The 141,447-nt window shown below is 46.9% G+C and overlaps 6 protein-coding genes across 11 annotated transcripts; all 6 read right to left on the bottom strand.

The window, feature by feature from the left end:
* Positions 1–32,664: 32,664 nt before the first annotated feature.
* Positions 32,665–40,547, bottom strand: AREG (amphiregulin). Its single transcript, XM_030239561.2, has 6 exons — positions 40,429–40,547; positions 40,012–40,188; positions 37,263–37,446; positions 36,653–36,811; positions 35,045–35,147; positions 32,665–34,124 (listed from the first exon to the last, which is right to left on the bottom strand). Exons 1-5 carry the CDS (start codon positions 40,469–40,471, stop codon positions 35,060–35,062), a joined length of 651 nt encoding a protein of 216 aa, XP_030095421.2. The 5' UTR covers positions 40,472–40,547; the 3' UTR covers positions 32,665–34,124; positions 35,045–35,059.
* A 13,816-nt stretch (positions 40,548–54,363) lies between these two features.
* On the bottom strand, positions 54,364–62,197 carry EREG (epiregulin). Its single transcript, XM_009098517.4, has 5 exons — positions 62,059–62,197; positions 56,630–56,713; positions 56,362–56,485; positions 55,649–55,795; positions 54,364–54,780 (listed from the first exon to the last, which is right to left on the bottom strand). Exons 1-5 carry the CDS (start codon positions 62,102–62,104, stop codon positions 54,720–54,722), a joined length of 462 nt encoding a protein of 153 aa, XP_009096765.1. The 5' UTR covers positions 62,105–62,197; the 3' UTR covers positions 54,364–54,719.
* A 9,755-nt stretch (positions 62,198–71,952) lies between these two features.
* On the bottom strand, positions 71,953–89,202 carry EPGN (epithelial mitogen). 4 transcript variants are annotated; one of them, XM_050973368.1, is made up of 5 exons: positions 88,582–89,202; positions 87,974–88,087; positions 82,851–82,968; positions 81,978–82,130; positions 71,953–81,705 (listed from the first exon to the last, which is right to left on the bottom strand). In XM_050973368.1, the coding sequence occupies exons 1-5, from the start codon at positions 88,616–88,618 to the stop codon at positions 81,651–81,653; spliced, it is 477 nt and encodes a 158-aa protein (XP_050829325.1). In that variant the 5' UTR covers positions 88,619–89,202; the 3' UTR covers positions 71,953–81,650. The 4 variants fall into 4 exon arrangements, with proteins under 4 accessions (XP_050829325.1, XP_050829324.1, XP_050829327.1 ...); XM_050973367.1 differs by having other exon boundaries at positions 82,851–82,971; positions 88,582–89,185; XM_050973370.1 differs by having other exon boundaries at positions 87,974–88,063; positions 88,582–89,167.
* Positions 89,203–90,710: 1,508 nt separating this feature from the next.
* MTHFD2L (methylenetetrahydrofolate dehydrogenase (NADP+ dependent) 2 like) lies at positions 90,711–116,454 on the bottom strand. 3 transcript variants are annotated; one of them, XM_050973366.1, is made up of 8 exons: positions 116,349–116,454; positions 112,919–113,127; positions 112,507–112,629; positions 107,972–108,124; positions 107,187–107,294; positions 103,717–103,809; positions 99,611–99,736; positions 90,711–92,349 (listed from the first exon to the last, which is right to left on the bottom strand). In XM_050973366.1, the coding sequence occupies exons 2-8, from the start codon at positions 112,938–112,940 to the stop codon at positions 92,237–92,239; spliced, it is 738 nt and encodes a 245-aa protein (XP_050829323.1). In that variant the 5' UTR covers positions 112,941–113,127; positions 116,349–116,454; the 3' UTR covers positions 90,711–92,236. The 3 variants fall into 3 exon arrangements, with proteins under 3 accessions (XP_050829323.1, XP_050829322.1, XP_009096768.1); XM_050973365.1 differs by lacking the exon at positions 116,349–116,454 and adding an exon at positions 115,388–115,565; XM_009098520.4 differs by lacking the exon at positions 116,349–116,454 and adding an exon at positions 115,388–115,565 and having other exon boundaries at positions 112,943–113,127.
* A 5,360-nt stretch (positions 116,455–121,814) lies between these two features.
* Positions 121,815–122,744, bottom strand: LOC103823469 (alveolar macrophage chemotactic factor-like). Its single transcript, XM_030238773.2, has 4 exons — positions 122,612–122,744; positions 122,345–122,471; positions 122,190–122,273; positions 121,815–121,833 (listed from the first exon to the last, which is right to left on the bottom strand). Exons 1-4 carry the CDS (start codon positions 122,664–122,666, stop codon positions 121,815–121,817), a joined length of 285 nt encoding a protein of 94 aa, XP_030094633.1. The 5' UTR covers positions 122,667–122,744.
* A 9,786-nt stretch (positions 122,745–132,530) lies between these two features.
* LOC103823445 (interleukin-8-like) lies at positions 132,531–135,741 on the bottom strand. Its single transcript, XM_009098521.4, has 4 exons — positions 135,607–135,741; positions 134,684–134,819; positions 133,851–133,934; positions 132,531–133,289 (listed from the first exon to the last, which is right to left on the bottom strand). Exons 1-4 carry the CDS (start codon positions 135,665–135,667, stop codon positions 133,259–133,261), a joined length of 312 nt encoding a protein of 103 aa, XP_009096769.1. The 5' UTR covers positions 135,668–135,741; the 3' UTR covers positions 132,531–133,258.
* Positions 135,742–141,447: the final 5,706 nt, after the last annotated feature.

Here is a 141,447-nt window from a genome sequence, read left to right as displayed (position 1 = left end):
TGATGGAAGCCAGCTTCTGAGGCTGAGGGTTGCAAGGAGAGGGAAAAACGCGTGATGAAGTGTAAAATAGGGCACAAAAGTTAAAAAATAAATTACTTTTTTTTTTTAAAGGACAAAACCCACTTGCTTTTCCTACCAAAGGCAGAACACACTGGCACTATTCCAGTGTTGCTTTTCCATGTAAATACATGACTTATCATACTGCCACCAGGGTAGTTTAGGACAACTGTGGGTGGAAAGGAAGGGGTTACAAAAGCAGAAGAGATGGGGAGGTGCTCCAAGAGGTTGTGTCAGCTCAGGTCTCAAAGTTCACAAGGCCTCCTACTGCACTGCATTTTCCTGTGCTCACCCTGGACCTGGTTGGAAAGTGTCTTGTGGAAAGCTGTTAACAGTCAATAATTGACACTGAGATAAAAACCAAACAGACCTGGAAGAATGTACCTGAGTCACGCAAGGTTAGATTAGGTGGCAATTTACTGTTTCTAGTTTCAGCTGTTGGACACCAAACACAATTTCACTAAAAAGAAACACCTGCCCCATATGTAAAAATGTAACAAGTAACAACATAAAAAGTTCACAGGTTGGGTTGTGGTTTCAGAGTGCAATAAGAGAAGTGTATGGATAAAGGGAGCCTTTTCTCTGTTTATGGAGGTTCTTTGGAGTTTGCCATGTGGGACACTCGGCCTGTTGGGAGTTTCATGCTGTTTCTAGGTACAAAAGCAATACTGAGTAATAGAACAAAGTATCAAAACATGTTTCACTGTGTGTCTCATCTGCTGAGAACTCCAGACCATTTCTGCACAGCCTCTGAAGAGAGCTCCCAGCTGATCCTTATAATTTTGCTCCTTGCAATGGAGGTGGCTGTACTTTTTTTTCCACTTTAAAAATGTTGAGGAAATGAGATGGAAATGCTGACAGACCAACTTCCTGCCTTTTCTTCTGAGCAACTGGACGTGCCACATATTTGTGCAGGGTGCTGAGGCTGGCTGGAGGGGGGCCTGTAGCTCTCCTGTGATCCCCTGCTGCATTGCCACTTGTTATTCCTGGGCCTACATTTACCTAGTCAGATGGACTGCCAGCCTGTGTCTCTCTGGGCCGTTCCAAAACACCCCTAAAGGGAAGGGCCTGCCTGAGAAAGGAACTCTAGCTGTGTTTAGAAAAGTGCTGCAGCGCAAAGCTGCTTATGCCAGGAGTTGCACGTCTGTACACAATGTGAGCAAGGAAATAATCTGTCTGGGAAGATGCTGCTTCACATGAAAGCATCTGCCTGCAGCTAGATTCCATCAAAGAGCAGATCTGTGGATTGATTTTCCCAGTATGACATGTTTCATCTGCAGAGCACTCAAAAGTTCTTTTATTAGCTCCGCTGTTGTTCAAGATGGAAGCAGCAGGACAAAACAGCTCAGGAAAAGGCACCCAGCTCCCTACGCTGCCCCAGAAGCACAGAAAGTGCCAGGATGGGGTGGTGGCAGAAGCAGAGCCATGGTGCAGGGGCAAGGGAGGACCTCAGGAAATGCCATAAACATAGACAATGGGAGTGGTGATGTCCAGCACTGGCACCTGCATTTCCCAGTCTGTTTTTGTGGAAGCCCACCTCATCCTCTGGGGAGCAAGCCCGAGGGTCACCCTGTGCCAGCACAGCTCACCTCAGCGTGGCACCAGGAGCTGCCAGCACTGAAAGCTGGCACGTTCCTTTGCCCTTGCTGTCTCTCCATTTGGGCTCTCCACATGCACAGGCTTGTTTTAATGCATTTTTATTTTATTTGCAATGATGTCAGAGGCAACCTTTTGATGACTTATGACCCACAGAAGGCTAGGTACCACTGGCTTATGAAACAATGAAGGAAGAAGAAAGACAGGAAGAAAGTTGGAATAACATTAATTAAACTCACAACCAAGAGGCCAGAAGTGGCACATAATTTCACAGTGAGCTGCCACAGATGTTTCAGGAGGAGCCAGTGAGTAAGGGAGGCTTTCAGAGTACCTAAGAGATTTGGACCCAGCAGAATATGTTCCCTAGAGCTGAGCCTGTACTGCCACATCAAACATTTTTGGGCCACAGCACACAGCACTCAATTTGCCAGGGACTGGGCTCTGCCACAGGATATGTGAAGACTGCACAAGTCGTCTCAATGAATCCTGGGAAGAACCACACAGATTTGTATATCCTTCCTCAGAAATTGATTTTATTAGATGGCCTGAAAAATGTATTTGGCACAAATGTGCTTTTATGTCCCCAGCCTACCAGAAAGCCCCATTAGAACATTATGCTGTTGAAATCCAGTCCCTTATGTGTCAGAGGGAAGCTCTTCCTGGGCCATTCCCTGCACTTTTAATTGATGCGAGAGGAATATGTGGCTCTCCAAAAGCATTTCCTACTGATTCACTTCTCTTTATCATCTGATTTACAGGTCTGATCTTGACTTTTCACCACACCCAGATCTCCCATTGACTTCAAGGAACAGGGCTCTGTGGGGGCAGTGTGAAAGTCACCCAATAAAGGTTTTCAAGAGGAAGCTGCTGAATTCATTAACACCAGAATTTACATAGGTCTAAAAGACGCCAGCAGCTTCTCTGTGGCAGTGAGGAGCTGTGTCAATGAACGGAGCAGCAGTGTTTGCAGTGACAATCCTTCCCCATCCTGGCCAGGCTACAGCACATCCACTGCCCGCTCTGCCTGCATCTCCTCTGCTCCCAGGAGTGAAGGAGCTCTCAGAAACATTATTTGTGCCTCATGCAAAGTGTACAAGCTCACCACCCCCCTCCACAACGATACCAGAAGCCATCACCTCTAAGAGAAGCTGGAACACAGCACAATGATTTCATTTTCTCCCTGAAGAATTTGCCACAGACTCTTAGATAATCCTCAGATTAGAGACTTCTTGTGTGAGATGCTCCATAATCACAGGAGGCACAAGCTCCCTTTAGAGAGCAACAAAACACAGCACTTACAAAGGGCCATGATGCAGTGCAGACAACCACAGCAAGGCTGCAGCAAGGGAAAAGTTGACCCAGACCCCCTCTCCAGGCCCTGGTCTTGGAGAGGCTCTGGGACACACTGAGGCTTTGCCAGCTGCACCCTCAGTACATGGTACATCCACAGCAGAGTGGTCTTGTGCCTAGATAAACTTAATACTGCAGCGATGAATTATAAACACTGCTTCTGTAACATTTGGATGGGAAGAAATCTTTTCCTTCTGCTAAGGAGAAAGAGAAATGACACCTTTGAACAGCATAATTTGTATAAATTACTGGGCTTTTTACCCACGGCTCATCTGCCAAGTTCTCTTCTTTGGGAGGAGCCTGCATGTGTTTTGATGTGCAAAGTAGGATAAAGGATTACCATTATTAAAGGGCTTACAAATTGGGCAGGCAAGCCCCGGGTGAGAGGTCACTCTGACTGTACAAAGGAAAGTTTGAGCTGAGTGAGGAAGCTCAGGTTTGACTGAGAGGACAGGGAGAAGAGTCTTGTTCTGCAAGAGGGCAGGTCTGTCTGTCTGCAGAGAAACCAGCCTCAGGCCCTTTGTTTTTTTCTGAGTTTCTCACTCTGCCCATTTGCAGAGGGTGCTGAGCATGTGTGACAACAGAACACATCCCACCTCATGCTCCTCAAAGTCTCTCTGCTACAGAGAGGAACTGGAAACAAACTCTCATGCTGTGGGGCTGGGGAGGGGTCAGGAACAGCTGGACAGCTGTCTGAATGACCAGGGAAGCTTCAGCTGTCCTTCCCACAGGGTGACATCTCCCTGGGATGGAGGTGGAGCCACAGCTTCATTTGCTTCAGAGAAGGAGCCCCGGACAGCCACATGCTTGCCCTGGGTATTGGGCTGAAGGGTTGTATCATAATGACAGCAATGACACTGGGTTAAAGTACATCCATGTGGCAGCCTAAAGGGATGCCCTTAGGAAAGGATCCATCCTCATGCCAGAGAAGACAGCTAGTGAACATGGACTGGGGTGCCTGCCTACCTGCTTGGAGCCTACTGCTGCTCCCCACATCTCAGGCTGACCCTGTCACCAGCTTTAGGGGTGGGTGGAAAACACAGGCTTCGGACACAAAAGAGAAGTGGCATGAAACAAAATTGGAAAGAGGAATTGTGTTTCCCAGAAGGATGAAGAGGGGCCTAGTCCAGCACTTAGAGAAATCACTCTGCAGTGTCACTGGCTATGGTGACAGGGTGACAGTCCTCTTAGTGCAATTCTCCCTCTTACAGCTGCAACTCCAGCAATTATATGAGACTACCACTTCTCATTTTAAGAAAAGAAAAAAAGAAAAAGGAAATACCTTGGTAGCCCACAGGGTTTCAAAAAGATACTGAACTGCTTGACCCCTGAATTCTAAAGGATGATTAGCAAATAACTGCAGTGCAAAATATTTAGTCTAAGATACCATGTTATACCAAGTTTATACCAAGCCTAAGAGTTTTTTGAGGGGCTCTACTTGTGATTTCTGAGTATGAGGGTTTCGTTACACTGTGCTGTAAGACAGCTGTGCTTTTTGTCCTAGAAATTTCCTATCAAATACACTTCATTTACAAGCAAAGAAATGCAAATGTAACTTGTGATTTGAGGCTCCTGACTCCTCACTCTTTGGCCCAAGCTGTGCTCTGGCAGCAATAGTCTAGACAGGACAATTTGGGATGGCAGCTTTTACTCAAGGCCTCTGGAGGAGCCCGAGGTACTCTTGAGCTTTTGATTCCCATTCAAGCTCTTGTGTTCAGCCCCTACCTTAGCCCAGACCAAAGAGGCTTCATTCAGTTTTTAACTCCTCCCCTTTGTGAATCTCACCCAAATGTCTTCCTAGAACAGAATTCCCTCTGCCCTTAGACACTGCTGTTCTCCAAGCTGCCAAAGCTTCCTTTACAGTTTCATCAGACTGTGGCAGTAAACCCCAAAGACCTCCCTGGAACTGTGTAGCCTGGGTGCAGCATAAGTCTCCCTCTTCCTCCACAGTGTCCTGCAGAGGCCCAAAAGGCCAGGAGGATAATAGAAGGTATTAAGAAAACCCAGTTGTGCCACAATGTACACTGACAATGGGGTACTATCTTGAATCCACCTGCAGTCTTACCCATCCCATTGCTCTTTTTTCCCTTCAGAACTATGGACTTTTAAGGTGACACATTTTAAATAGCTGTAGCAGCAGGAGAGATGAGGCCCCTTTCACTTGAAAAGAACCAACTGAAGGGGAACATGCTGGGGATCTGCAGTGAAGTAAAGAATGTGAAGAGGGAATGATTGTCCAGTTTGTCTGTAATGCAAGAAGTAGGCAAAAAATAACTGTACTTACAAGACTGCAGGTGTGAAATGGAAGAGCTGTTTGACCCAGTGATGTGTTCTGAGGCTGCTGCCTGATTGAGGTCACTGGAGCCAGCATTTTTTCACCTTTTTTGTCCACCGTTTTCCTGTGGAACTGATTGCCACTGTCCAAAGTGAAAGACAAAAGCATAAACCGGTTCCAAAACTACCTGAAAGAATTCAAAGACAGATCGTCAAAGTCTAGAGGACATAACTGATGTGAATGTAATGCTATTGTTTCTGTTTTCTCTTTTTTCCTAATTATTTTCCTTTCTCAAACCTATACACCATCTTCTGGGCCACAGAAGTTTTCTGTGTTAGTCCTGGGCTTGAGATGGCTCCTTTTCTTTGCCTTTCAGCCTCAGGGTGCAACTGCATTTCACTATAGTTAGGAGTTAACAATGAGGTTTTAGGAGGTGATGAGATGTTTTCCTCCAGAAAACAGGTTTCCAGGTACCAGAAAGCTTGGCAGGACCATGGATTGACAACAAATAGAAAGAATGCACGGTCCCAAACAGGTGGGCTCAGCCCCAGAACGGGGTTTCCTAAGCGTTGCAAGTTTTCCTTTGTTCATTGGATCCTTCTTTATTTTTCACCTTAGTGCATCACAGTATCTTGGATTTCAAGTACTGCAGATTACCAGAAAGGCATGTGACCATGTCATCGGAATGTGCTTGGTTCTGGATCCATAAACTAGTAAACATTTGACCACTGTGTCTGCACTGAAGAGGTCATTACCAAAAATGATCCATGGTACACAAGACACTGTCTTCAGCCCAGGGGAGAGCTGCTATCTGCTGTGTGGCAACACGGCTTCCTGTGCAGAAGAGGGCTCTCACAGACCCACCAAAACCAACAAGGATCTTTGTTAAGTTACTAATTTATCTCTGTTTCCAGCACCCCCGCAGAGCGGTTTATAGTTTGTGAAATACTAAATAAACACTGAAAGACACTTGGGTTTTACGTCAGTGACATTAACTCTTCTCCATCCCTTGCTCCCTATCACTGTCCCGTGGGTTTGCAGAGATGGGCCTGGCTGTAGGAAGTGATAAGAGAGGGAGGAAAGGGCACAGGGAGATTGCTTGCCCTAGGGCAACACTCTAAATCCTCCAGACAGGACAAGGAACTAGCGTGCCAAAACCAAGAAAACCTTCTAAGACCCTCAAGTTTTTTGTCTGAGGCAGGGCCGGAAAGCAAAGCTGTTCTTTACCACAGCAGAACGAGAAATGGGAGAGAGGGAAGAGCTTTCTGCCACAAATCAGACACAGGAGCTTTGTGAGGGACCTGCGATGCCTGTCCCGCTTGAACAGCTCAGTGCAGCAGAGAAGCCTCATCAGCGAGAGGAGCGGGCTCGATGCCGTTTCCCTCAGCTGCTGAAGGACAAAACCATGAGCACATTTACAAGGGGCTTGTGCCGTGGCCACGAGGGCGACCGTGGGTACTGCAGCCCTGCAGCACTCAGCACGGCTCAGTCACTTCACTACTGCGGCAAGGAGAGACTGGCAGGAGAGAAAACACGCGCGGAGGTTTCCCTGCGGGGAAGCAGGTCCTTCAGTGCCGAGGACAAGCAAGAAAAGCAGGGCATGCAGTACCAGGCCGCCTGTGCCGGGGCGCTGCTTCCCAGCACAAATCTAAAAGGTCCTGGCAGAAGGCAGCGATCCCTCGGAGAAGGAGCAAAGGCAGCTGAAGGGCGCAACCTTCCTGTCAGGGTCTCGTGGCTCTCAGGCGAGCATAAGCCTGCTTAGCCAGAAAGGTAGGAGGGAAATAGAGAGTGCTTTTACTTTGCATTTGCTGAACAAAACAAGCAAACCCTAAAATGATTCATTTATCCACAAAATGTGAGGTGTGCAAACAAAAGAAACTGTTTGTTTTCACTAGAAGGCCAGTAGAGACTTCTGCACAAACAAGCATACATGAAGTAATGCCAGATCTCTTTTTCTCTTAATTGCTATGTCACAGCCAAGATTATTATGAATATCTAGGAAGCTTCACTGATAACCTGGGTACTGTGCACCAAAAGTTTGAAGTCTAATTTATTCTACATATTCAATGCAAAACCTACATGTTGATCTGATAGGTGGTTTTGGTTACTATGTATATCAATATATTTTGTTTATGCTCTGCCAGACTTCCCAAATGGTCACAGAGCTGTGTGGATCCTGAGATACAATATAGAGAATATGGAAACCTCTGGACAGGTCAGAGGTTTCTGACAAAGGCCACTTTGAAGCATCTTGGAGCACCAGGCACTTACTCTACCTCCTTCACCATCCTAAGCTACATCAGAGGGAATAAAAGATGTTGCTAGCAGAAGTCTAAAGCACGATGGGAGATTAAAGTTCAAGGTTTTGTCTCCCCTCATGGCTATGCAGAGATCCCAAATCTCTGTTTAATCATTCCCTGGGTGCACTGTTCAAGGGCCTCTCCCTCCCTGTCAGGATGAAACAGCTGCCCTTGCTGCCCTGAGAGCCCACAGGTGCTGGGAGTTGCAACACGCTGCAGAAGCCAGCACTGAAACCCTCACCCCTGTGATGGTATCACTGCACCAACAGAAAAGCTGGAGGTCACACAGAGGAAGGGCACCACAGCCTGGGAGGTCAGCAACTCCATGACACTGAGAGGTAGCTCTGGGAGAGATTAAACACTTGAGACCCAAAACCAGCAGAACAAGAATTGGAAGCAGTGCTTTATCTCAGGCAGGTGCCCAGATCAATGGGCTGTAAGCTGGGTCCTTTTCTCTCCCCTCAGACTCTTCTGCTGGAGATGCCCTTCCCCCTAGGTGCTTAGTGGTCTATTTTACCTCTCTGCCTCCAGAGTACAATAGAGCTGCCAGGAGCAGCACAGCCAGCACGGTCCCTGCTCACTACAGGATAGGACCAACCCGCTCCTTAGGGGACTGTCTCCCAGTCTAACTGTTCCTCTCCACTAATACTGGGCTGAGCTGAGGGTAACACTTCAGATGCATGTGGCCCTGGTTTGAGGGAACATGGCACAGCTTGTTCTTACAAGTTACCCTGGGGACTGACCCTGAGCCTCTCTCAAATCTCACACAGCAGATGACACCAAAGCAGAAGCCCTCCAACAGGAGAGAAGGAGATGTAGAAGTGGCTCCCACTGCCTTAACAGCCTGCAGATAAACATGTTCTCAGCAGGAACAAGAGGCAGCTCAGGCCTCAGTCTGCACCTCACCAAGGACATTTTCTTGAGGGCTGACTGGCAGTCCTTGCAGCCACCACCAATCCTGCTTCCTAGAACGTGTTGTTCCCTATTGGCTGTACCAGCACACTTGGTAGTGCATTGGAGACCCGTAACTAGAGTATGAAAAAGCGGTGTTGACTGAGATTAACCCAGAGGAACATCTGCTACAGCTGATATGATCCAGGCACACAGACTAGGTTTAAGAAGCAGTGCTTTGGAAGAAGCCTTTTCTAGGGCTGACCAAATTGATCCTGACACATCCTTTGACTAATGTCCAGTTCTGTCTCCCTGGGACAATTCACAGCACTGCTAGACAAAGGTGTGACTATATGAGGAATGGCTCAGCAGCCTGACACAAGCACCCTCCCCCACAGTGTTCATTCCCAAGCTATACAGACTGCCAAGCATATCCTAGACTCACCCCAGAGCTGGCTAGTTCACAAATCTGTCCAAATAGGGCCCTTAAAGAGCAAAGAGAAAGTTTCATTTATTTGGGTACCCTTTGGAAATAGCATGTCTGTACAGCCCTCATTTGGCTGTCCTGTGTGAATGTATTATGAAACAGACTCATTACACACACAGATAAAACTGTGTTTTTGCCTCCTTTCCTACACAGGACAGGGCCTGCTCCAAGGATGAATCAGAGGAGAACACTATTGTCTGCAGCATCCCAGCTTCAATATCTGTTGAAATGGGACAATGGTGCGTAAGTGAAGCAGGATACTGTAGGAAGAGGAAGGATTAGGATTACTGCTGCCCTGAGGATCTGGCTGCTCTCCTGCCCCGCTGTGCAAAGGAAAGAACCAGAATTGTTGAGGGTTCCTCACTAAGGACATGTGCACTTACCCCTTTTCTGAATGTCCATCTGCACAGCCTTGCCCTGGTCCTGCAGAAACGCAGCAAACTCGGACACTGAAAGGAAGAAATGGGTTTGGTTTTAAGCTTAGTGTGTTACCAGCCTCAGTTTAGTCTGCACGGACCAGCATCTCTGAGTTTTTCAACAAGACTTGCCAAATACACAGGTATCACAGGGGTGGAGGACTCAGAAAAGCTCAAGAACCGTCTCATTGGTTTAGTCTGCAGGGTACCATTTGAAGAGTGGATTGCAGCAAGGCCTCAAGACACACTCACATGGAAAATGAGAGAACTTACATTGAAGGCTGGCTCAGAGCAGCCTTTTCCAGTACAGCTGTGTGTTTCTCCCTGGAGAATGAGAATCACTGGAGCATCACAGACCTACAGCCAGCCAGACCCACCTGCAATTTAGGTTGCTACAATAGCTGAAGAAGGGAGTGTTTTGTTTAACTGTAGCCAGGGTTACAGTCACCTCTAAGTGCACACGTTTCCGTTTTGGAGCACTGCTGGGGTAACACAGGTTTCCTTGCTGCCACAGGCCTGTTAAAACGCAGTACAGTTATTTAGTGCATTGGTGACATAGCGCTCCCTGGCACGGCAGGCCCCATGTGGGCTAGTGTGCAAAGTGAAGTCACTGGAGGTTTATGGGAGCAAGGATTGCTGCTGGGCTCACCTACGCAGGAAGGGCATTGGGTAAGAGGTGCTTGCTCTCCAGTTGCCTAAGCACAAGGAGACCTACATTCCCCAGGCGTGGAAAGAGCCTGCCCCGAGAGCCTCTGCGGAAAAGCCCCGCAGAGCTGAGGGCAAACCACGCAGTGCCTACAGCACTAAGCTCAGTTTCTGTTTTAAATGGGGAGTTGAATTTATTTTAGTTTGGCATCTTCAGCTGGAATTTCCTGAAGCCTTAAAAAACACAAGAAGATGACCAGGCTGGTTTGTGGCTTCCTCCTGGACTCTGTCCATGTTGAGGCTTGCTGCGGAGTTAAGGTGAGGTGAACTGCCAACGCAGAGGGGTGAAGGACACACTAAGTAGAATATAACTACTTTATTACAGCAGTGATCCATCCAGGCAATGAAATTACTGCAAGTGGTTAGTTCTTTGCAGTGTCTTTAAAGGATAACTCCTTGAGCAGGTGCAACAGAGTGGGTGTAGGCTTTGCCTCACTGATGTCAGTAGGAACGCCCAGCTTCTTTTGAAGCATCTCCTGTGTGGAAATGCTCCTCTGCTCCCCTCCTGGGAGCGTGTGAATTCTCAACAATCCAAGCTGCTGTTTAGCTGCAGAGGTGACTGATTTACACAAAACCGGATAGCAAGAACTTCCTGAGATGACCCTGTTTTGTGAAGAGATTCTAATCTCATGACAAGTTTGTCTAGCCAGATAATGACAGTAATTTGCTAGGAGGCAAGAAGGTGGATCTAGGTATTCTGCTTCATGAGTAAGAAGGATGTTTTATGGCAGTGGAATTAGGAGGACGATGGAAACTGCTAATATGCTCCAAAATGGAGTTGGAACAAACAGCACTGTGCAGAGGACTGCACTTGGGACTCCCCACCTGCTCTCCTCCCAGAGCAGAAAGGCTGACTAAGGGAGAGGTCCTTTTCCAGAATAAGACAGCGCTGAGCCCATGCTGGCATTTGACACCAGAAGCATCACCTTTATAATTCCTCCTGCACAACCCAGATTGTCTGAAACATGGAGAGTGGGACAAAGAGGAGCAGTGCAAGAAACAAATGCCAGCATTTCAGATATTTGAATACAATTTGTAGTGGATCAATCAGCAAATTGAAGAGACAGTCTCTCAGTAAACACCGTACTCATTCTAGGATACAATAAGCTGAAATGTATCCCTGCAGTTCCTATTCTGCTTGCTAGGCACTTGCCTGCTGCAGCAAGGGCAGACCTGTCTTATCTCTTGTAATTTCCAGTTAAATATTTGCAAAGTGCTTACATATGGGGTAGATAAAAACCCACAGGAATGGAGAAAATAGAGTACCGAGTTCACAAGTGAATGCATTTTTTTTTCCTGGAAAAAAGGGTCCTCATAAAGCAAAGGTGAGATGTTCCTTGCAAACGGGTAGCTCTGGTGGTATCAAGTGATGCACTTTTCTCTTTCTGGGGTGCTGCCAGACACCCTGAAATGATAGAGTGGAGAGGAATGTGAGATTTCCCCCTTTCATCATAATGGTTACTTTGAAGCCTAATTACAGCCATTTAAACAGCAGCCTATTAGCCATGCTACTGCTGATGGCTGCACCGAAATGCACGGCCTGACGGGGAGCTGGCTGGGCAGCTCAGACATCCCACTGGAGTTTGGGATGGGCACCAAGCAGCAGCAGGTATCCTGGGCCTGGCAGCCCCTGGCATGCCTGCCCCAGGGCACTGTGGAGGACAGGAGCACTGTGGGACACGCTGCAGTGGGACCCACCGCAAGGTGATACTTGACAGGCCACCAAGGCTTGGCCACATCACCTCAGGAGCTCAGGATTGTGTCAATGGAAGGCTGAAAGAGAAAATAAAACCAAGAGGCGGCACATCAGTTGTGGTTCCTCCTGAAAGCACTAAGAGCCCCTGCTGATCCTCTGCTGCTGCAGGACACTCTGTAGAGAGATCCCCATCGCTTCTGTGGCCTGGTCACATTTGGTGCTGCTTTGCTCTTGCAAGGCTGGTCCCCTCCATTACGCTTCATGTTTCTGTCTCTGTGCACTCCAAAAACCAGGCAGCTCAGCTTAGACCTTGAGTGTCCAAGCACTTTGCCCTTACCCAGGAGAAGTACAATTGGTAACCCACCTCTAAAATAAAGGCCTAACGTCATGGTGTGCCTTCAACAGTGGAGAAGAAGCAGACAGCTGAGAACACGGACTCTCTTACAATCTCATCTTCCACTATGGGTTACACCAACTTATTTCTGCATAGTTCCTCATGGTAGTTGTCGCAGGTGGGCCACCCAGCACCAGATACTCACCTGCTGTAACTGGAATAGCTGTGTCTACCGGAATTCTGAGGGGGATATTCACGAGCCGCAGATCTGACACTAAGGAAGGTCCTGTGCCTCTGGTCACACTGTAAGGTCAGTGAAACCAGCAGGGTGCTACTGTAACCTGTTTGGCTATAAACTGTGGCAGTTCAGCTGCTCAGTGACCGACCGAGACACCCCTGCAGCAGAGGCGGGATCCTCAGAGGGCTGGAGCTGGGAGCTCGTGCAGGAATGCCAGCAGCTGTCCCAATACACAGTGCTCCCACTTGTGAATCAAAGCCCTTGCTAGGATCCTGTCATGTCCAGACATGTTTCCTTCTTATTCTTGCAGACATAATAGGAAGGCAAGGATCCATCTTTTTTCAAGTGCATCTATTTTTTTTCCCCCTCTCCCAATGGGAGAGGAAGACAAACTGAAACGTGCACTTGCTGGAAGATTGGAAACAGGAAAGTCTGTTTCATTTGCACATTCCCTGTTCCTAATGAAAAGGAGGAAATATAGATCACAGTCTTTTATTTTAAATTTGGCATAAAACTTTGCCTTCGAGGCAATGTCAAATAACAGACTTCACACTCCTTGGAATTAGGCTGATGAGAAGTACAAGGCAAAGGCTCACTTCTGGGAGCATTTCATTTAGTTACAGGTCCCCATTCAAATCTCCTCTTTGAGAAGTCCACAAAAACAGCAGCAGCAAGATAATAAATAATAACTATTTTACATAAATTTTACTTATAAATATTATTTTACATAATTTTTACCTGTAAAACGCATCTTCCCTCCTTCAGCCTCACATCATGGGGAGCACAGTAGTGTTGGGGAAAAGCACTTCACTGAAATATTTTTATGTAAAGAAAATAAGCGCTTTTTTTCTTAAATTATTGTTTTCCCCTCTTTTGCTTTCTTCCCCTTATGTAATTTGGCCTCATTTTTAATCTTTTCTAGTCTTCTGCTATTTCTATCTAGGAACACTTCTTGTTATACTGGAAAGTGAGACAAGGACACTCAGCTATAAATAAAAAATGTGAAGTGAGTTTATGTTTTGAATTTGAAAGAACAAAATCAATTTGAACTACTCAGTGCACTGTCATGAGCTTTCTAACAAACCAATTCAGCCCTATGTCAGGTGTGTGCACACAAGTTTTCTTGAAAGAAGTGTTTTTGTTAGAGATGTTACCTTATTCACTGCAGTTATTCTGCTCAAAACTATCTTATTTATCTGACCCATCTACAGACACAGAGATAAAGGATTCTACAGAAGGATTACAGTTTCCACATCTAGTGGGAGGAAAAGAGGCTACACAGACTTGAGTGAGAAGTGAAAGGCCACAAGCTTGCAAGCAGTGACCGTGTAGCTCCCTCTTCATCTGCAGTGGGATCACAGGAAAAGTTTCACTTCACTCCTGCCCTGAGAGCAGTTGTGCACAAGCAGCATCTGAGCATAACTGCCTCTGCTGCTCCCACAGGAGGATGTGGTGACTCTTTGTCACTTTGTGAGCAGTGCTCTCTCCAGAGTGGATTGCTCCTGCCATGTGAAGTTAAATCCCGGCCTCATCCCCTGCAGATACACACCTGATATTTGTGCCATGACCAACACTAACTGGACTTCACATAGAAACTTCATTAAATTATTCCAAATGTGTCATGCTGGCATCCAAAAGCAAGTACTTCACATTATTTCTGTTCAGTTTCCACTTCATGAGTGTCACAGTGTTGGCATATTTATTTGGGAATTTATAGAGCTACAGAAAGGGAAAAGGTCTGGAGACCTGATTGCCTGCTGCCATGGTAATGGCCAGAGACAACTGCATGGTCCTGAGATGAGAAACTGCTCTGCAGTGTGATCTGAACCTCCTCCTTGGGGCTGCAAGCTATTGGAAGCCTTGAGCCACAGAAACAAGACTTTTATTGCACATGAATTGTTGCTACATTCTGGCTACTCTATTCTGGCTACTCTACTCACATCCAGAGGCATCTCATGTCCATGCCAAGGTCCCAGCCTTGGGAAGGGCTGGTTCCATGCCTGGGAGGGCAGGGCCTGGATGGCACCATCCTGCAGCTCAGCCACAACAGCCACTGCAGGGAGGAGCTCTGCAGCACCTCTCTGGGAATACCTGCTCCTTCCAAACTGACAAAGAGGAATATTGCATTTGATCTGGAGGGATGGGGCCTATACAAGTTCTGTCTAACTACAAACAGCATTCAGCGTCAGCAGTTTCTAAAGACAAAATTGAGTTTGTGTGGCTGCACTATCCTGAAAACCAGACTTCAAGTCCTTCCTGGTGTTCTTCCTCTAATACCTCAGAGCACAACTCTCATAACTCTCCTCTCTGAAGCAGATCATCAATTTTGATCTGACTTGGCTTCTCAAAATTTAACAAACATGTAAGTGAAAACATGTTTTGGAAGGTAAACACAAACATCTCTGTCCAGCAAGTTGAAACAGAAATATTCCCAGGATTTCAGTAAAATGTTGTGATAATCACCACATAACTACAGGAAGGTTTAGGCCCAGTGAAAGAGCATTTCCTGAGGTTAATTCCAAACAAGCTGTTATTTGAGCAGAGGAATTAATGAGTTCTAGCTCACCAAGTACCTCTGTCCTTTGTCCCTTAATCTCCCACCACAAAAACCTCTGCCCCAGTGTCAAATGTAGATGAAATTAGTCAATGCCTTCAAAAGTTATTAAGAGGAGACTGATAAATGATGAGACAGATAATACACTCACCTCCAGAATCCAGGCTCAAAATGACCCACACAGCTTCAGCCCAGCCTAGCAATTATCACTGCTCACAGTAAATAACAACACAATATAAACAACACAAATTCATTTGTATGTAAATATGACGCTGGTGTTCCATGCACAAGTACAATTCATGTTGTTGAGGCTATAATAACCCAATTATTGATTTTAATAACTATTCCTCCTAGTGATACAGGATTTAAGTCTGCAGGGAGACCTTCCAGCACCTAAAAGGGCTCCAAGAGAAGAGAAAAGGGACTTTGGATGAGAGCATGGAGTGAAAGCGAAAGAGGGAGTGTCATTGTCCACAGCAGGGAATTGGAACTGGATGGTCTTCAAGGCCCCTTCCAACTGAAACCATTCTGTGATTTTATGATGTTTGCTATACCAAGTAAAGATTACAAAGGGGAAGCAGTGACCCAAAGTTTAGAATTAAACAAGAGAAGAGTTTGTGTGCCTGGCCATCTGCAAGTAACCCAAAGAAGCTCTTGCCACAAGCGGCACGTGGGTCTTCCCTCTGTACCTGGGCATTGTTTGAGTTAAGTGAGATGGAGTCACCTATAAATTGTTCCCTCGATTAAATTTCAACTAAAAGAAACCCCCCCAAAATGAGATATTTTTCTGGACAACTCCCATGCCTGAAACACCTAGATCATCAGCACTAGGATACGAGTATGTGGTTAGAGAGTAACTTCAATGATCTGGCTTGGCAGAGCCACAAAAGGCCTCAACAGATCTGAAAATCTATCTCAATGGATCAGAATTTATCTGCTCCTACGCTATGACTGCAGCTCCTGGATGTGAAACCACCCTTCTGCGTGTCTGCTCTACCAGTGGTTGCTCAGACGGCTTGTTTCACAGGATTTGTTGTAAAAAGCCTGCATGTTCATACCCTTCCCTTTTAACATGAATCTAGGAGCTCTCATTTCTGTAGTGCTATGGAAATGGTTGTCATGAAGGGAGAATTGTGACTTCCAGAACAGAATACATAGGAGCACATGTCCATCAGTCTGTCCACCCCTGTAATCATCACACAAGCAAATTTCTAAGAGTTATACCACAGTTTCAGAGTTCTCAATCAAGTTTTTATAGCTGAAGTTGCTGAATTGCCGTCTGTTGAGTGGGTGATTTAAAAGCACATTCCTAGCTCCAAATACCTGAGCTAAGGAAAATGTCCCTGTTTGCACACAATCCATATGAAGACCCTGGGGTTTTGTTCTACTTGCCTCTAGCCGAAGGCTGGTACCACTAATCATCTCCCTGCTGCTCACATTAGCAGAAACCTCTGCCCAGGTACAAGTACAGGCAAACCTTGGGTGGTGCACAGCACAGCTGGCCTTGGCCTCTCCTGCTCTAAGTCCATGTCACAGGCTGCAGTCAGGCCTGAGCCAAGGCTCTTCGACTAAAACAGGGTTTCCTGAGGCTTGCCTTTAGTGTGCTCCACCTGCCAAGGAGAACGCAAACAACATCTGGTTCCCAGTACCAGGTAATGCTGCCCTAATGCAGATCAGCCTGTCTGCATTCAGAACCACAGCAAGTGGAGGTATTTGTCTTCCTCCAAGCCTCCTTTGCTGGCTCGGGTACTGTATTTCCCTTTTGCTGTCACGCATGCAAGCTTTGCCTCCAGTGGCTTAAGTAAAGACAAGCGAGAGTAAAGAGCATGAACTGCTCACAGTGCCTGGGTGGAAACAGCTCCGAGTTCTCAAGAAGACGAAGGTAAAGAAATATTAAGGCAAATCTAAAGAAAGATCACACAGTAAGGAATGCTGATATGGGCCATTCTCCCTGTGCAAGCACTTAGGTGTGTTTACAGAGGGGGAGAGAGTCTTCCTAGGGCAACAGAGAAAAAAGGGGGCTTCTTAGGGTATGGATATGAAACCAGCACAGGGAATCTACTCCTGTGTCCCAGCACAGCTTCTGGGAGTAACTGCATCCTTGCTGCACACCAGGTGTGTTACTCCAGCACCAACGCCTCTCTGCACTCTCATCCTTTTCCTCTTCCAGGAAAGAGCTTACAGGACAAAGATGATTAATCTCATGTTGAAGGCAAAGAAACTGAGGCAACGAGGAAGCTAAAAGTAGTAATAAAACCCGTGCCAGCCAGTGGGCCTGGCAGTTGTGCTTCCCCTCCTCCAGAAGGTTTTTGTGCATGGAAAATCACAAGCACGAAAAAGAAGCACTCCTTCCAAGTCCCAGGGGATAGGATGCTTGGATTTCTCACTCCCAGATGGTGAAGCAGCCCAAAAACACCTAGCCACAGAGACAAAGCAGTCTTTAGAAGAAGCCTAAGGAAGGTACTGGAGTCAGCTCTATCTGTGATCTTTATCTGAGTCGCTCTGATCTCCCCACTCAGCCCTGTCTGTGGGGATGCCATGCGCCCCCGCCGTGCCCTCCGGGAACGGGCCCCTAGCTGCCAGACAGCAGAGGGCAGGCAGCAGGAAAGGGGGCAGGTGCGTGTCTGGCACAGTTGACCTCGCTCCCTGGCCCAAATCAAACACCAAACCACGCTGCACTTGCAGCCATTATGAAAGGAAACATCAGAGTCACCAGGTCAGACTGCACGGCACAAAGGCTGTAACGTTCGGCTTCTCTCTGTTTGGCTTATTCTCCTTTGTTCAGAAATTCTTAGTGGTTATAAATGTAAAATCCTTAAGTTTTAGCAGCTGTTATTGCAAATGCAGTTTCTGCAGATCCACAAGTCATTCTTCCACAAAAATCACAAACTGATGAGTTTGGGAAAAGAAAACAGCTTTTTTCCCTTTCTGAACTTTTACCCAACAGAGCAAACTAAGCCACTGGATTTCCCTGCTGGACTTGGCTTTAATGGAATAAGATAGCAAGTCCTCAATCCCCTCTCTGAACTCCATCATCCCTAACACACCTGGGAGAGCAATATTTCTGACTGTGCCCTGCCAATCCCTCTGCAAGGTACAGCATGGGAACATGTGATTTTGGGGACCTTATGACTGCTGTGGTCAGGTGCCTTGGGTCAGAGAGGATAGCAAGGAGGCAAGCAATGTACTGCTGTGGGAAAACATGGCTTAATATTGACTTGCACTGAAGTGTGTCAGGTTGGGGTAAGTCAGACACAGCAGTCTGAGCCTAGAGAGGTAGTGCAGCTGCGAGAGAATGACTTGCCTCCAAAAGCTGCATCTGAAGGAGACAAGTGGATCTGTATAAATGGGCCTTCAAGAGATGATCTTGGTAAAAATATGAAATAGCACCCAACAGCTAGAAATACAAACACATAGGCAAGCACTTAGGCAGTGATGCTAGAGCTGATGGAAAAATCAAAATGGAAAAATGTGGTTTCTTCAGGCTGAAGTGAGAGAGGAGCAGCTCTTGTCTTTCCTGTGCTAACAGTGCTGAGCTGTGCCTTACAGCATGTCCCAGCCGAGGATCCACGGAGCAGCTCAGCCAGCGTGCTTAACCAGATTTTCCACCACACCTCTGGGCTGCAGCACACTGTCATTATATCATGCATGCCTGAAATATCTCAGTAGAGACAGGATAAAGGAACCCAGGGACCTGTTCCTGACTTTGTTCACTGGAGCTAGCAACAGCTCTGCCAGGCTCCTGGGGGCTGTTCTGGAGGGGTGAAGCCAGCCAGTCCCCACACACCTCCCTGCTCATGCTCTGTAAGCAAGGCCAGCATCTTGGCAGACAAGCAGCACCACGACAGGGCAGGAAAGTATCCATGGTGTTACGGGGCACACAGGGCCTTTCCATCCCCGGGTTCAGCCTGTGACACAGACAAGTCGTGTCTGCAGACACGTGAGGGAGACTGCATGCAGGCATCCTGAGATACAGAGGTGCAACTGCAAGCAAATCTCTTGCAGATGGATTTCAGATTCAGAAACAGAAAACAGCCCAAAACCTGGACAACTGCAGAGTTCTTGGCCAACGCAGAATCTACTGGGCTTGGGAAAGTAAAACAGCAACAAAACCCACATGTTACTTGCAAGTAACTTCAGCAAAGTGTACCTACCTGCACAGCTCAGGTAGGTCCCAGGGAGCCACATTCCTGTACACAGACTCGCATTAAAACAGGATTCCACGGCCTGCCTGCTCCATCACCCACGCTCCGAATGGCCTCTCACTTCACAACATGTTTCAATAACTGAAAAAGTTTTGGGTTCTTCCCATTCATGTGGAAAGGGGCTGGGGGTTTCACAGCTCATTCTTTGTCTAGCCCCAGCCCCAATTACTAACTCAGCTTATTCTTCCAAGCCTCACACAAGCTCTCCAATGGAAAAGCATGAGTCTTTCTATAGGATGAGCCCTGTCATTAATATTAGGAGATCATGGCTTACACTTTCCTCATTCCTTTCTTCTGAGTAAGACCTTCTTTTGCAAATAGACAAGGGAGGGAGAAAAGGAAAGGAAGTCAAACAACTGCTTCACTGCCTCACAATATGCTCATGTTCCCAGAATACTTGTTTGGGGTTAGTTTGAGCCCAATCAAATGGTTTTGCTTGACCGGGACCAAGGCCTTATTTCAACCTGTAGCTGGGCTACAGAGAGCCTTTGATCTCCTTCTTGCAGGACATTCAGACCACTCACAGCTGTCTGCTTGCAGCACTCTCAAAAACAGCCTGGCTGTACAGTTTAACCCTTAGAGCAGAGGAGGGTCAGGCCGCACCTCAGCAACATTGACACATCCAGGTTTGTCCAGTATAAACTGAATGCTTTGGCATATACTGGTGGAGCTTGCTTGTGCACAAAACACCTTCTCCTTCCACTTCCTAAGTTCAAGCCAGCACAAAAGCCCAACTTCTGGGCTGCACAAGAGTAGCCTTGCACTGACAGGCAGAGGCATCATTCCGAACTCTGCCCATCTCTGTCATCTCCACCTCTCCACTACCTTACTCCTTTTCTGTGGGCTGGCCTTTCAGAGCTTGTTTTTGCTCCACCTCAGATGGACTTGTCAGGTGGCTTCACCAAGACCATACCAACTCTACTTCTGCTTTCCCTGCTTTTCAGTGGCACCAAGCCCTGGCTCAGAATCTTGTTATATTTCCTCCACGCCCAGACTCATGGCAGGTCCTCACTGTCTCCTGCTGAAACCAAGAGCCCATTACAAACTATTTTGGTCCTCTGAGCCAGGCTTGGTCCTCTCACTCACCACATTCCTGGAGTACATCTTAAAAACCCAAGGGATTTGCACACAGACACAACCACAGGGGAAACAAAGAACAAACAAATATCAGGACGCAGTAGGTTGCAAAGTGCCCAGGTAAATCCAAATGTGAGTGCAGTTATCTACTTATATTTCCCCATATCCCCAACAGAGAACAAGAACATCATGAAATGTTGCCAATATTTGTTAGTAAGAGCACCAGCCCCTTCTGCAGCTACGCTGTATACTTGTTCCCCAGTGGGTATCTGTTAAGCACTTACACTGCAGGCGAGCAGAGCTGCCAGATCTTGCTGTCTCTTACAGCGGTGAGACATCGGTGAGTTCACAGGAGGTGATGGCACCAGACCCACAGCTGCAGAGCAGCATTTTCAGAAGTCTTCAGCATGGGCCCAACTCTGCCCTGTGGAGATCAATGGGAAAACACCACAGTTAGTGACTTCAGGGTGTGTTCCTGGCTTTGGAAAACCAAGTGTAGATTTCAGTAGGACTCCTGCTGTCCTCCGTGAAACTTGGACCCAGCGATGTGGTTACACTGCACCTGTATTTTGCCTTCAAGGATCCCAAACTATTTATAGTCACTTGCGTTGTACTTTGAGGTGTGTTTGGGTGGGTAAGCAGCAAGGACAAAGCCAGGCACCTAAGTCATCTCACAGCAAACAAAGATATCTTCATTAATGTGCAGAGCAGAGAGGACAAGCAGGCAGGTACCTGCGTACACATACTTGGTGCCCTGTCCCCACTGGGCAGCCTGGAGAACTCTCACCTCACAGCAGTTATTCTCTTGCAACCTCAGCCAAGTGAAAACACTCCCAAACACAAAACTCCAGGTCAAACAAAATGTTATCTTTCATTCAGAACAAATAACTCTGTAATTTTTCTTTTTCATTTTAAAGGAAACGAAAAATAACAAAATTTAAAACCTGATCATTTAAAAAATAATTACAAGATTTTGTATTGAAAAGACTGAAATTAGACCTTACTGCAACATTTCTTTTACCCTGGACCAACTTCACAGATGTGCTAGACAGCCGTTGTGATCAGATGAAAGAAAAGCAGCACGCTCCCCAAAACCTCTCTCATCCACAATCACAGTCAGACCAGCAGCCACTGGCACTTGACTAAAGCCAGGTACTTTACCAATAACCCTCTCTGCTGATCCCAGTGCAGAATTTCGCCTGCAGTCTCCCCATGAGAGATTATGTGCTAATCATAATCAAAGACAAACAACGCAAACATTACGCTCCAAAGCAAACACAGAAGGCTTCAGATCACACCCATTGGTGCACATACCTGAACCTTCTCACGTGAACTTCGCTGTCTCCCGCAGCCGCGTGCGCTGACAGCAGGGAGGTCACTTGGGGTCCTTGCTGCTCACCCTGAGCAGCACAGCACAATGGCTCTGCTCACTACAGGCCTTGCGGCTGCCACTTCTAATTTTGTGCCGTGTCCCAAAACTAGAAAAGAAGAGAAAACCCAAATGGTACCTCTAATATTGTACAGCAAAGGGAAAACCAAACAAGAAGACCCCGAGCCCTTCCCTCTCTACCACAGACTTTCTAGAGTGGTACCCAAACACCTCTGAAATCCCTCTACCTTCAACATCCAAACAGCTGCTCTTGCAGCAAAGGCCATTCTGAAAGGTGCCTTGGATCTCAGACATGCTTCAATATGACAGTGGCAAGAAATTATTTTTTTTAATTTATGCTAAAGGACTATGAAAAGCACAGGAGGAAAAGTCACTTCTAGGTTAACTGAGCAAAGTGAAAGAGAGCAGCTAGCACTAGTAAGTGCCACTGATTCCCAGGGTTTCCACAGTTTGTTCCTCCTCTTCTGCTGCAAAATGGTGTTCACACAGAATTTGAGGCCTCTGGATGTTTGCCCAGGATTTCTAGATGTCCTACAGGTGAGTCAGGGCATTAGTTCTTCAGAAATCACAGCCATGTCTGTAACACTCGTACAAACCATCAGCCAAACTATAAGTTTCTGAGTCACTGTGAGAGACAGTACCTGTTCTATTTATGTGGCTCTCATTTGAGTGCTGGAGTCCCTTAGAAGCACAGTATTTTTCTGGATTGCAGAGTGCAGAGGCCAAAAGAGAAGCCCCAGGATCCCACCCCTAATAGTGCCTGAAAGGAAGGGGAATGGCACAGCACCAGGACAGAGCGCTGGACCAAAGAGACTAGACCATTCAGCATCTGCCATTGTGTGTCTCAGGATCATCTGTACTCTGATCTTTGCAGCCGGTGCCCTTTTCTGGAGCTCTCCTTTCAGTGGCTCTTTGATTTTAAAGCCATGCATATTCCAAGCCAATCTGTACTAAAAATAGGACTCCTTACTAAGAATGGCACTGGCATTAATCACTTTGTGCTCCGTTCTCATCTCCTGCTACGTCGCCACGCCTCCGGCTGGAGGAGTGTGCTGCAGTAATCATCCACAACTATGCGCTTCTGTGAGCAAGTTTTGAACCCTTGCCATCCTTTGGAAGCTCCCACCGTTTTTCCTTTCATGTGCTAATATAATTCAGTGGCTTATCTCCTTTCGAATCCTTGGGGCACACCTCTTTCAGACTGTACATTGACAACCGAACCAAGTGGGAAAAACACACAGGAGGTAGAGCAGTCCCCTTCCTCCCCCTTGCAGCTCAAGCCAAAATGCAGCTCTCAGCTGAAAGGGATGCTGTTCTTACTTGCATCCAGGAGGAAGCAATTTGCTCTACTGGGAAGCTACTGTATCCTTTGGTTTGGACCATCAGCTACACCCCTGCAAGTACTATCAAGGAGGCTTTCAGGCTTTCCTAGTGGGAGGGACACTTTTCCAGCTCAGTTTCACCAGATGCTAATCAGATGCAGGGTACCCCTCCTCCTCCTCAGTACCTCTGGAAAGCGTTCAGGAGGTGGGACATATCTCTAGCCAGGTATAGTTTCATACTCAACCTCTCTACATGGGTGTTGGAGGGTTTTTTCCAGCTTTCTTTTGCATTTTGCACATCACTTCTAAGCGCACAAACAAGTTTCCTCCTGGCCATCCATGACAGAGGTGCAGCCAGTGCCAGAGCTGACTGTCACTTAGTTGCTCAGATAAGGGGTTAAATACATACAGGTAAACCTGGGCGTATGTTCATAATGCAGGTGGCAGTGATACTTTAAAGGAGGCACCTTGCTTTGTTCCCTTAATGATTCATTCATTGGGAGTGTGGGAATTAACCTATATAAATTTTTGCTACTAAGTAGATACACCTAGATCCTGAAATAGTGGATGGGTGAGAACCAGTTGCAGAGCCTCAACACATTGTCCTGGTAGCACAGAGAGAAACAAACCCACAGCAGTAGGCTAGGAAGAGATGACTGCATGGCATTTCTCAGAGCAAATTCTCTTGACCTCCCATTTTCCAGTGACTCACCAAAAATCCCACAGGGCTGCAGGAGAGCTGACTGAGACCTTCACCTGGGCTCTCTCTTCTGGGGGAAGCAGCTGGGCTTCTAAACTCTGGCAGCTGGGCCTTTCTAAAGAATACAGCTCAGACTAGCAGGCAGCCCCACTCTGGTTGCAGCAGCACTGGGAGGAAGGATTGCATCAGGAAGACAATGTGAACAGGGAGGTCGGCTTCCCAAGCCTGGCTCAGTGCCTCCTTTGTACACTGCAGCTCACACCTTGTCTGCTGGGAGGTGGAGAAGAAACAGTTCTGTATTGAAGGCATGTCACTAATGGATAATTTGGCTCTCACCTGGCCAAAGGAAGATAGAAACCTTTCTGGGAGGCTGTGCAGAACAAGGTGAAATCTCCAGACTAACTCCTGTACTCCTATTTTCTGATTCTGTTGGAAAAACCTTTAGGGCTCAATAGTTGATCAGCCTAATACTGCTTAGAGGGGACAGACTAGCGCTGGTTCATGCACTCCATGAGCCCCATGGAGCCATGCAGGCTGACAGAAGCACGAGGAAATGGTCATGGCTCTGCTGCTGGTTTCCTACAGCTTTGAAACGAGGTCACAAAGCACTCCTGCTGCAGGTCTTGGTTGCTCAACCTCTTCAAGAAAGGCTCCACAGGGAGAAGTAATGCCTCAGACACTGCAAGACACTGCCTACACCTTGCTGGGACTTCCAGCCAAACATCCCTCACCACAACAGCCAAGAGCACACGGCTTTGGATAAGAAGTCATGAATAGCTTAGAGAGCGCTATCCTGAAGGAGACAGTAAAGAGGTCCTGGAGGGGCATCATCATCCCACTGCAGTTGAGCCAGGACATGAGAGCAGTGCTGTTACACTAACAGGACTCTCAATGGCCACAGATTAATCACAGCAGTTAGAAACGTGCAAACAGACCTGAGGCTCACGGGATCTCCTGCAAGTGTCAGGTCTTTGTGCCAGGGATGAATTCCACACTCAGCTGCACTGATTCTCTGGGAGAGCATAGCACATTTCATAGATCTGACAGGGGTGCTGAGAAAAAGGATGATTAAAAGTGTGAACCATCACCAATCTCAGCTTCTGAGGGAAGGGAAAGCAGAAGGTCAGGGTTCCTTAGGAAACACAGGGCACAAGTATTGGGGCATCAGCTCTTGACAGACAAGGTGCCCACAGAGACAGACAGCAAGGAAGAACAAGAGGTACCAGGAGGCTACACCCTAAGCAGACTGAAACCTTCCCAGCAAAGCAGCAGAGCAAAAACCACCTGCAGGGCATCTTTCATGCCCAGTACCCCAGTGCTTGGTGCTCCCAGTGGCACTGGCCAGGCTTCTGTGCTGCAGCGAGCCGTGTGAGCCCGGTGCTGTGGCTGAGGGCTGCCAGGCAGACACGCCACACCAGGTCATGCAGAAGGTGTGTGGGCACAGCAAGCCAATGCAAAGCACTCTCTTGTGTGGCATATCCTGTTTCTCCCCAAGACATGTACAAGCCACGCTCAGCTGTGCTCATGGGTGATACCATCTGTTTAATCACTGTTCTCTGTGCTACAAAGTCATCCCAGATGCTTTGCATTGGAGAGAGCTATTCCAGCAGTCATTAGCGAGGTAGGGGGGTGAACAAGGAATTGTCAGGCTTCTTTTTGCATAGGTCGTGGCTTTAGTTAACAGCCTCCCCTCAAGCCCTGCTTCCTGCTCCCCTCTCCCCTGGTAACTGTGAGTCTCCCTGCACTTCACTTTGGGAGCTACTGTACAGGAATATTTCATAAACAGGCCTGAGGGTTTGTCTGCTGCCTGTCCTACTTCCTTCAGAGCACAAGATATCAGCTGGGCTGGAATGTCAGCCCATATCCTGCTCCCGTGCTGCCTGGAAGAGAGATGGAAACTTTGCTGCTGCTGCTTTCTCACTCATGATCTCTGGTTCCCAGCTTAAGCCATGCTACAGCTGGCAGACAGACCTCCCAAATCAGGACACTGACTCAAAGCTAGGAGAGGAAAAAAGTTAAGTCTTGCTATTTTCTGAAGTCTTTATAGCAATATTTAGGCCATACACTGAACTCCATCGCCTCCATCCCTACTGGTCCTAGGGGCCATAAATGCCCTTGCTCCAAAGAAGTATATGAAACTTCAGGTTCCCAGGCCATGCCTCCATGCCAGAAGCCAGTTCTTTGTGTAAATAAGAATTTCCAGGGACTAGTGCCTGAAGGGAGTGCCTCATAGTACCAGGCAACTGTACACACTCAGGCCTGATGTGCATGAGTACAAGTAAAAAAAACCCAAAACTTCAAGCTCCCAAAAAGCTTCACACCAAAACACTGTTCATATAAAAGACCAAAAGCTACAACTGTTTCCTCACTGAGGCACCATGGCTGATAGAAAGGTTCACAGTAAAGTCACGAGCACTGATAACCCTGCACAAAGCAGTCAGTCCGAGACAGCCCTTCTGAAAGGCTGAAGTGCTTTCCATAAAATTATCTGCAGCATCAGCTGTTAATCATCACAGACCAATTGATCTAATCTTCTACTAAACAAGGGCCTGGCTCATCCTTGTTTTGATAGATGCTAGTCTGTGATAGTCCTACAGTTAAGGCAGTATGGCTTGACAGCACTTTTGCACTGCTTCACTTCATGCTGTCCTCGGCTTGGGAGCCCAGGGAAAGGGTAACCTTCTCTGCTTTTGCCAGGTAACAGCTGCTCTACTTTCACGATGGTCAGATCACCCAGGTTTTGGTGAGCTAAGTGGATGTCCTTGCAGGAGCTCTTGTGGGAGGAGCTTTGGAAAACCAGTTAGGACAGGTCCCGCCAGCCCTGGGAGCATTCCTGCTCCCATGCTGATGCAACTGGATCCAATCTCCTGGCGGACCAGCTGGCTGCTTTCCAGAGAGCTCCCTCCAGACTGGCTCGCACACTGAGCCCAAGGGATGGCTGTGATGAAATTTGAGCAAGGGGACGAGAGGCTTTCCACCTTCATTAAAGGTGGGAACACTTGATGAAGATCAGGTTGTTATTAATTGGCTCCTCCCAAGAAAGCACAAGGTGCCTTGTTTTGCTGTGAGTTTACCATTCTGTGGAGCATCTCCCCAGCACCAGCAGGGCCATGGATGTTGAATCATAGTGTTGAACCGTAGTGCAATCACTTGGGATGTCTGAGTGGGATTCATTTGGAGACTCTTGTGCAACACTGGCGTGAGACAGAAAAGCACAGAGTTATTTCAGTGGCAACACTCACCCTACTCCCACTCAGGATTCAGTGCGTAACAGCTTTGTGTCACATGCTCTGCACCAGAGCAGGGACTGAAACACATCCTGAAGATCAAACAGCCTAACAGTGAACACTGTTTAAGTACACTCAGAACCAGATAAAACGAGAAACAAGGTTTTAGCAGAGAGAAAGATGCAAATTCAAGCCATGTGTTCAAACACTATTTTCGAGGCACCAACAACATCTCAGTTACCTATGGATTCCTTCTGAATGAAAGGTCCTTTTGGCACAAGCCAAGATCACCTCAACAAAAAGAATTATGAAACTGTGCTTTAGTCATGTCTTAAAGCACAGTTTTTCAAAGCCCAGCAAAAAGATGGGATCCTCAGAACATGCTGTTTTCCTTGAGTTCCCAGGACAAAACCCAGGCTGATACTCCTAGGACCCAGGTGAGATAGGGCTGATGATGACCAAGCACCCCACCATCACTGTACCTGTACCAACTTCTCCTGTGACAGTTTTGCTAACAGACACGCATTGTTGAGTCTTGCACTGCTTGCTCATTAGCATTGCAGTAAGAGATTTCTTATGTAAACCGTGTCAGCCCAGAGAAAAACCAGTTCAATTCCAGTCTGCAATGCTGGGATGGACATAGAACAGATGAGAAGTGCTAATGTTCTTTTTTTCCTTTTTTTTAAATAGAAAACCAAGGACCAAGCATAAAATCAGTCATTGCCCATCTTCCACTATAAGCAGAAATCCCCTCACATCTGCAGAAAGACCTTCCCAAATACAAAAATCCACCAGCTATCTTTTTGCAGGTACTGTCACCAAGCCTGCACCTACAACAGCAGTTCCCATGCACCTAATTAGCAGTTTGAAAAACCGATGAGCATTTTTGTCAGTGGACATCATGTCTTCTTTCAAATCTTAACTTTATCTTTTAAAGGCATGGCTACATAGCTAACAGCACCGTATCTTTCCCATGTGACGTCTCATAACCTTATAACACTCTAAGTGTGACTGAGAAAAAGAATTGTGCAGCCAAGCTAAGGGGGTCCTTTTCTTCCTACGGCTGCTAGGGCAACCTTCCCAAAGTTCTGTGAATGGTTTCCGGCTTGGTCCCTGACACAGCACACAGCACTGTATCAGTTTTCCCTCTAGTCTCTCCCCTGGTGCAGAAAGGGAAGAGAGGCTTCCTGCTGAGCCTGCCAAAGGCCCTGGAACTGCTATGCACTGGCACTATGATGTGCACTTAGCACAGGGGTCATTCCTTAATACACATCAATATGCCTTAGTATTCCTTGCTACACCTATTCTGTGAGTGAAGCGTCCTTATTCTGGCCCACTTTGCTGGACTCCGCTACCCTATCCTTCCACCTCACGCCTCTTTCCAGCTGAAATCCCAACCGCTGCTGTCTCTACCAGGCAACATGCTTCCCTGGAACATCTCACAGGACTGACACACGTCACTACTGTGCATGTCTTGAAAAGCTTTCATCATAAATGAGGGGGACCGAGACCTGACAGAAGGTTTGTTGCCCTAAGCCCTGGTTTGGTTTTGCTGTGCTGTGCTCCACCCAGGAGGTGTCTGCCTTTCATCCCCAACAGTAATCATCCCCAGGCATGAGACAGGGAAGTGCCTTTTAACTGCAAGGAGCCAGATATGGTCTGAAAGCAATGCAGACAAGTATCAATGGGAGCCACACTAACTCTGTACCTACCCCAATTACACTTACAAGTTTCGTTTGAAACTCTTCATCTGCGTTTGCTGTGTGCACCTCCAATAATTTCCGAATATAAATGACACTACTTAGAAATGTGAGGGCAAACAATGCAAGCAAAGGGCAGTCTTATGGGTAAAACCTGGGACAGCTACCAGGTTCAGCCCCTGTTCAACCACCAACAATTCACACTGCCATCCCAGCAGGGATGCAAGGAGAGGAAGGGAGACCTGACAAGACATTGGCCTGAGATTTTGCTGAGATGCTGCAACCCTGCACTGACACAGCTGTGGATGCTCTAACAGAGACATTTAAAAATATATTCCTCACTTTAAACTTCAAAAAGTAATTTCTGTTTCCACTTTTTTTTTTTAAACTGGTTACCTGCAGTGCTGGAAATATCTCCTTTCCTAAGCAAAAAGAATGTAACTAATGGCACAACATCAGCAGCACTTTTTTAGCCTCTGGAAGAACAGCAGGTTTCCAGCACCACCCACAAACCAATCCAGCCTCCAACTGCCGTCTGATGCCCAAATACAAAATCACTGCAGCAGTGTAAGGATAAAGCACACCCAAAGAAGGAAGGTATTTGCCAAGGTCTGGAACAAAGCATCAAAAGGCAGGAACCCAAATGCACTTAGGAGCGATGACAGTGTTCTCTGACTTCGGGCGCATGGTGCTGGAATGAGGGTACCACATCTAGGTTAAGACATATTGGAAATGCTGGATTAGTTCAAACTCTCAGATTATTTAGCTTTTTTTTTATTTCAGTCAAAAACTTGGCTATTTTTCTGAACCATATGCAAAAAGATATATCATAATGACACAAAAAGCCTATAAATGAAAACTGGTTCTTTCTCAAAAAAGATGCACTGACAGTCCTTACTAGGAAAATGCATTTTGAAATATTTTCTCTACTTTGGACTTAGAACGTGCTACCTCAGAGGTCTTCTTTGGCTGAAGAAGGGACAAATGCTGCTTCCTTGGCTGTGGGCCTCTAGAGAAAGCAAAAAACAGCTGTTTCCCTCTGACACTCACAGGTGTAGCTGCCTCAGCTGAGCGACTCCCGAGTCATAGACAAAGCCAGACCTGCAGCAAACGAGGATTACTGGCTCAGGAAAGGTGTAACCAGCAGAGGAATGATAGGTATGCACATCTCCACTCACAAAATGAGACGGAAGCTAGGTTTGCTTACTAAGGACTGTCTGACCCTTCTGCCCACTGCTGTGTCCCACGAGAACAGTCCAGCAGTGACAGCAAAAAGCAGTCCTTGCTCCTTGCACATGCTCACTCCCTGCATTCAGCAGTCACCAACGGCATGCAGCCATGCCTCCCTATCCAAGAACGCCTCAAGAGCCAGGTGAGCGCAGCATTGTTCTCTGAAGCAGAACACACTGTTAGTGCACCAAGAAACCCCCTCCAAAGACAGACAAGCATCCGTCCCAGCTGACAGCCTTGCTTTCGGGCCTGCTTGCTCAGAGAGTTTACTGAAGTGTCAGTAGTGCTAGGTAAGTATATTGCTACAAAAACACCGCAAGTCTTGTAAGGGCTCAAACCTTTACACCAGCTTTGGAAACGGCATCAAACAACTCAAATGTGGGTGAAGCAAACCACTGCACAGCTACCCGGGATCGCTGACAGTACAAACTGCCGCCTTTACCAATATCCACGTACATCTGAATTTACTGAGGAAAATTTCTTAAGTTCAGACTAACATGTGCTACTGCTCTGAGGGAAAAGGGGCATACTGGGAGGTGGGCAGGAGGAGGGTAGCCAAGCCCAGAAGCAGACAGGAAGCTCCCCGGACACAGACAACTGCAAACGCTCAAAAGCTCCAATAAGTGCACAATAGATAACACCATGATGAGCTATCGTTCTTTCTACAATAGTCACAGAGAACAAAATGTTCAGAAGAGACAAAAGAATTGCGCAAGAAGGCATGACCATCACATTATCCCTGGATACTGAGCTGGATATCAAAAATACCTTGCCAAATCAGCCCTGTGTGCAGAAAATTGTGCAAGCACATCAGACTCCTCCCTCAGGTCGTCCCTGAAGCAGCTACAGGTGAGAAGGACACAGATGTGCTCCTCTCCAAGTAGCATTGGCAATGGAAGGCCAAGAAAAATCTGGAGGCATAACTTATTAATAAGACGTGTGACCAGAAATCCAGGCATGCTCAGTGAGATGAGGTAACTCCATGGTGAGGGGAGAAGGTCAAAAGCCAGACGATGTACGTCCTGAAGAGCAGTCCTGGCTGTGCAGGATCAACACTAAAATTTATCTTTGCCCTTGCCTCGCAGCAAATCAGATTGTCTTGTCACACAAGCACAGCATCCTTGGACAGCAAGAGACTTCCAGACACACAGCTCCACCCATCTATTGTGGGATCTTTTAACCAACCAACCCAGTGGACATTGCAGGTCTAGATGGTGCTTGTGCATCATGCTTCTGTTCAGAAGCTTGGAGCAGGCTGTCATTATCCAGGGCCATAGTAGAAAAAACGCATAATTGCTTGCCAGAAGTTGTAATTGATTAAAGCATAAAGAAGGGAATTTTTACTTTCTTACATCCATCAGTTCTGGATTTACAATTACCTATGCCATTCATGGACAGTGAGATTTGCCCTTGGTTCCCTGCACTTAAGTTTCCCAAACACAGCAAACAGGGCCGAGTGCTCAACAAGCCACCACAGGAAACACTGGCAGCTCCCTGCCCTGCATGAGACTGCATCCTCTCAGACACAGCAAAGCTCTGCTAGCAAGAGCTACAGCAGTGCTGGATCTGACTGACCAAGAGCAAAGCACAAACAAGAACTCTGTAGTAGAGTTGGTGGCTGCACAACCTCTCAGAAAACCCGGCTATAACCTAAATCCTTAGGGAAGACAAAGTCTTCTATGAAGTCTGCCCTCCACTGTTGCCTCTCAGTTCCCAGCTCCTTATTTTCAGAAAATACTTTGCAGCCCACTCAGTAATCAGGGTATTAAAAGCACACAACAGATGGAATCTACAACTTAGACTGGTAGCTTCACTGCTGTGAGGCTTAGAAGCTGGGGAGGAAAGAGGGAGAACAGCTCTATTTCCCATGCTAGTGTTGGTTTAGCCTAAGAAGTAATTGCATTTCCCCAAGATGCAAACTAAAGAGAGAAAAGTTCCTGCAAAAGAGTCTAATGGCTCTTAAAAAGGAGTTATAATCCATCCCCAGTCTCACTAGGCCATGGCTTGGTTACCACTGAGATCAAGCTTGTTTACTCCAAAGCAAAAAAAATCTTGGCATGACTGACAGAAACAGCTTTTCTTGCCAGAGCTCTAATACCAAATGTCTGTGGAAAAGCCACTTGGAGAAATGCTGTTTACTTTGGTAATGAAGCAAGTTCCCTGGAATGAAGTCTTGCAATCTTCCAAAGAGGTGTTGCAATACCTTACCTGTACCTCAGCTACATACCATACAGGCTGCTCTCAGAGCCTGAGAACTCCCTGGCCAACTCAGGAGGCCAAGCCATCTCAGCAACTCCAGGCAGGACTGGGCTCTAGTCCTACATTGGATACACAGCCTGCATCCCTATTAAAACTGATGGCTGGGGTTTTCTTCAGCTCTGCTTCTAGTTAAGTCCCAGCCATCAACACCACTTGAAGATTATGAAAAATGGATTTTAAAACAACCTTCTCCATCCCCATCTTTTTAACAGTATAAAGCCAAACTCATCCTTCAAACTTCTTTTTTAGGGCAACTCTGAACTTAGACCCCAGCTCACTGCTACTAGTGCTTCGAGGGAACACGAACACATAGTTGGACTAATAAATACCAAGGAAGAGAACAAATTCCAAGCGGACAGTGGAGGCCAAGGCTCCCTTTCTGCTTTGGCAGGAACTGGCCTGAGGCTATGCTGCTTTTCCTCATTTCTTTAAGACCAGGTTTCAGGCTGCTGTCCAAATTCTCTCTGACTGCACAGAGATGAAAGGCTCTTGCCATTCAATATTCCAACCCTTGACTCAAGTGCAAAGGGCTACATCTGCTCAAACCTCAGTTTGAAGTTCTGCTGCCACGGAGATGGCTGACTTAGCCTCACCCTAATTCAGAAACTAGAAGATTCCTCGTAGCTGAATGAAATGGATTTCTTACCCAAACAGGTACTTGCATTTGTACATTTTATTTACAAACAGTTTGCACTCTTGTAAGAGCACCAAGGCCATGCCTGACACACGGCTGCAGTTCTTCACAGCAGTACTTGATGCTCCCAAGTGTTGAAATTCTTGCTTTGAGGAGAAACCAAGCTCTAATTTCAAGTGTTTACATGTACTCCTGAGAGCAAGAAAAAAATCTTACCATGATTAGGTTATGAAAAAAGTTTAATTATAAAATAAATAAGTTTGTTTTGGAAACATTAAATATTAAATACAATAATAAATGTTTACACATTTACAGATACAACTTGACACTTAATGCTCTTTCTCTGCTATCAGAAGAATTCTGCTCTGTTTATACAGAACACAATCACTCTTCCAGGAAGAAACTGAACTGAAATAATATTCTGTGCTCAAGACTGCATGGATAGTTAAGAAAGCAAGGACAGCTGGCTCAGAAAAGACTGAGGTAAGATGAGTTCTTCACACCTGAAGGTAGAGCACAAGAGACCACTGCTTGCAAAGCATCAGTGCTGGAATTAATTTCTTCAAAGGAAAAGGTTCTTAGTCAAGTTAAGCTGATGAGATCTGATGTGAAGTCTTTTATATTTAAGCACTGCTTAAAGCAGCAACAAGTATCTGTTTAACAGAAGTAGCTTTGTGCTATGAAGACACAGGTCCAGCCTTATCAGTTGGTGGGAGCATGGATCTGGTCCTTGACATGCAAAGCTTCAGGTCTTGCATCCACAGTGTCAGCATCCTGAGGAGACTAATGTTAACTCAGGCTAGCACACACGCAAATGGATAGCTCCACTCACACCACGAGTCCCACGGAACTCCGAGGGATTACTTCCACGCACACACAGTACCAGGTGTAGTGTTCAAAGATCTGTCACCAATGTCCTGCAAGTCACAACTACAGACGAAGCTCTTGGAAGCCAAAATGGACAGGGAGCACAGTGACAACAGAATTAGGTTTTTCATCCACTGAGGTCCAGGGACAGAAGCCATCCCAACCTTTCCCTTTCTCACTTGCATAGAGGGAAGGAAGGGATTTTCCTCCCTTCCATCCAGTCCTGAAAGCAGCAACAGGTTTTCCCCCTTAGAGTTAGAGCTGCCAAAGAAGACTTGCTTAGAGAACAAAGTCCATCCACACAACAGCCGAGACTGGAGCTCTAGCACAGAGAGAGAAGGCTAAGTAGCAGTAGTCTCCAGCAGGTCTTGACAACAGGTACAGTCCCCCAAGGAGCCCTGGCTCCTTCCACATAGTTGTGTCAAGATGCAGTGATAACTGGTGTCCTCAGCAAGTCATTCAGCAGCAAGTGGCCTGTTGACATCTCCTTGCAGCAGCCTCTCTCTTGATGAATGAGGGCTTAGAGGCAACAGCTCCAGCCCACAGTGTCCAGGGGGATGTGTCAGGCAGCCAGAGGTACCCCGCAGCTTGGCAGTGGCCACTTCAGAATTGCTCTGTAACGGGCAGACCAGGCACATTAATCACCAACCGAGACACAAGCACCCTGTGCTAGCACCACGGCAAACCACCGAGCGAGGCAGCTAACTTAAGGATGTGCACACGTGAGGACACTCCCAGATGCCCTTCAGCTTCAAGTAAGCTTTGAGCAAAACCCTCCAATTGTCACTGCACAAAGCTAGAAAATATCTATAGCTGACATGTGGCAAAGCAAAACTTCCCAGTTCTGCTGGAATTTTGCAGGACTATCTTGGATGGCTTCCTCCTCAGCTTGTATAACTCCTTTCCAGTAATGGTCCTTGACTCTGCTGTTAATTACACCTGGCCTCAGAAATGACCAACTTGCCTGCTCAGTAAAATCCACTAGATCACTCCCAGAGGCAATCCACATATGCCAAGGAGCTTTGGGCCTCAGTTGCTGTGACAGTATGAACCTTGACTGAGAGGCCATCTGTGGTGCTCACAGAACTCGCAGCTTCCTTTTGGTCCACAGCTTCTGAGCACCAGAAACTTACTGAAACTCTCCTTGCAGCAAAGATAAGAAAAATGCTCAGTATTTCTCTTCTAAGAGGTGATGATGTTGTGGCACCATCTTCCATGACTGAAGTCTACCACTGTTTCCTGCACTACGCCTGCCTCTGAGCAGATATTCAAGACTTCCTCCTCATAGCTCCTCATACAGCTTCCCATCCTCACTTGGTCTTTAACACAACCAGAAATTTAACTGAGCTGTTGAACAACTTGTACAACTCAAGGTAGTTTTGAGAAACCAGAAAACCAAGCCAGCTGCTCACATGTAACCTATGTGTTTCAAGGCACTTGGAGCACAAAAAGCAAACACTAGCTTTGCAAAACAAGCATGCAATGCCCATACAGCCTGGAAGGACTGAGAGGTGTTTCAAGTCAGCATTCATACCTGCTTTCTCCCCATTTACACACCAACGTTGCCATTTCTGTTTTCTTGTCGGAGTTTTTTCCTTTCTTCTTTCTCTTCATACTGAGGACACTTTTTCCTGACCCTGTGGAATTATGGCATGTTAGAGATAATTGTGAACCCTGATGCACATCTGGTTGTCATCAGGTTCCCCATCCTTCGCAGCATTTGGACTCATGTTCTGTGAATCCTCAAGCAACTCCTTGGCACCAGGGAGTTTCAAGCAAGACAGTTTTTAAGCATTCAGCATCAAGCAGTATCTGCTGATAAAATCAAGGAGCCCCTGAACTTGATGTCAACACTTGTGCCTCACAGAAATAGAGCTTCTTGGCTTAAACAGGATTTTGGGGCAAGATGAACAGAGGCTATTTCTGGGACTGAGCAAAGCTCCAGTAGACTTTCTGGGTGACAGGTTTCCTAGCGGCTTGAGCTTTTAACTGCAGAGACCACACTGTCTTCCTCCTCTCCATAGCAGAGCCCTGCAGGCTTCAAACCTAGTCCCTGTCCCTCAAATACATAATAAGGAAGCCCCTTACTGATTTCCCCCCAATTTCTCCAGTGCTTTTTAGTGACTACTCCAAGCAGCTTCTCTGGTTGAGGGTACAGATTAGCATGCAGCCACCTTGTCAGAGTTCAGAACACGAAGTAAATGCACTTTATAAACTACCAATAATCCTTTGCTCTTAGAGCACTACAGGACTGGTTATCTCTCCTAGCAGCAAGGAATGAGGCAGTGTTCAGAGAACAAGTGGTCATCCCAGCATTCCTCCAGTTCAGAGTTAAATATGAAGCAACACTGAAATGACAAAGCGTACCTTGTTTCCTGAATTGCAGGAAAAGGTACAGCACGTACCCAATTCAGATGATGTGCTTCAACAAGATCTAAAATTAGACTGAACCTTGGAGTTACTATAATATCCCAAGCCCTACACGGCTGGAGCTGCAGTGACAAAACTACAGGACTGTTAAAATACTCTGTTACATGGTTTGAAACAGTTACTCAGAAAAGCTTTTTGAATTTATTCTCACCAGGACTCCAGATTCTGACAACTCACCACACTGAACTGCAGGAGTTGGTCCAGCTGAAAGAGTGTTCCCTTCCTTTTAACAGCAAGCAGAACTTGGGACCACCAGCATTTGCCTCCCCTCCAAGTGCAGGCATTTAAGCCCAGCAATGTCCATTTACAAATGGACTCTCAGAGGACCATTTCCTATCCTCCACCTGTGCATGCAGCTGTTGGCTAACAGCCATGCATGAGGCTATCACATTGCTGCTTGCAGGTTCCTCCACCAGGATTAGGGAAGGCAGTCCTGCGTCAGCATTAATGCTCCTCCTGGGCTTCCTGCTGTTGTTCTGCAGCACTCTAACTACCCTGGCTGTAGCAAGAGCAGAAAGGCTCTTGGTTTACAATACAAGGGTCACAGACCTTGCTTCTACCCTCCAGACACATCCAAGCTGGGATAAGAACTCATCCTTGCCAGCTGCCTTTCACAAAGGTAACTCAGATGAGCCATGCACATTCTGGGGTCATTGGGCACAGGCCCCACTCATGCTTCAGGAAGACAGACACCAAAGAAGGTAATACTTACTGCACTATCACAATGATAAGTACAGTAATGAAGCTGATGCTCGAGAGCAGCACAGCTACCACTACCAGCACAGTCTTTGAGTAGTCTGCCACATCATTCTTCCTTTGAGTCTTCATGAACTGTTCACCACAGCGCTCACCAAAAAAATCCTGATGACACCTGCAAGTAAATATTAACACAAGTTCTTATCAGCTCTTGTGCTGTCTGGAGCCAAGGACACCCACACATACTCAGACCTGACTTAGACATCTTCCGAGTTTCCCATGAATCTCAAGGTGCTCACTTCAGAGCAGGTTCGTGAAATGCAGTCACTGCTCTAGCACAAGGTTTGTCAGCATTTCAACAAGTCGAGATTAGTTTGGGTGTGATGTTCCAGAAAGACACGCCTTTTCATTCTTTTGGTTTGAGTTTATGACCAACTGATGAGTTCAGCGGCTTGTTATGCATCTCAGATTCCATCATCACTTAATTTACATGGCAGAAGGATTCTCAGTCAAAATAGTGCAGGAGATGGACCTATACCAAGTCGATACCTGATTTTTCCTCTGAGCCCTCAGATGCCACTGGCTCGTGGCAATGACACCTAACTCACAAGCTACAAGTAACTTACTTGCAGGTCACCATTTGGAGATGTTCTAGGTATACGCATTCTCCATGGATGCAAAAGTTTTTGAATTCCATTTCACAGGGAGTCCCTTTCTTCTTGTTTTTCCCTCTGTTTTTCTTCCTTCTTGATTTGCCAGCATTCTTCTCTCCCCCCCTCTTGGCTGGCTTGGGTTTAACCACAGGTTCAACTGAAAAAAGGACACGATGACTTGGTATAAAAGTGCTAGAAAGCACAATTCTGAGAAAATTAAATTGAAGAACTGGATGAGAGTCAGGAGGACCAGCACAGCAGGAGAATCTGTGACCAGGAAGCACAGGATGCAAGTGAGAATGCTGCTGGGCATGTCCCACCCAGCACAAAGGCAGCAAGCTCAGCAGCTCATTGAAGCACAACGCTGCTACGCTTAAGTCCCGTGCCATGCAGACCAGAGGCAGTAGAAGCAGATGAGCCAAGAGCCACCAAAGATGAAAAACAGCAGAGATTCAGGACTGCAGCATTTCGTAGCATAAGACACGCGAGAGCAATAGCAGTTTCAAGCAAAGGCCTGTAAAGAATAGGGAGATCATGCTGAGCCAAGCCATCCTCTAGTTTTATATGGGCTCAGGTACAAGGCTAACAGCTCCACGTCTCTAAACTCTCCATTTGCATCAGTGATGAAAGGCACTGTAACTTGCTAGATAGTCCTGGGCACTTGCCGAGGCAAAGCAGCTTGCTATCCCGGTTGGCACACTCGTTTCTGCTAAACAACCTGCAGTGCTGTCTTCAGAAGCAGAGAGTTCCTGTCCAGTTCTCGTGCTTTGTGAGAGATGCTGAGCACAGGGGAGGAGTGAAGGCCAGAGTCCGTGACAGTCAGACTATTTACCCTGCCGCTTACTGCTGCCCCTCATTATCTCAATTAAAAAAAACCTCTAGAAGAGGGTGGTTTAAAATCCTGGTGACTTAGCAGCCCTTGGATTTAGGCAAGTGTAATCACATTCCTTTCACTGAGGAGAACAAACCAGCCACTGAGGGTCAGAAGCTCCAGAGCTGCCCCCTGCAGCAATCCAGGTTCAATAATATGGACTAACTTGGCACAGCAAAAACCCGCCCCCTGCCCTGCCAGCCCTAACCCCGCCCTGGCAGTGCAACACTGCTGCTCAGGAGTAACAGTTACCCGGGGGGATTTAAACAGGACCTAGGAAACAGCAGAGCTATTTAAAACAAGCTCCAGTTTTGCTCTTGCGCTCTGAAGACCTAATGAAAATCCTTTTTGGGTGATTAATATTTCACCCACAGCTCTATGTGTACAGGCAACCACCACAATAGGGCACAACTGGATCTAACTACTTCCTAACCCTGTATTTCTAGTGCTGAGAGCCCATTCAAAGAAACAAGGTGTAGCTCACTGTTGTCTAGACAGCTGATCATTTTCACTTCTAGAGGAACAAGCCTGGCTTGAAGTTACTTAAAAGCAAAAATGCCTTCAGCAACCAGAAGTCTGATTAAAACCGTATGAGCTATATTAATATGTAAACGAGGTACACAGCTCCTGCAGCAAGGTTTCCTGTGCCTGGAAGTGCGAGCTCGCTTCTGACAAAAGACAGAGCCCCTGTTCTCTCCCGCCTGACTTGATCTTTAGGTTTGCACTTTCATAATTGAGGCTGCTTCCCTTCCTCCCTCTCCCAAGCTCAGCTTGTCAGCTCGATCTCTGTGTCCCTGTCTGCAGGCTGCACGGCCAGGAAAGCCATCCGCAGCTGAATCATAACAGCTTCAAGCTTTATCCACAGATAAACCTCACGCCAAGCAGAAGAGCTGGTCTACAAACCAACCACCTTAGGTAACAAGTCTGGTTTCTGTGCAGTTAAGACAGCACTTCAGTCACCAAGCCAGTAGTTTGACAGGCTAAACTGCTCAACAACACTGACAGGCGCGTTTCGCCCAGAGATCTTCACAGGGAACTTAAGCAGAAGTCCACCAGTTCCCTCAAGTGACCACACTGAGCACGGTCCCCCTTATTTTAAAAGGTCCTTTAGTCACATTCAAGTCCCAGGGTGCTTCTGCAGGAAAATCAGTAGTCAGATCCACCCCGGAGGCAACAGGACCAGCCTACTCACACCTACTGAGGTTCAAATCAATCACTTGTAGATACCTGGCTTGTACTGCAACTACACTCAGCCCAGAACCAACAAAGTGCTTCCATTCCCACAGTAAGGCAGACTGCTCAGATCTCCTCACAGCTCAACAAGCAGGCAAATTACAATAAATACACACAGCTACTGACAGTGAAGGATTGGCCTAAAGATGCTTAACAAACTTTCCTGTGGCCACTTAAGGGATTTAAGTGTCTGCTTTCACCATGAAAACTTCAGTTGACCCCAACCCAAATAAGTCACCATCAGAAATTACCCAGAAAAATTCTTGCAGCAAGACAGACAACTTGACGTAAAACAAACCTTTAGGGCCAAACGGCACCTAAATCTCCACTGATACTTCTACGCTAAGCAGGTGGTCGGCACCTGACCACAGCCCTCCTGTGAGGTTTATCAGGAAACAAAGTTACGCACAGCAAGCTACCGGCTGGCCTGCAGCTTCCACACACCCTGAGCACATTCACCCTAGGTTTCCACCCCGACAGCTATTTCTAAAGCGGCAGCATCAAGCACAAGCACGTTTTTGCTCCAAACTCCACGAGCTAAGCACAGCAGCGTTCGCGAGAAAGAAAAGGCGTAAGTTGGGACTCGCAAGGTGCAAGATCCCAGCGCCGCCGACTCACCTCGGATCAAGTCGTCCACGATGTACTGGTGAACGGGCGGCGCCTCCTCGTACTCCTCCTCATCCTCCTCGTAGTCAGGACCGGGCACGGGCTCGCCCTCACGGCTCCCGGGCTCCCGCTCCTCATGCCGCTGCGGCTCCGTGGCGTTGGCCGAGGACCCGGCGGCCGCACGGTTCGCTTTGAGCGAGGGGAAAGGGCACCGTGAGCGGGGGCAGAAGGGTCGCCACCGAGCGCGGAGTCCCCCGCTCGCCTCAGGGTCCCCCGCTCGCCTCAGCGCTTTCCCGCCTACGGCGGCGCGCGAGCCCCCCTCAGGCGCGAGCCCCACCCTCAGGCGCGAGCACCCCCCCCCCCCCCCCCAGGCGCGAGCGCGGGCTCCGCCGAGTCCCGGTCCCGATCCCGATCCCGTCCCTCGAGCACCTGCCAGCACGGCCAGAGCGGCCATCAGCACCACGGCCCGCATCGTCGGTCCCGGGGCGGGGCGGGTGGCGACAGAGACACAGAGAGAACAGGGCAAAGAAGTCGCCGTAGCACAACAGGTGCCGGCGGCGCGCAGCGCTCCATGAGGAGCCGCCTGCCGCCGCCGCCCACTTTATGGGCGGCTGGTACTGAGGGGGCGGGCGTGGAGCGGCGTCAGAGAGGCGGGGCGGATAGGATACGGCGGCATCCTGGAATCCCCGAATCACAGAGTGACGGAGTCCCAGACAGATAGGCTTCCAATGTTTTTGTGTTGCAAGAGGCATTAAATACCACTTCATTCCACTCCCTGCCATGGACAAGGATACCTGCTAAAAGACCAGGCTGCTCCAAGTCCCGTCCAACCAGCCTGGCCTTGAACGCTTCTAGGGATCGGGCACCCACAGCTTCCCTGGGCAACCTGGATCCCGAGTCGGGAGCACACGGGCGCACCTGTCTGCTCCTTGCTCTCTCGGCATCTCCTGGAGCAGTGTTTTCCAGCAATAAATGCGGTAATCACTCCCCCTCCCCTCCTCCAGCCCGCCCCGCCTCGCTGGCTGCGTCTCCCTGAGTGGGGATGAGTAAGGGCTGAGTAAGCGGTGGCACTCACCGGGCAGGGACAAATGTGCTCCTCGGGGGCACTGCGACTCAGCTGCCCCGGAGAATTCCCGGAGGGCACCTCCGCACGGCCACCTCTCCGGGCTGTTGTGCGAAGAAGCGGGAAACAGTCCTGTTGAAGAACCCCAGAATTACCACGGTCAGAAGAGACCTGTAAGACCACCGATCCACCCAACAACGCAGCACTGCCACTGTAACCCCTAAACCACTGAACCACATTGCCTGGCGCCAGATCCAGATGCTTCTTGAACACCTGCAGGGATGGTGAGTCCACCTCATCCCTGGGCAACCTATTTCAGTGCCTGAGCATCCAAACAGCAAAAAATCCATTTTTCTAGTATCTAATCTGAGTCTCCCTTGCCTCCTCTTAAAGCCATTTCCTCTAGTACTCTCACTGCAGGCCCAGCAGAAGACACCGGGTGCTCCACATCACTGTGACCTCCTTTCAGGCACTTGTAGAGGGAGCTGCTGCTTTGAGAGGAGAACTGGAACAGCATGAGAACCCAGAGAAGCCCAGAGGGTTGAGGATGAAGGGACTGGTATCCCCCTTCTCCGGTCCCACAGCACAGCAGGCTAGGAGGGCAGCTGGTGGCAGTGCTCTGCTGGGAAAGGAGGATCTGGACCTTTTAACTGAGAGAGGACAGCATGTCTCAGGAAACTGATGGAGCCTTTGTTCGAGGTGGCAGGGATCCAAGTGGTTCAGTCATTGAACCTTCTCCCTTCTTCCACGGGCACACATGATATGCAGCTCCCTGTGTTTTTGCCAGGTCATGCCAATCCCGAGAGGCAATGCCCAAGAGGCCTGGAAAAGAAGATGCTGAATCAGTCACTCAGATGTTATGCTGACACAGATAGCCCCAGCAAACCTTCGACAGCCCTTTTCTGCACTTGAAACTGTCTGAAACAGCTGGCATGAGCTGACAGCTTTATTTCTGGGGGTTTTGTCGTGTTTTCCTTTCGCTGCCTGTCCTCAGAGAGACAGCAGAGAAAAGACAAATCCTGCTCCTCACTGCAACCCCACATCAGCGAGCTCTGCAGGCAGTCAACAAGCAGCTCCTGGGCTATTTGGGGGACAGCCAGGGGCTTGGCAGGGCTCCTCCTTTCCCCCTTGGACTGGAGTTCGCTTCCCACAAGACCTCCATAAGTCTCGGTGCCTGGAGTTCACAGAGACCGCTTGCTTGTGAGGGGAGTTTCTCCAGAGGCAGAGACTTTGGGCTTTGGGGTGTCTTCTGCTGAAACATGGGGTTGGTGATTTGAGAATGGCCAAAGCAAGGTTTGTCAGCCAGGAATCCCCCCTCTCTTCCTCCCTTCTGCTGTGCTTCCTCAGCCAGCCACCACAGCTTCCCCCACAAATTAGATTTTCTTCAGCTGTTAAAACAAAATATTTCTCCCATTTTTTTTAAATCAGAGATTCACTGGAAACATTTAAAATTTTTTAAGTCCAGTCTGAGAAATATTGCTGCACTTGGCAAACTGCTGAGCAATCGGAAGAGGCTTAGCAGGGGGGAAACGTTGCATGTCCCAAGTGCAATTGCCCGTGTCACCTGCACTGTTTGGAGACCAAACACCGCATATCCAACAGCTGACTCACCGTGTTCCCTCTCTTCTCCAGTCTCCAGCTGATAGCTCCATTTCACTGACCGCCAGCAGCGAGGAATTTGGCTTGCCATGCTTTGAATTGGTCATTTCATCAACTGCCTCCTGCTAGTCCTCCCTGTGAAAAAGGGGCAGCCTGGCATCAACCAGCACAACTCCTCAGAGTCCAGAAAGGGCAGCAAGATGGTGATGGGCACCCAGTTACTCACAGAGATGTTCTGGTAGGACATCAGGGGAGCTCTTCCCAAATGGCAGCCTCCTGGCCAAGCCTGCTTGGCTGTTTCTTGGAGAGAACACCCTCCAGAGTCCACACATTTCAGAACATTCTGGGTGGGATCTGACACAAGCCCCAGCTTTTCTGTGTGCTGTGAGGGAAAAGGCACTAAGCCTGGCCTCTGCTCTCTTCCAGGGCTGGAAGGACATTTGGATTCTGTCCCCAGGATGAACTTCCAGAGGGTATCCCCAGGCGTGATGCAAGGAGGAGAAGCCTGAGGGGGGCTGCGAGGCTCAGCCCCCTGGGCAGCAGGGCCTGCGGGCGAGTTGCTGGGGCTGCAAGGGCAGGGCTCCCCTTTGGGATGGTGCTGGTTCCCTGTGGATGCAGAGTGCCACCTACTGAGCCACCGCTCGCTCCCGGCAGCACCCGGGGTTTTCTGGCAGAACACGCAGGCTGGAGCTGCTGCTCAGAGAGTCCTTGCTCTGCCTCTTCCATGGGGCTGGTCCCAGGGGACAGGGGCTGCCCCAAAGGCTGTGCAGCTCACAGATGAGCAGAGAACCTGTGCAGGGGGCTGCACGCTCGGGCACAGCTCTTGGCGCCTGCCCTGAGCCAGACCTGGTTTTCCACAGGCTGGCAGTGAAGTGAGATGAGATGGGCTCAGGAGCCTGGCCAGTCCTCCCTGGGCCTTGACCATCATTTTGAAAACCTTCAGCACAGACTGGGCTCAGACGGCACCCGGCAGCACCCAGTGCAGGTGACATTGGTGGTGATATCTCTTTGTCCCTCGGATCCCTGTCCTTGTTTGTGGAACAGGGGGTGCCAGCACACAGCCATCACTTCCCAGCTGTGCCGTGATGATCCGGGGCATAGGCATGGACTTGTGCAGAAGCAGTGCCACCCATGCTGACAGCTGCTGGGCCTTGTCCTTGGCACGAGGACATCACTGCTTCCAGGAGAGTCTGAGTGCCTGCTGGGATCTTATTCACTCTCTTTACTTTTGATAAAAATGCATGAAGGGAAAGGAAGTACCTGAAATACCATCCCAATAATGTTCTTCACTGACATCAAATGTTTATTTTGCAGGGGCGGGCAGAGGTGACCTGGTGTTTGAACATGAGTTATCCTTTCTCATCCATCCAGCTGAGAACAGGTGGAAAAGGGTAATGACTCAAACCGGAGTGGTGTCTGTCTGGGCAGCTCACCAGACTTTCACTTCACTTGTGAGCTGCAGACACCACTATCTGCTGCTATCAGCAGCTCCCTCACAGGCAGGGAGGGAGCTCTCTAGTGAGGCATGTGTGACTCTGGTTCCTGCTGATGTAAATCCAGATTGCTGTAATAAAGAGCATGTAAGTGCATAGCCAGGGTGTTGGGGAGGAAGGGAGGGAAAGGCCTGGATATTGCCTTTCTGGATATTGGTGGAGTTTGTTGGCCTCTGAGACATGCAGGTGTTGAGGTGGCTGTGCCAACCTGCTGAGAAAGCCCTGGGCAAGGAATCATTTTCCCAAGATGGTGACTTCTCCCTGTACTCCCTTCCTTTCCTGGAGACCTTACTGAAGCAGGGGTCGCCTGAGCAAAACATGTTCAGAAAGGGAAAAATTTATGCACTCTTCACCCAGCAAAGTCTGCCCAGTGCTCTGTATTTTCCTTCACAATTGAGCATGTCTTTTGGAGCATGTCTAAGGAGAAGAAACAAAAAGAACAGAATCTGCTGGCCCCGTGATGACAAGATTTTGTGGAAATTTCTGTCACTTATATCAATACAAACAGAAAAACTGCCTTTTTCAGATCCCTCCTGAAAATCTAAGGGGTACCTTCTCAGATAACATCAACTTCAGGGACCCAGAGCACCCCTGCTAAATCTGATGAAACATGCAGCAGCACTAGGGAGTGTGATGCTACCAAAAGACAGCAGCGGGGCTTTCCACGTGCTTTCCACAGGCTTTCCTGAAAGGCAGGCAGTGGGGAGCACAGCCTGATCATTTGCAAAATGCCCTGTGCCATGCTGTGGCTCCAGCTGCTGCCTCTCACTGGCACTGGGCAGAGCTCAGCAGGACATGCCCGGAGTGGTTTTCCTTCAGGGATGGGGTAATGTGCTGCAAGCCTGCCCAGGACAGCCATCCTGCCACTGCTAGGAACACTTCTGGGAGGTTGTCTGCTGTTAGCACACTGTCCTGGGCTTCAGCTGCTCTGTGTTTCACACAGCGTGCACTGAACAGCTCTCCTTTGAACAAACACATCCTCCAGCACTCACCCACTCGTTTTTGTGCAATGGCCCAGCCTGCAAATGCTCGGGGGCACAGCCTGACCCCAGCAGTAATTTTAAGGGCCTGAAGCCAGGACGTGGGTGAAGCAATACTGGATTTACACTAGAATGGGGAGCTGCCCCTCAGCTAGCAATCTTCTTCTCTAAAATACCACGTCCTGCCATGCTGCACTGAAAATTGCTGCCCTTTCTTCTATTTCCCTGAGGCAATTCACAGGAAGTTCTCCCAGGACCCTCCGAAGAGGGCAGGCTCGTGGCTATCCCCACGTGCAGCCCAAGCCAGGCTCCCCAGCGGTACCCCAGTGCAAAGCCACCCTGCTGACACCCCTGGGCAGAAGGGGGAAGATGCTTTAGATTGGAATCTCTAAGGACACAAAGGCTCAGCTGCTGTAGCCAGTGCCTGACAGTCATCACCTGGCAACATTACTGTAGCCCTTCACCTTCAGAATGATAGTGCACCACCTGCAATGCACATTATTTTACATATTCTGCTTATCACAGCATTGTTAGGCAAGCAAAATCATCCAGTCATCTCTCTAACATCTCCATACTGCAGCCCAGAACAGTGCCTGGCAGAGGAGAGCACCCAGCTCATCACTTCCCAAAGGTGAATGGAGCCACTGGAGCATTCTGGAAGGGCTCAAGAGGTCTTCATTCTAAAGAGAAGAAAAAAAAAATGTTAAAATGTGAAGCGTGCTCAAGGTAGCAGAAGCTATGTGATGACTGTTCGTTGAGTTTGGAGATCTCCCAGCTCAATCCCAGGATGCACTGCCTTGGAGACCAAGTGTAGTTATGTGGGCAGGGTGGCTGCTGGAAAAATGATGCCTATGCTTGGGGAAATAGAGGTGGTTTTGCCCTAGTGTCTTAGAGACTGAGCTGAAAAAGAGCCTGAGCAGAAACCTTCAAATTAAAGAGAAGCCTCCCCAAAGCAAACTGCCACTGTATGATGGCATAGATGGAGTGGCAACAATCTGGGCCTACCTTTTAGGGTCTTGGCCATGGAAGCCTGGCTGACCTAAAGCGTGTTGGTGCCGATGGGAGCTGCAGCAGGGATTCTGACAGAGTTTGTTGTGTCCCCTTCCTCACACTGGGTTATGAAGTCACCTGGGAGATGTCTATCACAGCTCATTTGAGAGCACAGATCCTGTGAGCAAATTATAGAGTACTGCCTGTTTTGGGGAATGCAACCTCACGTAAGGACTGGGAGCATGTGACAGAGACTGTGATGTTTCCCCCCCGTCTTCCACATTATTTCCACTCGTGTCTAGAGCAGCAGAGAAATAAAGGACATCTGAGGATTGTTTGGGAATTTTCTCCTGGAAGTGCAGCTTCTGTCTTAGCTTTTTTGCTTTGAGATCTTCCTAGCGCCTTCCCACCGGGTGCATCAGGTGGTGAATTGTCTTCACCTATTTGAAGTCATTTGGTATGTGGAGAAAGAATGAATCACAGGAGAAGCCTACAGCAATTAGCAACTCCTTTCCTCTCACCTTTGCCATAGCTAAGTTTTTTCCCTAGCACAAAGCCCAGGCAAGGCTTCCTACGCACAACAAGGATTACGTAGATCACTCTAGATTTGGATGTTTTCACAGGCCGTGAGCAAGCAATGAAGCTCAGGAGAACACTCCATTTCACAGGTATGTTAGTTATGCTCCCTTGGAAATCCCATTGTTTGCTGCTGGTGCCTGCCTTTGACTGCCAGTGCTGTGCCCTCGTGACTCCAGCTGCCTTGAACCGCACCGGGCTGCCAGCAGAGGGGCCTGAAACGTGGCAAACGAGGAAGGTGCCGCTGGATCAGCCAGTCCTGGCAGCTGGAGCGTTCATGTCAGCGTGCTGAACACGGGCTCAGCGAGGGCTTTGGAAGCTGCTTCCGTCTGTCAGCGGAACCTGGGCAGGCAGAGCACCTGGTGTCCCCCTTCTCCACGTGTCACCTGGTGTCCCCCCTGGCCCGTGTCTCACCGGTGTCCCCCCTTCCCTGCGCGTCACCTGGCGCCCCCCTCGCCCGTGTGTCACGTGTGTCCCGGCAGCGTGGGGCCGGCGTGTTCCCAGGACGGGGCTGCTGAGACACCGCGTGAGTAAGGGCTCATTTGCATAAAGATTGCACACTCATGCTGCCAAGGAGGTTTCCTAGGCACAGGCTCATTTCCTCCTATAGGTGGGTTTGCCTTCATGTAGGAAAAACCCTGTTCTTGAAGGCCTTGGACAGAGCCCAGGTTACATTGGCACGCCACGATGCCATTCTGGCATGTTTGGGTCCGCCCAAGCCCGACTGCAGGGAGGCACGTTCTGCCCCTCTGGAGCAGAGCCCAGTCTCTGCTTTGAGGTGCACTCACATATCCCACTCTCAGAGCTCTGCTTTGCTGACACGGGGGCCCACCACTCCTAAAATGCCTCTCAACATCACCACTGTACCCGTGTCTGCACGGCTCTTCTCCTTGTAGGCTTCACCCAGGATGTTTCAGCGGGAGCAGAGGTCTGCTTCAACAGGGAGGGAGAAACCTGGAAGTGGCAAGTGCAGGGCTGAGAGCTCAAGTTGCCTGGGACTAACGATTTTCTGTGTAAAAAGAGGAAGAAAATTAAATGGTGTTTGACTACTGTTAAATTATTTTAGGATTTAAAGATTTCATTTCTTAACATGCATGAAATAAACATTGCAGCCAGACAGCCATTTTTCCCTCCCATTAGCAGAGTGGTGGCAAATAAAATAAAAAACACTTAAGAGGAGCTGGACTGAAAAAAAATGCATAAGGCTGTATGAAAATTCAGAAGTGGTCCTACAGTGACAACATAAGAATCACATTTTAATTATCCTGACCCCTGCAAATGCCAAATTCTTAATCTCACAGGTGTTAGGCACTACACATGAAGCCACGGAGGAAGTAAATAAACACTTTGGTTTGGAAGAAACTGAGAGGAGGAGAGCTGAGGCTGCTGGGGGCCCTCTTGGCCTGCAAAAAGCAGCCTTGTGCTCAGTCTTAAAATGCCACCCCAAAAAGGATTTTCACACTGGCTCTGTCCCAGCCCCACTGCTGAGCACAGGGTCCTTACCCTCCCAGGACGCCTGTGCCCATAGCCCTGGGGGTATCCCTGCAGCCCTTCCAGAGGCCAGTGCTGGCTCTCAGAGGTTTTTCAGCCTGAAGGACTGTGCCTGTGGGCTGTACCCACCTCACTGGTGCTGTGCTCGGTGGCACTGCCAGACCAGCCGGTCCCCCCCGGCCATCCCAGACCTCTGGTGTGGCAAGTGGGGCACAAAGGCAGCCCCTCCCCAGCCCCTGACCGCGCTGCTGGAAGTGGTGACTCCACGCTGTACCAGGCACAGAAAGGGGCAAGGGAGACAGACAGGCAAAGCACCAGAGAGGGGAGGCCAGGGGCCAGCCTTCTCTGAGCTGGGCTGAAGCCCGTGCCAGGAGAGCTGCATTTCCTTGCCACCACGAGTGCCAGCTGAGCGCCGTGGCAGTCAGAGATGCCGGGTGTCCATCGGTGGGCTCAGTGCGTCAGGGCTGGCTGAGCTCACTGCCCAAAGCCTGGCAGGGCACGGTGGTGACTCCCGCATTCTCAGACCGTGAGCCTGAGCAGCTGGTTTGGAAGGTGATGAATTTGCAGGAAGGGCGGCTGTGGGGTGAATAAAATCCGTCTCAGAGCTTGGCATGGCTTCCAGCCTCTGCCAAAGGCAGGCTGAGCTCAGGGCTCCTGCAGAAGTGAGGGATGAGGCTGACAAATGCTCTCGGTGGCTGCACAGCTCTGAGACAGCTGATGCTCACCTTTGGTTTGCAAAGATAGGAAAACTTTGCCATAAATGCCAGGAGACCGAGTCTTGCATTAGTGATTAATCGCTCCAAGGACAGGTGACAACTTTCCAAAGAAACTCTGCATTTAAGATCAGGACTGACCAAGGCCATGCATCTGCCCCTTTGGGAAGTGTGGTTTTCCAGCTTCCATTTCTAATCCAAAACAGGGCAGCATTCTAAAAACACGATTATGTTATCCATGTTGGAGGTAGTGGTGCTCCAAATTTTGCATTTAGAAAATGATGAGAGCCATAATTTCTGCCTTTTTTTGGATGCACAAAAAAATACCAGTATTCCTAAGCTCAGAACGTTCTGTGCCTTTTTTAGGATGAGCATAAACCACTGCTTTTCTCCAGGAAATTTCCCAGCTAACTCCCCGTGGCTTGCCATAAACAAGGCAGGGAAGCTGTGCTCCCACCCTCCGTCCCGATGCCCGAGCCCCACGGCTGCCAGCACGGGATGACGCTCCCGCCAAGACCTGGGGATCCAGGAGTGTAATCTTCCAGGTGGCCACTAGATGGGAACGAAAGCAGCTCTAGGAATGTCACGGGCCGCCGAACCTGTCAGGAATACCAGCTGATGGACAGATTTTTTTTTTTTTTTTCTCGTCTGTTTGATACGAATTCAATGGAACAAAACAACCTGGTCAAAGCTTGTTGGAAAAAATTCCAACAAGCTTTGACCAGTGATGAAGCAGCTGGAATGAAATACCCAAGGTCAGTTATCACAGCAGAAAGGAAATCTAAATAAACAGGTGAATGTGCTGGGAGAAGAAACAACCCTGAGTCTGATTACCAGTCTGATTTCTGATATTTTCCCTTCCATCTTTAAATGCTCCTCTCCTCCTGGGAGTCAGCTCACCCAGGGGCTTGGTGAGCTGACCCCCAGTGAGCTCCATGTGTTTGGGAGGTCGCAAGTGCTCTGATTTTGTGAGGTACTGAGTCCTGGTTCCTCCAGACTTGGCTTCTGTATCCTTTTTGCTGTCAAAACCCTCACCATCCTTTCTTGCTCTCACTGAAACTCTATTCTCTGATTTTCTGTCCTCTTATTACAACTCCTCAGTCAGGTTTCCATCATCCCTCTCTCAGCAGTGACCTGAAGGCATATTCCCCTGTTGCTGAGTGTTTCCAGGTGGATATCCACTCCCATCAGCCAGTTTTCTCTCCTAAAATTAACCTCCATTTCCCTGTAGCGCACAAATGCCAGCAGCTCTCAGAGAGGCAGCTGAACTGACTTCCCTTCCTCTTCATGTGGCTTTTCCAACTTTCCCAACTTCCCATTATAATGAAGGGCATCAGTAACCAGCCCAACAAACCAGACCAGAAAGAGCCACTGTCACAGGACCATTGGGAACAAAGGTCCATGGACAAACGGTGGTTCCAAACTGTGCCTGGTGCCTGTTCACTACTGTTTCTCATCTCCTAAATTCCAGCTGGATTTTCCTATTGAGAGGCTGAAGCCCTCTGGTGACTGGGTCAGAAGGATCAGACTGGCATCCACCAGGGTAGGGCACAGAGATTTCTCAATATTTTTTGATCAGTTTTCTTAATCTCCAAGTTTGCTGTGAAATCTTTTAATCATATAGGATGGGATTATATCATGGGAGTGTTGGGGTAATTTAGGTTTGGCACTGGCTTTATTAAAATAATGATGTCTATTTGTGCAAGACTAAAGTTCTACATTTACTGATGAAACACCTTCCATCTATCCTTCCTTACGTCCGTCCTTTCTTCCCTTCTTCCGTCCGTTCATTGGTCTATCCACCCATCCTTTCCTCAGCGCAGACACAAAGGATGACTGCCACTGACCCAGGTCAGATATGCGATGAGTACATGACCCGTGAGTCTTCCCAGCCCACTTAAGCTCCTCTCTCCTCCCTGAGCTCCGTGCCTGCCCTTCTCACGAGCAGCCGCGGGATGAGGTGCCAGATGCGCTGTGCAATCCGGGGCTTGCCTCAGCGGGGACAAGGACCAGTTGTCCAAGCGCCCTCCGCCTGTGTGATGTAAGCGGGACAGTCAGCGAGGCATCCTGAGCTCCGCGGCTGACGCACTCCCTGGAGAGCCGCTGCGGGGATTGCCCAAGCCGGCCAGGCACGCCAGGGCAGCATCCTTTGGAGGCAGCAGGCTCGGCTCTGGAGCTGAGCACAGCTCTGCCCCGCGGGCTGCAGCGGCACAGTGCCCTGCAGGGGGGGGCTTTGGAGCGCTCGGGCAGCCAGAGACACCGTGCAAGTGGCAGTCCCGCCTCTGGTGCCTGGGCACGGCACAGGCACCGCAAGCGTTTGTCCCTCAAGAAGCGATGAGGTGGTGGGTGGCTTACGTTGCTGTGAGGACTCACTGTGGTGACCAGGGGAAGCAATACCAGTGACGTCTGCACAAAGCCAGAGCATTTTGGAGGGTTTACAGTGAGCCTTCACACGAGCTCAGTCCTTCCACAGGACACTCCAGGAAGGAGTTGCTGCTGTTGCTTTCTAGGTCAGACAGCCCCAGGCCTGAAAACAAGCATCAGCTGGCCTTTGCCTGAATCCCAAGAGGCTGGAATGAGTTTCAGATAAAACATACAGACCTGTGGGCAGGAATCCCAGGGCAGGGTTACCGAGAGGGCAAATCTGGGATGAGACAGGTTTGAAAACAATGGGAGATGTCAAACGGAGCGCCCCTGCCGCTATGGGAGCTGTGGCTGCTCGGTCCTCCTGAGAGCTGCCAGCACAAGTGTCCCGGGCAGAAACCCTGCACAGTGACTTGCTGGTGGCCCTGAGGACAGGCTGATGGCCACCTGTCACCCTCCTGTATGATGACAGGTCATCAGGTGGGTTTCTCCACGAGCCTCTGGTCCCTTTCCCCCCTCCCACACTCCCTCCGCTGTGAAGCAGTTTGTCACGGGCAGGGAAAAACAGGCCTGGCCTGTAATACTCATGCAGCAGGCAGAGCCATTGTGTCAGGAAGGCTTTGGCAGGGCCACCCGGGAGACACACCACGGGTGCTCTCACCGCAGGAAAGAGGCAGCCAAAGGTGACTCTGACAGTGGGTGGTGCAGGTAAGGAAGAGCTGCACCAGAGGGACAGAGGTGGTGCCAGCAGAAACCATGGAAAGAATGAGGGAGGTTCATTCTCAGAGGCAAATTACTTGGGGTGTGTCCCCAGAACCCGGCTGCGCGGTTGCGGGACCGGCAATCTCCGTCCAGCCAGCACAAGCTGTTGAGGTGGCAGGCTGGTATGTGGCCCTAAGTTCTGCAGTTTCTCAATCATGTGCAGGAGCGAGAAAAACACAGGTGCTGGAAGGGCTGCTGTGGGCTGGGAGTCACATGAGCAACAGGATAGGTGGAGAAAGCCCAAGCCAGATCAGGACAGTCAGCTAAAAGTCAAGACAGATAAAAAGCTCCAAACAAATCCTGCCGATGCCTGAAAGTGGACTGCTGCTGTTAGATGTGTGTGACCCAAAGTGTAAGGCACGATAAAGCCCAGGCTGCTGCTGTTACTGCAGTTCTAACCTTCTGCAAGAGCAGCCAGGGGTGTGTGGGTTTGAGAAAGATTGATCTGCAGCTCCAGGGGCTGCTCAGGTCCCTTTCTGGGATTCTCCTGCCAAGCGGAGCAGAGGAACAGAAAGGTCAGTGTTTGGGGGCCAGGCCTCTGGACTGAGCCTCTCCAGGAGTCCAGGAAAAGTTTCTGGAGGATAAACAGGGACAGGCCAGAGTAGTTCACAGGAAGGCAGGGAAGCCTGAGGGGGAAAAAAAGATGTGTCACCACATATCCTAACTGGGTCACAGCAAGAATGGAAGGAGGCTCCAAGAATCGATTTTTACCGCATCTTCCCACTGGGAAAGGCTGTGTAACAATGAGGCTGTGGCTGGAATTGCCATTAGCTGTCACCAGTTAGCCAGCAGAACAGGTTCCTGTGTCACAACCGGATTACAGGAGAAGGAGAGAGGAAGTGAAAAGCTGAAGAGCAGCTAATGAGAGCCCTGTGAGTTAACCCAGTTAACTGGGAATGACCAACAATCCTCTTCTGGTTCAATGCTGAGCGTCCAGAAGGAGCAGGGAAAACTTTGCACCAACCAAACTCATCTCAGCCACTGACTGACCTGGACTGAGGGCTGGGCCAAGAGAGGCCTCTAGCACCGCCAACAGTGAGCACTAAGGTCACCTCAGGAGGTGGCAGAAGGTAGCCACGGGCTACCTGCACAGACCCAGCAGGGCGAGCATAATCCCCACAGGATAACCCACTGTTGCACAAGCCAAGGGATCACCCATCTCACACCCACCAACGCAGCCTGCCCGGTGTCTGGGAGTGACCGGGAGTGACGTAAAGGTTGGGCTTTTTCTCACATCTTCTGAAAGTGTGAGAAGGGATGGGATTAGCAGAGATGATTCAGGCACTGCAAGAATCCTTCCTGTTCACAGGGAGCCAACACCTGGGGCTCAGCTAAACCTCAGCAGGCTAATTTACCATTATTTTAGTGCAACAAGGTATTTATGGCCAAACTCAAAAATTTTCCTTGTTTGCTCCAAGCTGTACAAGAGATGCTGTGGCAGAAACTCTGTGGGGAGGACTTGTGCTGGTTCCAAAGCAGGAGCTGCCACGTGTTCATGTGCTCAGCTGCAGAGGCTCATGAGCTTGTGCTGCTGCCTTCCTGCTGAAATCCAAACTACAGCCAGCACAACCTTCCTAAGGGTACGGATGAGACAAGATCCCTGCTGCTGTCATGCAGTCCATGTTGGATATGCTGCACTAGGAGCTGTCCTCTGAGACTTCCTCCACTTGTGCCAGTCAAAACTATCCATTGGAACTAAGGTGCATTGATACACTTATTAATAGTACTGTGGTTTCTCTCTCCTAGAATAACTGCTGAGGCCTCAAAGACACTGCTCAGTCAAGCCACTCCGGGTTTCACTCTGAGATCATAAGGTCCAAGAATTAATCCAGCACTGCCAAACCCACCAATAACCCATCTCCTCAAGTGCCACATCAACGTGTCTGTTAAACCTCTCCAGGGATGGGTCCTCCACCACTACCCTGTGCAGCCTCTGCCAAGGCTGGACAACTCCTAGAGTGAAGAAATTCTCTCCAATATCCAATCTAAACCTCCCCAGGCACAGCTTGAGGCTGTTTCCTTTTGTCCTGTCCCTATTCCCTGGAAGCAAATCCCCTGACCAACCCTGGCTGTCAGGGAGTTGTGGAGAGACAGAAGGCTCCCTCCGAAGCCTCCTTTTCTCCAGCCTGAGCTCCCCCAGCTCCTTCAGCTGTCCTTCACCAGATGTGTGCTCCAGACCCTTCCCCACCTCCCTTCTCTTGATATGCTCCAGTCTCTCAGTGTTTTTCCTTTCACGAGGATTTGTTGATGAAGATATGGAACAGGACTGGTCCCAGGACTGAGCCCTGGGGAACATCCCCAGTGACAGACAGCCAGCTGGAGGTAACTCCATCCACATTTTGACTTTGTCTAGAAGTTTTATTTCAAGGAATACAATTGCTTTGAGTATATTCACAAGAATAAATATAAAATTCTTCTCTCCAGAGCAAGAAGATGAGTTTTTATAAAAATATATCTCTATCCCAAAGAACCACCTAGGTGGGATTCCCTTTAGGAAATATTATTTAATAAAAAAATAAAACACTGAAAATAAAATGCTTGACCTATGCTTATTGAATCACCAAATGATTGAAATTTTTTAAAGGTTATAAATATTGTAAATATTATTAAAAAAAATAACATTTAAATAGAGGTGTAGCCGCTGAGTCCATCCAGATGAACTGAACACTGCAGGAAGCCACAGCTTCTCCTATAGGGCACCAACTTCCTTGTATTCACTGGTGTTTGTTTGTCTCCTCTTGCTGCGGTACCTGGAGCGGGAGAGAGAAATGTCAGCTCTGGAAAGCCAGCTGCTTTTGGGGAGTGAAGGGGAGTGGGGGGCAAAGGAAAGAAGGAAAAAAAAAAAGCTGTACAAGCTCCTCACATTTGTTTTAAATCTCTAGCAGCTGGGCTCTCTCTGTCTGTGCTCATTTCCAGGTCTGACATGACTTGAATGCTGTCTCCTTTCTCGACTCTTGACTGACAATTCCACATCTGCATTAAAGTCTTCCTGCGGGTACTAGGCTTGTCTTTGAGAAATCCTGCTGGTTTCCATCTAGCTGCCTACCAGATCTGGGAAGCTGAGTTCTTCCTCTGGACTTGTTCCACCTCCTCAGCTCTCTGACAAACGCTTACCATTAGTTTTTAGGCTGGAGAATGATTCCTGCTGCTTTGGATCTGCTCATGGAGAAGAGTATTGTCCCCTATGGTAAAGCTGATAAGGCAGTGCTCATGATATCACACTCACCACAGTAACCTACCAGATCAGCAAATCACCTGATAGAAATCCAGCTGCTCTCCAGCCCCTGACGCCTGAGGGAATGGCATTACCATTGAAAGAACTGGACTTTTCCTATTCCCTGCCTGCTCTCTCCTTGATCTCAACACACCCTCGAAGACAGACAGGAACCAGCCCACAGAGCCCCCGAGTGAGGGTGAAGAGGCACTGGGAGTGCTGCTGCCTGGCCTGCAGCCTGGGCCGTGCCTGGCTGCCAGCATGCCGCCTGTCCTGAGCGCTTCAGGCGCAGCTGAGCGGTCTGTGTACGGAACAAGCTGCTCCAGGCTACCTGTGCTGCTCAGAGGATGCCTGCCACCCCCAGCTGGCTAGGCCGCCTGGGCCACCAGGAGCACGAGTCTCACCTTCTGCAGATGTAGTAGCTGGCGAGGGAGAGGGCAGCGAGGAAGAGCAGGACCACGATGACGGTCAGCGCCACGTACTCCTTGCTGAGGGGCTGCCGCACCAGCTCCGAGTGCACGCACCGCACCCCGGAGAAGCCCACGTCACACCTGAGGGGGACAGAGGCACAGTCAGACACCTGGCACCGGGGCTACACCTCAGCAGCTCACAGAGCATTCCCATGCTGCTGGCCTGCTGTTTCCTCAGGGACCAGACACTTAAACTGATGGAACTCAAGCCCACGTGGCCCTAGAGACGGCTGCAAAATTTTCAGGTAAACAAGCAATACCCTTAAAAATGCCTAAAGTGTCTTGATTTTGTAGGTTGGATCAAAGGAGAGACCTTGGTGCTGTGCCTGAGCTCTGGATCTCATACTAGTATAACTAGAGATGGACAGGGAAGCACATCAGAAAGAATGTCCCAAGTCTAAGCTGGGTTGGTCACAAATTTCAGGCGTCTGAGACTCTCACAGAGATCACTGGAGGCAGCACATGTGCTTAACACTTCTTTAAATGCAGCTGAGCATTACAGACATGGTGCTCATCTTCACTTTCTTGTGAGCATTTCACACTTGGCTGGATTGGTGTTTCAGCTCAGTGTCAATGGCAGCCAGAGCAAAGTTCACCTCCAAGCCCACCCCAGGGAGAGCTGCAGGACGAGTGGGGCCTGTCCATACCTGCAGTAGTGCTCATCCAAGTCCACGATGTACACACACTGCCCATGGAAGCAGTAGTCCTTCATTTCGGGCTTGCATCTCGTTATCCCAACCTGGGCCACACGTGGGCTGTTCTCTGTCTGGACTGCAAAGATATTTCATTAGCACCTCAGGATGTGGGCAATGCTGCTCAGAGAAAAATGGTTCTCAAGGGCACCTCAGCGAGGCTGCCAGCCCAAGGGAGATGGGAACCAAAGAGCTGTTATTTACAGAGCTGTGCAGTACTTACTGAGCGCTGTTGTGCAGTTCTCCATTTCACCAGGCCCACATAACGGGATCACTGTTGTGCCCAGCACTGCTTGCAATAGGTAACCTATAAGAGAATAAAAACAGCAGTCAAAACTAGATGCATCTTGAGTTAACTGTTTAAGCTGCTGTAGTAATTAATGCAAGAAGAACAGAAGCTTCTCATCACGGTAGGAAAGACCCGAAGTTGAAAGTTGAAGGTCTGAGTGATGTGCTGCCTACATTATATACGGCAGCCCAAAGAAACATCTCTGAAATACAAACTTAAAATGCAGAACAAAAAGATTCAACAGAAACCTGGTGTCTGTGACCACCTCTTGCCCACACTCTGAGTGAAACTGGGCAGGAACAGGCTCGGAGAGATTACGGGGAGAGGCAGGAATTAGGCCATTTGATGATTATGTTAGGTTCCTGACTGGTCTGGCATGGCACCTGTGCAAGGGAAATAGCCAGGCTTCCACAATTAGGCATGACAGTCTAGCACTTATCACAGGAGGAGTCCTTTTGCTGATCAAAATAAAGATATACTTGACTCACAACAGCCCACAGGAAGAGAATTTCCTAGGAATCTGCAAGTCAGTGCAGCTGGTGACTCAGCACACCAGGTCAGTGCTGAGCCAGGCTCAGCACCCCGCCACTGGCTTGAGAGACCACAGACTGCTCCAGGTAGGCTTAACACAAAAGCTGCTCTTTACCAGGAAAGAGCTTGCTCAGCCCTCTCCTCGCTGAAGACAGCTGAAGGGCTGGACAGTTCCTGCCCTGACACCCACTCCTTTGGCAGCTCCCTGCTGAAAGGCTCGCTTGCAAAGCCGCTAAGGCGAGATGCCAAACGCTCCCCATCTGCCCACGGGCTTGGAGAGGTTACTGACCACTCTGTGGACCCTGGGCCACTGTTCCCTAGCAGAACACCAGAAGAAAGAGGCACAGCTTTCAGCTGTTCCACTAGTTAAATGAACATTTGCAAGCAGGACTGGAAAGCCAGCACAGGTGCCTGTAGTTTCACAGCTAGCCCATGAGGACTAGGGAATGTCTGCCCCGGCTGGCCATGAAATCCACCTGGCTAAAACTCCTGCTGTGGTCACAAATTAACCTGCTCATGAACTGCTTAGTCATCAGCCCCATTCCACGGAAGTCTGTAATTTGTGTCTTTGGGCTGTTTGCCTCTATTAACCTGTCAGGTCATGCATGTCTAATGGAGGGAGTGTGCCTCCATAATTTCCCGATCGTTCTAATTCAACTCCAGTTATTAGAAAGTGTCATTACATCTCAGGGTTAAATCTAGTAGTGGTAATTTATGGATTTCCGGCAGCTCATCTACTTCTGGGTGATCAGTAGGCTTCCTTTATCCTTCATGCCAGCTACACACAAAACTAGCAGGAATATCTAAGAGGGACAGGGCTTCTTCCTGTGTTTGCATTTTTAAAAACATCATTCCTCCTTCTTACCTCCCTCTGCAAAGCTAATAGACCAGATTCCCACCAAGCTCTAGAAGAAAGAACAAAGCCCAGGTTCCCCAGAGCCAGAGCAACAGATCCATGATGCCAGCACCTGTACCAGCTGGAGACTCCTGTGCCTACTGGCGTGACTCAGCAGGACCTGCCTTTCCCTCCAATGGGGCAGGACATGCAAGTTTACTTTTAGGGTGGAATTTTTTTTTTTAAGCAGCAGTGTGCTCATGTAGATTGCCTCAGCAGCAGCAGTTTAACATTTCTGTGAGGCCCATCTGAGTTGCTAAAACATAAGTTCAAGTGTGTGAAAGGAGAGGCCACCAGCCATCAGACGGGCAACCCAGGGACCTGGGGTCCCAAAAGATGCTGGAAAAAGATTTACCAGGTCAGTTCTTCTTCACAGGAACTAGGGGGACATTTCAGGAGTACTCCACGGACTAAGGTGCTCCCTTGGAAGGGAGGAGCTGTGGAATACGACAGCAGTGTCCCACTAAGGATACATCATGACAGAAAGAATTAAGGACAGAAATTAACAAAAGTCAAGGCTAAACCTGCCAGAGGTATCCCAGATACCCACTTGTTAAGCAGATGGATTAAGCCAGCAGAGGATCTCATGCAGCCTACACATTTGTGTCACAGTTTGCACGCTTCCTTGACCTGGACATAACCCGAGCAGCTGCTTTTTAAGCTGGAGTTCCCAGTTAGCAGAACCTGGCTTTCGCATGTGAGAAAACTCCAACCAAAAGGTCCATGGGAGAGACAGGTCAGCTCTCCTCTTGGCTCCAGAAGGAAGCATGGCTTTCCAGTTAAAGCCCACAACTCAGACATCTATGGGGGACAAATTAAAAATAACCCTCTCCTCCTCCAACACTGCCCAAGGGCTTTCCCAGTCCCAGCCGTGCAGTTGCCTCCTCCACCTGACTGCAGGCTCTCAGGGCCGGAAAGGCTGGACTGCAGGCGTGGATATTTGCTGACACCCAGCAGTATTTGCAGCTTTTGGGCAAAGTTCTTCCTGTTCTGCACTGCTCTGTTTTGCCCTTTCCCCCATGCACATATTTCCCCTCTGACATCACTGGGAGGATAAGGGATCCGCACGCAGCCCTGGCAAAGGAGAGCCTTTCCCAGGATATCTATCAGATGATGCATACTAAACACAGCACCTGGGAGAGGTTATATTTTTATCCCTTCACTGTTCATTAAGCAAACACAGGGTACAAGATAAGAGTAATGAGGTGGTGGATTTTCATCTGTGTCTTGCAGTTATGTGAGGGCTACATGTTGTATTCCTACATCATAATCTCATCTGGATTCACAGGTATTCCTGCAAGGTTCACACTGACAGCACTTACTGGAACAGGAATAATGCTGCTTACTCGTCCTTCCATGAGGGAAGAAAGGAAAATGAGGGCCAGTGACCAACTGCCTTCACTTCCTGCAGCCTCCATCAGAGATGACCTGCAAGGCTTAATCACCAGTTTGCCCACTGTGAGCCAGCTGTAGTTTCCAGTGGCAGGATGACTGCTAAGGATGAAGGATGCGCAGGCAAGATACACTCAACTGAGGAGTGTTCTGTGAAGGATTTACACTAGGGGAACTGTCAAATTTCTGAGAGCTCAATCATTACTTGAGTTGGCTTTGTCTGCCACCCAGATCGCCAGCCCTGTACTAATTCACCTGAATGGTGCCACCTCCCATTTGGCATCTCTGCGGTCTCTCTGCCACAGCAGCAGCACCTACACCCTCCCCGTGGGTTGCACTTCCAAAGCAGAGGTGCCCAGGTGACACACACCTGAAGGATCTCAGCCCATTTTAACTGCAAAGACAGATCAAGGTGCATCCCTATCACCTGGTTTTGGACATCCAGGGAATGTCTTAACTGTCTTCTGTCTTCTTTGGGCAAACCAAGTAGGGAACATGGAAGCAAGCCAGTCTGTCCCACTGGCTTTGTGAGCATCCCTATTACTGCTGATTAGTTCCAGAACCGCAGACTCACAGCTGTGGATGTCCAGGATCAGGTGACAGCAGCTCTAAGGCAGCCCTGGAAACACCAGTCTGTCATGGGAAGACTGGTGCTCCAAAACTGCTCCAGCCCACAGGATCATCTTCAGCATTGTGCCAGGACTGACCCTTGGGCAGAGATAATGCAGTTATGTGCACCCCATCATCCCAGGAGTGCTTCCACCCCTCTGGAGGCCTACGCACCGCTGATCTTACTCAAGTGCTGCCCCTGTGCCTCGGCCCCACTGCTTCCCACCCCCTGTGTGGGGGCTGAGGTCCCTATGCCACAAAAGCAGCAATCCCTTAAGACTTCCAGCCAGACATATCGGCCACTAACACTTGCCCATCCTCAGACGCAGCAGTCTTTATGCTGAGCCAATTTGCTGAGAGCCAGCAGAATCTGACACGGGAAAACACAATGACAGCAGCTCCTGGAACTGTCCAGTGAGTCCAGAGGTCCAAAGCCTGCCTTCCCCCCACACTGAGTGGGCATGACAGGGAGCACAAGATGCCAAGGCTCCTGCAGCAGCTCCCAGAAAAGGCAGGGCCCCGGCCCGTCCCCATCACCACCACATCCACATGTGGCTGGCACAGCACCGTGTCCCCTCAGGAGTGAGTGACATCTCTAACTCACCACTCCCTTGCTGCTGCCTCCAAGACCACAACAGCCAGGATATGAACCTGGCAAGGAGACTGTCACTTCAGTAAGGCTTCAGCCATTCAGCAGGGAACCTCCTCCAGTCTGGCATAACAGCAGTGACAGTCTTCCCAGAAGCACCAAGTTCTGCTTACACTCCTGCCCTGGGAGGGGAAGGCAGTAAAGTGCTCATAGCACTTGTTATGATGCCACCTAGCTATGACTAACCCATCCCTTAGTATTAGATGTTGTGCCTGCCCCGGAAACAAAGAAATTCATACACAGATCCATGAAGACATACCTGTTCCTACCAGTGTCATTTTTGTGCAAAGCATGGCTGACTCACAGACTACAAGACATCCAGCCAGCTGTCCTGGCAAGTAAGATGCTGTGCAGCAGCTGCTCCATCAACTGTTATGGAAATACTTGGCTAAGATGAAAGACACAAACTCATACTGCAGTGGGCTCAGAAGGTGAGGAAAACATCTGTCCCAAAAGAGAAGTCTTGGGAACTGAGTTTGTCCATCAACTACCACCTCGAGCCCAACATCGTGAGTGTGAGAACATGCTTTGTCATTAAAGCAAGGCATGAGTGTGCCAGGTCTCAGGACCTGCTGCCCACAGAGCTCAAGTTGCCCAACAGGGTCAGCTCTCAGCAGTCGCCACCAACCACTGCCAGCTCCTTGGAGGTGTGTGACAAGGATCAGCTCTTGCATCACAGCACACCCAGGCCCCAGGACTCTTGATGCTCTAAGGATCCACGTGTTCACTTGAGACTTTCAGGTAGCTTATGTCATACAATGGAGTAACACACTCCCAGAGAGGAGGTGGAGAAGCGTCAAGCAGAAGGAGGCCACAACCTGTTTTGTTACGATCAGGAAGTCTCTGCTGCTGTGAGGATTCACCCACTGAGCTCGCCCAGAGCATGGCCTGGGCGACGGCAGCACGACCAGGCTACAAACAGGACAGGTCAAGGTGAAAGAGATAGACTGCACTGAGAGCAGGGCTGGGGAGAAGGGAAAGAGTGTCCGCCTTCACTCAGTCACAGGACACACCTGGGCATCGCACAAGCAACAAAACATCCTATAAGAACACACCACAGAGTGTTCTGCGTGCTCCACTCCTCAGCTCATACAATCCACCCGGGTACACCTGTCAGCGCCCGGAACTTCATCTCGGAGAGCAACCCATCAGCCTCACCTGAAAGCAACCTGAACGTTAATGCTCTGACGCAGATTTCCCAGCAGCCAAAGAATGCCCCTGCCCCAGGACGCAGCACCCGATACCCTCCTAGCCCTTGCCCGCGGGAACGGGGACATCGCCGCTTACCGAGGAAGAGCAGCAGGCTGCGGGCCCACAGGCAGCCGGCGTCCATCGCCCTCGGTCCCCGGGGAGCAGAGGAGGCGGCAGGAAGGGAGGCGACGGCGGCAGGAGCGGAGCAGAGCTGTGCAATTGCCCGGCCGGCCGGCCGCACTTTTATGTGCCCGCGGAGAGGCGGGGCCGGGGCGGTGACACTCGGCCCGCCCGGCCGGGGGCAGCGGCCCGGTTCGGCCTCCGTGCTTCCTGTCCCGCCGCCCCCGGCCCCCCCCGGGCCGGGCTGCCCCCTGCCCTGCCCGCGGGCCATGGCCCGACGGCAGGCAGGGACAGCACCCCCGGCCCGGCGTGTCCCGGCCCTTCGCCCGGAGCAGGGGGCAGCTCTGCCCCCTCCCGCCGTCGGCTGGTGCGCAGGTACATTAGGTGCCCCTGGTTCCAGCAAGTAGCGCTGCAAATAGTACCTGGGGCCGTAAAATTACCCGAGCCCTCTGAGCAGTCTAGCCTATGCACTGATGCCCGGGACTTCCCAGGGCTGTGGATGCCTACGGCACAACCTCGGGACCGCTGTCTCTGATTGCCCTCAAAGCATCCATCCGTGCCATGTGCAATGGCACAACCAGTGGACCCGGAGCCAGCTGCCCAGGTAGCCCCTGCCAGCACACAAGGGACCATTGGGCCATTGCATTGCCATGAACACCACCTGTGCCTAAACCAAGGTTTGCCCAGGGTGGGCAGCTGGAAACTTGCTGGCCTAATCTCCCATCTCCTGGCATTTCTGAAGTGACCCTCAGCACACACGTGCAGCTGCCAGGGAGCCCCCAAGCTAGGGGCAGAAATGGCTCATTAACTTACAGCACAAGCACCAGGAATGCCAGCACCTCACCTGGCACCTGGGCTGGCCACAAGGGTCTTGAGCTCAGGGGTGTGTATGCCATGTTACCCCTCCAGCCCCTGGCCTCATCACGGCCCAGTAGTGCAGGCAGTTCCTGGAAGCAACACCTCTATCAGTTATAAGATCCTTGAGAAAACAGCCAACAGCTACTTTTTAAAAATTCCTTTCAAGCATCCTGTTGAAACCCATGCACTCTGACGCTATATTAGGCAAGATCTCATTCAGCAGTTACATCCCACCGTTGGATAGCGAGGGATCCCACCCACCAAATCCCTACTGCACACATTTGCCTAAAATATGAAGCGTGTTTCATCTCAACAAGCTGGTCAGGGAAATGACGATTTACTCCTTTTCCTTTTAAAGGAGAAATCCTCTTTGCCTGCCTTAGCGCTCTCCATGAAGGCACATCGATACCCAGTTTATTGTGGCACTAATAAGCCTATCTCACAGTGAAGGGAACCTGAGAACTGACACTGAGCTGCACTGCCCCAGCTGATGACTTAAGTGTCCCTAGTTTCTCTGTTTTATAAGCAGTAATTGATACTGATATTGAAGAGAGGTAACTGTAGAAGATATACTGAAGATACTGCAGAATTCCACATACCACAACTCCGTGTTCAGAATGCAGTTCTAAGGAGTGAAGACATTCATTCAGGGGGCTGCAACAGATCTGGTACTTAAAAATCATACTTCTTATTTTCTGAGCATTTTCTTAGGTTTACAGTGGCATGGAGATGCTGAAGTGAAAAAAGGCAGCATGTTGCTACAGAAGAGTGCGTCAGCACCACTTATTAATTACCTAAGTGGTATGAGAGTTGGCAAGATAAAGTAATAAAGCTCACTGTGAAAGCAGCACTTAGAAGGATGCCCTCCACAGCAAGTGGGACATGATACAGCTGGAATCTTTTTCTAAGTCCCCTTTTCTTCCCCTCTAATTAGTCATGCCATGCAGATGGTGTCTTTTTTGATGCTGCATGACTGTTTTTGTTGCTTCCTTAATTTGTGCTGATCCCCCTTATTAAGGATTTTATTGTCTGCTCTTTCAGGGATCATAATGAGTAAAGGAAGGAATCACAATTATTAGCAACCTGTTTCTGTGTGTGGGCTTACAGATGCCTTAAAAAGCAGCATCACCGAAGAACTTCCACTTTATAATTAATTTTACCCTTAAATTCCTGCATGATTTATCCTCTGAAGGGCAACATTTAATTATAGTCCTGTACCGGTACCCAGATACCAAGTAACGCTGACACAATTGGAGCAATTCATTGGAATTTCCTCTTTCAGATCTGAATATGTGGAAAACAAGTATCACGGACACATCTTTGTTCCACCTTTCTGTAATGTGCTTTGTTTCACAGGGCCTGATTTCGCATCCGGCATCCCCGCATGCGGCTTTCACCATCCCCTCCTCCACGTGGAGGATGCCTCCTGGGGTAAGGCTGGCACACACCTTATGAGCCAGTTTTCCAAGAGGCCTTGCAGCATCAATGGGGTCATTGTAAGGCAGGCTCGTTGCATCCCACAGGGGCCGGTAGGAGCGACAAGTCTGTGCAATGCTGGCAGGCAGCACTGGTTGGGCAACAGAGCATCACGGGTGCATCGCCGCTGCTGGCCTCGATTTCAGCCGGGGTGAACCGGCACGCCCAGGGCAAGGCTCCCAGGGATCTGTGCCCCTCGGCACCCCACCAGTGAGGAGCCCCCCAGATGCTTTGACATTCCAGGATTTTTTTTCTTTCCAAAGTGTAACAAGGATATGAGGAACTCCCTCAAGAGCTTGTGCGACAGAGTTGCTTGCTTTTATTACCTTGCAGTGCCTTAATAACCACCTTTAAAGAAAATCTCTCTTTACAAAGTACAGAGGCTCAGCTGAAGTCCTTGCTTCAGCTTGCCTCAGTCCTTGCAATGTCTCAAGCATTCACCTCCCCCTCTGGGGCACAGCAGCAGATTCACAGCAGTGATTATGGCACAGGTGCGGACTGAGCCTTGTCTGTCAGTGTATCCATCAGTGATGGGGCGCAGCACTTCCTATGAACAACATGCCCTTTTTGATTTAAAGAGGAAAAAACACAGCTTAAATGTTTTTCTGTGGTGTCTGTTTTCCTCACAGGGACTCGCTGTAGAAGAATACACGTGTTCACAGCAATGAACACAAACACTTTGTGTGTTTTTACATGCCTAAAACCATATGCAGTGAGTGTCTGTACCACTTACTTTAGCTGCTTCCTGTAAGGCTTGCACCCACTTTTACGCACTGGTGCTGTGGGCATCGATCTGCATTTGTTTCATCTCCTGAAAACAAAACAAATGTCAAAATCAACATCTTTTCTTGCTAGAAAGTATTTTTGCAATGGAAAGAAAATAATTCCTAGCCTTGCACAGGTGCACTCCCCACTGTTACACACAAAGTAACAAGGAGCAGCAATTTTGTGAATTCTTGGGAGAATCATCCAGAATTTTTCAAACAGCATGAGTGCACACGTCAGTACATCTGCTAGCAGACTTACATACAGCAAGCTTTCATGACACAAAATGAGAGATGCTCGAGAAATACTCTCCGAAGGTCAGACATCAATTGGAATGCACCTTACTTGTGACAGCACTTTCACTTGAACCACACAAGACTAATGTTAAGTTCCGAAACAGATATAAAAGGCAAGTGGATGTGCCATTGGAGTCACACTTCAGCAGAGGGCTTTGCAGTGTTGGGGGGAATGGTTGGACTCAGTGATCATAGAGGGCCTTTCCAACATAAAAGATTCCATGATTTTGTGAAAATCATAAATGGTAAAAATCTCGAGACTCGTGGGAACATGCCCTTAGGACAAATGCCCTAAGAAGGGAAAGTATTTTTAACTGGAACACGTAGGCGCAACTGGCTGGAGGAAATGGAGTAGAGAAATACCTTGAGCCAAATTACTCCGTTTAAAGGTCAGTTTCAAATTTGCCATGAATGCAAGGGATGAATTAAACAACCACTCTCTCCTATAAACTATGAGAGTTCACATTCTGCACCCAGGGCTGAAAGTGGCCAATACCTCTTCCTGTAAACACAGCATGAGGTCAAAGTTACTGGACAACATAGATGTTGTGCTATTAAAAATAAAGAACAATTCCCCAAATTCACTGACTTCTTTGCCAACTTCTTGGGTCAGCATTAACCAGCAATTTAAAAAAGAAAGGAAAGAAAAAAAAACCCAAGCGGCTAATTCTCATCCATCTCAGAGGGTGGCATTGAAAAGGGAGACAGGTCTTCCAGCTCATGCTGCATTCCTCCCTAAAGGGCAGTTTTTAAAACTTCATTCTCCTGGCTTGTATGACTTTGCCATTACTCTCCCCTGGGCAAATCCTGAATGGCTCAACACATCTCACGGGCAGCAAGAACTCCTTAATGCTCAGCTGGTGATTTCCCTTTCCTAATTACAGCCCAGTGCTCTATGCTGAGTGATTTCTTGGCCTCTGAGGGGTTGAAGCCTTTCTCATTTGTGGAGTCTTTCCATGGTTTCTGCCTTTACTTGGTGCTAAACAAACCCATGCCTTTGCTGAGAGTGGTATCCAGCCAAGCCCCCCCCCCCCCCCCATCACTGTCCCTATATCTATTAATTGTTTCTCCTTGTTTTGGGTGAGCTGTTTAGAACAATTACATAGAACAGAATAATTGAAGAAGAAAGCTTGAAACAATGGAGATTTCCCCACAGCATGCAGTAGCTTGCAAGCAGGCTGGGAGAACACCAGCTCCTTACCCATCAGTCCTGTGTGCTGTTCTGTCCATCAGCAGCTCTTTTGAGTTTATCAAGTCATCTCTTCCACAGTTGTTCTCCAGGGACAAGGATTAACCACTGAAAGGCAGAACACGTGCAAAGATGAAGACTGCCTTCTCTGACAAGTCACCACGTGCACACATGGGTGCATCATTCGTGCCCCTGATCAGTGGGCAGTAGAAGTGAAATTCCTACATGGCAGCATGCCCCTGGTGGATGACCGTATGGCTCACCCACCCCATGGCTCTGCCCAGAGAGGGACATCCCCCCTCAGGACAGTGAAATGATGGCAAACCCACTGTGATAGGGACTGGTGTGACTCACCAGCTGCTCTCCGGTTTTCTGCACAGCAGTCTCTCCTGGCTGTGGGCTCCCCATCTCGACCTTCCATGCCTCTCCTGTACCTCCCATTGGGACAGCTGGTGCCAGCATGGGGGAGACAAGAGGAAGACACAGTCAGTGAGAAGCACAGACCTGCTGAAGCACAGCACCAGCCTCTAAGGCCTGCACTAAAGCTCGAGCAAGATGTGCTGCACACACCCCATCAGCAGAGCCCCTGACTCTTCACTGCTCCATCTGGGAATCCTGGCTGTCACAGGCCTCAGCTGCATTGGCTTCAGTCCCTTTGGCAAGTTTATTTTGGCCCTTGGTAAATATTTTGCTCTTGTATCTCAAGCATATATGAGCAGAGGAAGGGCTGACTAGCGGGCTGTTTCCCTGCCTGTGCTGGGCCTGCCGAACCCAAAGCAGCGCTGAGCCGTGACTCACCCCAGGCCCTGCTCCACCACTTGAGGTGTCCACAGACTCCATGTTTTGGCTGCAGCACAGCAGTGACTGTCACCTGCACGCCAACCATGCACACGGGAGCTGGGGCACCCTGGGCAGGAGGAATGTGTCATTAGGGATGATGGAGTAAACAGCAATCCACCTGAAACCAGCTCAGCCAGCACATGTTCCAGAAACCAAATCTAGGAAAGAGCCACAGGTCTCTGGTGTATTTGTTTGGCCTGGTAACCAGCAGCAAGCACTGTAGCAGATGCACTTAGTGGAATTCCCCCATCCACTAGCATCATGGGACACTCCCACTACTGTTCTGATAATTGCTATTAATCATTTCTATTACTGAAGTGACCAAAAAAAAAAAAAAAGAGTAGGAAAAAAAAGGCTGTGAGGATCGGGCCTTTATTGTGCTGGCTGTTGTCACGCAGAGGTGATGAGACAGTCTGCCCCAGGGAGCCCATAAACACAGGTGCCCAATTCATGGCTGTAGTCATGTTTCAAACTAGGACACTGTGGCCCCCAGTGAAGCTCTCCGACAACTCCAGGAAAAATGATCCCTCCAGCTCACATCAGCTGGGAGTCAGGCTGGATAATATGCTCTCTGCCTGCAGGCAGATGCAGGTAGAAGGGAAAGAAGCTGATCAGGAATGCTTTGACGTTGCAACACCCAACAACACATTTCCATTCGGTGTCTTCCCTGACTGGACCAAACCTGCTATAAAATCCATATTCTTTGATCTCCAGTGAATTCAGTACCACCAACTCTTGAGAGCCCATGAGTCACATGGTATGTGGAAACATCTGGGGTTTGGTTTGGGAATGACCAAGATGATGTGAAATAATCTTCTAGTCACCATCTCCTCCCATCAATGATCTGAACATCATCTCAGGTATCCGAGTCTCCCTGGATACTGTTCCTAGGTTACACACGGAAGAAATGGATTAGCCAACTGGGTACTGACTGGAAGCCACTGTAGGCCTCTGTGGGGCTGAGAAGGGCAGGGAGAGCTCCTGCACAGGTGGAAACAACCTGCCTACAAGGCTGATTTTTCCTCCCATTTATGCAGGTCAGGCTGTTGTCAGCTACCAGGAAAGGAGACAGACCTCCGGTTCTGGCAGTTCTCCTGTCAGAGCTGGCCGTTCCCCAACCTGTCTCAAGAGTGCAGCCTGGATTCCTCCCACACTAAAAAGCAAAATAAAAGGTGTTCAGTGCCTGCATGTTTCTCTGCTCCCTCAGCAAGGAGCTCTGGGTTTGCCCAAGGGCCAAGAGGAGGTGAAGGCCCAAGCCCCAGGGAACTCGTCCATCTTTCCATCCACGGGTACAGACGGTGCCGGTCATTTGAGGTGCAAAGAGGAGATGGGACAAGGCAGGAATCTGCAACTGGATGTCCTGGGGGGGAGGAGGCAGTGGCCAGGTGGCTGACTGGGTCACTTCCCACATAACTCCTCCGTGTGGTATCTACACATCCACCCCCTCGTCCTCGTTCCTGCAGCTTAGTGTTATTTAAGAGAGGCAGGAGATTTCCTTTATGACACTGGGAGCGCATGCGTGTAAATCAAGTGGGACAGGACGAACGCCAGGGCTGGGCTCAATTAGATCAGCAATGCTATTAAATTAACAACAGCACTGAGCTATGGCTGGCAGCTCTTGATCGATCCTCCTGCAGCCAGGATCTGTGTGCTTCATAGAGGAAATTAAGGGCTAGGGAACAAGGATGAATTAGCCAAGGCTGCCAACCACTAATTTGGTCTCTGAACCTCATTAAACTTACGAACAACAATATCTCCTCTACAGGATTTTCAACAGATATCCCTGAGAACCCCTTTTTCATGAGGCTGCACATCAGATGCTCAGGATGAGACACTTTTGGCCCCTGATTTGCAGCGTGCTTACAGCCAAGGTCACCCCCTTAAGCATCACACACTCACTTTCCAGCTCCACTCCCATATTAAGCTTCCCTGTCCAAACCTCCAAACCCCGCACACAAGCAGCCTGACATCAGCCTGAAGCCCATTAAGCCAGCACAGGAGAAGATCCGTCTTAGGTGAAACATACCAGACCTGAGAGCCTGTCCAGAACACAGCTCTGCTCTTCTGTCTCCATCCTGCCTCCTCAACCCTTGCCCCTGTTTTGTTCCCATAACATTCCCCTTTGTGAACCAGGAGAGATCTTTCCAGGATGACCTACAGTACACAAAGGTGATGACCCATCTTTTCAAACCAGCCACTTTAAAGGGCACACAGGTTAACTAAACTAAACCAGAGGTCTCCCTGCAAGCCCTTCCCCAGCGTCTCAGGCTGCACCTTATGCAACGCGCTGCACATCGCTGCGCACGTTTAATTACAGCACAGCAGCTTTGATTGCCGTGCCACACCGTCGGAGATGTGTGATGTGTGATATCCCGCTGCACTGCTTGTGTCAGAACTGTCTTTTACGCACATCTGAGTAACAGCGGAGCCTCTGGGCAACGGCCTTCGATTGTTTACATGGCTCCCATAAACAGGATATCACCCAATTGTAAATATCCTGTCAGAAGCCCCTCAGCTGCACTTGACCGCTTTGATGCATGCCCGTCTGCAGCGAGTCTGCCTCTCTCCCCTACGGCTTCCCTGGCAGTGTTGCACAACCCCTGCTGACCACGCAGTGCCTCTCGTGGTACATACCAAGACTTCTACTTCGTGGCTTCTCCAAGTTGTTTGAAGAGCTGGTGCTCTTGGAGAGCGTTTTCTGGGGAATTTCAAGTCAGAGGAATAATACATTACTGTTGGCATTATTTCCCAGAGGCTGATGCTGTGTAGTTCTCACTCAGGTAGAGAAGGGAAGGGAGTTACACTGATGGAATGCTTGTTGCTAGATCTTACTTAGAGGTAGGGTTTTTTTCTCTTTCATATAAACAATTCATTCCAGCTAAAGGAAGAAAATGACACAGAGAGAGAAACATAAAATTTCTTGTGAGTTTCTTCAGTGCTGCAAAAAGGGTTTTTTTGATGGTCAATAATTAAATACCTGCCTGTAATCTCCAAATTTTCTGCAGTAAATCCAAAGATAGCTTTCAAAAAGAAGTCATAACACCTAACTCTTTTGTTTTGGCAGTGCATCTCAAGACAACTTCCTAGCAGAGCTAGAGAGAAGTTCAAAGTTCCCTGTCAGCTAAATACTTGATTAAAAGCAGGGCACACCTCTCCTGGTTGGCTCACATTTGATGAACTGGGTAGCCAGCTCTGAGGGATGGAGGAATTGCTTTCATGGAAAGGGAAGCTCCAGCTTGGAAGAAAACAGAAGAGCAATCCTAAGAACTCTTGGTGTAGAAGAACCGAGTTGAGTCACTGCCCATTCGCATGTGAACAACCCACTACGGGGAACGTGCTGATGCCAAGTAGTCTGACAGGACATCCCTGGCTCCAAAAACAAGTGCCTTGAAGAACTGTAACTCCAGGCTACAATCATGGTAGCATCAGGTCAGATGCCAGCGAAGCATCCAGCTACTTGGCCCAGACTTTGGCTGAAAGGACAAGACTCTTATGCTCTTCACAAACAAGAAAAAACTAGAACCACTCTCATTCCAGTCTGATTGCCAGCATAACCTCAGGAGTGTTCCCAAAACCTTCCCAGACAGGACACCGTTTTCTTCTCCTCTGCTCCTGTGAGTGGCACAGACTGCTCTGGTGTCATCCCTACTGTCACCTGGAAGTGTCAGGCCTGTGTTACACCCCTCTAACCCATCATTAGCACCACCGGAACAGCCACAGCCGCACCTGCAATAGACGTTCGCTGGAAAGGAAATCATCAGGAACTTGTTTTATTTGAAACAAGGGGCAAAGGAAACAATGTCAGGTCCTGACCCCACTTGTTCTAGGGTATATCACTGCATACTGCACTATGAACTCAGCTGGGATCCAGATTGCTTTGCAGATAGAGCAGGAGGAAGCTGTAACTTACACCCACTACAAGTGTGCCTACAGCCAAGGAACCAGATAACTAAACGCCCCTGGGGAGATATGAGAGGCACTTAAAGCATAAAGATTGCTTACCTTTCCCTTACCAGGTAGGCAGATAAACACAAATGTCTCTGCTCAATAGTGCCTGACAGTCTGATGCAAGCCCTCAAAAGCAAAGAAAATTAAGGCTTAGAGTAAAACATGGTGCAAGGATGTGCATCCCCAGCGAGAGAACACTCCCCATCATCTCCAAAATAAGCAGTTCCAGAGAAGTGCACGAGCTGGCAGAGGTCATGGGCCCAGCGAGCGTGGGAGAGCAGAGGCTGGTGCTTCTGTGCAGGACAGGGAGCCTGCATGTTTCACACAGAGGCATTCCCAGCTTCCCAGGTGCTGCGCCGTGTTCCGACTTTCAGTCACGTGGCTGCCAGGACACACACAGCTTACCGCATGCTAAGGGAGGGTGGGAGCAATTTGCTTTACTGCTCCTGCCAAAAGCCTCTATTACTCTATGTTATGAAAGCTCTGGAGAGGCAAAACATTCCTAAAACCACTTTATTAAAATTAGTAACACCCGAAACTCCCCCCAGTTGTTTATGGACGGCAGGGCTGAAGGAGACAAGGAACAAAAGCAAAAGCAAAAGCAGAGAAGGCTCTGCTTTTACTGCAGCGCGACAGGCCAAGGAAGGCTTTGGATAATTTCAGCTGTACAATTCCAGCTGGCTACTGAAACATGGTCTGCTACCCCCAGAAGTCACGGTGGGAGCAATGCTGCTTTTCCACCTACAGATGCAAAGTTTTATGTATGGACTAAGTGCTGGTTTACCATACCTGAGCATCTCTGAAGGCTGTAACACTTTCACCCCCAAGGCATCCTTGTAGCTATTTGCACATTTGTGTGATGGCAGCAAGGAGGCAAGCACAGGGTCTGCAATTTATGGAACATGTGCAGAGGCAGGGACTGAGGCAGGGACTCCTACCTCTGTCTCTGCGCTCCACTCCTTCTCCTGCCCTTTTCAGGGATCACTTCCTCTGTGGATGCTGAGCCAGAGCAGTGCTGCTGGCTCCCAGGCTCCTGTTCCTGATGCTGCAGTCCTGATCTGTACGACAGGAGAAGGGATATTTAAATGTGACCACAGAGAGAGATTTAAGAGTGGAAAACCATCAGGTTATAATATTCCCATGCCATGACTGCTGTGCCCTGGGCCTCCTTCCCCCAGGACACGTCAGACCCTGCGCACAGCAGGCTCAGCCCAGCAATCCATGCTATTCCCTTTGCTCACCCTTAGCACAGGCTAAATCAGTGTTTGCTCCTGCCTGACACCCAGCTAGCTTGTTGCTTTACAAGAGACAGGAGCCACAATCAAGCTCCTGCCTCTGAACTAACAGGGCACCTGAAGCAGATCAAGCTGCTTTTGCACCATCTCACTCCTGGTGACATGTGGAAACCCCTGCTTGGACTTCTCTGGCAGTGACTTGCATTAAATCATATGGAACTGTAACTTGTCTTACTTATATTAATTGAAACTTCTATCAATGATCATTTTTGCATTCTGCACAGGGCCCTAGACCCCAGGGGAATTTCTGTGTGGAAAGGACAAAAGCTGTGGTGCAGAATAAGAAGACTAAGCAGGCCCTGATCTGCACCTTTTACATACAGACCTGCCCCTGTGCCAGGGCAGAGCCCCCACTCCAAACCCCCCACAGGGCACAGGGGGTCCAACTCTCCCCCACAGTGGTGGGGTTTAGGTTTCCCTGAGTTCTTTGAGGGATAATGGAACATTTGCTGCCGGGCTTTCTGCACATGTACTGATCTGCATGAACCCAAGCTCTGGGTCAACAAAGATTATTTTTATGAGAAATAAAGACAAACTTGCTGTTCAACATTACAAAAGAACCTGATATCTAGGGCAGAGCCCCAGCTCTTCATCAGCACAAGGTATGGTATGCACATTAAAGTCTGAGATTTTTTTATCAGACACATACAGGGCATTTCTGTCAATATTTGACTGTGTTTTTCCATGTCACCTGGACCCTGCTCACAGAAAATATCCTTTGGCGTAATAGGAATTCAGCACACAGCTTAAGTGCTGAAGGAAGGATGTGCAAATAACGAAGCAATGCACAATCCTAAACAAATGTATTCCAATGCTTGGAAGACAAAGAGAACTCGTCTCCCATCTGTGTAGTGTTTTCTTTTCTTTCAATGCACATACACAGAACTACTTGTATTGACAGAAGCAGTCTCACTTCAATTCACTGAAATTATGGACAAGGCACAGTTCCCAGTAACCTGGGGCAGCCCAGGACTTCAACAGGCTTCACCCAAAATGTGCCTATGTACACACACACACTGGGGCCAAGTGCCCCTGAGTTTCCTCCTCCACCCAGGGCTTTTAACCTTCAAGTAGCATTTAAAGTACATGCTGTTACTGTTGTCTTACTTTTGTCACCTGGGCTTGTCTCTCACCTCGTTCTTGATCATCATGGTGCTTCTCACTCAAGAAACCACCACAAACAAATAGGAACTTTTAAGAATCCCACAGCACTCAAAAGCCATAAACACCTAAATACCCAAGGACTGAAGGCAGTGCAAGCAGCCTGAGTCTGCACCCTCTGAAGGCAACAAATGCTTTATTACAGCCTGCAGCAGGGCTTGGAGTTAGGCCAGAGCTGACTGGGAAAAATCACAGGGCCCTACTTTATGATTGTCTTAAAAAGCCTTCAGTGGAGCCTTCCACCAGTACATTTCACAAATTCTTAATGGTTTAAAAAGGAATCAAACAAACTCTTACTTGGAATCATCTTAAAAACCCTTTTGAAGTCCTTTCAAGGCTGCAGTTTGGATGTGGCACCTGAATTACATGAGGACACCTGCTCCTGGCTGGGAGGCACCTCTTTCAGGCAGGCCAGGAAGGATGAAAGGAACTCTGCTGGGCCAGAAGGAAGAGGTCAGGGAAGAAGGCAGCGGGGCACCCAACTGGGTCAGAGGACCCCAAATTCCTCACTGTGGTGCTGAGGTCACGGACACTTCTGTGCAGGTCTTGGAGTGTGTGTGTTGGTGTAAGGTTGTGCCCTCCCCCTGCGTCACTCTCCATTCTTCCTGGGAACAATCAGGAAGAAACTCCGGGTGTTTCTTGGCTCCTGCACACACTTTTCACGCACAGGGGAGCACCTAGCCCATAGAGAACATTTTTTTCCTGCTGTAATCTTGATGGAAAACGTCGTTAGTGATGGAGAAAGGAATTCAGGAGACGGCTTAGAAGTGCCTGAGGGAGAACTTTCATATCTATTTGCACAAGACACGTCGTGAACATGCCACCAAAGAAGTCAAGAGAAGCATTAACAAGGCAAGGGGAAAGGGCAGGAGAATTTCCTCTTTCAGCTCCTCGGGAGCCCTGCCCGTGTTTCAGGGCATCAGTTTGCTCTGGCAAACCGGAGCAGCCTGAAAGGGCACTGCAGCAGTCACCCGTCCTGAGACACACGGCAGATTAAGCTACCACAGAACCATGTCAGAACTACAAAGACTTACACCCAAAAACTTGGCACCTGAGATGCTGAGTTGCCAAAAATCACAAAGACAAGGCCAGTTGGAGGCCTTCCTTGAGTTTGCCTGCCTGAAGGGCATCCCTCCAAGAAACACCCATGAATATGCAATGCCCTAGCCATTTAAAAAGATGAGGAAAAGCACAAAATTCTCAGCCACATCTTGCATGTTCTGGCACAGCCTGTAACTGAAGGTCCCCCTCCCAGCCCGTGTCACTGACTCATCCCGCCCCGCTTCCCCCGCCCAGAGGCGACAGACCAGGGATGCGCTCAGGGGAAGCGCTCGGGTCCTCCCTGTGGTGAGGCTGCCACAGCTCCCTGCGAGGCCCAGCTGCAGCTGCACGGCCTTGGAATCCGCCGTTGGCATCTGCTAAGGCAGCTCCAGGAATAGCGCTCCCGGCCAAACGCGCTGCCGGGCTCTGCCGAACGGCCGGCACCAGTCAGTAACATTCCATCCATCGCGGCATTTGCCCTAACAATGGGACACAGACAGACTTAGCCTTACCCACTGAAATGATGGCAAACAAATCAGCTTTGCTCAAGTTACTCAGACATTGTTGCAAAGTTCGGCGCGGTCCTCTCGTGGCTCGAGCCTGGCTCTGCTGTTTGCCAGAGGGAGCTCTGGAGAGGCCTCTCTGCACAACAGCCTCGGACAAGGAGGAGAAAGGAAGGGTTCTTGCATTCCCTGTGCCCTCCCAAACAAAAAAAAACTGAATAACAATTAAAGCCAAAAGGCAAAGAGCATAACAGATTTAGAGTGCCAGGGCCCACACTCTAAGTGGATTGTAATGTTGCCCTTGGCTTGGGAAGCTGCAGGTGATGGCAGATAAACTGGCACATAGCAATAGTGCTCCAAAAACTGGGCTTCCAGGAGCAAGTCAGGCCTGAGGCAGCAGGGGTGGACACCCAGCTCTGGACTCACAGACATAGCTCTGCCTAGGAAGCTGTCCCATGCTGGGCACATCAGGCTGGCTTCTCCACCAGCCTGGCTCCCATCAGCCAGGGGCAATGCTGCCATGCCACATTTTGGTCAGTCCTGGCCAGGAAACACAGCTGGCATTTGAATATCAGGTATTGAGAATGCAGTCAACTGTCTTTCTCCTTATTAAAGGACAAAACACCTTCATAAAGAAATGCCACTAGGGAATCTATACAAGGAAACTTCCTTGTCAATATTCACCAGACAAATTCAGCAAGAAGTTTTGATTAAAAATTAGCATTTAAGTGACTCAGTCTTACACATGAAATCAAACCCTCACCTTTGGATACCTTTACATTTTTATGAATTAGAAAACTGAGCCCAGAGCTAAGGCAGGTGACCGTTCACAGATGGCCCTAATTCCACAACCCCAAACCATCAAATGGAAAATTTGGAATGGCTAAGCAAGACATGCCTCAACTAACAAGTTCATCTCATCCCAAACTGCTCCAGAGAATAAGCATCTAAAGCTGTTTAACCCTAATTTGTCTGTTGAAACTGTGTCTCATGGGCTATTTTTATGTTTATACTTATGAAAAATGGAATTACAATTTTAATTTGACTGTCACAACCTCTCATTTAGAGGTTTGCTTGCCCACAGGCCATGGGCTTCATACCAAGCCAAACCCTGCTCTCAACCAAACCCAGCCTGTGCCCCAGCTCCCAACCCTGGCAGCCACAGAGAGGGATCTCTTCCCACCTGCACAGCCAAGAGGCAAGGGGCCTGGAATAGCAGAGCTCCCAAAGCTGCCCAGTGAACAGTTCCCTCTCGTGCACACCTCCTGCAGTTCACCCAGGTCTGCTGCTCACAGAACCTGCTCTCGCTTCCACTCAGTTCAGCGAGAGTAGGAGCAGCCCCAAGTCTTGTCATAGTACAAGGTTTTATTGCTGTCATGATAATTAATGACTGCTTACACTGAGATTTTAATGAGTACCTGCACCTTTTTTTTCGTTTGTTCCTCAACCGGGTCATAAAGGAGGAGACCCGAGCGGTTTCCAGGATTTGCAGTACGATAGGGACCTCTACAGGCGTTTCCCTGCTCCGAGCAAGGCTCAGGACAGGTAAGAGCAGCCACACCGCAGCTCTGAGACACACAGACCACGGAGCAGCCAGCGCTGGGCTCCGTGCCAGCATTCACTGAGATCAGCAGGGCTATGCAGACCCTGCCTAGGACAAGGCTGGAGCTGACTGAAACCAGCCCTGACTGAATCCAGCTCTGACTGAATCTGAATCCTTCAGATTATTTATCAAGCACATTGTCTGCTCTCAAACACTTACACTTTGCAACAGTACTTTTCAGAATACCTCTAAAAGTTAAAACAAAGAGTAAATCTGCACTCATATCCCACAAGAGAGAACTGAAATGAATATTCAAACAAACTCTTGCTTTGTGCTATCAAACTTGCATGTTACCAAATCTGAGCCATTTTTCCCCTCTCTCAACATTTACTGTGTTACTGGTCTACCCAAGTCCAGTTCATAAAAGAACTCACCGAAGAAGGATCTACTTTTTAACAGGGTTTGAAGTCTGACATCTCTCCATCATGTGGGTTTAAGCCCTCTTTGCTTTACTTCTCCACAGAACATCATTCTTAAAGCCTTGCTTCCTAGGCATGGTCTAAAGGCAATCCATTAAGAACTGCAACCTTCAGGGGTGACAGGAGTTATTCTGAACCTAATTACGAAATCAATTGCATTACCAAATTAGCCTTCTCCTTGTGGGATGCTATCATGTATTTCAAGGACCAGAAATGAAACAAAACATAACAGGGGTACAGAACTATAAAGGTCTAAAATCTTGCTGAGAATATTATTTTTTGGGTTCGAGTTTTGGGGTTTTGCTGGAGGTGGTTGGGAGAGTTGGGGTGGGCTGGTTTTGGGGGTCTTGTTTTGGTTTCTTTTTTTTTGAATCAAGTTGAGGGTCACTAGAAAGCGACCAGTTCCATAGCTAGTTCTTAGTACACAAGCACAAGACAGGACTGCAGTGCTGTGGCAGCACAAATCAGATTTGTACTTTTACTGTAAGTGGGGTGGAGAAGAAACCTGGTGTGTCATTATCCAAATACACTGTGGGTTACTAGGAATAACAGAAAACCTCCAAGGAAAAACTGCCTCTTACCTTTGTGCCAGCCACCAGTGTGCCCCAGGTGGGGCAGGGACACTGCACTCAGAGCATCAATCCAGCTCCCCACACTTCCCTCCAAAACCAAATCAAGACTCTTTAAAGCCATCTTGTCCCCAGGCTTGCATCTCACTGATGGCAAGAGACCTTGCTGGGACCAGGGAAACTGCCAGCCACCCACAGAGCTGAGCACAAAATGGGAGTTGAATTCAGGGAAGACGTTCCAGTGGCAGCCCAGCACACCTGCACAGTGGCTGCACATGCCAGCGGAGCAGGTTTAGGGCTGGGTGGCTTAAGGGCCACCCAGCCTGAGAGATGTGCTGCAGGAAAAGCCAGGGTGGTTCCACCAGCCTGGATCATTCACAGGGCAAGCGCTCTGTCCTTCAGAAAGGAAGATCCTGGTCTTTGATGTCTCTGGCTTGCCCCTGCTGAGCTGCTGCCTCCCACAGCTGAGGCAGCCCTGCCTCAGAGTCACACAAACACAGAGGCTCCTCTTGAAATGACAGTTTTTGGCACATGCAGCTGGAAAGGGAAGGAGAAGCTTAGGACTCTCTTAATTATGTCACTACAGAAGGAGTCTGAGCCTGATAAATGAGCTAGGAAAGATGATCCTGATCCTCTGACAGGCCAGTTCTGCAGGAAATTCAGCACCGTAAGCAGCAACACTCCATTCCAGGCTGGCAGCATCTGTCACTTATCAAGGAAGGGCTCAGCAGGGCTGACTCCCTGAAGCAATCTGAGGCCATGCAGACTCCCTCAGCCCAACTGCACCATGAATCAGTCATGCAGCCATGCCTCACACACAGCTGGGGCCTGCTTTGAGGCTGTGCTTCTGCAGGGCTGGCACACAGCACCCAGGTGGTGGGAACCCTGTGCTGGAATCTGCGACTCCACTTGGAAAAAGAGAACTAAAATAAAGCAACCAACTCCTTTCCCTTCCTGCCTTGCCTTCTTCCCATCTTCATCATTCTATTTTATTCTCATGCTGTCCTGACACCCAGTCTCATTTTGCGTAGCACAGGCTTACCTGGTGCTCCTCTCCCCACTTTTTCTTCCACTGGCAAAAAAATACCAGCCAACTCTCACTTCCAAAGCCACCTCGAGCCTGAAAGCCAGCTAGAAAAACCTATTTCACTATGTAGTCACCTGCTAAATTGTGTCTCCTAAGCAGACCTTCCTTTTCACTTATGTGAAAACATCAAGTCAGCGTATGCTGCTGCAGATAGAAAATGGCTCACTGCAATAAGTAAATACCACTGAAAAGGCACTTGCATATCCTGCAGGGCACCTGCTAGGCTTCTGGTACACAAAGGGAGTAAAAAACATCAGTAAAAGGACATGCAAACAAAATGCATCTCTGTCCAACAGTTCTCCTTGGGCTAGGTCAAATCCAGATGTTCCAACTCTTGCCCTTAGAACTGGTGTGACAACTGCACCGACCCCCTGAGCCAGTTGTGTAGGGTGTGTGTCTGCTCCAAGGCAGGCTGGTCCTTGGGAAGTGAATCCAACACCAGCAGTGTGAGAACAAGAGACAGCTCACTGGGGAGAGGAAGATGCACTCACGTGACAGAAACCTTAAGGCTTTTCATCCTTTGGATATTCAGCTCCACCATTTTCTCCCAAGACCAGCGAGCAGGATCTCTCATCTGTGTTTTCCTAATGACATGCACATCTTCCATTTCCATGTGAGATGGGAGAAGGCTGTTTTTCATTTGTGAGGATGTGCAGACTGTCATTTATACCTAACTGCCCTCTCACCATGGATGTGTGACAGAAAATGATAGGGCCACTACTGAAAGCTGACTTGAAGATAGTCAAGAGCACAAGTTAGCCAGCAGTGGAACCTAAGAAGAGGTCAGAAGAAAGGAAAAAAGCAAGCAGTGCAAAGATTTGAAGATTTGACCGGAGATGAAGACAAAAAGTCTGAGGGATAGAAACACTGGTGTCAGTGTGCAGAGGAGCAGTGTCCATCCACTCCTCTCCAGCAATCCTTTTGGTGTGTGCATATGCTGCTTGCCCCCTCTGTTAGACGGGATCCCAAGCAGTGTGTCATGTGCTGTTTTATTTGCTGCTATCACAGAGCCACGATGCCTCAGCTACTGATCAGGATGCCCCCATGAGAAGCCCCCTGAATTCCAGACCATTCAAGTGCCACATGCACCTTTGCCCTTTCATACACATTTCAGCATTGTCACCACAGTCTCAGAAATACAGTTTTTTCAACAAACAACATGCATCCTTGCTGTCAAAATTAACTCAACCAAGAAACTGAGCTTTCAGCAGGGCACCTGAATTTAGGAGCCAATATTACTCCAAAAGACCTCAAAGTACCAATTGCCTTTCTCTGGTAGATGGCTGAGCACAGCAGATGAGTCTACAATGTGCAACAGCTGAAATGCAAATCTGAGAGCCATCTCTAGTCACATCAGCACTGGCAAACACTCCAGCTGTCAGTGAGACATCCCAGTTAGTGCCATCATCTTCAGAACCAATTTTCTTCCCTTTTCCTTGAAGCAAATTTTTGTACCTTCCCAATTCTTTGTAGTTAAGATGAATGGAACCAAGCATCCGATATGCAATCTGTGAGTCCAGGGTGGAACTGAAGCCCTAAAATAATTTCTTTCTTATTTGAGTGGTCACATTGTCCCCATCATGTGCAAATGAAATAGAGAAAGTCTGTTTCCTGGGAAAAACTGTAGTGAAATTTCAGAACAAGATTCAGTCTTCTCTAGCAATTCAAGTCTTGTGCAGAAATCAGGGTGCAGCAGGGCAATGTTCTGCCTGAAATTCCATGGAACTGAGGAGCTGCTGCAGGATGTTTGGGAAGAGGAGAGTTCTTTGTCACACGCACACTCCATAATCCATTTTGAGAAAGGTGTCTGGTCGCTTTGCTTATGAAAACAGTAAGAACATGCCATGCCCAGAGGTGCTATGGTCTGATTTTCCAGGAATTGCCTACTGTCTGTATTCTAATTAAAGGATGGTTTTGAGAACCAGACATTTTCCTCAGTCCAAAGCATTTGTTGTCCTTTATGGCACCACAAGTCCATACTTGGCCCAGCACACCAATGGTAACCATCGGGTTAGGAGAGGGCTGTTTATCCACACACACAGCCAGCAGACAACAAAATCAAAACCCAAATGGTTAGTGGTCAGTGATGATGTCCAGAACACTGCTCCACTCTGAGGGAGGTGGTACTTATCCTCCAGAGGAATAAAAAAAAAGAGGAAAACAAAACCAAACAAAACACACAAAAGACCAAAGCAGAACACTGTACAAGTGCTTGAAATGACTGAAAACAGCTAAAACCAACCAGTCCTCCCCACGGCCAGCACCGGGCACAGGGCAGTGCCCAGAGACCTGCCAGTGTCCTCAGCTGCTTGGACCTGGGGACCATCCACCCTCACCCAAGAGAGGAATTCTTTCTTCAACCACACACAGAGCCTGTGGGTGCTGCGGGAGTTCCCTTGGCGCTCTGCTCTGCCGCTCCCTGGAGCTCATCTCCTCGGCGAGGCCGGGGTGCCTGTCCCGTGGCGCGGGGGCCTTCCTCCTCAGCAGGCAAACCGGTGAGTGTTCCGGCGCCAGGGCTTCACAACGCCGTCTCACCCACACACACCTTGTAGGGGGACTGCAGTTTCCTGCATCTAAAGCAGACACCAGCACGTGATTTGCATCAGCCAAACCTGGAACTGCACAGAACCAAAACCGAGCCCCCTAACTCAGGCAGCCCAGAGGAGCCCCACAGTTCAGACAACTGCACCACTGGCCACACCAGAAATCAGAGGAGAAGAGGGTTAGTTCCTTTAAGATCACACCACAGATTAATAGCAGGCAAAATCACAATCCCAATGCCCCTAAAACTCTGTCCCACTGAAATTCAGATCAAGGTAATCAGAAGGCTCCAGATTTCCCATACCTCTTTCTTACATAGCAGTAGATGATGGCGAGTATTCCACTGGTCAGTATTCCTATCCCAATCCCCACAGCAATGTAGCGCTCATAAGAGTTATGTGCATATGAATTTAGTGTTAAATGTTCACACCTCTCTCCATTGTAACCTGCGAGGCACCTACAAAATAAATACACATCATGCAAAAAACATTCAGAGCTTGTTTTCCTTTCTATTTTGAACGCACATTAGTTTTCAGCAGTTTCAAACAGATCACAAGAACTCTCAACCAAGAGGGGCTGAACCTGGTGCTCACTCAGAACCTCTTCTCTCCACCAAGACCACCAGCTGTCCCAGTTTATCTAGGTTAAAGCTAGCTTGAGTACTGCAGTCACCGCAGCAAGGCAGACTAAACACCCCTGGTAGTGCAGGGTGTGGACCAAGAGCACAGTGCTCTGCTGATCCTCAGCTGCTGTAGTGTCTCCAGAGGTCAAGGCTGCCCACTAAGCATCCTAGAGAACTGTAAGGACACCATGGTCCTGATTGGTAGGCTGCTGTGGAATATGGCAGATGGAGCTGATATTTTGAAAGCTGCTGTTCCCTTCTTAATACTCACTTGAACATCTATTGATTCCTCTACTGCTTACTCCAGTACCAGCTGTGATTGGAGATGGCACCGTGGCAATGACCTACAAAGCTGTGAACTCCCCCTCCCCCGGTTTTACACTAGCACAATACTGCAGCCTTGTTAGCAGTCCTGAGGCACCACAGCACTCAGGTCTGTGACAAAGTATAATCCTGCAAATGTCTGACTGACACTGTGAAGCTGCACATGCAGCACACAAAGAATCAATGCCAGTGCCATTTTTGAAGAAGGATATAACAGGAAGCATTCCTTACTTGCATATGGGCTTCCTCAGTTCGCTGTGGAAGGCACAGAGCCCATTGATACAATAGCTGTGGTGCTCCTCAAGGCAGGTCTGCATCAGCTTCAAGAGCTTTGGCTGCTCTGTATAATCTACTGTGAAACAGAACAAAGTCACGTTACTTTTAGGACAAAACATTGTTTGAATGTATTGTGACACCTGAAGCAGAATAGACACTGTGCAACAAACACTCTGTAAGTCAATTTACTGTGTGGTGTCCCGTGAGCTGGTTCAGTCAGCACTGAACAGAGCAAGCTTCCCAGACAGTCCAGCACAGCTTGGAGAAAGCACTAACTGTAAATAAATCATCTGCTCTTGAGGAACATGCACAGAAATAACTATAGGATATTAACATGGGGCAACATCAGCACTATCCAATCTGCAATCCAATCAGGAAAACTGCCCCAGCAATATCAGGGGTTTAGGACACAAGGAAAGCACTGCATTATTCTCAGTATCCTTCCCAGTCTCAATTCAATTTATCGTTAATTTTCTCTTTTCCTTGTCCCAAGACAAACTATTGCACTTGTAGTGCTCCTGCCTGCCAGCTCTGCAGCCGTGGGTGAGGATGAATGGTGGGACTCTTCCCTCCCCTCCCTCCTCCATGGTTCAATGTTAGCTGAGTGTGCCATGACAGTTTTAAGCTGCCAAGACTGCCTAGATAGTTTTTGCTGTGCAAAAGCACAGTCCATGGCCAGCAAGGTTCTGAACTTGTGCTGAATTCTCCACAGAAGTCAGCAAGCACACTTCTCACACAGAAAACGCTACCTTATTCCCCTACTCATGGTGGTTCAAATGGGAATAAAGAAGTCACAGGAACAGGGGCACAGCAGGTACGGAGAAAGCTCCAAAGCTTTGCCATCACTGCAGGCATCTGTTCCAACTGGTCTCTCTACCCAGTTCCAGAAATCACTGGTGGGGTGCCGTGTCCAAGCAATGACTTGCTATTTCAGGGGACTGCCTCAGTGACAGCTGAAGGTGATTTCCTAACAGAGGGCATGTCAACAGCAGCTTTCAGTTATGACCACAAGAAAAATAACATCTTGCAGCAAGGTGACAAGGTCTGCCCAACAAAGGTGACTCAAAGGTAGGCAAGCAAAACCCTTCCTTTCTGACTAAGTGCTGAATCAAGGTCTGGAGATGGTACTATCACGGAACCATTGCACGCACTCAAGCCTCCAGCCTCCTTGAGGGCAGCTTGTGATCCTATCACACACTTCAGGATTAACAGCACCAACCCCCTAAGTTCCCAACCAAATTCCAGTCTGAGCCATTTAACAGCAGGAGCCTCCTTTGTGTGCTCTCCTAAGTAATTTTGGGGTTTTTTTCCTTCCTTCTCTCTGCAGCTTTATCAGAGGTGACAAGCAATGGCCAACAGCTGCTATCACTAGAACAGCTCTCATTTTGAGCTGTGAACAATGTGGTTTGGACACCCAAAAGGCCTGATGCTATCACTGACACTCAGATCAAACAATTCCTTTGAGAACAGTGTCTCTCAAACCTGACAGAGTAACCAGACTCCCAGCTTAGCATGAGACTTAGGGAGAACAAGTGACAGTTCAGGTCTGCTTGAAAGAACAACATGCTGGCTTACTGCACTTCCTCAGAAAAGCTAGAGAGGTGGGAGAAGCAAGTCTTGTTTTAGAACGACCTTCTAATAGCTGAGAAAAGGGCACCTCATCCATCCTTCCACAGAGAAGAAGTTACCCACAAGTTTCTCTTCACACTGCGGGGCCTAGAAGCACAATGCAAGGGAGGAAGTTGGTGCTGGCTAAATAGGAGCTCTAGCATCCAGCTCTGGCTCTTTCTGGCTGCCTCTGGGAAGGCTGCTGACAACCTCTGGAGACAGGCTTGTTGGCTAAGAGCACAGTCAGCAAAGGACCAGGCCTTAGAGGGACAGACTCCAGGAAGAAGTTAAAAAAGGGCAGTTCCCATGAGGAAAACACAGATGTTGGGACAAGAAATGGATGACCTTACCGGCAGCGCAGGAGAACTGCATGCTGGTCTCTGATGAGGAAAGCACAATGGAAAGTGTGTGGCCAGCAGAGGTGCAGGGCTCAGCATGCCAAGGAGATCTGGGGCGCCAGGGACTGGCAAAAGCCCATTCTGGTTAGGCCTAAAGTATCTGCAGAACAGCTCCCTAAGCTCTGCAGGGAAGAGCTCCCAGGAGCCTCCTCAAGCACTCGGGCACCAACTGTTTTGAATCACCATTTCAGCACCAAGTGCACTAGAAAAATCACTGAAAATACCCTTCAAAGGAGACTTCAGCCAGCATTTCCCACTGCCCAAAGCACCACTCTCCTGCTAGGCCCTGAGAAGGTGTCTATTGCACAGGTTTAGTTTTTCATTTCCATCTCTTCCACGAGGGGAAGTAAGAAAACAAATATGAGGAAGGTACAAACTCACCCCCCAAGAGGCACAAAATGCCCAGCCACCGCTAGCCCAACTTTGACCAGATGGATTGCCACATCCCAAAACCCCTCCTCGCTCACACCACCTCTGCCAAAAGGTGGCAGACTTCCACCTACCCACATCCGCAGGAAACCTGGCTTTGTGCAGGCACAGGCACCCCTGCCCTGACTGCCAGAGTCATTAGAAACCCAGGTCAGCCCGGAGCAGCAGCCTGCCTAGAAAGCACTTGAGACAAACCAGCACATTCCTTTGTCCCGTCAGGAGGAACAGCTTGGTGGGCAAGATCAGCTATTAAGTCTACACACAAAAACTCCATGTGCTAATTATTTTGACATTGCAAAAGTACAAATTACCTCCGAAAGAATGAGTCTCAAAAACAAAAAGGATGATTTCCTAGCCTGCCCCGAGCATTATGTTAATTCCTATCACACTGCCCGCCTAGACACTAAACAAGCTGTTGAATAAACAGGTCCATGTGCCCTTTCATGTCACGTGAGGAGAGAGAAACATGCCATGTAAGCACTTGACAGCTGCCTGCAACTGAGTCATTCATATAGATACACCTGGCAAGATCTGACATGAAATCAGGGTTACAGGTACTTGGAAGCCTGGGCTTGCCAAAACTAACAGACTGGCAACAAAAGGAGTCAGCCAGTAAGACCATGACAGCTCAGTCTACAAGTATGGTGCGTCAGGGAGGAAAGGCAGTGGGAAAGAGGAGGCAGGGAAGGGCTCAGTCCCAGCTCCAGGGCCTCCTTTACAAGCTGCATGGAACCAGCTGATGGCAAGAGATTCCATGTTTTTCCCAGTGCAACCATGCCTTTCCCTACCCCTAGCTGCCCATTTTGCTATGAAGGCCATGCCATGCCAGCTCCCAACTCCTCTCCATGACCTTTCCCCCTCTCAGCTAACTGCTGCACCCAAAATTCCCCGGCCCCAACACTGGTGACAAGTAAAGCTTATGCGACATGAAAGGAGGAAATAGGATCAGATCTTGGAAATAGCAGGCAAAGAGACTGAGCAGAAACACACGGTTTTCCACAAACAGCACCTCAGTCCCCAAAGGGCTTGAATCCCACAAGAAACTGCCAGTTGCTCCAGTGATACTGAACCAGGAATTCATGTTCTTAGAACCCAGTGTGACTGAACCCTGGCAAGTAAATCTTACCACAAACTTATGAGTGCACAGGAATAGAAGCTATCGGGAAACTGGAGAGATTCAGAGAGTTTCTCTGGTATGTTTTAAAGAATTTCTTTTCAATCATCTTTCAGGAAAGGCTGTTTATTAACTTTTCACTGGCTTCGTAAGAGGTCCACCAAAAGATAATTTTAACTCCCTGTGTAAACGCGTGCTTGAATGTTTGTGAACTTGATTCCACCTTTGAATGGAAGTCTCAAAGGAAAATGCTGGTGTCCAGTTGACTACCACAGGTCCAGCTGCCACAAAGGTTCACAGACTACTGCAGACATGGCTGTGACCCTGTAAATAAGTCTCCTCTTTGTTGAAACATGACCTATTGCTCCTGCTTTCTAGAAACAACACTCACAGGGCACTTAACGAGCCACAAGGTATTTCCACTTCATTATCCTCCTGTATGCAGCTCTGCAAGAATCATGTCACTGACTAACCAAACCAGACCACAGTGCTGCACTGATAAAACAAAGTACTGCGGTCAAAAATCAACACCTCGCCGATTTCACATGCATACAAGTCTGTGTACACATGTTTTATGTGTATATATGTAAGGAACCCACACATACACACGTGCGTATGAATCAATACATGTATAACACTGCCACTGCGAGAGATCAGAAATGAAAACACAACAGCTGGACTTGTTATGAGAAAATAATAAAAAGCTTATGGATCTACTAAAAAAGGTTTGGAAGAGATCCTGTGATGACTTAGCATTGACAGAAGATTATTTGTATGCAGGCTTATACACCTTCCAAAGTACAGAAACACTAAGAATTATTGCAGTTAGATTCCTCTCCTCCTTTACTGACCTGCCAAAACCTCATTCCCAGATGGCACAGCTCTCCGAAAGCAATGACATCACCAGCATCTCAGGTAACATCAAGAATGCAGCTGGCAGGATAAACACAGCTCTGCTCTCAGAGGTTGGCAGGTAAAAGAGCCTGAGTTCACATTACAGTCAGGAAACAGAAAGGAAGAAGGGAGAGAGCCAGCACTCTGAGGAAGGCTGTGAAAGCCCAGACAGCCAAAACCAAAAATGCAACAAAGACAGAAACTGCTGAGTAACAACTCACGACAGGCATCGCTCGAAATTGTGCCTGTTGATTCTCACCTCTGCGCACTGAGGTGTGTGCTGAGGACAGACAGAAACCAAGCACCAGGTGAAAGTAACAGAAAGTGGCATCAGAAACTCCCATCAGCAGCCTTAAAATGTCTCCTTCAAATCATGACTGAACTTGAGTCTAATGATCCTTCAGCTGCTCATTGCTGAGCCTAGCCCAGCTGGGTGGCAGCCCTTACTCCAGAGAGGCTTCCAAGGCTCCATGAAGAAATCAGCTCGTCTCACAAATCCCACTGTGTCCAAGTCCAAGGGACAGAGCATCACAGCAGCTAGCATCCCAGATTTTGGTGGACGTTTTGGTTTGTTGGTTGGGTTTTTTTCCCCTAATTGACAGATTAATAGAAACAAACAGAACAAAACCAATTACCTTCAGCGTTGTTTTTTGTCCAATTATTCCGTAAGTCAGTGCTGAGGGATGAAGCAGTAATAGCTGACTCTTCACTCAGTGCCCCCATTGCTGTGTAATGCAAATAGATGCTTACTGGAACAGAAAAGCTCAGTATATCTATTCAAGGTTCATTTCACCCAGAAAGCACTTCATACAAGATGCACTTCAAACAAACCCCAGAGAAGGCAGTAATACAATTCATTTAAAACACCCTTGCCTCCAACTTCCTTTTGACACAGCATAATTATGATTGTGGGACAACCAACGATGGATGTCAAGTTTCCCAAAATACAAATCCATCCTATTTTCCAGTCTATCACCTTGCACAATTTACAGCATAGATACGTGTAACATAGTACAACCTTACACCTATTTACCAGTTTAAGTAGCTTACTTGCAAAGAGTCTTAATTACACCCCATCAGTTAAAATTTCATCCAGGTTTCAAATGGCTAAAGCAGCTCTGCTTCCTACGTCTCTGCACGCCTACCACCCCACCCCACAGCCTATTTCAGGAGGAGAAAGGCTTTGTTTCTATTTAACAAACCCTGGCACCTCACAACACAGAAAAGCTTCTTCCAAACCTACCTTTCAGCAAAATATAGATTAGCATTCCAAATGCCATGGCAGGCAGCTCCTTTAACACCTTCTCAGCTCTTCTTTCCAGGTGGCTTGCTTGCTCTGCTTATCTGTGCTCCCGTGTTTTCTCTTGCACTTATACGCCAGGAAGCGTCATCTCCTGTTCTCGCCAATCAAGAAAAGGTGCATCTGGTAACAACCTAACCCCCAGGGCAACCACACATTTATTTAGGAAACTGCTATTATCTAGCAATGGCATCAGGTTTTCTTTTGAAACCCTGGTTTCCTATTACCTGTGGGCATAAAGGTGCAGTTTTAGAGCGAGACCCAGAATCTGACAGTGCAGAAGAACAAGAAAACAGCCAAACAAAGGCAAGCCTAACAAAACACAACGAGAAAATGTGGTGTTTCCTTCTCTTCACAACGTAGGTCTCGTATTACTTCCAGGAGGATATTCACCCTCAGGATGCTATACTGGAGTTCAAGTGCAGAGACCAGTCCCTGCTCTGCTGATGTTCCTCTCTGGTCCTCCCTGTCTCTCAGTCCCTGCCATCCAGAAGAGGAACTGCAGGAACAGCTAGTGCCAAGATTAGGAAGTGATCAGGCACAAAGATAATGGATGGTGTTCTTGATCAGTGACTGCCAGCAGGAGGCCTTTGATCCCAGGCCCAGCAAGCCTGAGGGCTGTGCTAATCACTTTCCATTCAGCGAGGAGGCTGTGCACAGCCCGGGAAGCCAGGCAGCCCACTGGCCGGTGCCAGGCCCGGGATTGCTGGCTAGAGGTGTGGGGCCCAAGTCCAGACCTGGCCAGCAGAAAACCCCTTCACTTCTGCCAGAAAAGCCCATCTTGGCCTCTCCAAGAGGTGACTAGGCTTAATGCCAACACTCACATACTTGTTACATAGTGTTTGCAGGGTCTCTAGAACAGACCTGTCAAACATGCTTCTCGTACTAACACTCTCCACAGCTCCAAACACTGTCCAGCTTCCTTGGTCACAGGCAGCTTGGAACAAGTAGGACTGGTCTCTCTGAAAGGTACTGATGTGCCCAGACTAGAGCAGTTAATTGGAAATTCCCGGTTCAGTAACACACCAAGACATCAACAACCTGACTGACCAAAGGAGAGCTACACAGTTCACCTCAGCATCAACTCTCACTCAACTGTGAGCTCCAAGGAACAAAAACATGTCAGTTTTCAGATTTTAAAATCCCAAGTCTTGTAATAACTGCCCTGGTAACTCCAATCAGCTCATGTCCTCCCTATCCAAGGCATTCTCCTCAGTGATCTGTAGGATTACATCTAACCACTTCACGTGTTAAGGGAAAAAAAACAAGCTAGTTATGCATATTTTAATTATGCCTTTTCCTGCTCATGGACTGCATTCCAGGAGGCTTTCCCTTCCTTTGCTATCCTGAATTACTGCATGCCTGCACACTGATTGAGTGCGACTTGCACACTCCCTGGACGGACAGGAGTGTTTATGCCTACCCGGATAACCTCTGCTATCAGCCCCAAGCAGGGATGAGGTTGGTGAGCCGTGCTTTCAACACTCAGCTGCACAATGGCAGTTTAATCTGGCCCGAATCCGAGGGCAGGCTTTGTCATGAGGCAGCACAACGGGTGCGGTAGGCCCGGGACAAGGCTGCAGTGGGCAAGGCCGTGCTCGGTCTGCCGTAGGGCATTTGTCCTTGGACAAACCTTGACCAGGTCGGGCACACCAGTGTGCTTTCTGCGTTGTCTCATGGGCCCTTGCCTCTGGATGTTCCTTCTCCCAGCAGAGAGCACTCTCATGGATGCCTCCAGCAACTCTGCAGACAGCATGTGGCGGAGCCAAGCCCGCGCCTCACAGGCTGGGCTGTAATGCTAACCCAGCCACGGCAGGATAAAGGGAAAGGGCTTGCCACGCACAATGAGCTGCTTGGAGGGCATGACACAGGCAGGCTTGCTCAAGAAACACAAGCACACTGCCTCACGTGGTTACTCTGCCAAAAATCACAGAGATGATCAGAGTTAAACCAGAGAAAACAAACAGCAGTGCAAACAGATGGACACAGCAATGACTGTGCAACACACAATAAACAAAGGAAGAGCACAACCATGCCCCAAACCACATCAACACCCTCCAGCAAGACCAAGGTAAGAGCGAACAAGTTTTATTCCATCTTTCAGTCATGGGTTGATGAGTCCAAGTACAGTCTCCATAGGTACCTTCATCCTCGTAACACTTACATTACCACATAAATTTATATTACCACCTGCATTTAAAAAGACAAGCAAGTGTCTGCATCATTGGCACCGTATATTTAGTAATAATCCTGTCAAACTTCTGCAAACACCGTGCTAAAGCAAACACAAAATCCATCACAAGAACAGTCAGCACGGAAATGATGCTCCACCTTGACTTCTTGATCACAGTAAGGGCATCTTTCCCTTTAACAGCAAGAGAACTTAACAACAGTCTTTTTCCTTCTCCTTCCAAGTTAAGTATAGCCCAGTAGCAAACACCTATGGCTCATGATGAAAATAAATCAGCAATCCTGACTCAGATAAAAACACGTAGCAGTCAAACTGTCTACCACTGCCTTCAGTGGGAATGTCACCTGTGCACACACTCAGCTGAACTGGCATCTCAGCAGTGGCTGCTATAGATCTCTCCAGGAAACAACTTTGGGAATATAGGCACGCTCATCCCATATGCTCTTCTCTAGCCAGCAAAATACTGTGGCCATTGAAGCCAAGGCTTACAACGTTGACTAAAAAAAGCCCTCTTTATGTGGTTTTGAAAAATAAGAGAATAATTAAATGGCTTAAAGTTCAACACAAATATTTCATGAGGGATAAAGCTTTGGTTTTCTCCTCCTCTTGATCTCCTGCCGCACTATATATTTGGTACGTGTAGAGTAGTTTTAACTACGTTCCACTCAATTCCAATCAATTTCATTCCATTCCATTCAATTTCAACAAAATTCAGCCCAATCAGCTGGTCAGGTTTGGGAGGTTTTTGTGAAATGGCATTATTAAGCACCAAAGCGATTTGCCCAGACATGGAAAAAAATTAACTGCAATCTCAATTCTAGCTACTTATTCATGCTTACCTCTTGCAGATGCTTCAAGTCAGAATTTCACCAGCGTTCAAGCTTATTTGACTGTTTCAAAACATTTACTGAACATTTGCATTCATGTCAGCATTACTGCCTGGCCACTGCTGGCTCTAATTGTTCAAAAAAATATTTGAAAACCCAGAACTACATCCAGAGTGCTTAGTGACCTCAGAACCCAAACCATGTATTTGAAAGAAAGCTAGCATGTCTTAGTTTTTATGTTGTTTGAACAGGTCCCAGGTGTTTACAAGACCTTGACAACTGCCCCAATACATAGGTCAAGTTGTAATTCATGCTTCATTCTTCAGTCTCAAACACATAATTGGCCACCACCACCAACATACCTGTGTAGGCTGCATTCTCTAAGTCGATTTTTATCACAATAAGTCAGTAGGAGGTAAGACAAAGCATCTGAACATTTTATAAACCATCAGATTTAACATACCTGACATGAAAAAATAAATACAAGGTAGAAATAAATATATTTATAGTAAAAAATAAGTGTTTTGTGTATCAATAAATAGAACAACTCAGATTCTTCTTCCAAGGTAACCCATTTGCTCTAGTAAATGAGCTTTTTAGCGACCAGGAGTGTGTTCTTCAGAAGCATTGCAACAGTCATAGGTCCTACCCCTCCCGGCACCGGAGTGATAAAGGCAGCCTTCTTCTTCACTTCTAAGAGAAAAGAGAAAAAAGCGTTGACTAAGAATGCTTCCAAACCTTTTTTCCCCACATATGCATCAAGGGCTGTGACAGGGAAGGGACCAGCCAAGGCAGAAGCTTTAGAGCAACAAGGGCAGGGATGGAATGTGGCCAGCACCAGGGCTGCGAGGTACTTCTCCTAATCTGAATGCATCACCCAGGGCTAGTTCTGGGCCAAGGCTGCACAACCTGTTCCAGCTGATCTACCTGCAGCACCTTGCCCTTTCCCCACGGCAGCACAGGCACTAATGCAGCCTGCCCTCCAACAGATGGAAGGCTAATCCCAAGGAATTCTTTTGGTAAGGGGAAATTGTCACACATGTGACCCGGCTGACCAGCTGTCCCAGGAACATCTGTGTGACATGAGGTCAGGACAAGCCCAGGAGAGCAGCATGGATGTACATCACCCCCATCTGTCAGCTGGGACACCGCACCTGCAATATCCAGGAGAGCTATGGAAGCTGGGATGCCACTCAGTAGGTAAGGAGGTGACCCCCCGAGCTCTGTGTTCCTGAGGAGCAACACACAGAGCAGGAGGTTGCTGGAACTACTGCCATCGACAGCACAGCACCAGCAGCCAAGTCACCCGGTCAGCCTCTATCCCCCACGTGACAGAGGACACACAACTGACACCAGGAATGGTTTCAAGCATCCGCACTTTTTGGTTCCCCACTACAACCTTTCTTACCCAGCTTCTCACATGCATGACACCTGTGGGGCCTTGTACTCTTCTGTGATTGGTCAGAGTACCTCAGCATTCTGCGCTCATTTTCCTTTAACGATGTTCACCTGTTTTACACAGCTGCACCCCATTAGGGATGAGGCTCAGCCACAGCCCCCTTCCCTCTGTCCCATAATCTGTTCTACAACACAAGCTATAAAGACACTGAGACCATAGAAAGAAATTTAAAACTGGAGAGGGACAAAGTATGATTCTGTTTCATTTCTTTTTCTGCTTCACACTAGAAGCAACAAAGAAAAGAGTTGTCTTCAAGAAAAAAAAAAATTCTACTTGCAAAATTCCCACTGCAATTTCAGCCATAAACACTCAGTTCCTCCACAAAATACTACTTTTTTAGATAGGTTTCACTAGGGTGCCTAGATTAAACCAGGATGCAAAGGGGCAGGTCCTCCCAAAGTACCACAAAGGAACATCTTATTGATGAATTAGCTCCAACCTTAGCCATGTTAGACTATTCAAATTCAGTGTACACCTTGAGTGCATTTAAATTAATGTGTTTGTATGAGGAAATTATATAACACAGCAATAAATCCTGGCTTGATCTTCTTACCTACTGCGCAAAATGCCATTGATCAGAATTACAGACTGTCTGCAAAGGAATTCTGCACAACTTTGTAGGGACTCACCTCGTTAATACTGAGAGTCAGGGTTTTTTTAGGGCACCTCCATGAGGGGTTTTTCTGTTTGTTAGTTTGGAACTTTTTTTGGCTTGCTTAGTAATAACTTCTTGGTAAATCATTCCCCACTTACAGAAGCTTTGCTTTTTCAAAGGCATACACGGAGGAGACAACAGAGCAAGCACAAGTGACACAAACACATGCAATTCCACTGAAGTCCCTACAGAGCAGACTCTGCCTGGCTATGAGAAGAGATTAGGAGACTGAAAAGTAGGCATCTGGCTTTGGAACAAACAAGATCACTTGCTACTGCTTTGAGTGTATTTTACTTGAATCTCTGGAATCTACGTGGTGCTTACCTGACAGGAGTAAGATCTCAAAAAAAGAAATATTACAAAAGAATTTGAAAAATTGGACATTGGGGGTTTTGGGAAATGAGATTCACTAGATTTGAGGAGCCAGACATAAATTAAATCCATAAAATGCTGTCTGAACCTCCCCCATGGCAGGGAACTCACAAGAGCATTGCCAAGTTAACAGCAAATACCTCACCCAACTAAAGAAGATCAACCCTCATTGAGGAGTGCTGGTAAATACAACCAGGAGGGTTTTAATTATCCTGATGACTGGCACCACCAGATATACTGCTAAAATACATGGAAAGGAAATCAGGGTACTATGCGGTTTTTCTTCAGATGTAAAATTGAACAAATTATTACGATGTCATACGACAGTTGTTTCTCAATATTCTGAAACACAAAGAATTAACCTTTTTAATAGTCATGCTATTTTGAAGTACCTACCACTTCAAAATGGTGCCTAGAGTTAATAGAGTTACTATAAATTCAGATTAATGTCATAATTATTGAAATGTACCCACATTTGAAGAAAACACGGCCATTCACACAGAAAACACTGTAGGCACTTGAAACTGAAATATGTTTGTTTCCATGGCAATGTTACCTACCTCCTTTTGTGTGGTGTTATTCAAACTACTCCCACCTTACCTACAAGGAGGTCAGCCTACAGCCAGACTGTGCCTTTCCATAGATTTCCTCAAGAAAGCCTTCGAGTGCCTGTCAGGTACAGCATGCATTGCCTGTGGTGTTAGTAGCCCTACCCAGCAGGAAACACACAGTGCACTGTTTTCCCAAGTTGTTGGGGAATTCCTCTGCCCATATCCTACCATTATGGAAATACCTGTGGGTAGGCATGGTAGAAGCCAAATTTCTTGTCAGTTAACATAAAACCACCCAGATAGCTTATGCACAAAAGCTGATCCAGATTTTTGAGCACACAACAGGCGTCTGTGCTGGGGAAATCACCATCTGATAAGTTCCCATTGGTAAGAGTAAACACAGATATGGTGAGTGCAATTTTCCAAGATGAATGCCAGTGACCAAAGGGGGAAGATAGCTAGGCCTCAAAAACGTCAGTAGACTTTCCTGGTCAAGTGAAATAGGCCAAAGCACAGTTCTCAGACACCATGTCAATGTGTGACTGATCTCATGTAGGCAGGTGAGGTGCTGTGCTGCCAGTTCCATCAGGTCCTGCTTCTGCTTCTCAGGAATGAAGTAACTTAGTCCACAGCTCTACTCCTGCTTTCTCCAGATGGATGCTGGTCTCTCAGACCTTCCCCTGACAATCTGGAAAATGCAAATTAGATGCCTATGGGGGAGGAGCTGCTATTTTGCAGCTTCTGTAGAACCTTGAAATCTTCCTTTGATTCTTCAGAAGAAATGAAACGTAGATTGTTTCCTTGAAAAACAGGATCCACTGCTTTGGAGACAGCCCTTCATTCCTAGGTTCCTTTAAAGCTGAGGACATCACACACCTAATAGGGTTAATCACACAAACCAATGGCAAGTCTCAACCTGAAGGCAGTTCTGGGTCTTGTGCATCTGCATTAAGTGATGCAGAGTAATTCCTGCCTAAGCACTGTTTCCACACGGCTTTACGAGTCCCTGTAAAGATACACCAGATTCCTGCATCCCTACCCAAGTGTGGAATCATGTGCTCAGCAGCCACACCAGATATCCCATGTTCTGCCCCACACACTCAGGGATTCTTCTCACTTTGCACTGTGGGATACCAAACAGCAAGCATCTACCCAATTTCTCAGAGTTCCTCCTTCTTCTCATCCTCGTTTCTCATACTGCAGCTATTTCAACTGCAATATAAAGGAATTCTGGTGCAGTACTGTAATTCTAACAGTGTGTGTATCAGTAACACCCCTGAACAACACCCTCTTCTGTGTAGGACAATCTTGACTGGCCATGCAGCAGCTCACTGACCCCAGTTAGGCAGCAGTCTTCTGGCTTCTGTCACAGCCTAACACCAACCTTCTGATTCATTCCTTGCAGTCATGGAACACAACAGGCAATGGACAGGCAATAAAGTCTGCAGGGCAGCAATATGGCAACGTGATCACATGGACTGGGCTCTTCTTCATGGCAAAATAAATGCCAGCTCTTTGAAATAAACTGACCAAGGAATTCACCAGAGCTGTAGCAAAAGCACCTGGAACATCCACATTCTGTTTTTGTGACCACTGTTTGGGAAAGCTGCACAGGGAGTTAATTTGGAAAGGACTCAAGGAGAGAGGAGCAGCCTATAGCCAGGCAGGTATCCCAATGAACGTAGAGAGGCAGCAAACACCATCAGATGCAGCAGCTGTCACAGAGGCCAGGCTTCCTGCACACTGCTGCCCAGGCACAGCTGAAGGATCACCACTTCCACTAATTAATTAGATTTGAAGATCGTGGTGGGCAATCGCATTCAGAGAAAAAGCATAATATAGGCCCATCACCTTGGACCACAATCAGTTGTTGGGGCTATCTTCTGCTCTTCAGCGCTGGGAATTCCTCCCTGCCCATGGTGGCACCAATTCTCCACAATCTCTTTCACACTGTCCAGTCAAAGAACACTTCTCATGTGTGAAGCCACTCAGATCACAACTATGTCAACTAACAAATATCTCACAAAAAGGATTTCTTTTCTACATAGGCATCTAATGAAAACTCAACAATCAGCACTGCTGTTTGTCAAAAATCTGGAAGGAATCGTAAAGAAATACAAGCAACCTTGCTTTCATTGGTATTTCCAGTTCCACTTGCAAAGGTGAGCTACTACTGTGGAGCCTTATTACCCTGCTCTACCAGTTACTCCTGGAAATGATGCTCCACCCAAAAGAGCTGTTTCAGCTAAATGTACCTGGTCCTCATAGCCCTCCTCCTCCCTTGGCATTATAGTTGTGGCAACAAAAGCGTATAAAACAGGGCCAAGTGCACCCACACGTGCACTACACGGCTCAGAGAAACACATCTCCCTTTCTGTCTCCCTTTCTGCTGCCCGAAAACAGCTGAAATGGCACCAGGGATCACACAGGGATGCCACTGCTTCTCCTCCTTCCTGGCACTTCACTCTTCCGTGTGAGGCTTCCAGAAGGCAGGACAGCCACTCCTGAGAGCACAGAAGTCATAACATGAACAGGGACTCTCCACATGCTGCAGTGGTTTTACATGGAGAGCTGCACAAACAGTTCAATATATCCCTGCAGTATCAGGCTGGGTATCTCAGTGCTGGGCAGCTGATCTCCACATGCACAGAGTTCTCCTGTCTTGCTCTTTTAGATACCTTGGAACTGCACAGTCAACTACTCCAGACCAAGCCATTACTGGTTTCTGATGTGGATGCAGTTTGGAGCGTCAAAATAAAGAGGTCATGTGGAGAAATGGGAAATCACAAATACTGTTCACTAAAGGCATTCTGTTATTTTCACAAATTTGTATGCTGAATTTAACAATGAAAGACACAAATCAGAAGAGTTGAAATGCATCCTTTTGTTGTTAAAGAGATACAAATAACCTCTACTCCGTCACTTAGCTTGCAGAGATTAGAGGATGGGATCCAAGTAGAGCAAGATAAGCAACTGAATCAAAACACTTTCCATCCACCTAATAAAATAAATTTCCACTACAGCAATGTTTCAGCCAGATGACATAGTGAAGGAAGACATTTCCATCTATTTCTATTTTTGTAAATGAAATTTGAACTCTGCCTGCCCACTTAAGCCCCTCTCTCTCCACAGCTGAGCTTTTCTCCTAAAGAAGAGGATGAAGAGACAAAAGATACTGATGGGCTGTGTGATGCTACACAGGTGCCACATGTCAAGCCAGCCATTTATGTGCCTGGCCTCAATCTGCAAAAACCATTTTCATTCAGGCTTAAATACAGATTCAGCCAAGTGATCAAAGAGGGGAAAAGGATAAAGTTATTTGCTACACAAACATGCTGGCTTGTTCCACTTCCTAACTGCCAGATCAAGTACTTGCCAAGGGTGGTTTACTTGCTAGTCTTCAGAACTGTATACACTGGGATGTTTTTTGTTGTTGTTAAAGATTTAGTGAAACTTTCACCGATACCAATGAACCAACAACAACTTCCCTTTGGCAATGCACAGAGAAATGCTACTTGTAACTCCAGTGGCATAATCCAAGCTGAAGTTCCTCCCTCTTTTTTGGATCTTCCCTCCCCCCAGGTGAAATCTTGAGAACAACCCACAGCAGACATGATGAGACAGATACAGCGCATTGCTGAAACTCTGAATCACTCCTTGCCACTGAATCTACACCTTTATTGCAGACACAAGGTCCCGTGTTTGAGGAGAAACAAACAAGAAGGATGCAGGTTCACCTTTCTCAAAGTTACAGCTTCTGTACTCCCCTACCTGCTAAAGCTAACCAAACACCTGGAAATTCTCTGTACTTTAGTTCAGCTCGGAAAACAGAAAATGGAGCCCTTTATTTGTGATTCCACAAATCCAGGCAGAAAAAGAAAAAAAAAATTTCAAGCTGTCCTCGAAAAGATTTGTTTTCCTGGAGCTCTGTTTCACACATCCAGTTACACATTTCCAAACACATTCCAAGACAGTCGCTCAGCTACACTCATGCAGCTAATTTCACAGACTTTAACAGACAGGTAACAGGCATGATGAATAAAAGCAGCAGGGAACTAAGGGAGTGATGTAATTAGAAATACACACAGCTGGCTCAAACCATTCTGAATATAATTAAGCTTTGAAACATTATGCCAGCCAAGATGTTAATAACTGAAAAAAAACCTGTGGGTGATTTTCATACTTATCAAAACAAGGAACTGTTGAGAACCATTAATAATGTGGGTAAATGCTGTCTAAGCTTCCCACACTCAACACTGCCAATAGGTGCAACAATCCTGCTATTCCTGTCTGGAGCTCCTCCAGAGCACTTACATTGTGAACTTGCTCTGCAACAAATTAAACATAAAAAGATCAATATGTAACAAAAATTTTTATCTGCTATGCTTGCCAGGACCAAGATGTTAAACACTTTTAGATGAACCCTCATTAAACTTAGCATAAAGGGTATTTCTACAGCCAAGTTAACATTTTCACAGACAAGTGTAGAGGAAGAGTGCAAAAGGAGGCTTTGAGAAGCTGTGGTTTAATAAGAGTTGCTATGAACAGCAGAAGACCCTATGCTTGAGAAAAGGCAGAAATTGTTTTCATTGATGGCTTTTCAAACATGTCACAAACATAAAAAATGAAAGGAACTGGACACAAGCACCCTCCACACCACTGCCAGAAGAGCTCATCTGTATCTCTTAGGGGTTGCTGGTACTGTAATTAAAAGTAGCATAGCACTTTATCTCCTAATTAACAAACCATTTTTAATAGCACATACCCATGTTCTTATTTAAGTAAATAAGTCAGAAAACATTCCTGAAAACATGGTCTCATTTGAGACACTGCCTAGTCCAAAAATCTATGATGAGTGAATCCTATGAACTTCAATATATTTATAGAACAGATTTATATGAAGAGCGTTTCACTGACCTTCAAAGTCCACATCCCCAACTAATTTGGTTTTTCCTGTAAGAGGATCGTGGATATGGTTGATGCCTACATCAATCACAGCTGCACCTTCTTTGACCATATCGGCTGTAATCAACTTTGGGATACCTGGAACCATAAACACATTTCATTACCCTGGCCAGGTAATCTGAGGTTATCACTTTTGAGTGATATCAAGGGGCGTGCATGCACAGCTCTGCATGCACAAAATACAATTCTACAGCGTTGGATATTTCCTGATACACCCCACACTGAATTCAACCATTCCTCAATGGCACACAGTTTGTTACTACTACTTGAGAAAAGAGGGGAAAAAAAAACCCCACCAACAACATCCCACCAGAATTTGTGCCATGGGATTGGTTTTGGGTCAACAAACACACTCAGCCAGTAAGCAATTTGAACTGCTACAGTAATCCCAGATGACAACACTGATCTTCCACAAGGACAACACACCATGTCTTGCTCTTTAGAGCAATTTGGGAGACCTCTGCACTTGACCTGGGAGGCCCAGCCTGGGCATTGCACATCTTATGGGCTTCATCTCTGTGGTGTCCTGGAGTAGGAGTTTTTTGCTATTAAGAAATTCCAGCTCAAACGGGCACAAAAAGCCACCACAGCTTTTTCACATGTCCCTTATTTCTCCAGCACATTTAAATGTGAAGCTTCTTGATACTCATCATGAATATGTGCTTCAGTCAGGACCCAGCAAACCTAAAAGGTCATTTCAAAGTCCAGCTAATAAAACATATCCATGGCCCTATGACTCCTGTCAGGAATTTCTTCCCTACCATGCAACCACCAGCTTTCAGTAGTGGGAATTTCGAAACTAAATATTACAACTCACCTTGCTTCTTAAGCAACTCCATTACCTTTTTGTTCTGAGAGCAATGTTAGAGTACCTCCAAAAAGGGAGTCTGAAGTCCCCTCTCCCCACCAAAGCATCTTTCTCTCAGGTGGGGAGAAGGCAAAAAGGAAAAGAAACCCAATCCATACGGGCTGAAACTGCAGTTTTTTGGAGGGAAGCACTGGTGTACAAGGCTCTGGCTCGATGTGCAGTGCTGGAGCACTGACACAGAGTCATTTGGATACAGACACTACCAGGACACTCCTTGCTCTCCATTTCTCACTCCCCCATAAGACACCCGCTTGAAACTCTGCTTCTCATGTTGAGCAAGCCAAGATCTCCAACTCCTTCCTAGCCTGAATGATAACATCTGGCTGCATCTCCTTCATTCCCCCTCTGATGTAATCCATGGCAACCTGGCTGGTAATTGGATAATGCCTCAGCCTTATGGGGGTAAATGATCTGTGTGTGATAGGGCTGGAAGCATATTAATGGAAGCTGCACAGTTACACGCTTTGTAAAATGGTTTGATAGTAAGCCAAATACCTAATAGCAACAAATGAACTAACCCCCAAACCAAATGAGCATATCTAGCTATTTAAGCCTACTTTACATACCAAGTAGGAAGGGATAAACATTAGGGGAGGTTTTCCTAAAATGCACTGACTGAAGAAAATGGAAAAACCTTTCATTGGCAATTTTTTCAGAAAACAATGAGCGACATTTCAAACAAAGGAAAAACAAGGCCCTACCTAATCTGAGTTTAGGTGCAAGAATTGTGAATTTCCAAGGAAGCCAACCAGAATAAAGGTTCTGACCAACCAGCACGTCCTACACAAGAAGGCCACAGATTATGTCCTGAGGGACAGAGCAAGCAGTCCAAGCAGAAGTTCATCTGGCATTTGTCACAGTCACTACTTTTCCTTTTTATCCCCTCTCCAAAGGTAGCAGGCAGATGAGCCGTGTTTCTCTCAGCAGACTGGAATTCCCAGACAGCAGGAGCAGAAAGCTGACTGATTCAAGAGTGCTGCTGCTTCCATCACAGCCCTGCCTGTCCTGAGGTGGCTCTAGGAGCACCGCTGGGTAAAGCTGCACTTACTGCCATGGGGCTGGACTGATGGCAAAAAAACCAGACTGCATGGGAAGCCTGTACAGGCAGGGATTGCAGGCCAAGATGGGTAACCCCTTCAGTGACATACAAAGTGTCAGGTGTGCTTAACAGCAAACACAATGCTTTAGATAGAAACCCAAAAGCTGGGTGGTATTGAAAGAGATTTCAGGGAGGGGTAGGCTGGACAAGAGCAGCACTGTTGGAACGTAAGATACAAGGAGTCAAGTAGGAACAAGAAGGAGGGAATAAACTGCATCGATAGTTGCAATCCAAATAATCAGGAAAATTGGTGCCCTAAGCCTGGGGGCAAATGAGAGACAGCGCACAGAGCCAATCCTTCTCACATTCAGGAGTAATAGAGAAAAGAAGCACCTGATTTGAAGTGTTACCAAAACTATGAATGCAAGCGAACAGGAAAGCACTCAGAGGTGGAGCCCCAGATTAGAAGGGACTCACTGCAACAAGTCACCAATCAGGAGCCAGGATGCAGATGGCTCTAGTAAAAGTAGCACACAGGAAAAGGAACCTTGGTCTTCCATGCAGGCACACGCAAAAACAGCTCTTTTCCATTTGTACATCCTGTGCAGTGGCCTAAAAAAAGGAGCTGTAAAAGCAGCTGTTCCAACCTGGCAAGGTACAAGGTGCAAGAAAGATAATACTCACTGAACAGATCACCCATTTCCGGGGAGTGTGTGATCCCAGAGGTAAAATGGGCACAGTTCTCATGTAACAAGTGGAAGCTTGGAGTGATTCCACCTTTCTAAAACACAACTTTCCCCAGAGCAATACACAGGGGCAGGGCTGTGCGCTGTTTGCACAACCTAGCCCTGGGTTTTTTCATCATTCCAAGTATATCTCAAGTTGTGTAATGAGTGTTTTATCACGCTCCTGTTACAAATCATACAAGGAAAATAATGGGAAAGGTAAACATGGCTAAATGGTTACTGGACCATTTAACTCCAAGCACAAACAATGACAAACCATGTTCAACACAGAAATCAGAAGCAAAGATTAAACTGGAAGCAGTGAATTTGGATGCAAAGTTACTGGTTTATTTCCAGTTAGCATACCACTGCTGTTCTTAATTCACAGTGGTGAATTCTGATCAGGCCCACAGTTGAACAATTAGATATGGGACAAATAAGTTGTTTCTTGATCCTGGCCTGCCTTAGTAAAGAGGCAGTGAAGTTAAACCCTAAAGAAAAGGGCATCTCACTTCAATAGGAAGTGACAAGCTTTAGACAGGTACCTGTTCATCTAGAAAATACATAACAAAATCTTGGGTATTGGGGATGAGAAAGAGGGGGAAAGAAAGCAGAGCAGAGGAAAGACAATCCTCTTGTAGTCCTACAAAGAGGTACAAAAGCAGGATGATATCCCTGAGCCACAAAGGGACTCAGAATTTTACCAAGGTTATACTAAGTTGGGTCACTCGATTTTTAAAAATTAATTTGTATTTCTATATGTATTACCTGTAAACAAATAACAAAGGCTGCTTAGAAGCAGAGTTCTGCTTGTTTCCTTGGGATAGATGAGTTAAACTCCAAGTATTTCAGTTAACATTGCTCTAAGAGTACAGTCACTGATCTTTCAGACCCCTTTCTCTTGACAAGATAATGGCACAAGATAAAAAACACCAGCCATTACTAACATAGGGTACCCAAACCTCCAGTTAATTTGGCAAGGTCAGCTTTAATTCTAACAGCAGGAGAATGATACCATGGTCTTATGAATGAAGACTCCAGCTGATGTAAAGAAACCCTCCTGTCAAAATTTACATGACTCATGATTTTTCCATGGCACAGAGAATGTTTTAATTTACATAATTACACCTGTATAAACTATGCACGGACTGGTTCCCAATCTTGAGTTCACTCCGAAGTCTCCCTAAGGGAAAGGTGTCACATGTGATGAGAACCAGTTTATGAGTCTGCAAATGTGAAAGGCAAGAACAAAGAGCCAAATCACTTGCCCTTCCTACAGTGAGAAATCCTACCCACTGCAATATCCTCAGCGAGCGCTGATTATTCAGTGAAATGTGAAACAGCCAGTGCCACAGACACAGACTGCAAAGTCCTTTTTTTAGGTTTGAAATGCTGCAATCAGAGCATTCACACCAAGCAGTATTACCTGCAGCAACTATTACTATGTCAGCAAGCTGTGTATGGATCTTGAGCTGCTCTTTCGGGGTGTATCTGTGAGTAATGGTCACTGTAGCATCACCTGAAACAGAAGGGAAAAACCATTATTGTCAGATATAAGACGCTATAAAAAGCCCAGCATTTACCTTCAGGCACAAATTACTTACTTTGGTACATTAACAACAGAACAGATGATCAGATTTGTCTTGGGATGTGACTTTTAAATCAGCATAGGCAGAACAGTCACAACACTTGCTGCTCACACATATGAAAAAACATTTGCTATTAACAATTCTTCCAGGACGAATTAATTTACATTCTGTGGACTCAACTCCCTTCCATGGGAAGGGAAAACCCTCCATAGCTTCATTACATTCAGTGGAACTCCACAAAGCAAACCCAGCACAGAATCCAGTGTCTGTTTTATCAAGCCTGGTGTGTAGAAGGTGCCACAAGACTCAGCTGTCGACCACACACAAAAGCTTCAATACAAGACCACCAGCAGAAGCCCAAGAAGCACACACCCTTCTGCTCCTGCGGAATGAACTCTCCTGGTAAGACATGAAAAACCCTTGTGCTGTTTGATGGAGATACATCTTATTAACTCTCTCAGGCATCTCATCTTCAACCTTTCTGCTCCCTGGCTTCACTGCTCTCTCCCTCTTCTTCAGGCTCTACAGTACACATCATCTCCCCAAAGACAAGCAGATCCAAACATTTGCAGATCATGACAACAAAAAAGTACAGGCTAAAAATCATAGTCTTCCAACACCTGCTTTCAGCAAAAGAAGTATGTCTTGCCCAAAACCACAATCATTACTCAGCATAAAGGTTGAGAAAAACCAATGGATACAATCCAAAGTTCCAAGGTTATCTCTGAGGACAAAAGTGGCACTCATTTGCTTCTAAGATTTTAGTGAGGAACATGTCTGTAGTCAGCTCCTGAAACAAATTAATTGCTTTCACTACCAAAAAGGAAAGGAGAAAAAAAAAAGGGTGGGGGGAAGCACACCCCTACCTTGAGAATAGCAGCTCAGAAGCTTACAGACACCTCAGAAAGGGGAGGTTTTCCATTTATTTGGGATCACGCCCAAACAGAAAATAAACAACTATTTTTACACTGCTACTTCTGCTGAAAGAAGAGGAATGTATTTAACAATTAGGAATATATTTGACAATTAAGATTCCACATCATACTCCAAAGCCAATTCCCTAGCTTATGAAACAGAGATAATCTCTTGACCTGCCTACACAGAACATTATTTATTTTGGAAGGGGTTCACATAGCTTTTCCATCTGATCAGATATTGCCACCTGCAGGACATGAGTGTAGGTACATATGAAACATCACAAATTATGACAGTCCCCAACTTTTAATTTTTGTTCATCACCTAGAAAGAAAAGCAACCAAAATGCATAACAAAAAAAGGAAGAGTAATACCATATACACCCACCCCTTGCATGATTTCTCAGTTTTAAAAAAATTTATCAAACCAACCCAGTTGATGAAAAAACTCTTTCACGACTGATAACCTGAGAAAGTTTTTTCAGCATCTCACTGCAGGTCTTCTCTGGTCCCTATCCTGCTGAGTTCAAAAAACAAAAAAAAGCTGAAACGATGGCCTGGTCTCCCTTCCTTTCCATGTGCCACCCAGGCCAATCTCTTGCTGCTCACAGCAGAAGCAGAAATTGAACCCAAGTGCAGAAGCTGAAGCAGATGTTCAGGGAGAGCCCCATCTGTGAGTCAGGGAGGCAAACTCCACCAGATCACACCAAATACAGAAGTACTTGCATCATGTACACAGCACACAGACAACACCAGCTCATTATCAGAGAACTACGTGTTCCTTTGTTTTCTCATTGCCAGCTGCTTTATTCTGTGTGCCAACACTCAGTATTAGAGTTTTCCAGTCTGCTACCTGAAAAACCAATCCATTTCCTCAGATTGGGCAAAGATAACTTCAGTGAGTTACCTCTTTGTGTCTCTAGGCTCCAGAGGAGCAAGGGCCTATCTGCCCATTCTTCTGTCCCTACACCACATATGAGACATACTTGGAAGCATTGGCAATGCCAGCAAGCAGGGTTTCAAGGGAAGTCTTCTGACATGCCAGGAACCAAAACATCAGCAGAAGACCAGGAAGCACCACAAAAATTTCATGGACTGGCCCCCCAAAACAAACTGCACTACCAGACAGTCAAACAGGAATTAGAAACCCAGGATACAAGAAAAACTGAGTCACGGATCCAATCCACTCAAAAGCTGGAAGCTACAAACAGTATTTAGTTACAGCTAAAAAGTGCCCATGCAGCTGCTGAGGGTTTTGCAACAATCTACTGAAAGCATCACAGGTCACTAGGTCTCCTCATTTCCAGGTGGTAAACGTGTAAGTAGCTCCTAACATGACCTTGTGTTCCACCAAGCCTACTTCAAACATCAGCTACACTGCCAATAACAAATGTCACCCAACATTTGCAGCAAATGGCAAAAATGCCACTAATTTCCGTGGGAATGAGGATGAGACCAGAACTATGCACCAATGGTAATTACAATCCAGGCACAGAGAAGTTCCACATAGCAACTTTCCCACAGAGGCTGAGTGGAAAAACCAACTCTATGATTAGTATAAAGCTTTTAGTGTTTTAGTACAATAATAACAGATTTCACTCCAGTCCAATTAAACAGGCCTGGGCTTAAATGTCCATGTTTACCTCATTTGTGCACGCCACCACGGCAGTTCCTAACATCAAAATGAAGTTGCAAAAGGGCAGCATTCTATCTAAATTATATTTGTTTTAATTCCTACAGCACAATTACAGCAGCACACGTAGGCTTCTCTAATTAGAATTACTTAAAAATATTTCCACCACAGCACTCAATTTCCAGGGGGATATAAACTGCACTGCAGAAACACCCCCCAGGCCAACAAGTAATGGTGGTACTCACGCTGAAGAATTCCTTGCTTGGTCGTTCAGGTACTTTCATAAGCAACACCTCACAGACACAGCACAACTCAAGGGTCATGCCACACCTTCTTGTTTATTCATACATAAATGTGTGTGTGTGCATGTATAAATACATGTGTGCTCACCTATGTATGACCAACAAAATCGATACTGAACAAGCACCAGGGTAAGGCTTTTAAACAGCTAGATGGTAAAACCATCACCAGAGCCTCTGTAGCTCTTTAAAGCCTCACTGCCAGTACTACCCTCAGGGATGAGTAGAAATCATAGCTGTTTCAAATAGAGGAGGAGGTGATGACTTAACACCAGAAAAAGTCAAGTCCAGAAACTGCTCTCCTGAGAATAAGGCAGGAAATGTGTTCGCAAATCTATTTTCTTGGTCTGGCTGCAAGCCTTCACAGGTGTCAAAAGTTTCTCTTTAATCTGAGTCCTCTAGCCAGCTTTATTTTCAGGACTCCACGAATGGAAACATTGTGACAACATTCCTGGACTTACCTCCAGGCCTTTCGTGCTCTCCATCAGTATGTAAAAGCATTGAAATGGGCATTCCAACATTTTTGGATCTTCCGGCTACAAGAACATTTTTCCCAAATGTTTGTATTCCTTGCAGGAAAAAAAAAGAAATAACAAGTTAAATTCCAGTACTTTGATATATCTAAACCTTTCTTCTCAATCCCCATGACACACCACAATTATTTGTGGTTGTGGACTGCTGACATCAACATGACTTGAAAATCCACAAGGCTGAATTTGAGAGATGGATCTACAAAACAACTTTCAGCTTTCACCTCGGAGAAAGAAAACTGACAGCTCATTCAGGGTACCTGAATCACCCATACTAAAAAGGCTTAATTTCCCTGCTCCAGCCACAAAGGGAAGCACTTATGTCTACCAGTAAGAACATGTACATTCTAAATAAAAAAATTACAACTATTGAACACATGCTTTTTTTTATCCCCTTCCTGAAGTACTGAATTAAGTGCTCCCACTTTTTGTTCTTGATTTCCCCCTTCTCTACAAGAACTCACGCACCCCATCTTCTATTTGACAAATAGAACAACAGCACAGAAAATTGTGAAAAAAACTGTGAAACCCAGTTACTGAAGTTTTCCACCAAATACTTGTGTCTACACTTAAATAATTCAGATTAATGCTCTAAGTGCTTGTTCTTCAGTCAGCCCAAAGCACTTAGAGAACCCTGCCCTCTTAGCCCACACCTGAGCTCTTCCCTTGTTCACCTCCCAGGATAAGAGGAGCTCCAGGAGAGGAGAGTCCCTTACCTGTCCGTTTTATGATCTCCCAGACGGCAGCAGCGGTGGCAGGGATGATGGAAGGCTGATCGAGACACAGCCGCCCGATGTTCATGATATGGAACCCATCCACATCCTTCTCAGGGACGACGGCGTTGCACACCGTCCGCTCGTCTATGTGATCTAGGAGACACACAGCCCTCAGCTACAGCCCTTCCCTTCTCAGGGGCCATCAGTGCATCATCTCACAGCCCAGACCTGGCCTGGGTCATCCATTACTGCTCTTGATTGAACCAGCTACACTCCTCTTAAAGGCAGTTTCACCTTTTCAAACAGTTTACTGAAGATTAGGTTAAGACATTTGTCACAGTGTTGATACAACACATTCTGACAAAATATGAGAGCCCAGTAGCAGCTGAGAATGAGGACGGTAACTAAGAAATATTTAAATAAGTCACTTCTGCAACCTATAATTCTTAAACATGAAGTGGCTCAAAAACCCCAAAACCACAGAGGAACAGTTATATGTATTTCCCTGGTTTCTAAGGCCACAGAGGATACAGGAGGTAATTTTTAAACAAAATCATGGAAATCTCAAGCTGTAGTAACTTTGAAGGTCTACCTTTCCTTTTCCAACAACACTTTTTTTTAGTCAACTGTTAAATCAGTAGGACCAAAACATATCCTGCCTCATTAGAAAACCAAGAATACACCAAACTGGTTGATATTGGTGAACTTAAAACACTGAATATGGCTTACATGGCATTGCCTGCACATAATTTTGTATTCATATGTACTCATACTAAATATTTTTCACATGCACTAATGATACAGGACAGCTCTGAAACTGCTTAAAGCTTATACTGCAGAAACATTAGTACTGATTCCAAAAAAAAATGTGTTTGCCAGACCTCCCCCTGCAGAGTTACAAACCTAAGCATAAACCTGGAATACATAACTCCCCAGAGGAACAGCTCCACAAAACATCCCATACTAACCCAAAAAGCAAACTGTGCTTAATTACTGACCCACAGCCTGCTGAGAGCCCCAAAATGGCACTGACTGACCCACAGCCTGCAGTAAGCCAGGCCTGTTGAAAGGTTTTGTCTGGGAGAGAGCCAAGCTGACCCCCAGAGTGGGTAGATGGGGAGAGAGCCACTGACCCTCTGTGGGTTAAGGAGCAGTTTGTTACTGAACCTCCTAGGAATTTGGTTGTTCCTCCCCAGCACAACTAAGAGTGAACTAAAGTACCTTCCCTAACCCTGACAAGTAGGCTGGGGCTTTATCATTTCCATCTCATACCAATTGCTCTTTGCCCCCCTTCCAGGACCCATTCCAGCCACAACCTGAACACAATTGTGCAACTGTGTGGTAAGATGTCCCAGTGTCTGAGTCAGAGAGCACTACAGGAGGCTTAAAAAAACCAAATAAAGGAAAATAAGCATCAATAAGGAAATTCAGATGCTGCCAGTAAAATATTTAAGAGATATAAACAGGATGTTTTAATGTAGTAGGTTTCTGTGGTTTTCCATTAAAAGGAGCTAGATAATTAAAAGATAAGCATGCTGTAAAACTGAAAGCATGGTTATCTCCTGTTAAAAGATTTCCAATTAGAAAACCCCTAGAGTAAAACCAGGCTGCTATGATTTACAGTTTAATTCTACATTTTATGATGAGAACAAGTTTACTTTTGAATCTTAATGAGAAAAGACTGCAGAAATTAATATATTAAACACACTGATGAACAAGTCTCTCAGAACTGAAACTTGCCTCACAGAGACTGAAAGCAACCATAACCCTTTTTTCAGGGTCAAAACCTGGGAATTAAAAAAGAAAACAAAGCCAAGGAAGAAATTTGGAGTAACCTATTAAATGGCTTTTGCAAAAGAGAGCTTTTTACCCTTAGGCAAGTTAGTTGTTCTTCCAACACAAACTTGGCAGCCATGCTTTGCCTTGTGCCTGGGATGAGCAGAACACTGCTCTGAAAAACACCTCCTCCACAGTCTTTAGCTTCCCAAAACCAGACAGATAATGGACACAATTATGATAAAGGAAACAACAAAAAAACCATCATGCTTTACATGGATATTTTCAACATTCAAAACTGATTTGCAGAATTCCAGACCAGGGTTTACAGTACTGGGAGGGAATGCAGCTGCACAGCTGGGGACAAGTAAGCTGTGAGCCAGAGAAGAAGCTCCCACATGCCTTCTCAATTTCCAGATGAACAAAATAATTCCTTAATTACCTTACTGTCAGTCTCATAAAACATGAGCTGATAGCCATACCAAATTCCTTGCTGTCATTACAAGCCACTCACCAGGCCAAGTTAGTCTCTGCACTCCTCTCTTTTTTCGGCTGAAGTTGCAAGACTACATTGGGCACCACTGGCCAAGCATTTGCCCACAGAGAAACTCCTAGTAACACAACAACTGCCTCTGGGGCTGGCACATGGAAAATAAAGACTGGTTTTCTAGAGGGAATACTATCGAAAATAATGTAGCACAAAAGAACTTGAAAAAACACTGCATGGATTTTCATTTTTTGCCTCAAATATATTAATATTTTCTGTCCGTCTCCCAGGCAATTCGAACCAACACAAAGGAAAAGCTCTAGAAAACAAATCACAAGAAATGCACTCAGAAAGTGCACAGAAAATAACTTCTCCTGAGGCAAAGATTACAATCCTCAAAGTTAAGTTGCCCCAGCTTACAACAGTGCAACAGAACAGAGATATTTCTGCTTGCCTTTTTAACCCAATGTTGATCAAAAGCTACACTTTGTGTGGTTTACTGCCAAAAAGCCCCAAAGCCCACCCAACATGCTCAATTCTGGAATAAGGAGCCCCCACTGATGGAGTTTTCACAACTTCTGGGCTTGGTCTTCTTCCAACAATTCAAATAAAATTTGGAAAATGAGCTAGCTTAGCTTTTGGCCCTTTAATTTATTAAGTCCCTTGAAGAAAAAAAAACAGTTATCTGAGTTATCTTGTTAGAGAACTACATTATAACTCATGGAAAGCGCTCACTGAATACTTCCAGCTCATGACAAATTGCACATTTTACTTTACTAAATAGACACTGCAATATTGACAAAGTGCTGCTATGGATTAATTGCTCTACAGCTTTTCCTAACCCAAGCAGCAGCCATGCCTGTCTGATAGGTTGGAGGGAGGCTAATTAGTCTTCATGAAGTTATTGTGACAGGTGTGTCACTTCTTGGGAGCAATCTCCAACCCATTTTAGGAATAACCCTTACTTAAGGATTGCAGCACTTCAGTGCAGAAGCATCAAACATTTCAACTGACACAGCTAGAATTATCATCAGGCTATTTTTCTTTCCTCATGTTGTCCAGGTTCAAACTGCCTACATTTTGAGACTGAAAGCTCTGAACCGTGCACTGATGAAAGCAGCCTTTAGTGACCTGATATCCTCCTCATAAAAGCATTTCCATGGGTGGTACCCTCACCATTCCCCTGACCACCCTCACCAGCAAGACCTCCCATTTTTGGGGAACACTGGGAGTCCAGTGTATGAGCCTGCTCCCTTTGCTACAGGCTTCATTCCTTGATGGGAATCATCAGGCAGGATGATTCCCATCCCCGGGCTGCTGGTGCTCCATCTTCTGCAGTTCTCATGGCTGCAGTTAAACTTGATTATAGTTACATCACCTGCTGCTGCAAACCTCTGTCATTGGGAGAGATGTTCCTCCAAAGGAAACTGTCCACATTCCATCAGCTCCTACCTTGAATGCCAGGACGTGGCTCCAGACTTGTGTTATACTTCCACCTTGTGGCAATTTTATTTCAGTACACTCGGGCAGCTTCCGTGTATCACCTAGTGCAAACCCTCCTCATCATGAGCACTGCTGTTTATTACAAACACAACCAAAGCATTTTTCCCTCCATAACTCTCAGTTTGGCTGGTTTTATAGATAAAAAATATTTTCAGTTTAGTTCTTTATTTCTCTGCAAGCTTTATCACTGCAAAAATACCACTTGGCCGCTACTCCCCGGTGATATTTCAGTGAGATTTTATTATAAATTAAGGGAAGGTAAATAAAACTCCTAAAAATTTAGTCAAGGCTTTTAGGACCTTCACACAATGTCCACTGGGAACATTAGGGCCAGCAATGAAAACATAAATGATTAATGTTTAAGGCAAAACCTGGAATCACTATGAGAAAGACTATAGCAGCACCTGCTACATATCATGATGTTGCATGACATAGAGGATGAAAGCATGGAATTCAAGGCAAACCAGAGCAAAACCCCCAAAAAATAAAGACGATTAAGCTGGATAAATTATGTGAAATGCCTTGAAACACCACTGTGACAGATCACTAAAAAAGGCAAGCTATACATATGAAATTACCCTCAGGATTTGTTATTTTCTTTAAAATGAACTGCATATTCAACAAAAATAAACCTCAGCTAACCCTTCATTATGCAGGTCCTCTTTCAAAAGTTTCATTTGACCCTAAGGTACACTTGCAACCCAGAACTATTAAACTCTTCCCTCTTATATGGACTGTATATGAGGAGTGGGACCAAGATGTCACACACCTGGGAGAGGTAGCTGAACTAATAAACCACTAACTCTGGAATCCTTGTTGAGTTTTGCTGTCATATCCAAGAGCTCTTCCTGTGAAATGTCTTTAGGCCTCAGTATGATCTCACTAGAAATGCCTGATAAAAACAAAAGATAGAAGACATATCAGAACAAGGCTACACAGCGATCAGCTTAGTCATTTAGTCCAAAAATCTGCCTGATTCTTAAGAACCATTTCCAAACAATATTTTAAGATGCAAAATGAAACTTACAACTCCCATTCAAATCACATTAAAATTACTTTCTTCCTACATCTATGCAATTCCTTAGTTCCATCAGAGAAAACATGGAAGAAATCAGTGCAAAAATTAATTGAGACATTAAGGGGATTCCTTCTGGTTTATTTTTTTTCTCCTTAAAGCTTACCAAAGGAACACTTGTATGACATACCCACAGCTGCAGCTGCCTTTATCTTGTTCCTGACATAGATGTGACTGGCTGAATTGTCTCCTACCAATATGACAGCAAGGTGAGGCCTCTGGTTCCCAGCAGATATCCACAATTCCACATCCCTTCGAACTTCTTTCAACACCTGGTGCGCCAGCTTCGTCCCTGAGATAACAGTTGCTTCATCACTATAAAGATAAAAAGACACATGATATTTAGGGCTAAAATTGCAGCAGGAGGAAGACACCTTCAAGTGTGGCATCTACCATTTGGAACACTGCCAAATGTTTGGATTTATATGGGGGTGTTTTAAATATTACTGCAAAAACATTAACACACTACAAATCTGCATGGGAAGAGAAGTGCTTTCCCACATGTCGCAGCTGAGACGGCCACAACACACAAAGTACCACCACACCACTTCAGAAGGCTTTAAGCATTCACCCACACAGAGCAACACCACAGCTCTTCAGAAAGCTGCAAAGGTCTGCTCTTTCTTGTTAAACCTTTTATACCCTCACAGTTCATACAGGGCACCTGTGCACCCTCTGCTCCCTGTGGTGATTGGTCAGTGCCCGCGGGCACTCCGTGGCTCGTTACCTTCAACAAGGGTCACCTGCTGCTCACAGCTGTATCCAGTCAGGGATGAGGCTCGGCAGCCCCACTCCCAATGCCACAAACTGCGTGCCTACATCCACTCTCTTACCTGAAGAGCGTGGATGTGCCATCAGTGCACTTGGAAGAGGAGCTCACTGGAAGAGCCACAACTCACTTCCCAGCACATACAGCCAGCCACGTAAACGTACATGAACCCCTGCAGCTTGGAATAAAATATAAGCATGTTCTTATGCCAACAGGTTTTACTGGTTTAAGGATATTTACCCACTTCCCTCTGCAAATTTCCCTAAAGATTGATTTGACGTAGCGTTATTTACACTATTTTTTGTCCAAGCCTCAATGATACATTTCTCCTATTTCTTAGCTGATGGGGAGTCAGTAAATAGCACTTCTCACCTCTGTGAAATATCAAAATAGCAAATACTGAAATATGTTGATGCTTCTTAGGTTTAGAACCTAAATAAGTCCTTTGATGGATATGTCACATGAGAACTGCATGAACAAATAAATCACTGCCTATACAGAAAGCTTACACTGCAGCAGGCTATTCAAGACATTGAAACAAAGTCATGAATAATTATTATTGTAAATTTTACGCACATCAAAACATTGACCAGGTGTTGGTCAATGACAGGTTTAATGATAGATTTCTGACAGGTTTCATGACCAAGTTAAATGACAGACTTAAGATGTCTTACTGCACCATCCTGTCCCACTGTTATCCCACCCACCCAGGGATGCTCTTACTCTGAACCCAGCATGGATTTACCACAGAAAATTCTTGTTTATGGACCCGGTGACTTGCAGGCCATGACACAAAGCAAGATCTGCACTGTTATTTTTGATCAATTTGTACTCTAAAAGCCTGAGATCACATCCAGCATAACCACAGGACAAGTCCCACACCACTTAAAAACCTCTGGAAAATTATTGGTGCAGCGACATCGACGTTTTGCAGAACTGGAAAAAACAGTTACTAGCAACACAGCACAGAAGTAGGATATGCACTGGTCCAGAAATACAGCTGTTTCTCCCAAAACTGGCAGAATCAATTCTCAATACACAGAACATCCAAGGGGTCAGATGCTTATTTCAATGGCTGTCCAGCTCACTCACATCTCTTCATTCTTGAAATCACAAAGACAGTGCTCTCAGCATTGGCACTTGTGCTGAATCTCTGTAGTCAGCTTTCAGCCAGGTCTTAACACAATTACATGTAAATGAAAAGGTTCATAAGCAGGAGCTCAGAGAGACCCTCCCATGCACACCCAGGCAAGAGCTCAGAGCTGCAGTGCCGCAAAACCAACACCACAATCCCTTTGCAGACAGTGTAATAAATTAAACACAGGGGTGATTATTGTCAGGACACTGATCCCTAGTGCACCAAGCATGCCCTGTTTGCCAACAAACAATGAATATACACAGTAATTCTGTACAAATCCCCTGACAGGCTCTTTAGGGTACCAGGAGCAAGCAAACTCGCAGATTCCCCTCAGGGAGGGGGCAGGAAGGTCACATTGCGAGAGTTTCTTCAATTCCAAGGGCACCGCTTAAATCCCCGATGGATCACCAAGGCCAGGGCCACGGCCCGCTCGCCCCCCGCTCTCCCCCTGGTTATTCCACGTTTGCCCGGGAAGAACCGTAGAACTCAGCGGGGATCGGAGGGCATCCACCCCGAAGGGCGATAGCAGGGGGCCCGAGCCCGCCGATCCCTCAGGCGTTTCCCGCCCTTGGACCCTCCGCGCCGTGAGGGGTACGAGGATGAGGAGGAGGATGAGAAGGAGGGAGGAGGAGAATGACGAGGAAAAAGCTCCGATCGGCGCAAGGTACCTGGCGGCGCTGCGAGGGAAGCTGCTGGTGCTGCGAGCGAGGGTTCGCCACCGCCTCAGGGGCGCCCAGCCCGGGCGCAGCAGCGCGGCAGACGAGGAGGAGGCTGCGGAGGAGAGGGACAAGGCTGCTGTGGCCGCCGCCATTTCGGTCGGCCCCCACCGACGGAAGCGGCGCCGCAACCAAGCGACGGCAGGCGGGGCCACGGCCGGCACCGGGATCGCGGCCAGAGAGGGCGGAGCTCAGGGACGGGCGGAGCTGAGGCAGGGCAGGGCGGATGCCGGAGCACGGTCGGCGTGACAGGGACTCCGAGCCTCAGGTCACCCCTGTCGGCGTGACAGGGACAGCAGGAGCCGCGCAAACGATGCCCCAAGCACGGGCTTGGCTGCAGCCTTTGGCTCCGGTGAGCTGCGGCTCCCGTGGCAATTTGGGGTGGGCAGACACAGAGCGCCACGGAGAGGCATCACCGCTGCCCCTCGTAGTTATTCCGCGCATCCCCGGCTTTTCTAAGGGGGAAGTCTCAGGGACCTGCTTGCAGCTTACATTTTGGTGACTTCTGTCACGTTCAATGGCAGATTTTATAGAAAAAAATGGTCTGTGCACAGTGGAAGGAGAAAATAAACCAAGATCTGAAATACCTTTTAAAAAGCATGCCAAAATAATTACAGCACCCTCGCCTGCCTACTGACAGCGGCGAAATAAATTCCTTTATAGAGCTGGGAAAAGCTTTGGAAAGATGTGTCAACTCAGTGAGGCTTCATGTTCGGCTATGATCCTGGCAAGGTTTTTGGCGAATTAAATGTTTCCAAAAGCAATGCGACTCAGGTGCTTCCACCGACAGTGCGCATGCTGCGTTTTAATGGCTTGCCCTTTCTAAAATATTATTCTTATCAAATTATACCCTAGATAAAAACACCCCATTGTCCCCCCGCCCCTCAGCTCCGCCCGTCCCTCAGTATCTCACCCGGTCCTTCTGCTTGTCCGGGCCCTTCCCCTCGTCGCTTGGTTGAGACACCGATTCCACCTGTGCGGTCCGGCTGACGTGGCTCCGGACACCTCAGGGCTCTTCTCCTAAGGCTCCGCGCCGCTCCTCCCGGCTGAGGGGCTGGCCAACCTTCCTTCGCCTTCCTCCCGGAGCCCCGGGCCCGCCCGCAGCGCCAGCAGCGCCCCTCGCAGCGCCGCCGGCTTCGCGGTGCCCACCCCGGGGTTCTGCTCCTCGCTCCTTCCTCCTCACCCTCCTCATCCTCCCCGTCCCCCTCACGCTCAGGCGGGAAGCGCGCGGCGGGCAAAAGGGCGGGAAACGCCTGAGGGGACGGCGAGGGGCTTTGGATCGGGGCTTGGTGAGGGGAACCGAACGGGACACAAAGGTTCTGGTTCTGCTTTCAGAAGACACAAAAGTTCAGCAAGGGAAAGGTAGAGACTTGCAAATTTCAGGCACAAACTTTGTGCTGTTCAAAAGAACCCCAAAAACAAAAACAAAAAAACCGATCAGGTTCGAAGGGTCGGGAGCTCTGCCGCTGTGGCACATTAATGCTACAGTGTGTCTAATTCCCCACGAAGATATGGTAACATTGTGAAGATATAGAAGGGAATAACAACCAATACCAGCGTAACTCTTTGGAAATTATACAGATTTCAAGACGCTTTTGAAAAACACACTTTCAATAAGGAAAATGCCACGATCTTAGAGAGGCTTATACAGATAAAATCGGCAATGCAACACGTTTGCTGAACTTTTAATTTGAAAAGCACCTTGAAAATTGTAACCTGACATAAAATTTCTGGGTTTTTTTTTAGTTATGTGACCGACACGGAGTGAAGTCAGTTTCTGGAGTTGTCTATAGATGAGTGTTATCCCAAATCTTTAAATCATCTGGTGAGTGGATCTATCAGAACCAAAGTCAGCTGAAGAATGGTTTGGCAAGTGGCAAGAGGACAGAAGTAACAGGTATGGGGATTGCTGGGAACTTCAGTGTGGGATGGATTTGGTTTAAATTGATAAAGCCATCTTTTGTTGACTTCAGTAGCAGCGCTAATTTCATCTGCATACCCAAGTAAAAGCAACATAAAGTGCTGGGTTTGTTTTGACGATTTGTTATCAGAAAAAAATAATTTTAATTTGTGATTTTCCTTTTTTCCCCCTTTAATGGAATAAGCTTTAAGGTAAGATCCACAGGAAGATCCCCTTATCACACAAAATTTGTAATGTGTGGTTAGACTACACACTAGTCTGTAATTCTTAATCATTCTTTTAGAATAACCCAAAAGACAAGTTAAACCAAATTAAGATCCAGTTTAAGAGAAGCTGAAAATCCCTGTTCTCTTGCCTAATGATGAAAAACAAGTGGAAAAGTCAAAGCAGCACACACTTCTGCAAATATCTGACAGATTTTGGAGACTGTCACTATATAGAAAGAATTGTTACTACTTCTAGTAGGAATAGTTATTATTATCTATCACTTATTTTGTAATACGAAAACTGCCATTTCAGATAAATCAGATTGTTTCTACTTGAAAACGTGCATGAAAACTGGATCTAAAGGATCCAGTAATATTCGTGAATGGCATTACAAATGTTTATCCCTGTTTTTACTGTTATTCCTTTCTAAAATCATTACTTTTCCTCTGCTATTTTCACTGTTATTACTTTTTAAAGCAGAACCAGAACCTTTGTGTCCCGTTCGGTTCCCCTCACCAAGCCCCGATCCAAAGCTCCTCGCCGTCCCCTCAGGCGTTTCCCGCCCTTTTGCCCGCCGCGCGCTTCCCGCCTGAGCGTGAGGGGGACAGGGAGGATGAGGAGGGTGAGGAGGAAGGAGCGAGGAGCAGAACCCCGGGGTGGGCACCGCGGAGCCGGGGGCGCTGCTGGCGGGGGAAGGAAGGCGAAGGAAGGTTGGCCAGCCCCTCAGCAGGGAGGAGCGGCGCGGAGCCTTAGGAGAAGAGCCCTGAGGTGTCCGCAGCCACGTCGGCCGGACCGCACAGGTGGAAGGGGAATCGCCTGGGGACAGACCCAGAGATCCAGGCGGCGGCCGGGCGGGAGGAACTGAGGGCCGGAGAAGCTCATCCTCAAGGTAAATCTCCGCAGTCCGTAGGGGAGCTTTGAGAAAACCTGTCGGCTATTTATTTTTCCTGCCAAGCCGTTTCTGCAGAGGGCATAAGAACCTGCTTTTTGTTTCTGTGGAAACCCCTTTAAGTGTAGCGCCTTCATTTGAAATGTGTTCAGCTACTTTAACCAAATAGTAGTGGTGAAAACCCCCAAACTCTATCATAATTGTTGCTGTCTTGGAGAGTGATAGCTTTTGTGAATACTCTTTCTGTATGGAAGGGAACAGTGAGCTCAGGTCCACGGAGCAAGGTGTTTGGGTGGGTTTTTGCAGAAGCAGGTGTTCCTCTATTTTTGGTGTTAAACGGAATATGTTTTTCCAGGACTTTTCCTGCCTTCCTAGACAGGTCTTTCTAAAGGACTGACATGTTATTCAAATGCTGACAGTCGTGATTTTTGAGCACCCTTGTAGAGTAAGCATGTTTATTTTCTCCAAGAAAGCATGGTCTGCAGCTAAGGAGAACGAAGCAATTTCCCAGTCATCCCTCCAAATATTTTATAAACGTTTTCAGTTCATCAAGTTCATTACAATATAGCACAGTGTAAGCTAATTACTCAGAGCTGGAACTTTACATGGAAACCAAACTCTCTTTTCAATTCCAGAGGGAAAAACAAACAAACAACAAAACAACAAAAGCAAACAGAACAACAAAACAAAACAGAAACCAAAACCAAACAAACACCTAAACAATTTCAAGGGTTAAATGTAGTTTTAAGTTGCAATGAGAGGCTTACTGTGACTTTGTACATCTGACTTATCTACAGGAGCTTTTGTGACTGCCTTAGGGTGCTGTGAAGATTAACTTTATACATGCCCAATACCTTGAGAATTGCAAAGAACTGATGATAACAATTCCTGAGCCCCATGAGGACTTTAAAAAAATTGGGAGGCTTTTGATGTGTCCTGTTTTACTAGGATTTTTTTCTTGGGTAATGTACTTTACTGCTGAAAACTGGGTGGGAGGCGAAAATCCAGAGTTGCACAAGATATTCCCACTGCTGTTTTAGTCAATTAACTTGCATCTGAAGAAAAACATATGACATAGAGCAGAAGGGAAGAACTGTAGAAGTTTTTACTGAGCCGTGGTTTTCAAAAATAGCATATTCAATAGGCTTCTGTTGCTGCTGGTAAATTATACCTTTCAGCTTTTGAAATAATCTGGTTATTGTTAGTGTTTTAGTCACAGCCTTTGGTGTGTACTAGGCAGGGAGAGTGAAAAATCTGCCTTGGGATTTTGCAAGTATCTGCTGCTCTGGTAAAGTGAAGCTGGATGTAGCTCTCTCTGGGCTGTTCCTGAGGCAGACATGGTGTGACGGGGCAATGTGGTCATTTCAGACAGACACCATTCCCAGGGGGAAAGCCACCATGTGTGCAGGCACACTGGAGTTTGTTGAGAGGTGGCCAGTGCAGGCAGGACTTTCTCAAGGCTCTGAAGAGGGAGCAACAGTCTCAGGTCATCTTTAAATGGCAGGAGAAAAATATGACCATTTTTTTAATGAGGAAAAAAATGTACAAGGAAATTCACAAGGAAACAGAAGAACTTATCATACTCCCTACCCATGGGTGTGTAAAGGAGACAGATTTCCATATTACCTTCATTTGTCTGTCACACGTTCTGGGGATGAGCCAGCTTTTGTCAGGTGTCACAGGAGAGCACTCAGGATTCCCCCATGCCAGCAAGGCCAGGATGTGGGTGTGCTTTCAGATAAGGTTTTGTCAGATTTCCTGTGGATTTCATTTCTTTTCAGTAGATTTGTCTGTCACTAAACAAGTACCGTGTACCTAGTGACAGAAGAGATGATTTGTCCTAGAAACGTGCACTGAGGAATCCCGACAAGGGGATTCTTGGCTTTCAGAAGTGCCAGAGACCCTCGTTACAGCTGGGTCCCGAACCATTTTTCTTCTGGAAACAAAGTTACTGTTGCAAACTTTTACTGTTTCCTGCCATAGCAAACACTGTTACTCCTTCCCACCCAGCAAAGTGCATTTAACTTGAAACACAGCCCCCTTCCAGGTGCGATGAAGAATAGTAAGAGTGGAAATTCCTGCAGATTGCAGGGGTGTGCCCGGATTCAGTAGATCCATCCTGGGCTTAATCTCTCTTCATACCAGCAGTTCAAATCAGCTTCACACCAGAGGGTTTAAGTAATGTGCCTCTGAATACAGAAACACGTCTGATGGCACTAAGTGCCCCGACACTTCTGAGAGAACTGATCTGCAGCTGTGTCCAGGAATCCCTGGGTACACAGAGGTGGCTGCTTCCCTGCATCCCACTAACCCAACTGACACAGGTACACAGCTCCATTTAACATGGAATTCACAAAAACCCAGGATGCTTTTCAACAGGAAAACATTTTTATTGCATCGTGTATTTAATTGAATTATCATGAGAAATCCACCTCTTTGCATACAATTTTCCAAAGCAGAGTAATGAAAATTAGTAATTCTTTATGAGTTATGACACTATGTCATACAAGTAGACAAAAAATGTCTAAGTCTCTCCAGAACATTTACTGTTCCTTTAGATCTTGTGCATAAATACCAAATATTGTAATGTAAACTCATTTAAAAACCAATCAACTAACCAACCTCAACATTATCTGGTTAAAAACCAAACCAGTCATGGCACAAACCCCCACAATTTCATAGAAATTATTAAACCTTTCTAAGTATTGAATAGGGGCAAAAAGGCTTCAGGGGCAAAACTTGTGATTTCATTCGACATTACATTGTGCAAAAAGGTCTGAGGTATTCTGCATTAGAGGCTGGAGAGTTGGAGTAGGAAAAAGAGATTCAGCAAAACATTCTTGCCTGAACCAGGTTTTACTCCCGTGTAATCCTGGACAGACACGGAAATGTTAAGTGCCAGCCAGCACTCTTGTCATTCCTGATGGAAGGGTTACCCCCAAACATCAGCACAATCCATTCAAACCTCCCCTGCCACACTCTCTGCAGACATTTGCAAAATCATCTTCAGGATGGGCCCATCTTCTTTTCAGATATTCATGCTGTTTTATAGGAACATTTTGGCAAACAGAATTTGGCAGGAAGGAGTTTGCACAAAGGAGGAACAAGTTCTGAGAAAGTTGCTGAGAGGTCCAGCAAAGTTTCCACTGTTTTATCAAATGCTTCAATCACTTTATCTCAGTCAATACAACCATGCAGAGGATTGGGCAATAACAAATATGAGGAGAGAGAATGAAACAGAGAACACCTGATCTACAAACCCATCAACACTGGAGAGCTGAGCTATTGTGTTCTCATAGCATCTGTTTCCTGGGATCTTGTGGCAAACAGGTAACTTCATTCCGAGGTGTTCCTTCCCTCACTCACAGTGCGTTGGGTGAACTGTAATAGGCAGAATTCAAATTACAAAGCCAGCCAGGAAAATTTTCCTTAAGTTTTCTTGCATAGACCAGATAATAAATCCCACAGAGGGTGTGGAAAAGATGCCTGATGGTGATGATGGAACGTACTGAGGCTAGATTTGCAATTAATCAGGCATTTGTTGTGCATCCTCTCCCTGACAACCTGCTGGGTTGTCTCTTCCCCAGCAAAGAAGCCACTTTCTGGACACGTTTGGTGTAACTAACCAGATTTCCCGCAGGAATCAATAACAGAATGTGGCTCGTTATTCTTGGGTTTGACCCCCCCAAGAAGTAAGTTTGGCCCCAGGCGCTGGCCACAGCTGGCCCGGCAGGTACCTGCGGAGGATCCTGGTGACCAGGAGCTTGACCCAGGGAGCGACGGGGTCCAGGCAGATCATCTGTCCCTGCTTCGTCGTGGCTCTGCAGGCGAGACAGGGAGGGGGTGAGGCCGGGGCCGGTTCGGCGGGCCGGGGCTGAGGTCGGGCACTTACATGACCTCGGGCACGGCGCAGTGCGGCCCCTCGGCGAGGAACTCCAGGCGGGCCAGGCGCCGCGGCGGGATCACCTCGGACACGGTCCGCACGCAGCGGCAGCGCAGCTCGCCGGCCAGCGGCGCACCTGGCAGGAGAGAGGAGCCTTCTGAGCCTCGGCTCCGGGGTCCCCCGAAATCCCCCGGCCCCCGGACGGGCCCGGCCCCCCGCGCACCCCTGCCGAGTCCCGGCCGCGGACGGATGGGTAATCCCGGCTCTGTCGCTTACCCTGGCAAAGAGCGGCGGCGGCCAGGAGGAGGAGGAGGCGGAGGTGAGGGTTCATGGCTAGTGCTGGCGACGGAGAGGGTGCAGGAGCCGGCGAGGCGGCCCCCTTTCCCTTTCCTGCTTTTATTCCCTACCGGGAGCTGCCGGGGAATTTCCCGGAGTGGAGCCGGGGGGCAGTACCCCGTTGGCCCCTTTCCACCAGTGGGTGTGTGCCGCCAAAGGAGCAGGGCGGAGAGAGAAGAGCGGCTGCTCCCGGCACAGCGGCTCCTTCAGGTCCGGGAGGGAGGGAAGCCTGGCACTGCACCGTCCCGAGAATCGCCCAGGGTCTGCTGGGACCCCAGTCTTCCAAAGGAGCGGCGGCTTTTTGTGGGCGCTCTCCGTTAGCTTTCAGGGTGCAAGGTGCTGAGCCAAAGGGGAATTTGGGTTCTGGAGCTTGCCTTGCTGCCCAACCGTGTGCAACCACGCACTCTTACTCAGTGGGCATTGCTCTCCTGAGCACCCCTTCATTCACCTAGATTTTGAAAACCGGAAATCTTTTTTTCCTCAGATTTCCATACCTACACTCCACCACTGAAAGCCTTCTGTTCCACGCCGTTGCAAACAGAGGTCACTCTCTTTCTTCATTCCTCTCAAGGCATTTTGCTAAGTTCAGTTATAAAGAAGCAAAATAGCAGTTTTCTAGGAGCTTTTAATGAAAATGAGATGCAGGTTTTCTAATTTTTTTTTTACACATAGGTTTAGATCAGTTATGCTCAGCACACTTTCTTTTGTAATGACTTTTAGTACAAAATAGAATGTTGCACTTTATTTGTCTTGGTTTTTGGTTGGGTTTTTTTTTTGGAGTTTGTTTGTTTTTTTTTTTTTAGCAAATCTGTTTTCTTGCACAGACTTTTGTGGACGTGAGTGGGGTTCATCAAATCAATTTGTTCCAGGGACAGGCTGCTATGTCTTGCCCCATCTGCCTGATTGCCTTAGATTAATGAACTGTCTGAGAGCAAAACTGAGTCAGGACCCAAAACAGATAAGATACAGCATGTAAAGCAGTCCTAAAAAGGGATTAAGGAGATAGCAGCAAAGACTCTCATTCCTGGGCTCAATCATCTACAGCTCAGCTGCTTCCTACAGCTGCTGGCTTTGTCCCTCAGGAGATCAGCCCTGCAGGAAGATTGTATGTCACAAACAAATGGTGATTGCCCCATGTTATCAGGAAATATCTAATGACTAATTTGGACCCCTACCAGATGCAGCTTGGTAAGATATCCTTGGGAGCATCTGGCTTTTAGCTTGGTCTTAAAAGGAGGCTACATGGTCAGCTTAGGGGCAGCCATTAATCAGAAACCTTCACTGAGATCCCTTGAGATCCCTTGAGATCATGGAGGTGGAATCACCATTCCCTCCAGGTTATAGCCACACAAGTCTGGGACTGTGAGTTCCCCGTACGGCTGTCCCAAGGAAGTGCCATGTTCTTTGCAGGAAGAAGGATTTGCCCAGCATGAGCAAACTGAGGCAACAAGCAGGTAGGACGGTGCACAAAATCTGCTTTGGGACATTGCAATTATCGTTGGCAGATCCAGCTCGGGATGATGTGGGGAGTGGATCACTCATCGTCACTCGTGAGCAGCCAGATTACACACTGCTCTTGGACAGTACACATGAGTAAGGACAGCTTACGTGACAGCACTTGGCTTTATGCTTGTATGCCTGCTCACAAGAACTGACCCATCAGACTCATTCCACAGTGCTTACTGCTGAGGAAATTCCAGATGTCTCCCGGGGTCTGGAGTGTGAGGCTGTTTGTAGCCGTGGAGCAGCAATGTGTGAAACTCTGCAGCCAGCTCTGCCTCAGAGCCCTGTGCCAAGAGGAGCAGCAGTCAGGTCACGGACATGCTGCGGTGCAGCAGATGGTACAGAGCCTGGTCCTCTGAGTCAGGGCTTGCACAAACAGGCCTGGAACAAGGAAAATGGGTGTCTCTGGGACTATTTCAACATGCAAGACCATCTGCCTGAGCAAGGCTTTGTACCTGCAGACTTCTTCAGATTGCTTCTAGCTCCCTTCTCTGGGAATGTCAATAAGGCCTCTTCAGTCCAGATGACAGCAGCAACAAGGCTGAGCTGTGGAGTGACTCTCTTCAATTGTTCCCTCTCTCCTGTTTCCCTTCAGCACCTTTGGCAAAATGCCTTTAGCAAGTACAGAAAAGATAGGGAGCAGACAGCATCACTTTAGAAAGCTGAGTTTTTCCCTGCCTGCTGCCCTCTTTCATTATAGATAAGTTTGCCATGCACTGAGCGTAGGTGGAACAGATAGAATCATGAAATGGCTTGGATTGGAGGGGGACCTTGAAGGTCATTTTGAATTAAGTTTAAATTAGTTGTTGTGAGTGATGGTGTCAGTGTAGCTGGGACAGAACTCACCACAAGGTTTCTATTTGCCTCACTGAAGCTCCCATTCAAGTCACCCAGCTCTTTAGGACAAGCTGCTGTGTGAAGACACGCCAGGATTCCGTGATTCTGTGAAATCTCTCAGTGTCCTTAGCCTGGGTCTCGGGGTTACTGGGACACAGGAAGCAGTCCCAGCTCAGGCAGGCCCTGAATAGGTGCATAAAGACAACAAACCTCATGGCTCAGTTGCCTTCACATTATCCAGTCCTTAATTCATACATGCAGGAAATGATTTGGCTCCTTTGTTTCAGACTTGGGCTGTGTACCTTTCCACAGCAGGTATTTATTTGGCTTGGTACCTGTAGTGGGAGCCATTCACTGGCAGCAGGCCCAGGAGAGCTACAAGACAATTAAACAAGAGATGTCTCACTTCAACAAGCGAGGACTTCTCCTACGTGCACGAGAATTACTTTGGAGGATGTGTCCCAGATACAAGTGTAAGGTGAACTTTCATCATGGCCTAGGAACCATTTAACGTGGGAAATCTCTGGAGGAGAAGTCATATTTCCTCCAGGGTCTTTATTAGGAATTATTTATGTTCTGATCTGTAAAATGTTGAGTCACTGCTACCTAGTACAGACTAAAGTCAGAGGTTATGGACTGCTGATATCCTCCCATCTTCATTATGTTACCTTTTTTACCTATACCAGTGTGTTCTCTAGAATTCCCTGGCTATGATGAGGTGCTGCTCCCTAGCACCTATGATTCCTCCTGTGGATCCAGCTCTGTCATGAAGTACAAACATATTTGCAGGAGGCAGAAACCAAATTTTAAGCTACAGTTTCATGCAAGGTAAGTTTTATGTCTATCAGATGTTTCATTTCCTTCAGTTTCTCAGTGTGTTTCTCAAGTTTTGAAATGTTTCCAGTCCGTATGCCCTTGAAAATAATAGCAGAAGATGTAAGAGATTGACGTGTCCTGGTGTTCACCTTGTGTCATGGAGAATCCCAGCTCCATTTTGCCAGCTGCATCATGGCACACGTCACACATTGTTGTGTGCTTATTTCTGTAATACCTTTTGACATGTGAAAATTCACATTTAAAATAATGACCTGTAGCAAATGATGCTCAGTATCTTCCTGCCTGCCTCCCTGCATCTTCACCTAACTTTAACATTCAGGAGCCCTCAGGTTTTTTTTGTTTCCCTTCCCCAGAGCTAGAGGGTTTTCACCCGTGCCCACTGCTGGGAATCAGAGCGTGAACATACACACACACACACTCACACTGTTGGTTGCTGAAAGGAATGTGTTTGTATTACTCAGGCATTACCTTGGCAAATAGAAGCTGTTGGCTCTGAAATCCGTGTGTTTGGCCATCATTTCTCTGTTTTTCAGTTCCAGGTGCCAACTGACCTTTTCTGAGATGGCTGATGGGACTGCAGAGACTGTGGTTTCACTGTCATCTAAGTGGGACTCCTGGACGCACAACAATTCCCAAAAAGTGAGTGACTGGTGGTGGATTCACTGGTTCTGGTATTTTACAACAAACATATAAGGAGACAGGAGGGGCTTTATTTTGAGTTTGGGACCCAACTCTTTATGCAATTTGCTCTTACCTCTGCTGAGGGGTAAGAATCTCCCAGCTTTTTAGTGGCAGGCATGATCCTGGACCAAGATTACAACTATGTGACTCCTTCCACCCCCAGAGTTGTTCAGTTGATAAGCCTTTGAGGTCATCACAGCTTCTGAAAGGCAGAAAGAGCTCCTCTTGGCCTTACCAGCAGCAGAAAATGCTCTTCATCCTGCTAATTGCCTGCAGGCTTTTGTCTTTGAGTCTGTGTGAACTTCATAACAAAGATTTCAGTCAACTTGGAAATGAGCTGTTTGGAAATAAATACATAAAAATTTGTTCCATCTGCAGGTAGTTGGAAGTAAAGATAATATGAGTCTCTTAAAGAGTAAACTATTCACCCCAAAAAAAACCCAATCCAAGGCCCCAAAATCAACATGTCCCCCAACATGGCTTAAGGCAATTTCAGATTTCAGACTCAGTGGAGCTGAGTAATTTTTGGGAGTGTGCTTTGAATAGTTGTGGTCTTTTGGTTATAGTGATGGCATCACTTGGAAAAACAGTGACACGAGACAGCTGACCACAAGAAAATGGGAACGCTCTTTGGAATAATCACAAAATCTTTGAAGTCTTCTCTCATGGCACCCAGACTTGAGTCCTGTCTGTAACTTTCATTGCTTGTGTTGCAATGAAGGAAAAATGAAGAAGTCATACTTGACTTAGACCCTAGGAGACACCAAAGCTGCCTACACAGGGAATGCTTCCTTCCAGCCCTTTGGGTGCCATGTGCAGGCTCAGTCTCCAGTGTACTTGGACTCTGTAGTAAAATCAATTGGATTGTTCCTGGCAGCAAAAAATGGCTGCCATTTGTTGGCAATGATTTTTCTGAATTGTTACTGAATTATCCAAAATAGCCTACAAAGCAGCAAGTGGGACAAGTATCCTTTCAACTTGTTATAGGGAGGTGTTTAGAGAAGGAGGTGTTTGGAGGAAACACACTGATAACATTTCTGGTAAATGTGATCACTGCTGAGTTTACTGTCAATGGTTTTCTTCCCCATTATCTCGTGTTTCTTTCTTTTTTCCCTTCCTTTTTTTAAATATCCCAATAGTGGGACTTCAAGTTTCTTCAATGCATGCAGAGTACCGGACTATGCCAAGACATTGTGCTAAAAGCTGTGGGAAAAATCATGAACAAAGTATTTTTCTTTATTAAGAACTAAGAAATTGAAATTGCTAGTGAGTGCTGCTGTCAGGAGTAAACTGAGGTGACAGGAAAGTAATCAAGCTCAGAGCATTCCATGGAAAACAGGCTACTGAAAAAGGGCAACATTTGATTGAATTGAAATTCAGCATTTTTACCTTTGGTTTTCTTCTAAACAGTGCAAGTCCCCATAAAATGAAATTGATCAGGACATTGACTGAAAAGAATAATTTCACTTGGCTCCAAATATTATTTTGCTGTGAGCTAAGATTAGTTTAATTTAGATGATCTTTGCCCTTAGCACTTGAATTTGACAAAATCAGTGCTTCCTAGTGAGGTTTTTTTTGGTTTGTTCAAATCCTCATTTTTCTAGGGAAGCACTGTTCCACCAGCAGCCTTTCCATCTGGATGGCCCTGGCTTGTATTCCTGGTACCCATCATTTGAGACAAACCAAACAGGGTACTTTTCATGCATTTTCTTCTTTTTTTAATGGTCATTTTAGTATCAGGAGACATTGCATGCACTCCCTTTTCCTTTCCTCCAAGCAGGAATAGTATTGTGAGGACTTTTCAACCTGGAAATGACTCAATGATTCCAGCATTTGGCCTGCCAACAGGTCAGGTGTGTGCAGGTGGATTGACAGCTCTTTCCCACGTCCCATCCTCAGCTGAGTGTCCTGCTGACCTTGGTGAAAGATTTGTGTATGCAAAAACCACTTGGGTTTTCCTTGGTGGTAACAAGGAGTGGGTGAAGCTGCAGTGTTCAACACGAAGCAGCTACACCAGAGCCTGTTTTCTTTGGCTCTTCTGGATGAGATTGTGCTCAGGCTGAGCGGTGCTTACGTCAATTGCTTCTCTTTTGCAGGATGATGGGCTTTGCTCTCAGAGGTGAAGCACCAGACAGAGAAGAAAGCAGAAAAAGAGGAGCTGATGGAATTTTTGACTGCAGGGATGCAGTAAGTCAGCAAACCTAGATTTATTTGCTTTATTATTGGTCTACTGCTGGCAATGCCTGGCTCAGCAGTGAACCAGCTGGGTGGCTGTGCATTCCTTTATTGGTTATTGATAAGTCTAACACAAAGCTTTCAAAGAGCTGGGATTTTTGACAAGTCACTTGCTCTTCACTGTTTGTATTGAGCGACTAAGTTCCTTTCAGACAAAGGTCTGACACCTGCATGGACAAACTCTCACATTTCAGTAAGAGCAATAGAATGCAGGGGTTGTTCCAAGTTCTGCTCTTTGGTCCTTTTCTGGGCTTAGTATAAATTGCTTCTCCTGTACTTTCTACTTTTGCAAAAGCCTGACCAAAGGGAGAACAGGAGTCTCTCTTCTGTTGCTCATGATGATCTGCTGCTATGGCAGGTGGCTGTGCTTTTCTGAGTGCCTGTGAATAGGTACTGGCTTTCAGCTAGAAACCTTGCCTTTTAACTGCCCTGTGATTGTTTCCTCTGTGCCTGTGCTTTTGCCCCACACACATTCCCACATGTTCTTATTTCCTTCAAGAAGTTCTGCATCAAGTAAAAAAGAAGTCCATGTGGTCCATGCTCTCATTCACATGTCCTGTCTCACTCTTCATGAAATCTGCCACTGATGCTTTAGACACACTTCACACAGAAATGGTACTTCAAGCTTTTGCAGTTTTATTGGCATTTTGGCTTTAGCACAACAGCTAAATTCTGATTCTCCTGTCTGCCTGCAAACTTGTAAAAAGTATGACCTTGAAAACAGAGGAGGAAAAGAAGAATTGTCAGTATTTTGGAAGTCTCCTTATTTCAGTGCAAGCATGTTATATATGTCTTTAATAAAAGAATCAGGGCCAAGAGAGTGGACTTATTCATTTGCTTCTCTTATGAGCTATGAAGCTTTCATCATTCTGGAAAATTATTTCAAGGAAAAAGCTAGAAATTGTGAATCCTAGGAGTGCAGCAAGAATGTTACTTCATGCTTAAAAGTTACTTTTGTATTTAGCTGAGTCAGAAAAGCTGCTTAACTCTCGTTTTCAAAAACTGAAGGCTCCTTTGGAGGTAAGTTGATTAACTGGGTCCAAATATGCTCTCAGGCCACTTGCCTAAGGACTTCTTACTTCCACAGATTTTTGTAAGGTGACTATGTACGAAAACGTTTTCTGCAAAAGATAAAAACTTTAGAATTTCCCCAGTTCATCTGTCCTCTAGTAAGGAGTAGGAGAAATCGACAGACTGATACTGGAGTTGCCAATGTGCACTTTGGGAGGTGCAGTGTTACTTCATTTTTCTGCTAGTGTCCTTGGCTGAGTCGGTGGAGATGGGCTCTGGGAAGCCTAGTGAAACCCTTTTCTTTCAAAAAAAATGTTGATCACATTCCTCACGAATTTGAACTTCCATGGAATAAGAAAATTGCGTGTATCAGAGGTTGATGCTTGTTAAAATAAATCATATTTGTAAGTGATGAAAAGTTATTCAGCATACTTATGTTGAAATCTGCCCACAGAAACTTGAAGAGACGTCATACTGCTGCCTGTTTCATGAAAGGGCAGAGGAAACGGTATCAGTGAGCCTGGGTACACCTATAACCTTCCAGATTCTTCCACAGAATCTCCCTCTCCAGAATTCCACTGGAATTAGTCTTTGCACTGACTGACACTTGCACTAATGGTTTTCACTAGAAGTAATGTAACTGCAGGTAATATGAAAGTCAATTTTCATGACATTTTTCAACAGCAGAGATCTCAGGCTTTTTTTCTTATAGGTGGCAAAATTCTAGTTTCACCTGTGCACACAGAAACAAAATGCCTATTTTCTGACCCCAAAGTTTCCATGGCAGTTTGTGCAATTTCCAAAGGATCCATTTCCTGTGGAGTTGCTCATGATATCTTGTTATAAACAAGAATAAATTCCCGAAACAAATCTGCAATATCAAGTCTGTCCTAGGCATAATTTTACTGGGAAAATGGGATTTTCCCTTGTTGTGTGATAAGAGCATAAGAAAAGCAATCACTTTAGAGTGGGAAGCAGTCCATGATCAAAAGCAAGTTTAGCACGTTTGTCACCTAATACAAAACCAGGATGTTTATGTTAGCCAACATTATGTTTATGTTAACCAATATTCAGCACAGACAGAGAAATTGAGGCCGAGAAACTCATGTTTGCATTCCCTGTACTTCTAAGGAAGAGTTAGAAGTGTTTTTCAGGGACTTTCCAGTATTTCTCCCCATGACTTCCTCTATAGTTTGCAGTGTTTATGCATTAGGGAGAAATATACTTTCGTTATTGCAAGGACAGCAACCACAGACACTCCAGGGGACAAATTGCAGTTGTCCATATAAGAGCAGAACTCCAGCAACCAGGCATGGGAAGGGGAGTTTGAGGATAGGGAGATGACCAGAGGTTATGCCTTGGTCAGTTGATAGTTGCCACTTCTCTTGCCCCCCAAATGAACCTGTTGGTGCAAGAAGGAAATAAAAGTGGTTTGAAGGAAAGGTGAAGTAAGGGGCCCAGAGCAAAGGACAGAAAAGATATGCAAACAGCTCTGCTGCATTTCATGGTGTGAAAGGCACTGAAATGAAAGGGAGGTGATGAATGCACACGGCAGCTCTAAAGTGGACTGGTCTCCTGACAGTCTGGTAGAAAGACAGTTTAGATGCTAAATGAAGTGACTGAGGGGAGCAGAAACTTTCATGAGACTGGGAAAAGAAGGAGATGGACAAGAGCACGTAGTTAGCTGCAGTGAAATCTCAGGGTCCATCCTTCCCTGTGGTGCAAACGTCCTGACCCTTAATCACCCTCTGGCCAGCTGTGTGCTGTGTAACACAGACATGCACATGTACCCACACAGACACTGACTGCAGGCTCTGCAAGTTTCCAAAGTGTGCACTTCCCCGTGGCTTCTGCATGGCCTGATAGCTGGAGGCTCACAGGGCACCTTGTTCAAAGGGGCAGAACTGTTCTAGCTGATGCTAAAATAACACTGGTGAAGGAGAGGACCAGCCTGAGTTTACTGAGAAGGTTCTTCAAGAAAAAACAAGCCAGAGACAGCTGTCTTATTTTATGATCACAAAAATGCCCAGCAAAAATCCCTCTGCTGTTTTATTACTATCTAGATCGTAGATAAAAGTGAAATAAGAGTTTGCATCCCTCAGATAAACAGTTACACTCTAGTTATAAACAACAGTCTTTAAACTTATGCCCTTTCTCTCTTATTCCCTGATTCTGGAAAGTTTTAAGAGAGGGAGAAGTCATGTGCTCAGCATACTGCATTTCAGGGATCAGTATAGGAAGCACTTGTTACACCAGGACAAGTGCTTGCTCTTTGGCTACCCAAAGTAAAGGTGACAAATTCCCATTTCTGTGGTCAGATAGTGGCCTTCTGTTGTAGTAAAGATTTACCATTGTGAGGCTCAAGTGGACACTTAGTGGCGTTTAGGCATCTGGGTGTAAAACTCTTTTATCTGCAAGGGAATTAAAGAAGGGGCCTTGCCCTAGATAGACCCCACCAGTCCCCATAAACTGGGAACAGTCTGAAGAGAGGAGAGTGAGCCACTTAGCCCACCTTAAGAGTATGTGTTAGTGTAGTCAGGAGTGCCAGGCTACCATAACAGGGAGAGTTATAGCACCATGGACTTAAAAATACTCATTTCATTTCCAGAAATCAGGCTGGCAAAAATAAAGCAGAATTTTCAAATCAAGCAAATGGAGATTTAAAAAACCAAGCAGAAAACAAATGGTTTTTTATATATAAAACTTTTAATAATACATTTTTAGGATTAATTACACTCTCATAATCAAACTCTAGGTGTATAAAATGCAGTTTTTTCCATCAGCTGATGAAGTAGCTAATTAGACATACAATCTACTACAGAGTAATGAGATTGTGAATATTTCTCCAGAAACAGATGGCAGGAATAAAAAATCCGGTAGAAATTAAATAAATTATAACTAGTTTCTTTCTTACATAGAAACTGCTCAATAAATACATTTATAAATACCACGGAAATCACAATCCATAAATACCAAACAGAGCATTACACATTCTGCAGGTTGGGTTTTTCAAGTGAGACAATGACAGTTCACAGTCTGGCCACAGGCCGACTGTGGCTCAGGAAGCTGTTGTTAACACAACATACTGGTGCGCTCCAGGGGAGCAGGAGGGTTCATCAGTTTGCTGGTGAAATAGCAAAATGATCAGGCTTAGTGTGAATAAGCTGCGCTGCAGGTGCATTGCACCTCACTGCATGTTTGGCTCAAGTGGCTGCCAGGGGTTCTCCATCTCCTTCAGCAAACCACTTTTCCTTCAGTGTCCCGGGCAGCATGTCCCATGGACAACACTGACCATAGCGAAAGACTTCCTTAAATACATACAGTTAAATAAATAGATAAATAAATAAAACCATCCAGCATTAACATCATAACACTGATGCAGGATGTGGAAGACGGTGCACTACTTGAATGATGCTTTTCTCAAACATTTCTCTTGACAGAGGAGCAGAAGCAGTTCCCAGATTTTTTCTGTCTCAGTGTTTCTTAGAGAGGAGAGTCAGAATTGTGTTCAGCCCTGTTAAGAGGGGAGGGAAGAGGATGATTTAAAAGAAGGTTCAAATTACCACAGATCAGCATTGCACAAACAGTTTAGTATGTGGGGTCTCTTTCCAATTCTTTGTGCTGTCTTGAAGCACAGGGAGAATAAAGGTGATGTTTTGAAAGCAACTGCTGAAATCCCAGTGTGCCTGCCTGGTGTCCAGCTGGGAAAGCTCTGCAGCATGAGCTTCTACAGCTCCTCACAGCAAGAACCTCATTAGCTCAAAAATAACAACTAAGTAAGAGGAAGAGGACTTTTTTAAAGCCTTATTTTTCAAAGGGAGAAAAAGATTTCTGCGCTTCCCTGCAGACAGAGTTGCTGGTAGTCAGAGGTTTAGCACTGACACACCAGCTTGAGCAAGGACCCTGAAGCACAGCCAGAAAAACTATGACTGTTTCTAGAGTTAAGCAGGAAGCTGCCCTGTTCTTTAAATCTAATTAAGAAAGAATGGGAAGTATCGCTATGGAATCCTACAAACTGGCTTTTTCTGGGAGGTTTGCCACTCAGCTGCCCAGACAGAAAGGTAATGGGACTTACCTGGCCAAAATTGCCTTTACAATCAGCTGTACCCAGGGAGCAGTGGGCTCCAAGCACACCTCTTTGCCACTCTTCAGAGTAGCTCTGCAAAACACAGAATAAAGAAAAGTCAGGAAACTACTACATGGATTTATTTTACTCACAGAATGTAATCTTGCATTTTCAGAGCAGATAGTATAAGTTCATCCCAGCTACTCTAGGTTAGACTTGGCTGTTTTGCTTTATACAACTGAAGAGACCAGAACCATCCAGAATTGTGTGAGTCTCTGTGTCTGCTCTCAAAGCAGACACACAATCCCAAAAATCTTTCCCTCTATATACGAATACTTGTTTTGGATGTATTTATGTTACTAAAGCTTTCTTACACAATTATTGAAACCTCCAGTGGTGAAAAGGTTTGTTTGAGCAGAATAAGGATTTTAACATTTTAGTGCCTTTGTGCTGTTCAGACCAGGTTAGGCTGGTTCATTGTTTCCCTAAATCTGCTTACTGGAACTTAGTTTTTCTCCTTGAGTCTGCCTGCCTAATAAATGTAGGATTCAAACTACATCATTACCTTATGCACTAAGAGCTGACAAGTCCATGAAATTCACATTCTACTACTTGAAACATTTAATGTGTTTCCTGACATCTGAACAATGGTCAGTTCAGGAATATGTAAGGACATAGAGATGGTGAAAAACAGGGTGTTTCACTTAAAACCATCCCTCTCAAAATAAAAGCCAAGTCTGTCTGCATGAGGTCAGCATGCTGGCTGTGGTGCAGCCTGAAAGCCCAGCAGCAGTGGCAGCAGGGCAGGGGAAGGGGAGGGATCCTCTTGCAGAGCTACTTACATGACTTCAACGTTCTTGCAGTGGGGGCCGCTCTGTGTCAGCTTCACATCCTGAATGGATTTCGGGGGGATGAACCGGGAATGAGTGGCTATGCACTGGCACCGGAGCTCAGTTCCCATCCTTGCCAGGGTCCTGCCTGTGAGCAGAAAAGGCACATTGGGCTTTGACAGGTGCTCTTATGGTCCATGGATCAGACATAAAGCACAGCTGCTCCATTGCAACAACATTCTCAGTTAAACAACTGCATTTTCCAAGCTGCCTAAATCCTCATCTTGGGGGAGGGTTGCTTAGGTTTCAGGGGAAGTGATGCCCAAGTACATGGGAAACTAAATTAACAAATCTTTTAAAAATGAGCCCACATACTTTGCAGTTGCTAACCATACTGATTACACGGTATGGTTAATGGCATTGTTTTAATATCTGGATCAAAAAACTTGGTCATTCTGCAGAAGACAGAGCCCTAGATTTGTTCATTAATTGGAAGTTTGCCCATGTTTCTGTGTTCAAATTGTTTGCTCTCCTTTTCCAACTGTGTACTACTTGCTTGAGGTGGCACGGTCACTAAGAAACAAATATGAGATGATAAACTGTTATTTGTGTGGGAGGGGAGAGAAACATTAAAGCACTCCAGAGCAAAAATCTGTCTCTAGCCACAGAAGAACCTGCCTCTAGCCACATACACTGCAGTAGAAACAGAAATAAAGCAAATGCAAGTTGCATCCTTAAAATATTTCCCACAAGATGTCAGTAACTCTTCAGTCTGAGGTCTATATGGTAGATTTCTGACTGAAGAGAGGTGCTGAAAATCTCTCAAAGGACACTAATTTAGTGAAACAAATAGAAAGCTACCCTGCAAGGACAAGCATCTCAGTTGATGCCTCGGCAAATCTGCAGCCAGGGGGACTTTGGGAAGCTTTACTTACCTTGAGACACAGCTGCTGAGATCAGGAAAAGGGCCAGGACAGCTACGAGTTTGCCGTTCATGGTGGACAGGAGTTTCTCGCTGGCCTGTTTAGGTCTAGTTCTGTGAGCTGGAGTCCCAAAGGGTTGTTGATTCCTGCTGTGTGTGAGGACTGTGGATTCCTGCTTATATACTGTTTTGTGCCCAGCCTCTGTACTCTGCTGGCATGGAGATTGCGTTAGAGGAATTTCCCAGATACAGTAAATATGAGTCACATGACTGTTGTGAAACTTCTTCCTAGATGACGAGGAATTATTCTGCAGATACAATTAATGCAATGCATTAATTTATTAAAATATGTCCATGATAAGTCACACATTCCAATTATTTTGGTAGACTTGTAAATTTTGTGCTTTTTCTAAAGCATATCCTTATTTAATAATACAACTTGAGAATGGTTTCAGTTACATTTATCATATTAATATAGTACATTAATATATAATATAATAATAATAAATTGTCACTTATTATTATTTTCTTCAGGGTTATAACTGTTCTTTGTAGGTGTATCAGATCTATACTTGAGATACTGAATTTCTTATTCCCACTTATGGAGACGGCTTCTGCTTACCTGATATGAGCCACCAGAGTAGAATTCAGGCAGTGCTGAAATTACTCAGAAGCTCTTTGCTGGATCATGATTTTACCTCAGCATCATTTTGACATCAAAGGTTTTCATTTTAGTTATTTTCTTCCTCTGTTCAAGGGACATGGTTCAAAGTAAATTCATCACTAATTCTTTGTGGCTCATAAAGGCTGCAGTATTCAAAGCTTTCTGCAGGAAGCAGATGCCGAATTCTGAATGGATTTAAAAATCATGCCTGTACTTTTCATGTTACACATGTTAATAGATGATAAACAGAGGAAGCTTTATGTACAAACTAAACAGCATGACCTGCTGAACACAACTGATTTTGTTTCATCTGTAACTCCACACATTTTAAATAAGTATTTTCTGAAACCTTTTCAGTGACAGCAGCCCTAGATCCAAGCAAAGGGACACAAGAGTGAGAGCTATGGCAGAGTTTTCTGTTAGGGATCCTTGTTGTATAAATGCTGAGCTTTTATGTGCAGCTGTGGCTGGGGTTAATACCTTGCAAGGGAGACAATTCCAAGGGAGGATGGGGTCAAATGCTGAACTTTTTCCTGAGTTAAGATCTGTGTTTTCAAACCCAGCTGGAATGGGTGTGATTAGGAAAAAGCCCTTTGTTTCAGTGCAGTAAAAACACCGTCCTTTTGACATGATGGTTTTGCTGCTTGTTGTCTTCAAACTCAAAGCTTTGTGGTTTTGGGATCTGTGCTTTAAATGAGGTACTTTTCCCCAAATCTGGGGACTTCATAAAAACTCAATCATCTTTAGCATGTAAAGCATTGCAGTTTATTTACAGTAAGAATGGAGTAATTTGCCCATAATTTATTGTAGTTTCCTGTGTACCACTTATCACTAAGTTGATAAAAGGATCTTTGTGATAAAAATTAATTTGTTTCCCATTGCTGTGTGGGCTGTCCCAGGAAAAGATCCAGCAGCTTTGTCTTTCCTGCCTCTTAGTGAGTATTGAGTATTAAGCTGGCAAAAGATACTGACTCCTGATGGTGCAGCTCCTTAGCTGTGTCTCAGAGAACTTCAATGAAAAATACATTTACTTCTCTGAAGGTGTGAACCAGGAGAGGGTTTTGCTAGGAACTTAATGTTATATTTTATTGCTAATGTTCTATTATGATGTATATGTTCTGTTATATTAATGTGTGGTTTCACTGGTGCCAGATTGTAGATGTTGAAGTTTTAACCAGTTTACTTGGAAGGTTTTGCTGGTTTTTTTTTCTTTTGAGCTCTCTCTGTGTCTCCACATGTGTAGACACACACACAGAGGTTAAATTAACATTTGATTAGAGATCACACTTTTCTTAGTTACTACTTGCAGCCTTATTATATAATTTTGGAGTGTGCTGAAATGTTACTAATATCTGAGGAAATAAAAGAGAATTCCCCTTCAAATCCCCAAGTGAAATCAGTGAGTGCTTGTGCTCCTGACCACCAGGCACAGCTATTTCCTGCGTGCGGCAGTAACGGATCTGCAGAAATCCCCAGGGCAGAAGGGAAGCCAAAAGCCTGCTCCACCTATGATGAGCCTTGCCCTGAACTAAGAGTGAGTATCTGTCTAAAAGAGCAGGATGTTTGTAATGGAATAGAAACCCCTGCACTTTTCCACCAAAGCTGCAGTTTCATTGGGGCTGTGTGAGGGGAGAGTAAGAGAGACAATGTGAGGCGTGAAAATGTCGAGGCATGAGATCAAGCCCACAGGCCAGGCACTCCTAAGCTGTGTTTCTGGGAGTGCCATGCTTTGCCCAAGCTCTCCCTACATCCCTTCAGCACTGTGCCCAGGATCTCATCCAGGCTTTTGTCATGACAACTGCAAATCCATGGTGGGGTTGTGGCAGCTCGTTTCCCTGCCAGCCATCAGAGATGACTTGTGCAAACGGAATTGCTGCTCCTTTGGAAGGATCACGTCACTGGGCGAGCTGATACTGCCGCGAGCAGAGACCGTCCGCGCTAAACCCTGTAAAAACCACGCTGGCAGGGAACAAAACAACGCTTACACAACAGTCTGACTACTGAAAGACTGCTGAAAAGGAAGCAAATACCTCCCGTGCCCATGTTCTAAGGCAGGATATAGCTTGTGTTCCCCATGTTGCAGGATGGAAACTAGTGGTTTGTCGTGACTCATCAGCTTGTCTAATAAGCACAAAAGTCAAAAGGGCATCTTTGGGATCTTGGCTGGGACCCGTTAATCTTTGCATGCAGCAAAGGATGCCCCTGCACAAAAGACACGCTAAGGGGATTCAGGTGTACTGAGGCTGATCTTCAGTCCATCGCTGGTTTGAGTTGCTCCACCTCCAGAGGAATGCTCCAGCTCCTGGGATGACAAATTTACCCTGAGAAAACTAGGAGTCTGTCTTGTTTCAGGCAAATTCCACCCTCTCCCCTGAGAAGTTGTGCATATAAGACCCAGAGGCCCAGGAGGCCAAGTTTTGCTTGAATGAGGGTTCAGCCGGTCTGTCAACTCCTGCCTCCTGTGTGTCCTCTGTTCCAGCTACTCTTGTACCCAGGAAAAATCTCACTCTAGCCTCTGAAACCACTTCCTTTTCCCCACAAGGGCCTTGGCACTCAGCTGACTTTCTACTTGAGCTGCAGAGGCCTGAAGGGACAAATACAGGAGCTGGGAAACAATCGCTTCCGCTGCTCAGAAGCTGTGCCCAGTGTTGTGCAAACACTTGTGGAAGTCTGCAATGAGGCAAAGGTTAGGGAACAGACACGTAAAAAGCAAAATATCTGCTGGACATCAGAATTGCTATAGGAGGAACTGATAGCAAGGAAAAGGAGAAAGGCTTAGGTCAGCTTGTGGGGTTTTTCAAACTTCAGTGTTTAAATATAGATTGTTATGTAGCCTTAGATCACAGGGAGTGCTGGACTTTCCTGAATCCCTCTGGAATCCCAAAGTAGCAGTACAGCTTTTAGGTTGATTTGCCTTTTAAAATATATATATTTAAAAACAATAGTATGGTACTGCATATATATTTTTGATATGTATTTCAGCTTTGCTTGGAAAGAGACAATTCTCTATTGTAGCTTCCACTTAAAAATTGTTGTGGATCAAATGAAATGCTTGATTTGCTCCAACTCAACATGAAAATGCATTGTATAAGGCATAAAGTAAGGCATTAGTATCACCTGTAGTGTTAACATGAAATACTAGAAAATATTAACAAATATACCTACTACAAACAAAATTTATCTCCCTGGTATGAACAGAAGAGATCCTAAATCCACCTAGAGAATTGTTAGGCACCAGCACCAGGGCTTTACCTGCCCTATAAGGCTACAGTTATTGCTCATCTTGCATTTGCCTCTCGTCAGCTGGGCCAGAGGCATTTTCTGACTGTGCAAGTAAGACCTGGAAGTGGCAGGAGGAAACTCATGGTGAGTTTGAAGAAGTTTGTGCCAGGAACTTTCGATTAAATTAGAAGCGGTCAGTGGCCATACCACGCATCACACCTTCCCCTCTGACTCTCATAAGTGAGATCTGCTTAGTGTAACAGCTGTCATAGGTGAATTTGATGATCCAGTGGATCTCAAGCTGATGGACAGGTAAAACCTTGCTGCTCACCAAAGCCTGGTGGTGGGGCAGCAGGAAGGAACACTGGATGTGTTCAGTCAGCTCATGGATTCACGTCTGAGTCCAGAGCTGCTTTGGTGAGGGGGCTCCTGGGTGTCAAACTTCAAACCCCACCACCCACCCTGGGGCTCACAAAACTGACCCCCAGGGGCACTCATGGCGTTTTTGAGTCCTCCATCACTCCATAACCCATGTGTGTCTAGTCTGATGAGTGCTGCTAGAATCTGCACTTCAGCGCTTTCTACCTCAGAAATCAAATTTATATGGCCAGCCATGAACAGTGTGAAGCAAATCACTAAGACAAAACATCTTTTTGACTGTAAAAAGAAATTAACAATCAGTCAATGGGAATTGACACATCAACGTTAATGTTTAGCCATATAAGCATTCTGCTGGACCCTGGAAGAATAACACAGAATAAATATGTAAGCTTTTATAAACCCTTATATAACCCTTAAATAAAACCCTTTTATATAACAAAAAATGTGGTCTATTAGGGTGTCACATAGAACATGGTGCTCATGATGCCAGGGTCACAGGTTCAATCCCCATATTGGAGTTTCGCTTAAGAGTTGGACTTAATGATCCTTCTAGGTCCCTTCCAACTCACACTAATCTGTGAACTAACAAAAGAGAAAAAAAAGGACCTAATATTTTCTGTTATTTTGAAGTAAATAATGTGTTATTTTCTTTGGAAAGATGACTTCTAAACTCTTGGTATATATGTCTATGTGTGTCTCTTTGCTTGCATCTTGCAGTCTGTGAGTGGGAACTGCAGCACAACAAACAGAAGTAACAAGGATGATGTAGTGTCTCTATTTTTAGCTGCTCCCTCCTGAAAGCCGTGAGCTCCCTGTCTTTACCCCGAGGCTTACAGTGACTTGGAACTGTTGATGAGACAGGAGGAATTTCAGGTATCAGCCCATGCTTGCTTGCACCTTCCTTACACCCAGTCAAATCCCATTTAGTCACTTATAAGCACTCTTCATTCCTGATCTGGTATTCCTACAAGCACCCAGCTGAAGGTCAGCTAAGAATGTGTTACTTCTGTAGGAGCTCTGTAATTTTTTTCCTGTGTCAATCCCTTTGGCTACTTCCTGCAGGGAATTTCACCTGGTAGTTTGTTGCCTAATCAGCAACTCTCCCAAGGTCCTTCTGCAGTTCTTCATAGATGAGCCTTGTTTTCACGTCATCATTTAGCATTACCAGAATACTTCAGCTCATGGCAAATGACTTTCCCAGATCCTGTGTGGGACTGCCAAACCTAACAGGACCCCACACAAGGTGGTTTAAGAACCCATGGGTGATGTCCCTTCGTCAATGAAAATTGGTCTTTTCATTCTGCCCTTCATCTCTGTGTATTCACCTGTTACTTATCCATTTCCAAGACAGGTTTCTTTGCCTCATTATTTCCAATGTTTAGTGAGGGCTGTGAAAGGATTTCACAAAGGCAGTTTGACTCTACTTTTTGCACCTGCCACATCCATGTCTTGTTTTCAAGACCTTCAAACAACTGCATCAAGTGTGTGAGATATGACTTCCTTCAAAGCTACACAGATGCTTCTTTATTATGTGTTTATTCATGTGTTTGCTAATCGTATCCATTCTGTTTCTGTTTAAGTCAGGCC

This window comes from Serinus canaria, chromosome 4 (assembly GCF_022539315.1).
Source record: "Serinus canaria isolate serCan28SL12 chromosome 4, serCan2020, whole genome shotgun sequence".
Classification (NCBI taxonomy): domain Eukaryota; kingdom Metazoa; phylum Chordata; class Aves; order Passeriformes; family Fringillidae; genus Serinus; species Serinus canaria.
The sequence above is the reverse complement of the archived record's forward strand: the minus strand, read 5'-3'. Positions and strand labels throughout refer to the sequence as shown.

Coding starts and splice junctions, on each gene's coding strand:
- MTHFD2L (XM_050973365.1), bottom strand. CDS start 115,530: ATGGCGGCGGCCACAGCAGCCTTGTCCCTCTCCTCCGCAGCCTCCTCC. Junction 108,125..112,506: donor AGTTCAGCTACCTCTCCCAG/GTGTGTGACATC, acceptor TGTGTCTCCTAG/ATCACATAGACGAGCGGACG. Junction 99,737..103,716: donor CATAGTAATAGTTGCTGCAG/GTAATACTGCTT, acceptor TTATGGTTCCAG/GTATCCCAAAGTTGATTACA.
- EREG (XM_009098517.4), bottom strand. CDS start 62,104: ATGGACGCCGGCTGCCTGTGGGCCCGCAGCCTGCTGCTCTTCCTCG. Junction 56,486..56,629: donor GAACTGCACAACAGCGCTCA/GTAAGTACTGCA, acceptor ATATCTTTGCAG/TCCAGACAGAGAACAGCCCA. Junction 55,796..56,361: donor TTGGATGAGCACTACTGCAG/GTATGGACAGGC, acceptor TGTCCCCCTCAG/GTGTGACGTGGGCTTCTCCG.
- AREG (XM_030239561.2), bottom strand. CDS start 40,471: ATGCGGGCCGTGGTGCTGATGGCCGCTCTGGCCGTGCTGGCAG. Junction 37,447..40,011: donor CGTGGACGACTTGATCCGAG/GTGAGTCGGCGG, acceptor TCCTTTTTTCAG/TTGAACCTGTGGTTAAACCC. Junction 36,812..37,262: donor CTCCAAATGGTGACCTGCAA/GTAAGTTACTTG, acceptor ATTTACTTGCAG/GTGTCATCAGGATTTTTTTG.
- EPGN (XM_050973367.1), bottom strand. CDS start 88,618: ATGGCATTTGGAATGCTAATCTATATTTTGCTGAAAG. Junction 88,088..88,581: donor AATCTATATTTTGCTGAAAG/GTAGGTTTGGAA, acceptor TTTCTGTTCCAG/TAAGCATCTATTTGCATTAC. Junction 82,131..82,850: donor CTGAGGAAGCCCATATGCAA/GTAAGGAATGCT, acceptor TTTATTTTGTAG/GTGCCTCGCAGGTTACAATG.
- LOC103823469 (XM_030238773.2), bottom strand. CDS start 122,666: ATGAACCCTCACCTCCGCCTCCTCCTCCTCCTGGCCGCCGCCGCTCTT. Junction 122,472..122,611: donor CGCCGCCGCTCTTTGCCAGG/GTAAGCGACAGA, acceptor CTCTCCTGCCAG/GTGCGCCGCTGGCCGGCGAG. Junction 122,274..122,344: donor TGCGCCGTGCCCGAGGTCAT/GTAAGTGCCCGA, acceptor TCTCGCCTGCAG/AGCCACGACGAAGCAGGGAC.
- LOC103823445 (XM_009098521.4), bottom strand. CDS start 135,667: ATGAACGGCAAACTCGTAGCTGTCCTGGCCCTTTTCCTGATCTCAGCA. Junction 133,935..134,683: donor TGCAAGAACGTTGAAGTCAT/GTAAGTAGCTCT, acceptor TGTGTTTTGCAG/AGCTACTCTGAAGAGTGGCA. Junction 133,290..133,850: donor GTAAAGGCAATTTTGGCCAG/GTAAGTCCCATT, acceptor CCCTCTTAACAG/GGCTGAACACAATTCTGACT.